This window comes from Pipra filicauda, unplaced genomic scaffold (assembly GCF_003945595.2).
Source record: "Pipra filicauda isolate LSUMZ 115617 unplaced genomic scaffold, ASM394559v2 scaffold48_size3843733_pilon, whole genome shotgun sequence".
Classification (NCBI taxonomy): Eukaryota; Metazoa; Chordata; class Aves; order Passeriformes; family Pipridae; genus Pipra; species Pipra filicauda.
Window position 1 is genome coordinate 1650234 of NW_024104631.1, and position 121896 is coordinate 1772129.

At 39.7% G+C, this 121896-nt stretch overlaps 1 long non-coding RNA gene across 1 annotated transcript; it reads left to right on the top strand.

The window, feature by feature from the left end:
• The first annotated feature begins 45263 nt into the window (after positions 1-45263).
• On the top strand, positions 45264-120272 carry LOC113991524. The gene is made up of 6 exons (XR_005565526.1): positions 45264-45342; positions 58120-58241; positions 58718-58855; positions 109325-109447; positions 116728-116872; positions 117226-120272. It is a non-coding gene; the product is annotated as an uncharacterized LOC113991524 (long non-coding RNA).
• Positions 120273-121896: the final 1624 nt, after the last annotated feature.

Here is a 121896-nt window from a genome sequence, read left to right on the forward strand (position 1 = left end):
TTTGGTGTTGGACATTCTCCTGCTAAGCACCTGTTGCCTTCTGCTTTCTAATTACTCTCTAGTTCTGGGCTTCTCTAGTCTCTTGGAGAGAGAATAAAAGGAGCTATTATATTGATAAGCCATTGCTTAACTGTACTTTTCTTTCACCTAAGCACCCGGACCCTTTTTCACAGGATTTCCATGCTTTGATTTCTCACCATTCCTCACACTTGTAGGAGTCAATTGTGTGTCTCAGATGTTTGGCACATCTTTGTGTCCTGCCATCTCCCTCTAATCCTGCTCAGAAGACAGTACTTTTGAATGTCAGCTCCAGTTGCCCAAACTCAATATCAAATTAACTCAACTTGAAAGATTTTGAGGTTTTTTGGCTCGTACATGTAGCAGCATCTCTCAAACCTGTGACACAGACAAGTTTTCATTGCAGTGTTTGCTCACAGCAGGAGCATGTGAAAGGAGTGCATTTTGAGAATGACTAAACACCAAAGTGGTTCTGAGTGAGCTGTCCTGAGAAGCGTAATGCTTATCCTGAAAAATGGAAGAAGTGTTTATGTTATATTAATGGCCAGAGGTCTCAATTCACTTTTAGTTTCCTTTCTACCACAGTTAATAGAAATAGAGATGATAAACCTTTCTTATGCAGACACAGATTTGTTGATCTCTCCCTGCTTAATTACAACAAAGAGAAGTCAGGAGTATCTGTGGTCGTCATTCCTGTCTGGTTACACTCTATCATCTCTTAGAGAACTGCATTTTTGCAGCTCTGGAGAGAAAAGGCTTTTTTTTTTTCCCCTATGGGCTTGCCTAGGAAGATACCCATCTTTAATACGAAGCTTTGAAGCATTATTATGGTAATGTCAGGTAACTGCTCTTCAACTTAGATTGACAGCTAGCTATTAAATAAGGGTAGGGAAGAATGTGGCATCTGTGTAGTGAATGATGCATGTGGTTATTTTAAAATGTTTTTTTATAAGCAGAGACACGGCAATTGCAGGTTTTCTTTGCCTTTTTGATTTAACAGCATTTCAGAGTCTTTTGCCAAACCACAAGTAAAAGCAACATGCAGATCAAACTGCTGTCTCAAAATATTTTCCCCACCCTGATTCAAGCACAAAGGATTTAATTTATAATCAATTGCAAAATGTGCTACTGGAAGACAGTATCTTTTCCATGTGCCCATTTGAGCCTCTGAAAAAAAGCAAAAACATATTAGTTTCTAAAGTCACTCAATTTCTGACCAGTTTTCACTAAGGTTTAAATTGTCTGGTACCTGACAGCTGTAATGGATTCATCTTCAATAACAAGCTGAGCTCTGCATTGCTACTAGTTGGCACTGGCAGGGATACCAAGATGAGCTCACAGAGCTTCATGTGCTCCTTTTCACAGTCAAAAGGACATGTTCTGCCAACCCAAAGAAAATTGCCAGCAGCAAAAATAAAATTTTCCTCCATGCCTTGGGTTTTGGGGCTAGCATCTTTTTCCCATGCCTGGTTAATATACTTCTTTTGTTTAATTTATTTTTTCATGTAGCAAGGAACAGGACTGGACAATGGAAATAGTGGCCACCTGCACACAAGATATTAAAAACAAGATACTGACAGTTGTTGTGGGACAGGCATTTCCTATGCATCTCTCCTTTGGTTCCAGAAGACTCCTGTGAAGAGCCAGCTACTGCTCATGTATCACTTGCATAGCCTGCTGTAAGTGTTCTCTAAGCAGAGGAATGTAAATTCTGTTCTCATTACTTGGCTAAGAAAATGGTGAACTCATGAACCTTTTTCTCTTACAATTTTAACAGAACTCCTTTTTCTCTTACAATTTTAACAGAACTTGACCTAAATATAAAGGTTGAAAGTTGCATTAACCTTTTCTTCCCTGTAGTTGTGGTCAAGAAAGGGAAGGTAGAAATATCAGACTGACTGCTTGTTCTTGCAGCTTGTCCAGCCTGACAGGCTGGTGGGAATGCCCGTTGGTCTCCCACCCAGCTTGCTGGTTCCTTGGGGCAAAATATGAAGCGGGTCTAACATGGTGTAACTTGCATTCCAACCAGCGAGCAACTGCTTACTAAAGTACTCCTGAAGTTGTTTGTTGAGTTTTCCTTGTTTGCAGCAACTTTAACAAAGCTTGCAAAGTCTCCTTTCAACTCTGTAAGTCATACCATTTCAAGTTCCACTGCAGAGCTAAATAGGTATAAAAGCAACTTTAAGGGAGTCTCCCTTGATTTTTAGAGTGAGATTTTTTAAAGCACAGGATTCTAATTAAGTATCACTGCATATATTCACTGCTGAGTCTGGTTCAAGAGAATGGGTTGTGAGAGATCTCAGGCTCATTGCAGTCTAGACTTCTTTCCTCAGGTTTCTTTGATTTTTTGGCATTGCCCATGGATATGGCACATTCAAATACTTACAGATCCAAAGACAAGGAGTATGTTGAGAGGTTTTAAAAAGAGAAGGGATCAGAGAATTGGCTTTAGGGGTTTTTTTCCCCTCAGGAAGAGAAGATAAATATGACCATGATTAAAAAGCCATTTATGAAGAGGACAGTGATCAATCTTTGGCTGCGTTCTCTGAGAAAAGGAGAGATTGACTTTGTTAGCAAGAAAGTTAATTGACATTGGTTGTTAGGAGAAATAGTCATCTACTGAGAGATGCTTAAGCATTGCAACAGGCTACTTGCACAAGCAGTTGGCGCTCTCTGTCATGAGAGAATTTAAGGAGCAAGTTAGATAAACCTTTGCTTGGAATGGTCTTGGAGTACTTGTTCCTGTTTGCTGAAACTTTTTTAGTTTTCTTTTTGATCTGGTATTCCTGTGGGCTCCAGCTTTAACCCTGTAAGAAAAGGAATCGCCAACATATGCCAATAGAAAATTACCCAAATAAATACCATTAACACAACAGGGCATTTAAAAGACCTCCCATGAATCCTCATCCTTGTATGGTGAAAAGCGTATCAATGTGTACCCACAGTGCTTAGAATGCCTCTAGAGTTTATTGGAAAATAAAGCAGCGATGGTATCTAATCTGTTAACCCTAACAGAGAATCTGTTCCTCTGCCTCAGACTGCAAACATACCACGAAGTGCTGAGATTGGCATGAGCAGAGTGCATTTTTATTTGAGGGGAACATAAATCCTAAGTATCTTGTTTGTGTATAATTATTCTTGCCCTGAGGTTGCAGCATCTTGTGCACACAGCTGCATTGTGAACATTTTTCCAAGTTTATTTAGCACTGAGTGCAAGTACTTTACATGTCAGAGCTGGGAACGCTCCTGTTTCAGCTGACTCCACTCCTTTGGGGTGTTGTAGAGTGCTTAGGTGACTAAGCGAGAGGCAGTTGCACAAGCCTGGAGAGACAGGGAGCTTATTTAATCACATTAGAGAAAGAGAGAGTAGGCGCCTGGGAGCAGACAGAACTAATCTGCAAGAAGAAGCGAGAGTGAGCAAGTATGTCTTACGGAAAGGATTTGGAGGTCAGTGGATTGGCAAAGTCAGTGCACCTTTGACAGAGGATTTCTATATACTTTCTCAATTCACATATGTCCATACTTAAGAACCTATCTAAGGGCCTCAACTCTTGTCAACACACAGCAGCTAATGGTTTATGAGCTAAACAGGAGAGTTTATTCCTTGTTTGGTTTTGCTCCTCACACACCTCAATTTTAAGGTGATTAGCAAATGTATTGACTGCAGTAGCCTGTGATGTGATTAACCAAGTACCTTGGTGGTTTCCTCTCCTCTTTAAATTTCTTTATTCTTGTTAAATGGTGCAGAGGGCAAAGTGAGCCTGGAAACAGAGATCCCAGCAGTATCATGGGGATTTTTGAAGCTCTCTAGCCTCAGTTTTACTGAGAATATAATGAACAGGTTGAGGGGCTGGGATGTTACTTTATAGAATCAACCTGTACTGTCTGTCCTTTGTGGAAACAGATGCAGGATAAAGATGTAATCTGTGTGATTCTGACTAAATGTCAGAAACAGAGCACTGAAATGCCTATACATATATTGTATAATCATCTAGGCAGTCAGATATTACGGCCCTTGCAGCTTCCTTTTTTTTTTTTTAATATATTTCCAGGAGTAATATTTTTGTAGTAACTGATAAATTAATTTTATTCTTCATTCAGGCCTTTTATAATACATTATTAATGGAAGTACATAATATGGCAAGTCCAGGTGTACCCATAGACCAGGTCACTATTTGTATTGTATATCTACTGCAGGCAAAGATGGCCAGTGCAGAACATACAAAGGAGAAAAAAAGGAGGAAATGCCAAGAGTGTGAGCATATGCTTAGCAATGCTTCTGGTTATGGTTTGTGCTCATCTTTGTTTTCAGTCAGATATGTGACATAACCTATAAATTAACTCCATCTTCCAGTCTCTTTTCAGTGTAGAGCATTGAGGAAACCATTCTGTGTGTGTGTGTGTGTATAGTATATATTCCTTCCCAACCTGCAACCTGCAGGCAGTCCAGGAATAGTGTAATTGATTTAGACTTATTTGGGGAAAAAATTTGATCATCCTTTGATTTTATGAGGTGACTGATTTGTTGAATGATATCAGCATGCCATGGGATCAGCCACATGAGCAAGATATGTTTTAATATGGCTTTGGAAGTAGAGGGAGCGGCCAGACCTGTGTTGGAAACAATGTCATTAGAGCAGCTATGAAACTGAGTCACATGGGGAATTCAAAGAGCTGAAACTCAGAGTCTGACTTGTGGCTCCTTACGAACCAGCAGCAGTTCCTTGTAAAAAAGAAATATGGATGGCTACAATGATAACAAGAGTGTAACACACAGTTCTTTAAAACTTCCCATGCAGTTTTGTCCAGATGACATTACTGGAAAATCCACTCCTGTTGCTTTTTTTTTCAGGGAGTCAGAAGGACCAAGGAGGTAACTGTATAAAGCAATTGTTATAAACATTAAAACTAGATGAATCTCCATGTCAGATTTTATTGCAGCCTTGCAATTTGGGCTAGGTTCTCTGAACTTTGCTAACCTTGGCAGATCTACAGGGAAAGCCTACAAAATCCTTGAGTTCAAAGCAGGCAAAATATATGACACCTTTTGAAAGTTTGGCTTTGAGTGTTGAGTTTATTTGAACTTATGTTAACCAAAGCCAATAAAAAATGGTTTGCATGAGCTCCCGCAAGGTGAAATTCCAGCAAGCAGAGGGAATGAGAATAGACAGCCTGTTTGCCAAACACAGTTATTTTTATTTGTGTTCAAGGAAGAAAGTTGATAAGAGTTTAAGTACTTTTATATTTGAGTTAAAGTAGGAATAAGGAAGACTACAGCTTAGGCATATTATGTAAAAAGTATTATCCCCCTGTGAAGATATCCCAAGCAACCTGGACTGTATCTATTGGGTCATAACCCGAAAGAGTCCTCTTTCTGGACAGTTTATATTTCATTATGCTAATACCTAGGACTACTGAGGAAGACAATAAAGCATAAGGCAGAGATCAAAATATGAATAGTTAATAGCTATATTAAAAAAAAAAGATTAAAAAGAAATAGAAATGCCAAAACACAGTGCAGTTTGCAGTGGCAGAATCCGTGTATGGACATCATTCTTAAATGAGGTGCTAAGGTTTTACTTGGTAAGAAATGAGCTTGAATAGCCAGGAGCCAGGGGTAGAGAGAGGTTCTATGGGTAAAGAATTAAAGGCTGGAGGAGAGAAGGATTTTTTTTTAAATTATTTTTGTTAAAAGCTCTGGCAAGGAATGATAGATGAGCATGAATACTGAGGTGCAACAGAGATAGCAAAACAATTGTGGATATAACTAAGAAGGTTGCTGGTTGCATGTTATCCTCGAGTAGGCAATTCACGTGAAGTATTCGGGTATGACGTATCAATGAACTATGTCCCATAAGAATGAATCACAAGACTGCAGTTTCACCTGGAAATGGTGGGAGGAGTTTAAGTGAGTATTTAAGGATATGACAAAGGAGATGGGGCAGGGGTCTGTGTGTGTATTTGTAGATTTGGAAACAATTACTGAAGGAGAAGGTGGGGAAGGAGAAGAATAGCCAGACTAGAGGTACTGGAGCATACCTGACTTGTGAAAGACAGACATGAAGGTAAACAGTGTGATGTTACTGTAAGCCTTTAATGAGATAAATAAGGTGAGATAATATGAGTTAAATAACCAACTTAATAGAGCCAAAGATATTCTGGGGAAGTATGATTGCTGAGGCAGTGTGGTATATCTGCCAATGACCTCAAGAACTGGATTTGGTAGATACAGATCTTGCTTATTAGAGGTCTGTCATTATGGGAGGCTTTGACTTCCTGGATTATACAGGGGAACAAATAGCTAAATTCAGGCATTTCTCAATGCAATAACCAGCAGTGTTCCTCACCAGTCACTGAAACAGCAAGAGGCAATACTTTTTTTAGGTCTGACACTAAGTTGTAGAATGAAGCAGAAAATAACCTGGCTTTGAGGGATTTCAGTTTCAATTAAAATGAAGGGGAAACAAGTGCAGGTCTATAGCTGAGCTTTTCAGCTCCAGGTGGATGGCATTTGATACATTTAGGGAACTAAGAGCCTGAAGAGCTCGAGAGGACTGGACTGTAAAGCAAGTCTGGCCCTTCTTTGAATCAAAGGTGCAAAAACTGTCTAAAAAGGCATATCTTGAGAAGTGAAAAACATGGAAGAAAAGTTAACAGATATGACTGAATAAGGAGTAGAAAAATAAACGGGTCAGCAAAGAAAGCCACATGTGAGAGGTCAGGAAATGTGTGGGTAAAATAAGAATTGGCATGAGTCAAGCTGAGTTTGACTCTGCAAAGGAAATTAAAACAAATAGGAAAAGGTCCTTCAGCCAGATAAATAAAAGGGAAAACAGAAGGTAATTGGGTATGGCCCAATAATTTATCAGATACTTTGTTTCTGTTTCATTTAGGATGCTGATTCTGACTATTCAGGCATAGCAGGTTTTAGTGCCTATGGAAACCTGGAAATTGAAATGTCTTCAGCCAAAGTGGGAGAAAAAAACCTTGAGTTAAATATTGGAGAAAAACTGGATCATTGTCATCTTGGTATCTGGAAGGAACTGACGCGTAGTTGCAGGCTAGAGAACAATATTTTCAATAGGACTTAACAGCGGAAGGAAGACACCATTCAGCTGGATGTAAGTCTGTCTTTGATGAATGGGCAAGGACAGCCCTGTTGGAGTGCATGCTATTTGTAGCAGCTGTTCTGTGCTTTTAAAAGTAAGAATAGGGCATACGGTAGCAGAAAAAGGAAAGATAACACAAGAGGCTAGATCTAGCTAGATTAGGTAAACCTAATCACTTTGATAAAAGCACTGGTGTTTCCAGGCATGGAAACACAGTCCTCCTTGCTTAGCTTCTAGTATGCTGTACCATGTGAAACTGAGAGACACGCTGGGTAATGACAGAAAAACTGTGACTAATAGGTAAGCTAAAAGGAAGGTTTAAGTGAAAAGAGACCTTTCTGACTGGAGGAAGTTGCTAATGAAAGCTCTTGATGATTGATTTTGGGACCAGTCTTCTGTGCTAATTTTACTAGAGACTGCTACTTAGAAAATGGAAGTGTGCTAGTGAAACTGGCTGCAACAAAGTTGGGAGGTAACAGTAGAACTACTAAGCACCTGGAGAACACATCAAGGCATGAGAAACACAGAAACAAGTGAGGTTAGTTAAAGTAAAAATAAATGCAAGGCCCTTGCTAAAAGAATTTGTGCTGTAAGTGGGGGTTCACCAGTCTGGAGTAGCTGAAGAGGAGGAAAACACTGCTACAACTGAATGTGTGTGCTGCATATATGTCAGTGAAACAGCCATCCAGGTCCTGGAGTATGTCAAGCAGGTTGTTTTCAGTATGCACATGTATAAATGCTACTATGCTACACAGTCTGACTCCTAGGGTGGGATACCAGCTGAGGGATTTCTTTAATGGCGGGCATTTCTGATTCGTGTTCAAATATGAATGCAGCCATTTGCATGCATTACTCACCCTGTTCCTTCTCCTTTGATGCTGATCCTGGGATTTAGAAGAGCATGGACCCGTCCAATGTTTCTTAGTTCGAAGTTTGGTATTGACTGTCATTGGCAGGTTGTATTTTTAAGAAGCCTGCTTTGAAGTGTCAGATCTTATTCTAACTGAAATCCTCTTACCTGTTATGGGATTTGTCAGACCAATTCACTCAGGATGTCTTGGCACAAGAAGATGTACCATTGTTGACAGTGGAGAGGAGTTCCTTGGGCTCCAGCTAGAGGCAGATAAAGATTAATCAGCTTTAGTGCTATACCCATTCCTCTTCTCTGCTGTCCTCTCTTCTTCACAGGACATTTTTTTTTTTCCTTTCCAGTAGTAGCTATCAAGATAATATGAAAGACTGATAATATCTAGAGTTTATCTTTTCAGTGTTTCATCACATTCTGAAATACTAGAATAGAAACTGTCTCCACCTCTATCTCTCTCACTGCTGGGCTCCATAATCCCTCCCCTTGGGCTAAGACAGTGCTTTGTACTTGGAAGTTCACAAGATCAGTTGCAAAAACAGATTCTGCCACATGTTGAAAATTAGCTTCCATTTGTACCCCTTTTCTCTTGTATGTGGATGATGTCCAGTGTAGTAAATCTGGTCAAGGCTCTGTGAAGTCTACCTCACTGCTGGTTTTGATTTTTCCTTTAGATAAGCAATTGATTATGTTCACCACAAACATTCTGTGTTTGGGCAAGAGTGGTTTCTTCAACAGGAAGATGAAAGTAATCAAACCTGGCTTGTGGTGCTGTATAACTTGCAGCCATAAGGCCTATGATGGAAGGGGAGAATTCTGAGTTAATTTTTGATCCTCTTGTGCTTTTGAGAGAGGAGGGACGTTTTCTGCTTTGGCTGAGTTAGCACCCAGAAGTGTCTGTCACTTTCTCTATGTTTTGGAGCAGGCCTGTTTGTTCCCAGTCTGATCTGCTGCCATGGCATGCAGAGTAGGTACAGCTGAGAGGAATGCAGAGGATTTCAGTTGTTTGAGAACAGGTGGGTGGGGGCCTTCAGAGTCCATGAATTCATTAAAATTCCATGTTGTGTTGCAGTGTAAATGCGTGGGCCTTAATATGCAGGGCTCCAACAGGTAAATACTCGAATCTTGGATACAAGACGTAGCAAGTTTTTACCTGCCCTTTATCCAAAAAGCTCACCAAGTAGTCTATACCCACCCAAAAGGCAGTGTTCACCGCTACCTGAATATAATGCAAACTGATAGACACAAGCCCAGATTAGGGGCAGCAATTCACCTTTAGATGGATATCTGCCACGAGAGTGTGCGTTGCTTACACTTAAGAAAACGCATTCTCTGTTTTGAAGAAATTAGACACTTTATGTTGCTGTTCTCTTTGAACACACCTTGCTTTGCTAACAGCATCCATTTGTGCTGTGAATTGTATAAACAACTCTCAGTACCTCAAGCCGCTTTCTCAAACTCCTAAAGTCACAAAGTATCCACTGGACAAGTAATCCCACGGATCAGAAGCACAGAGAGTAGGGGCCAAAAACTGCCTGCAGACGCCCTGCCTTTGTGCACTCTGGGTGAACCCTGAGAGGTAATTTGTCCCTTTTCAGGCGCAGTCTGCTCCAAATGCTGCGATCCTCTCATACCGAAGCTGGTAACTTTGCTCAGAGCAATTTCACCGTAGACCTGACTCTGCAATCACCAAACCCATGGCAGTGCTTCTTGCAGCAGGCGTGTGACTGAGGGAGCCGTGGTGCTCTCCATCCAGCCTCGTCATCCACATGCAGTACAACAACTTGGGACTGAATTTGCTCTTCTTGCCAGCAAGTACCTGAATGTGCAAAGGTGGCTCCTGAATCCGTGTGGCACAAAAAAGGCACAAAAAGGTACCCTCAGGAGCTGTGCCTGTCGTTGCTCTCACAAGCTCATCTGTAGCTGCAGTTTCCACAACTTGTGAGGTATCCGGAGACTTGTTCTTCAGTCAGCATTCCTCTTTTCTAGTTAGTTGCTCCTTTCAGTGGGACAAGTCAACTGGGGGTTGTGAAACCACACGGTTTTAGATCTCTTCCATTTATTTCTCTTTTTAAAAATAAAATATTAAAAGAGAGCTGTGGTCACAGAAAAAAAAATAATTTCTCTACTGTAACAAGGGAATGAAAACATCTGCATGAAGAGAAAACACTGAAAGTAGAGAGCTATGTTATTCTTTGGAGAGAATGTTGGGATTAAGGTTTAAAAAAACTTTTTTCTTTTTAAGGCCTCCAGTTTCTACAGTTCTCAGTTACTTCAGGGATCAGACATTTAGAAGATATTTTCTTGATCTGACTTTTTTTGCAGGACCTGAGTATTTTGAAAGACTTCCTGCACATACATGCCAGTTATTTGATCTGATCATTGTTTTAATAAAACTATTATTTAACTAACCACGAGTTAATTTCTTTGGCCCTCTGGGAGCCAGCCACAAATAGTAGCACGTTATTGTGTAACCTGGCTAAAGCTGAGCTCCTTGTCTTCCGTGCCAACTCCCACCATTGACAAAACCACTTACAACTTTTTTTTTTTTTTTTTTTTATTAATGGAGTTAGACTATTAAGAAAAAAACCTTGCAAGATCCTTTAAAGTTGTCTTCATATAACCTTTTCCTAATCACTTGCCATTTGATTTTTTTGTGTCCAAGAATGTAAATAGATGCTGCATAAGGACAGAAGGGATTGTCTGAGATCTGTTTTGTTGAACAGTTGGCAAAAAGAAATGCTAACCATAACTGGAGTGTGCCTGGCCTCTACTTCAGTGAGAGGATATTAGAAAACTCACTGAAATTGATTCCTTCCGGTAACCTGCAAAATGGGCTAACTTTCAAGGAATTTTCTAAGAGGGGAAAAAAGTTAATCAAAATGAAAGGGTGCTTTATTTAAACTATTCTGGAAAATTTTGGAATTTTGGTCTAGGAGCGGGTAATTTTATTTTGAATTCTCTTTGCCATTCTGTTTCCATGAATGTGTCCATCTGTGACAGACCAGGACCTGGCAGCAGTGCTGCAACAGCAGATGAGATGACAGCCACAGCCTCTCTGTTGCACCCATGCCAGCCATGCTGCTGCTGGCAGGGGCAGTCCAGCGGTCAGCAGCTGGCAGCTCTTCCATTCTTAAATAAGTAAGAGTAGCTGCTGCTCAGCACAGACACCCACAGTGATATGAAGTGTTTCAAAACTTCCTCCTCTCTTGGTCATAAAACTTTGAAACCAAAAAGATGCCCATGCAAATAAGCCACTGAGAGAAGAGCTGTATTTGTTGGGAATGATTGTGTGAGACTATTAAGTTCCACAGTGATGTGTTAGTAAATGCCTGACACTCACAAGAGGCTCTGTTTCTAGCAAACACGTTTCCCTGCGCACAAGCATTAGCTCTGATGTTTACTGCTCACTGAGTCAGAATGATTGTAGGCTATAGCTTGATTTTGCTGGGACATCATAGCTGTTGCTCCAGTGCCATGGAGGCCAATGCTGGCTTAGATATTTAGTGTAAATGCAAAATAAACTAATAATTTCCAAAATGATGAGACAGCTGTTTTGTGAAGTGTAGACAGCAAGTGTGTAGTGTAACACAGGAAACTGTGGCTTTATTTTAAGGAGGACAAGGTGCACAAAATCACCAAGACCTCTTGGGATGTAACAGCCTTGCACTTGACTACAAGCAATTGCCAATGAATGCACCTGGGAACAAGAAGTGCTGGGCCATGCCTACAAAAAGAGGTTTGGGGTCGGAAAAGGAGCAACACATATCCTGGGGGACAAGGATTCTGCAGAGGATTTCGGATCAGCGGGCAACTGGCTTCAGAGGCCTTCCTTGGATGGTGTCATATCCAAAAAGATTAAGGCGGTCTTTGAATCTACAAAACAGGTAGGAGCAGTAAACAGAAGCCTAATGCTTGTTTTTACCTCGATGAAGAGTGCCTCACTGGTGCAGACTACATGGAATGTGAAGTCTTCTTCTGCAACTCACATGCAAAATAAGTTGAAAAACAGGATGGGGTCAGGCAAGACCAAGAGAACACCTGTTGGGATGGGGAAGTGGGAAATACTCAGGAAAGATTTTTTTATATTTCTCTGTGGTTCAGGTCATCTGATGACCAAAAAATCTCAGAACAGTGCTGAACTCTTCTTCTCCAGAAATGGCCAAATCAAGACCAGGAGATCAGCTGTTTCCCAGAGGTGTGTTGTAGTTGAACACAGCACTTACGCTTAGTCCAGTGACAACAGAGAAAAACTTCCCAATCTTTTCTACAAAATGCCATTTGCAATAAATATTTTTGTCTCAAAAAATATGTCAGCTCTACAGATGGAGCTAGTAAATTTATTTATGCTAGCTTTATCAGGATATGTCTTTTGCAAAAGTAACCTGGAAGAATTTTCAGATTACTGTATGGTAAGGCCTTTATTTGCCTTGTAGCTGACCCAGTCAGCCACTGTAGAAAGGACTTCTCTGTTACCATTTGTCAAAGCTAGACAGGCCTTCCTGGCTCTGTGCAGTAGATGAAGCTGTTCAAGGAAATGCAAAAAAAGAGCAATGTTACACAACTTGTCCCGATACCACTGGGCTTTAAGTAAACCGTAAACATTCCCAGGAATGGCTTACGAGTAGGCAAATGAAACAAAAACAATTTAAAGGTGATAAAACTCTGTTGACATGAATACTATTCAGGTAAACCACCTTGGACATATTTCAAACAGAATCCAGCACGTATTTAACTTTATCTCAGGTGAATGAAACTGTTCACACAGGAGGCTTTGCAAGTATAGAAGGTCTCATTCACCTGCAGACTCTCCTGCCTGACAGCTGTCCTTGACAACAAACCTATGTTTTTTCAAATCAGTTCAGGAAGCTCTGCCTCCACGGAGGTTGTTGTTGAGCCTCAGTTAGGAGGGAGATTTTCGGAGCCTCACAGCCTCTGCACAGTGTTGTCTGGGGCCAAGCTTAGGTACTGGAGGGATCTCTGCCACTGGACCTGCTCTTGTTGGTGTCTCTGAAAGCTTTGTTTGGATCGTGGGGCAGAAGCAGGAGTTCTTTGACAGATAGTTTATATGAGAAGAAAGGAGCCAACCTCATCGTAACTCTGTTTGAGGGTCGTCCAAGGGCTGTTTGGGGGACTGAAGGCTTTCCAGGTTTAGTAGCACTTTTAGGTATTACTTCATTGTTACAGAAGTACAGAGGAACAAATTAGGGATGAAGATGCCCCTTCTGGGTCCTTCAGCTTGCAGGAGAAGACCCATCACAGTGACAATGTCTGTAAGTTTTCCCTCCTGATAGAGTAGAGCTGCTAGTGGAGTTTCCCACTCTGAAGGAGCAGTGGTATTTTGCTTTACAACAGAATTCAATGAATTGCTCTAGTCTTCAAGCGAGGCTGCTTCTCTGGTGAGTGCATAGCTCCAATTCACACCAAGGAACTCCCTACACACTGGGAAGCATTGATATATTTTAATCTTTTTTTCTCTTGCAGGTAGCATGATGCATGGGGGTAGAAGTTAGAGCCCTGTTTTCTGTTAGTGTCTGTTCTTTCCCTGGGTGAAAATCTAAAGTAGCTTTGATGTTGCTAGGGAATGAGTCTACAACTCATATCCAGGTAAATGGATTTGTCTTAGGATGCTTTCCTCTGAAAAAGATGCTTGTACTGAAAGGGTGGGATAATGAATACACAGACAGTAGCCTATACACACTGCTCTCTGTATACATTGCTCTGATCTCACTATTATGAAGCCCAGATAAACAACCAAGAATTCACCATCCCTTTAGGCACCATGAAAAATTAAGAACAACAAAAACATGGTCTCCTGGATATACAGAAATTCCAAGACTAACTATTCCTCAGTGACAGGAATGACTGAAGGGTGAAGTTTAAGACTAAAAGGGCAAGGACATTTTTAGACAATGAAGAAATTCATTTGTGTAGTTCACAGAGAGCTTGTTTTCCTCTTTTTGGATCTGCTCACCTCTGCTCATCAGTTCATTATTTGTCATGTTTTGAAGGGATACAAAACAGCCCCTGGGAAGACATACATCTTGTGAAAGAAAGCTAGAAACTGAAGTGAATGCAGAATTTGCAAATGCACCTACCATAAAGACAAAACTCTACTGATGCACTGGAACGTGTTTGGCTATGGGAGATATTCAGAAGTCTTTAGGAGCAGACAGAGAGAAATACATCCAGGAAATTACCCCACCATGGGGTACTGAAATGGCTTGTTTGATTTCTGGGGGTTCTCTGAAGGTCTGTTCCTCTCCAGCTAATAGCAGAATTGTCCAGTGATCTTCTCAGTACCTGAAAATCTCCACCTAAGGTAATGAGGTGGCCCTTTTTCATTTAATCTTTTGTATCTCCTGTCTTCATGGTAAAGCATTTTGTCCTTGCATACTATATTTCCTCATCTATACAATGGAGTTATTTACATTTATTGTCCAAAGAGCTTGGACTAATGTCCCTAGAATAGTCCAAACTGAGCAGGGATTAGAGACCTACTCACAGGCTATGACTGCTGCTGACCAAAACAGGGTCAGGGAGCAAGCTCTAGGTTGCTGATCACTCACACTGCTCCACTCTTAACCTACTCCTGGGCTCCATTTGGGCTCACACAACCCATATGGGACCCTCTGGGACCAGTCCCTGACTGTAGTCCTAACTGCATTGCCTCTGCTTATCTCTCACTGAACCCATCTTGAATTTGATTCACAAGTACGTTAATACAGTTCAGCTTTCATACAGGCTTGCTGAAGTCACCGATTTGTAGAACGTACTAGAGAACGAAATTTTTAACAGGTTTGCTTATAATGCTGGCCAATACTTACCAGGACAAATATTTTTCAACATTTTTTGTCTGTGAATAGCTAGCCACAAATAATTCTGATAGTACAATATTCTGGATTTCCATAGCTGTCTCTTTAGTGTTGATGGTATATTCAGTCCAGAAGTTTCTTGTAAGAGCTGGTGTACCCTATGCACTAAACTAAACGGAAAGACTGGAAATCCTTTGGCTACAAAAGTGTGCCTAACACAGCTTGTGGTGAAAGCAATGCAGCCAGAGCTGTATAGCTGGTGACCTAAAGCCCATAGCTTTGTTCATCTGGCCTTGTTGGCTAGTAAAGTTTTGGAGGATTTATACTAAAACTCTCTTTTTCTCTCATTTTCCCCTTTGATTTGATACATTCTGATACTGACAAGAGACAATAGGACAGTAGGCAAAATATTTTTAACATGACACATTTATATGTGCTTAAACATAGTCAAACGTGTTCTTTTGTGGACAAATGTATCAAAATATGTTATGTGTATGTTGAAGGCATTTAAAATATATATGGAATCCAAGATAGTAATTATAAACAGTATATAAACAAAGAGACACACAAAGATACTTATTTGCCTACCTGTCTATATATGAGTGCCTGCAAATTTTCAGGTGAAGAAAAAAAATATTAATGTCAGCATGCATGTGAAGAGAAGATATGAAGGGTGTCATGCCAAAATGTTGCAAGTTTATTAATTTTTATTTTGTGCTATTTGGAAAATAGTAGCTACAATGCATGTATTAGAGAGTCTTTATATAATATAATCCTAATATACTGGCATAATATTGGATCTGAGTTCATAGGTAGGTTTCTTGTTCAGTTCTGCTACTGTAAAGAGACATGGCTGGGTAATTCTCTAGAATTCCTATCTGGATTTAAAATACTGAAGTACATGAGTGTTCATATAGTTTGTGTGTATATGAGTGTCCTGAAGTTTTGATCTTGGGTATTACATGGAAAGAAGGTGGGATCTGCAGATATGAAAAGGGTATGGGTCAGAAAGAAAGTGAGGAAGAAAGTGAGCTAGCTGTCTCTCTTCTTACTTAAACCAGGCTGCTGTGAACACAAGAGGCTATATATGCAGATCAAGGTTACCAAGGAACATAGACATCTCTGGCTTAAGTTATTTTCCTTATTAAACTGGCAATGGAAGAATTAAGTGATGTAAAATTCTCTAGATCATCTCAAAAGCACTTAAAAATCATCCATGCCCTAGAAAATTAAATTGGCTTTATGGTCAGACAATGCCCAGCAGTGTAATCCTGAGACACAAGAGGATTTGGATTTTAAAGTACTCAAATTAAAGGAGTGCTTGTATTCTGGGAATTTGATTTTTCCTACCACAAGTGGTGTTTGGTTCTGGGATTTTTGTTTGGACCTGCCTGCGCCTCTTACAAAACCAAAACAAGCAGGCTGTCATTTTGACAAAAGCCCAGATGTATTTTTATTTTTTGCAAAGACACAAAAATGTCAGTAGTAAGAGATTAAAAAACACAGCTACTAAAATGTGTCGCAATTTTTTCTGTTTGTTTTCCCCCCATTCTACATTTGCCTGCTTTTTTGTGCCGTTCAACTTGTTTGCTTGTAAAATCTTCCTTGGAGCCACATTCGTGCAGACAGACTAAAACATTTTTTGCTCTGAATGAATCCCTCGAGGTAAAATTTACTCAGATAATATCTTGGTTACTACCTAACCTGTTTGGGTTATTTTTGAACACTATAAAGCGGTAGCACCAACAAAGACAAACTCTGTATGGTACATACCAGTAGCAACTCACTTCAAGTAACTTACAATCTCTGCTTTTGCAGGAACACCTACATTTTGTGGCTCTCTGTAGATGTCAGAAATTAGAAACTGAAATGTTTGAGGTGATCCCCCTAACTCCCTATCCAACATTTTAGTTCCTTTGCACAAAACAAAAAAAAAAAAGTCAGATTTACCTCATCACAGACATAGCAGGTAAAGGATGCCAAGTATACATAACAGCACAGAAGACAGAGGCTACAAGATGAATGAACTGGACAAGCAGTGCTGAGTAATCACTTTATAACCAACTGTGATTAGGCACAGGGCCCAAAGCAAAAGCCAGGCTCTGAAAAGGCCTGAGTTTCTGATTTAGATCAAAACCTCATGGCTCTTGGTTTCTATAAAGCATTGAAGCAAGTCCCTGGTTCTTCAATTTAGAAAAAAAATCAGATTTGGATTCCAAACCTGTAGCTTAGCTTCATCTCTAATAATGCTGATGTTCCACAGATTTGGATTTCCAGCCGTTCATCCAGATGCCTGCTGTAAGATGGATGCTCTGTTCCAGCAGAGGCTGCCAACCTGGCAGTACTACTCCTTCTGCTGTGCGTTACACGAGGGCTGAGAACAGCACCTCTGCTGACCAGCTCTGCCAGCACTCCATGTTGGGGGAAAAGTGGGAATAGAGATAAGCGAGGATTTCTTTGTCTGATAGAGAAAATATATTTTTTATATATATATCCCTGCTGCGGTAAACTTAGAAGAGATCATAAATCAAAACTTATCTGCTTTAGGAGTGCAAGACGGGCCCTAAAATGGTGTGAAAGTTTTTGAAGGACGAGCAGGTTAAAAGAAAAGCTATTGGGCATAAGAAAAGACCACGAAGAACAGGTCTAGACACGTTAGTCAGAATGAATTGAATTATCGCTATGCAACTCTTAAAAAGAAAAAAATCTCTATTAGGCTCCACAGACCTATTCCCTTAGAGGAATTTCTCTTGTGCAGGAGATTTTGGGTTGTGTTAGGAATACTATAAAGCATAGTTTTGTCAGTCTCCTCTGTGGTGCTGAGGTCTTTACCCATCTGCTCGCAGATGGGTAAAGCTCTCCAAGGCCTGGAGAGCTCAAATGACTTGACAATGTTCATCTGCTGAGTCCTACTGAGGCAGGTGCAGAGAACATTCCTAGGGCTCTGCACAGGAACCCTCCCTCCTCTTTGGGGGCACCTTTTAGAACATCAAACATGTTCTGTTGTGTAAGGATGGTGCTAGCGAAGTTCTCAAGGAGAGCTGCTGTCTTGGCTCTGTGTTTGAACAGTGCTAGCAGGGTTTAGGAGAAAATGCCTTGCTCCTGCAGCAAGAGAGGTGAGTAACAACTAGGTGCATGAATAGCTGCATGCAATGACAGGAGCTGGCCTAGCCAGGTATGAAGGCATGTCAGCTGGGAAGAAATTGGAATTTCACCTTTTGGTGAGCTTTGTGACAATAGGGGATTGATTCTACTCTTGGTTCAAAAAGTTTTTAACTTCCATTGATTTAAAGGCTGGAGAGGCAGGACAATGGACATAGGAATTTAGAGTCAGCTTCCGTTTCTTTTCTTTCCTTGTATAAGGACTTTATTTCAAATAGAATTGTGGAACTGTTCACACAGTAAGAAGCTGTTCCTCCAATAAGTTGCTGGTAAGATAGGATAAGCTGTATAGTTTTGTATAGCAAAAGAAACCTCCAAGGATGAAGTTTACTAAGAGAAATTCAGAGACAATTCTAGCCCAGGGCATTTTTTTAAAGCTGCTTTATTTATCAAAGCCTGTAAGCAGTAACCCTTCCTGGACCAATACTGGTGCTATTTTTAAAGCCTTTGCTGTATCTCTTCCCTGTCAAATGTAAATAATTTTTTTTCTTCTTATGTATAGGTTCTTTTACAAAGGTTCTGCACTTGTCTCCCCTCCAATTCCAAAGTGTAATTTTATTTTTCTTCTTAGGAGTCTAGATTGGAAGGACCAGGACCTACTTTTAGGACTGGAATGCTCTTAGGATTATTTCAGAGATTCAGAGAATTGTCAGAGTTCAAACTGATCCTACTCACTAATCCCTGTGTGAATTTAGGGAGTTAAATTCAGATGCCTATCATAAAATGCAAGAGTCAGCACTAGCCAACAGAGTAATGACATCAGTTTTTTAGGCAAACTCAGGCACTCTGAAGTTTCACGGAACATCTTGTTGAAGGCCTATAGTGTGATCCAAAGCAGAAAAGTAATTTAAAAAGAAATGTATTTCAGTTGATAAACCGCTTGGTGTAAACACTAAACTATTGCAATTTGCTGAACAATTAAGCTCTAATTCTTTAAAGCAAGTAAGTACATATGTGTTTTAGGTGTCATTGACCTTAGTAAGTGCTTACATGCCTTGCTTGTGTCTGTTATTCAATCAAGACCTTATGGCTGTTTTTTGTACTGCAAATGTGAATGCCCAATTCAGCAGATACACTGACAGTCTGTGCATGTTCATGCCTTGCTTACTAATCAAAATGGGCTGTTTTGTTTAAAGCTGAATTAAATTGTATCAGTTTGGTTTATGCTTTCAGAAGCAGTCAGATGTGTGCAGAGTGCATTACAGACATTGACATAGTCTGTATTTTTCTTTCTTTTATTATTTCTATCTACTTAGATAAATTCAGGGTAAACTCTTCCTTTCTCTTGAGGATCTTGGGCAGTTCCTCAGATTGCTGCTCCTTGCTTTAGCTGGGTGTGCCTTTAGTTTTTAATTAACGCTGTTAAATAAACAAAACAATCAACAAATCCTGAAGGGAAATAAACCACAAGAATGATGTTGAAATAGTCATAAGAGCTGAACCCCAAGTTCCAGGAGATGCAGTGCTATGGCTATGGCTCTGCCCTTGACTTGTCCTTTGGATCTAAGTAAGAGGAGGTGTTTGTTCCCGAGCAGAGAGGAAAAAGTGGTATAAGCTTCAGTGTAGGAAGCAGCAAGAGCTACTCAGTGCTGGTTCAGGTACAGACTGTGTTTTGGGAGGAATAGAAGGGTGTCCCCCCACCTTCTCCCCTTGCCCCTCTGCTGTGTCAGGTTGGAAGGCAGCAAAGGTAGTAGGTGTCATTTTAAAAGTCAAGGAGAGGTGACTCCTCAGGCTTCCATTTCTCTCCAGGTGGATGTGTCTCCCACCAGTACCCCATGTCAAGAAAGAAGTTTCCAAGGCTGAACTTGTGTCTGTGCCTGGAATGGGAATAAATCTCACTGATAACCTGAGTTTTGACTGTTATTAGGCACACTGAAACAGTACATGAGAAGCAATGGGCCTGAGCACTGCTGGGGCTGGTGGCAAAATCCTGGAATAAAGGGGTAGGCTAAAGTTTCCAAATTAATTACATTTAATTAGTCTAACTTAAAACCTTTAGCATGTTGCTAGGATGGATTTTCCTTTGTTTAGCTTCTTTTGGTGTGGCTTAACAAATTTTAACCATCTAGAACTGACTCTTGGTTGGAGGGACCATAGGTGGTACAGCACATATCCTTTAGTGGAATAATGAAGTGTTTACATTATGCAGTCCTATTGTGAGATCAATCAGGCTACAAGGCTGGATATATAAACAGAATCTGCAGGTGGTCCTTGCGTCTCCTTGCCCAGAAGACATGCTTTAATCCTCAGGAAGTAGGCAGAGTAGAGGTTCCAGGAGGCAGCCAGCCCAAGCAAAATAAAAGAACAAAACCAGCCTGAACAATGCAATGCATGTCAAGCTCATAGCATAATCACTACAAATAGCAGCTGACAGGAGACTTTATGACAATTCACCCATCAGCTAAAATTGCTAAACTCAGGATCCTGGTATTAATGAGCATCTTACTCAGGCAGTACAAGCATGAAATGTGAGGCAGAAAGGGTGGGTAATGCATTTCATGTGGCCTCCAAATGCTTTGCTCCCTTTCAAGCTGTTTGTTATTGGGCAAGTTCTCTTGTGGAAAATCTCTTGCTCTGCATCTCTGTCTTTGCATCTGCTCTGTTTTGCTCAGTTGTTATAGCCCCTAAGTATTTCTGCTCCTCGATGATGCAAGCAGAATGCTAATTATTGAGTTACTTGGACCACAAGGTGGGAGGCAAATGGGAGAATTGAGCATTCACACGTTAGTACGTTTAGTGTGGGGATTATGCTAATAACTCTCAGGCACGTAAGCACTCAAAACAGGTAAACAAAAAGAGCAAAAGAGCGTAGCTGGAGCTGGTTTGAAAAGAGAGATAAATGAATGTCCTCTGAAAAAGTTTCTAGAAATGTTCTTCCAGGGCTCTTTGCAATGGAGGAAAGTTTTGCTGGAGTAAGGGCAGAAAGATCTGACTCAGTAAAAAGAGGTAGAAGATTTTCAGGCCACGGAATAATGAAAGAAGTAAACATCGGTTCAGAGGAAAAATAATAATACTAAAAAAACCCCTAAACCCACATAGTTGAGTTGGCTTAAATGTAGTTTGCTATAGGGTTGTTTTAATTAGACTTGTGAAGCAGGAAAATGCCAACTGAGATGTTCTGCAGTAAGGAAAAAATAGTTTTCAAGCTGAAACATGGCACATAATGGAACCGAGTTGTCCACATGGGTGCATTCTCTTCCTCTTTTTGAAGCCAGCACCTAAATCAGTTGAGTCAGAAGCTAGTGAAGGGTAAAGCTCAAGATGTCTGGAACTCTCCTGTCTCTTTAGATTCTTATCTGAAGTGTATTTAAGCCTTTGGAAAAGGCTTGCAACCTCATGAGATCTTGGTTTTTTCTCACCCCCCAAGTGTTCACACATTTCCTGATTATGAAACAGCCAGTCATACCTCAGGAATGGGCGGGTGGTGGGAGATGAGGACAGCTTTATTTAGTTATTTATTTATTTTAGCACCTTTGCATTTCATCCTGTCTGGAAGCAGGAGTCAGGCATTTACAGTGTGTGACAAAGGGGAAAAAATGTAAGTCTGCTCCTTTGCTGCTAAACTACTTCAGGTAAAATTACCTGGGAAGATGTGGGCAGTTCTGTTCGCAAAACGAGTCTGGCTCAACTGTGTGTAGGTGACCTTTTTCATGGGCACAGAGATGTTGCCCATACACCTAGCAAGATCAAACTTACCCGATTCCTTAGGGCGGATTTTTGTTGACAAAATTAAAAATACCAAACTCTACATCACGACTTATTTCCACTTTCAGCTACTCTTAGATCTCTCTGTCTAGCTCCTGTTTAGCTATGTCTTCCTCCCTGCACCAGTTTTATTGTATGCAGGCCAAGAAGTATGATGGGAAGGTAATATCAGTGCAAACTCTGTCACCTCTTCCAGGGTAGCCTTGTATTTCTTTTCCTATGCTAACCTATTATCATATTTAGCTATCGCATAAAATTTGCTCTTTTCAAGCCACTTTAGAGTGGCTTTAAACCAGTGAAGTTTTCCAGTGATCTCATTAATTTCTGGCTCATACATATTTGGATTTTCTTTGAAGCCTGGGGAACGTTTAGATCTGAAATTCTCTAAAATTGTGTCTTTCTTGAAAAAAACACATTAGGAATTCCTCATTACATAGAAGTTAGGGAAATCTTGCATGGTCTGCAAATTACAGACATAATTTTGTTGTTGGTGGTGAGTTGTTTGTTTGTTTGTTTGTGTGTTGGTTTGGGTTTTTTTCCTCTGAAAATTCTTGTCCTTGCTATCTATTTACTTAAAGGAGAATTTATAGCATCTGAATAACCTTACCCCAAAAGCTCTCTAGGACAAATCTTGAAAATGCTTTCTGTATTATTTGTGGCCTTCTGCTCTAATCCTACAGGAGTGTGTGAAATTTCTGCTTTTTGAGCCACTTCGGGGAGACATTAAAACTAAAAGTTTGTAAAGTAAAGTTCATGCCCTTTCTTTGTGAAGATTTTCTTCAGATTTTATTCTGCTGATTGTGGAGACTGTATGCCACCATGCCCTATGTAAAACTGGTATTAGTGTCATAGAGTATACTGAGCTTGGTTTCAGATAGGTTAAGCATTTCTGCTAGCCATTCTGACCAAAAAGGGAATTGTGTCAGGTGAACAGGGTCTCTCAAAACAGTGGCTTTATGGGGATCTCTAAAAATGATCAGGCTTAAGAAATTGTCTAATCATCTCTGGAAGACTGTCCCTATTGCTCACATTCCTCTCAAGAGAATTTGTATATAGCGCCTGCACAGTTTACACTTCGCTTTTTGTTCCTGGTTGTCCCAGAGCAGCTCAGTTGTTGTTGTTCTGATACAGAAGGTCTTTGATGTGTTTGGAATGAATCCATCAATGGTGACATGAGAATATATTCTCCTGAACTAGTGATGAGAACATCAGGTACATACACACACAAAAATGACAACAGATTATTAACTGAGATCCTAGCTTACCATCTGCCCTACCCATTTGTCACGGAGTAAGCTCTGAAGGAAGAGGAAGCAGTAGATTTAGGGACTTTCTAGAATGGCAGGAGAAGTGTACAAAAAGGTTTTCATACAGTAGACAGCATAAAGTTAATTTTTCAGGGACTACCCAAGTTAAGGGTCAAGGCAAAAGAAGGTTGTGTGTGACAGATGAGAAGTGCTAGGTGAGCAGGGGAACGGCATGGGCAAAGCTGGGGAAGTGACCAAGGCAACTGTTGCGACAGATGTAGAGCACAGACTGAGACAGGAGTAAAGGTAGGCTAGGTTACAGAACAGATGCAGGACTAACTAAACACCAGCTGATGAAGGTTGGGCTTGGGACTCTGTAGGGTTACAGACAAGAGACAGAGCAAGGTGTACTGTAGCTGTGACCAAAATGTGAAGCACAAAAGTTCCAGCATGGGGATGTGAATAAAAGAAATAAGGCCATCAGAAAATTAAATTGGCCACGTGGAGCAGTGCTGGCACTGGTTTGCTTTTTGCACGAGCTCAGAAATGAGCTTAGAAGACTAAAACCAGAGTCAGTGTAGTACAATGTACCACTTTACTGAACTGCTAAATTGTCTGTTGTTTAATTAGCTTCACTTGGGAACTTCAGTGAGATTTGGAAAACTTTATTTTGTTTACCTGTTTTGTATTTCTTAACCATGGAAGTCTGAAGATGCTTGGATTGCCTTAGATTAACTCATCTGAAAACAGGGACACCAGTCATCCCTTCCTCTTCTTCATACCCTCCTGCTTTCATCTTAATTAAGACACAGAGCATTATTTCACACAATATCTTCCACAGCAAACAACCAAAAAACTGTGCTAGTGTGAAGAGGCTATATTTGTTTTAGCAACATTTTAGTGCTTATGTATTTCTGTCATTTACTAAAGGTTGTGATAGATCATGAGGAAGAAGTCAGGGACTACTTAACCCAAAAGATGACATACAGCCCCCTGGGTTTGCAAAGTCTCCAAACTGCAGATTTCCAAAATCCAGAAAGATAGCAAGAAGACTATTATGTTGCTGTATGTTTGCCTTACATTCTTTCACAAATAATTGCCACTGGCTATGAGATGCAGCACTCTGATATCGTGCTATCAGATAGAAGTTTGCAGCTGAATGTCATACAGCTTTTGTTTCCATCTCTGTACAACTAATCCAAATGCACCTGACCAAGGAAGCACATTAAGTAGCATCACATGTTTTTTCAGAACAGTGCACTGGGGAAATCATCAAATTCTTCCCAACTCCTATGTATCATGAAGAAGAACATTAGAGTAGTAGCAGATGTGAGTAATTTCAATCTTAGCAGTTAGCCCCTTTCTCTTCCCAAGCAACAACATGCTTCTCTAAGGCAAGATCATTCAAGGCTTACAGTTGCCATGTAGCTGCCCAAGCAGAGGAGGAAAAGAAACCAGTGTTCCCTGGAGGGGTGATCCACGTGAGGAAGTGTGTACCTAATGTAGCAGCTGGTTTGACAGCCTGGAAGCACCACCATGCAATGGAAGGACCCCTTTCTAGTTTTTCATGGAGAAACCTGTTTGGGCTAAAGCACTCCCTGGGACATATAAATGGAGGCTGGTTAGCTATTGGTTGTAAGTCAGTCTTACATGCATTAACAATTCTTGAGGAAAAATGGTAAGAATTTGCCACCACATGCTAACATATGGAAACATAAACACATGGAACTGAAATGGCTAACATGAGAGCACAAAGCATATGAATGATTGGACTCAGTTTCTTCTCTAGAGCTGTTGGCAAAACCCAAATAAGTGGAGCACTTTCAGTATGCAGAGAGCCGGAAACACCTATTGCTATTTGACCCATAGTCAGTTTACTATTTTCTGCTTCTCAGTCAGACTGTTTATTTGTTTCTGCTGCTTTTCAGGATGACGAATTGTCTAAGAATGTGCTGGTGTTTAGCAGGAAGGGGGGTTGTCTTATGGCATGCCCAGCTACCTGAGGAGAAGTACTGAAAAGTGAACTGCTCACTGAGCTTAAACCTTACCCTGTTGAGCAAAAAGAATTCTAACACTAAGTAGCGTCTGACCCTGCATCTGTAGGTGTCACCTGTTGTATGACTGCATTGAAAGGGATCACCATGAAATTAAATACAGTTTGGTAGCAGGGCTAGGTCAAGGAATTATCCTATCTATCTGGATCCATAATTTTTAGAGTCTGATAATTTTAAATCTTGTAGTAACTTTGTTACCTAAATGATGATGACTACTTGGGCAATGAGGTTTATGGCCCTCAAGAAATTAAGAGAAAGAAAAATTATTACCATATTGTTAAGAGAGAGGTGAGTCAGGCTCAGTAAGTACAGTAAGATCTCTATATGTAAGTAGATATTATGAATTGGGATACAGAATCTAAATCACTCAACAAAACTCTCTTGCTGAAGAACCAGGAAGAGAATGTATAAACAAAGATGATTAGGTGCAACCACTTAGACTAACGACTTCTGAATTCTCTGCTTGCCAATCAGACCGTATTAACTCCTTTTTTGCTCTGAGTCTGAGTAGGTTTAGAGGAAGGTGCTGTGAGGAATAGAGGTCTGTGATCAGTACAGTAGATGTCACTTAGAGTCACCACAACATAAAAGCACTCTAGCATCTGCTATGAAGTGATAATAGCCTCCCAGTGGTTTCAGTTCTTGTTGCTTCTGATTACAGCAGCCCTGAAATCCTTTTTCATTTTAAAGGAAGAGGATTCTCCAGCGCAGAAGGTTTTAATGGCTTCAGGCTATGTTGCATTAATAACTTTCTTCCATCATTCTCCTTGTAAATAAAGCTGCCAAGCCAGCCTTAATCACAAGATGCACACGGTTTGTCTCCACCTCTTGCAGCCCCTCCAGAGCACCCACAGAGCATGTATGAACAGCCCCATGTCCTGCATTTTCCTTGCCTTTGGGTTGTGTCTGGTGTCAGGTCAGAAAAGGGATGACTCTTGGGGAAGGGTCCTCTGCTCAGGCAATAGCATGGCACTGCCTGCTTTCCTCCTACTTGGGACATGCTGTCCAGGAGGGAGTCCTGTGAGTGACTCAGCACTGGATTCCCCTCAGCTGACCAGGACTCACTGGCATACAGAAAGAGTGCAAGATCTGGGTAAAGTTAGCTATGGAAACTTGGAGACCATTAGCATTACTTCTTGCTTTGAGACTTTTAAATGCAGGCTGTACATAGGGCAGTGGAGTGGTCAGGAAATAATGGTAATCTCCCCTTTCTCAAAAAAAGTGCCTGTCGAACAGAATAGTGATTTGCTCCAAGAAATCATCTGAATTAAAAAGAAAGGAGAAAGGAGGCTTTTTCCTATAAGTCTTCTTTTAAATGCCAGAGAAGAACAGATAAATATAACTTAGGTCAAAGGTGAGGCAAAAGAGAACGTATTTCAAGGGTAGTTTCACTTGCCAGTTTATTACCATTACAGATAGGTGAGTGCCAATGGGGATACTTCTGTCACTTTAAAATGCTTCACATCCTTACAAATAAGATTTTGTGCTGCACCAAGTATGACATGCTGGCCACTGTATCCTAGACAAGAGCAGTTGTTTTCAGAAATATTTGGACCTTTTTACTTGTAGAACAATTTTTGCATAATTGCTTGTTCAGACATTAGAGTCTTATTTCCATTACCTATAGATGGCAAAATTTTCTTAGAGGATCACCAGAGTCTGAGAGAAGAGAATTACAGGCTAACTTGAGTCTAACCAGTCCACAAGTAGAAAAAGTGTATGATTTTCAGTAATCAAAGGAGCCAAATGAAGTTATGTGGCCAGAATCAGCCCAGGGTACATTTGGTTCTTGAGCATCAAAATAACCGTTTACAGGATCATTGATTTAAGGTAGTTTTGATGTGAGCTTATAACTTGTCATTTGACTTCCAATTGCTTAAATCTCCTCTACCTTGGTATTTGCTTAAAGTACTGTGAAAATGCAGGTCTGATGGTCATTATGATGATTTGCAACAACCCTTGAACAACTGAGAATGGAGTATATGGAAAACAGGCAGTTTTACTCTTGAAACGACTTGATCTTTTTCTGCTGTAACTATATTATGAACTGTTTGCAGCCTATTTGTATTCTGACTCACTCTGGCAATAAGAAACCTTGTAAAAATAATAAATACATAATAAATTAAACACCAACAATTATTTAAATACACAGGTGTATTGATGTGACTAGAGTAATTAAATTCTCCTGTTCCTTCAGCCCCATTTGTTCTATTAGCAGTGTATTTTAGCACACACCAAATAATGTATTCTTCTGTGTCATACCCTGTGTGAGTGGAAAGAAACAAGGTCTACCTGGTGTTTTTTATAAGCAGGAGTGGGTGTGCAGAAGCCCTTTTACAGTTAGGCAGATGTGAACTTTGTCAAGCTTCCTTCATGTGTTCTACCTGAGTTCACGTTAATATTCACGGCTGCTACTGTTAAAGTTCAAAGCAGTTCTCTGTCCAGCAGATCAATGCATTAAGTATGAGTTAAAAAGAATGCTTCAAGGTAAAAGTAATGGAACCACCATAAGTTTATTTCTGATTTGAACCGAACACAAAAGTGAAGGCCTGGTTTTAAAATGGAGTAAACCAAAAACTAGCTATTCATATTAAAATCAAACACCCACCCCTCAAACACCAACAAAAAATACACCATGGATGTGTTGTGATTAAAAGAAGAACATTTGTTATCCATCCTTTAGGTCTTAGTCTTGGGGTTTAGAAACAAGGTATTAGACTTTATAAACTCACTGAGATCATCACAGAGTTTTTAGACAAAGTTCTCAAATCCTTAATACTAAAAAAGAATTAAAAAAACAAAACAAACAAAAAAAATCCCAACAGACAACCTATCCTCTCCCCTGTCACCACTTCAAATGTCTGCTAATTACAGGAAATAAAATCACCTTTTTTTCTCATAGGCAAGCTGGGTGTGGATTTTTCCAGATTGATCCTTGCTCTCCTGGCCACCAGCCAGGGTGGGGAGCATGCTTACTGCTGCACAGCACCCCAAGCTTACAGCTGTCTTAAGAAGTTATAATAAATGTTTCTGCGTGATGTCTCCCAGTCTGTAGAGGACTGCTGTTAAGAGAAATCTCTAAATGAGGTGAATGCTCTTTTGCTCACATAAGTGTGATATGCTCACGTAAATCTACGTAATCTATGTAAATGTGAAGTTGAACATATTACTTCTATAAAACTGATTTCAGATTGTCACATATTGCCTCAGAATGACTAGGTCTCTCAAACAAATTATTCAAGTGTAAATTAATGCAGCTCCACTGACAGAACTGCACTGATTTATACCTACACTGCTATGGCCCTAAAGCATTCTTTTTTTTTCCTTTTTTTTTTAAAGGTGGTTAAGCCTCTAGCCTACTCTCCAGAGAGATTTACATGAAATTACCTTTAAAACATTATATTATAAGGATTGAGAAATCAGTTTTACAGTAGAACAGTGTGAAATTTCCATTACAATGGAGAAAATCTAAATATTTTATAGCTGTTTTCATTACACAGATAGGTGTGGTTCTTACAGTGCTGTTTCCCCGTGGGGGGAGGAAAAAGCTGCATAAGTTTTTTAACTACAGAACTATGAACATGTGCAGTGAAATCAGTTGAGAGATTTGAAATCCATGTTTCCTTTTATCTTTAAACAAAGCAATTAAATTAAACACATGTACATTAATATGAAGTTACAATTATGATCATGGAGTCTTTCATATCAGTGGCAGAATTCCCATTCTGTAATGATGAAAGGCAACACTCAGGATAAAAAATAGCAACAGGCGACTTGGCAAAAATCTCTGTTTTCCTCCTGGGACTCTAAGGGGAAGCAGCCTCAAAGTGCTATCACTCTATAGCAATGATGGATAAAAGGCATGTTTATGCTTGCAATAATATGATGACTGATTTTTCTGTTGGAAGTGTTATAGAAAATTGTTGCTAATTACCACCCCTTCCCCACTTCACACGCACAGTTTTATGTTGGTTTTCAGGTGGTTCTTTTTTTCATTTTTTTTCCTTCATGAAAAATGTTCTGCATTCAGTTCTTTTAGAACTGTTGTACTTGTTAAGAAGATGATTGCTCTTTGGAAATTTGAAGCTTGTGAGTTCGTGTTCCTGTTCTCTTGGATGGATCAGGCACTAAGTCTAGTTCTGTCCTTGCACAGAGTGTTACCTCCGTATCCAAGACTTAGTCTGATCAGGAAGCTCAATCAGGGCTACAGAAAAGACATGGGAGCAGTCTTCTGGCTTTCTAGAGTACAGAACCTTAATCTGCTCCTGGAGGTAGCTCTCTGCACTGATTAGAGAGGGAGCCTGGACAGGTAGTTTAACCCAGACATCTTTTAAATGGCTAAGGCCAGGTGAGATGAGTCCCACTATTAACCTCATCTGTTTCTCTCCCTGTATTCCTAGGGGAATCCATTTAGTTGAAAAGCAGCTAGCTACAGAGTGGGGAATGCAGTCGCTTGAGGGATGGAGCATCTTCTGACCAACAAATATTTTTGTACTGAGATTTCATGCAGGTTTATTGGGAAGAATCTTCTCTAAGATTGTAGCCAATTGCAGCCAGTCTGATGATGCAGAGGGAAATGTGGATAGAAGTGACACAGCTCTGGGTTTCTTGGCTTGCTGCCCAGGGGAAGAGCCTCAGTACCAGCCCTTTCTTGTGGCATTTGGGTGAGTCAAACTAGAACAGTTTGATATATTATTTGTTGCAAATTAACATCTGCTCTGTGGTACCACCTTAAGGTCTGACCAGGTCAGGAACTCAGTGTGCGAATCATAAACATGAAGCAAATGACTTTCCTTGGTTCAAAGTCTCATTAAAAATTTTCAGTAAATTCTTTCTTTGTATTCCAGCTCTCCAGTGAGTGTTTACTGGCAGGAATGTTTAAGAAAGCTGTGAGTGTTCAGCACAGATGACGAATGCAGAACCATGAGTATTCCCACCAGAAACCAACTTCTAGAAGTTAATTCATCAGGGAAGAGAAGCATAACATTCCAGATGATCTGTGTATATAGCTTGAATTACAAATACCAGCTAGTTGTAGCAAATTGTTCAGGTGCTCTGTCTGAACAGGGCAGGGAATACCCATGAGTAAACCACAGCCTGTTTGTGGGCAGACCAGTGTAAGAGGTAAAATCAAATCTAAATTTCTCCTTCTTTTATCACTTTATTATTAATTCATTATAGATCAAAAAAGGAGAGTGGCCAGGCTTCAGATGCCTGTGGGCACCTGTTGCTGGCTTTGTAGTATTAAAAGACACAAAGAAACTGGGCAATAAATGCTAAAAGCCTTCAAGACTACAACTTGCTTTCTGTTTGTCTTCCAGGGAAGATAGTAGGAGCTTTTTGGGCATTGGACAGAACTTAAATCAAGGATTCTGGTAAGGTGGCAGAGCAACCCCTGAGGAAGGATATGTGTTTTCTGAAGTCCAGAGTTAGGAAGGTAAAGGTTATGGTAAGTTTTGGAGTGGCAGAACATGCTGTGTTTGATGTGCTGTCTAGGAGAGTGGGATTCCTAGCGGTGACAGAGATAGATACTGCTCTTCAGAGCCCAGTCCCTGAGCTTCCACTCACTCACTTGGGAATTCATGCTCTTAGAAGGAAGTGCAGGATCATATGTAGCTTCTAGGAGAACATAGTCTTTTAGGCAGTTATTATAGGTTAGATATGCATTTATATGTACAATTTATGCATGTACGCTTGTTTGTCTACTTCCTCTCTCCCTCCATGTTACTATACCTTCTCTATGATGTCTAGATTGCAGATCCTGTCTTTGGCCAGTCTTTGGACTGAGTCTGGGTCAGAATTCATGGTTTTGAACTTCTAGCCTAATGCCGTTACCCCAGTTTTCTACCAGTTCTTTTGTTTCCAAAAAGAGTTGTGGTGTACGATAGCTAGAACAACCACTTGTATGAGCTGTGTTTAGTGGAGTGCATCTGTGAAGTAGTCCAAGGATGATTAATATTCATGTACCACAGACTGGAGTTAATTCTTTTGTGTATATCATAGCTGACCAAATAAAACAGAGTCTGTGTAAGTCCAGGAGATTGTGTTGTAAAGCTTGGAAAGCTGTGGAACACATAGAAGAATTCATACCATGAAGAAACGTATTGTATCTCTTCAGCTCTTTCAGGCAGTTAAAAACACTTCTGTCCTAGATGAATCTAAGCGTAATCTATCAGTTTGCATAAAGATTTTAAGTTTTTACAAAGGCTTTAAAATCTCTGCTGCTGAAAATCAGAAGATGGATTTTCTGCTATGGCAGCCAATGCTAATATTTGTCTTTTTATGGATGGTGAAATATTGTGCACAGAAACAGGTCATGTTCTTAGGCTGCAGAGAAGTAGTTCCTCCCTATGGTCTTGCAACGTGTAGTTTGAAACACTAATCCAACATGCCTCTGGAGCACATCATAGGTGGTTAAGCAATGACATTTCAGGCAGTGAATTGGGGTATTTAGATGTCTATCCCTCATTGTCGATTGTGTGATTTTCTCTTTTTAATCTCTCGCATGGTACTCAGATACAAACACATGACCTTTCACATATGTGTTTGTATTATCCTTTCTCTTTTGCAGAATGCCAAACTAGAACACAAGTTTATTCAGGTAATGATGGTTTAGTTTCTGTGAAAACCTTCATAAAATGTACCTCGAAAGAAGTATTGGATACATTAGAGAAGTCTCTAGTTAGACTTCGAAATTAGAGGCATTGCTGCTTTTTTTCTTTTTTTTTTTTTTTTTTCAGGACTAAGCAATTGAGTTTCAACTGTTTGTTCAAGGGTTTGAAATCTGGGAATTCGTTCTCCCCTACTGTACATGTTTACTGTCTTCCTTCTGGTTTGAATTAATGAGACTTGCATATCATCATCCACAGAAATGTACTTTGTAGGGATTAAATCAATAGGAAGGACCAGTTATTAGCTGTCATTTGAGTTAGTTTCCTATCTACCCTGTGTTTCTACCTACCCAGTAATTTCACACATCGAACTAGCAGTGGAAATACTGCTGCCCTGTGACACTAAGTGGTTGTACTTTATGGCACAATGCCACAATGCGAGATCTGCTCTGTTTCTGACAACCCAGTGTAAAGTCAAATGTCATAATAAGCTGCTTAATACCATGTTCAAGATGGACTATTCCATTTAATTTGTTCAATATGACACAAAATGTGGAGGAGTTTTGCATTTAAAGATAATTTTTGCACACTCGTGAAAGAATCACAGAGATCTGCATCTGCTCGCTGAAAAACCTTGGAGATCATGCTCGTGACTCATCCTGCTTGATATTAGACACTGTGTTTGTTTAAATTGCACAACATACTGATCCCACCATGTACCGACTGTTTCCTCGTGTTATCCGTCTGGATCTGTTGTCGTGCCTCTTCATGCATGCATATTGAACAGTGAAGCCAAGTGACACCGTAATTACTAATTCCATTCTCTGGTTTGGCATGTCACTCTTATATTCTGGCTGTGCAAAAAAAAATAAAATTAATAAATGGTGCTAATTTCAGCCCATATCTTGTCAGCATGTTTAATGTTGTGGGTAAGCAGTTTGTGCTAGAACTTGATTTGGAGAAACTGAGTTTCGTTTCATTGCAAATCAGACGCCTGAATATTATACTTACCTGCTATATTAAAAAAAATTTCTCATAGGCAGTAATCATCAATCTTGATTTGCAGCTGAATTCTCAGTACCAGGAGTGATAGGGCCCAGGAGGTACAACTGAGTGCTGAGCAGAGACCTGTTGTCAAACTGCACAGCAGGCAAGTGTCTAGAACTCAGACCAAGCCAAACCAAATTAAACCTCCGTGTCTAAAATGCCATGGAAGTTTCGGTGCCTGGAATCCATTGCCAAGCTATGTGGCGAGGGTTTAAGTGAGTAGGCCAAAAACTACCCCTAGGTGCAAGAGGAACAGTAAACCCACTGGAACCTGCGTGCTTATGTTCAGCACTGACAAACTCCAGGTCATGTTGGCTCCAATTGCTAAGGACTTATTTCAATATTCAAGTAGGCCAGTGCATGTTTTCCTTTCTCTCTACTTTGGAGCAGAATCAAGCCTTGTAGAAAGCATTTTTTCCCCTTCTGAGTTTATGCTAGAAGTGTTACAATAATCCATATGCAATAAGGAAACACTATTGCCTGAGAAAGTACCCATGAAACAGAGTCTTTGAGATGTTAGCATGGAGAATCCAGGAAGTATCACTGGACTTCTTTTCCTTAGGCTTTTGGTGTCCACTACAAGCTAATAAGAATTTTAACCATTGAGGGTATTCCATTTTCTTCTGTGCTTGTGAGAATAGATTTAGCATATCTTTAACAGACATCATGCTGTCTGTGTTAGTGTTACTAAGCATAACAGGCAAGTGAGCTTGTATACTGTAATCCTTGACTTATTCAAATTGTACTCAGGTTTTCCTGAGTTGCTTGTAAGAGTGTTTTCTTTTTATTGTCTACTTCACCAGATGAGCATACAATGCCGGAGGTTAATCCTCACTGCATCAGAGAATACAGTCTATTATTGCAATACAGTCTATTGCAAATGTTTGAGATCTAAGGCCAGCCTGAAGATAAAGCAAAGTCTTCCATAAACCATGCAGATTTTGCCAAAATGATTTTCACTGAAGTCCTCTAGTTCTGTGTTGAACTGTTCCAAACAGCAAACATAACAATCTTTTTCTTTTTTTTTGGCGTATAAAATGTCTCCTTTAGATAACTCAGTCCACAAGTGAAATTGTTTTCATACTCAGAGAAAAATTCTTGATGTCTGGTCATTAGCATAGTTCAGAGCTGGAGCTGTTCTATAGATATTTAGCATTTGGAGCAGTGTGTGGAACCAGCTGGGGATGAGAACATAATGTACTTCCAAAAAAAGAAATCTTTCTCCTAAGCAGAGGATGAGTTAATTGCTGGGAATTTCTTTCTCAAATTCCAAGTGTTCTTTTTTTTTTTCTTATTAAAATTACAGAAATGTCTTCAGCCTCTTTAAATATCAATATCAAAATGTTCATAAAATGTTCATCTCAGTGAAATTTCTGACTCAAATGTCAATTATTTGTGTTCCAATGAGCAATTCTTTGTTGACTAAAAGGCATCTGTAGGGTGCTAAAATTTGTTTTGAAGTTACTTGCTTGATAGAGCAAACTGATTCATATTTTCTTTGCTAGGGTCATTCTTCGTTTTCTTTGCTCGTATATAAATGTAATACTGCTAATGCATTTATGTAACATGAATTGCATATTGCAGTGGAATGGATATATGTGCAATGTGTAACTGTAATGATATCCAGCTTTTCTTAGGATTGATTATTTGGACAATTTGTTGTCTTCACCGTGGTGAACCTGAGGTGGATTATGAGGCCGATAGTGAAGATGATCACCATAACATTGAGGTTTATTATTAATTGGGTAGAAACGATCTGACAATTGGAAAGTCAGATCCATATGACAAGACTCTGTTACAATGGCCTTCTCAAGACATGCCCTGAATCAGAAGGTCTCAGGGAAGCTACATCAGCCCCTGCATCTGCACAGACTGGAGCCCCATTTTGCAGACTTGCAGGCTGTAGGGCTATTACTGGCTCTGTGCCCCCCCCCAGTGGGAGATATGCATCTAGTCCTTCCCTGCCCTTCCTCAGGGACACAGGCTCAGGTAGCATGGAAAGTGCTCAGTAGTTAGGGCAGAGTGGGCTTCCTGAAAAACCCTTTGGTATCTCCCAAGAATATGGAAACAGTCTGGCACAGGTATGGTGGGGCTAAATCAAGAGTCTAGGTGCACTGGACAAGACAACCTTTAGCCAGCTGTTGAGTTGGTATTTGTTCATCCAATACTAATGTATCCCACTGGAAACCACTGTTAAAGAGCAGCCTCCTCTGTGTGGATGCCATATAACCAACACCTGGTGTTGAATACAAATGCTTTATCTCCATACACCATTACCTTTAGGCAAGTGACAGCTGCAGGCATATTTGGCTTATCTTCAGAAGGAGTATTAGCGATTTACTTAATCATAGTATAGTTTAGGTTGGAAAATACCCTTATGATCATCAAGTCCAACTATTAACCCAGTTCCATAACACCAGTACTGCCAAGTCTGTCACTAAACCACGTCTCCAAGTGCTACATCCACACGTCTTTTAAATGCCTCCAGGGATGCTGACTCCACCACTTCCCTGGGCAGCCAGTTCCAGTGCTTGATATCCCTTTCAGTGTGGTTAACAGAAAAATTTATCCATGCGAAGAAAGTATGTTTTGGAGTATTTCTTAGCTTGAAGTCTTTGGTCTCTGTTAGTGATTTGCTGTGTGTTTGTCCCTTCACTACCTCAGTTTCCAATGAACAGGTTAAACAAACATCTGACAGGAGTGGTTTAGGCACTACTGATTCTGCTTAGATGACCTTTTGGGGTCTATTTCATCCTTGTGCTCTCTGATACTGTCACTTTCCAGAATTACTCTTATGAACTTCTAAAACTGTTTGAAGATTAATGGTTAGCAATGAAACTTCTACTTCCACAAAGCATTAAAGCAGTTATGATACAATAGGATTGCCAGCAACTTAGTGTATATGGAATTTAGAGAAAGTAAATTGCTTCTTATAAACCTTACTGCTGTCTAATTGTCTAACACCTTTTAAATAATGTCTCCTGAGAATGTAGATTTGTTGATTTTTTCCTTTTTCTATGAGCTAAACTGAAACTTCTAGATAAATTATACAATACTAGTTACATAAGGCAACAAATAAACTTGTTATTTATGAATTTTATGTAAATAGTAGAAGTCTTGCAGAAGCTGTCATTGCTTGCAATTCAAGTCACAGAATTAAAATACAGAAATGCCTGCTCATATTTTACTGTCCAGGTGAATGGAGTTAGGGGACAAGCCATCGAAAGGCAGTAGGACCCTTTGGCAGAGCTGAGGCACAACTGTTTGTAGGCAGTTGCCCAACATTTTTTTCCCCCCAAGAGACTTGCTTTGTGTTGCCGTTATTGCTGTGTTACGTGACTTCGCTGTTCTTATCTGAGGTGCCCCCACCTCCCTGTTGTTTAATCGGAGGTTTTCAGGTAAAGACACATTACCACATCCATAAAAAATGTTTTGCTGCCATGTGATTTGGTAGTCAGTCATTACCTTACTATCAGATAAAGCCTATCTGATTTGAGCATTTTATTCACTGTTGGATAAACATTTCTGATAATTTTATTTTTTTAATGGGAATAACTGAAAGAGTAAAGCTCAGTTATTACCCTTTGGAGGCATGCCAGTTTAAAAGGCACCATATTACTTCCTTCCAGTTCTCCAGCAGGATGCAGGTTGAATTTTCTTGTGAAATCTTAGGGCCATTCCTAGCTGTTGCAGAGACACTTCTTTCTGCTCTTCCTGGTTGGTCACTCCAGGCTTAGGAAATAGGTGTTACTATGAGTACTGTGAGGGTCGATATGGGCAGAATTAGGTCAGATTTCTAATGCCTTTGAACCAGAACTCTAGTCAAATAAAAGGAAATAAAAGGAAGTAGAAAGTATGTAGCAGTGCTCTGCACATCAACTGAAAGCTCCAGAACTTCCATAGAGGGACCAATTGCCAAATAATTCTGGGCTGGTTTCCAGGTCTCTTCCTCCTGGTGAGCAACACTATACTCTTCAGTGAATGCTGCTGCTTTTATAGAAAGGTAGTACTGACGTACAAAAAAAAAGCTGGGAAAAGCAGCACCAGTGGCCCTAAATTGTGTAGGACACATCATCTGTGAGGGTGAGCTTGCAGTCTGATGGAGATCCAGTTGTAGAATCAGGCCAGCATTTGCTCCATCGGAGAAGTTAGTTAGTTGAGCAGACTGGAGCTCAACAAGCAAGAGTTGATGAGAAGAGAGATTTAAGCAGGATTTCCAGGCTGCTACTGTGAATGGCCTTATCTTCTCTCCTCCTCCTCATATACATCACCTCAAGATGTCAAGGATGCAGCAATCTCTCTGCTCTCTTAAGAGTGAGGAGGAGGGAATGTGTGCAAACTGAGGCCACCAAAACGAATTGTTAGGAGAGTGGTTAGGCATGAGGGAACATTTTTTCTTAAAAAAAAAAAAAAAAGGAAAAAACAAGTATCTCCAAGTAACAGTGTCAAACTTTATTTCTGATAGGAAAAAAATCAATATGAAAAAAGGCACTTTTTTCTGTTGAAGGAAGGATTTGGGAATGTATTACTTTTTCTTCTCTCTTTGTTTGCATTTTTGTTGTTTGTTTTTTGTTTTTGTTTTTTTCTTTAGTAACTGCCTCAAAAGAATTTGAGGGAAGGAAAAGACAATTTTCCATTTTTCTTACATATTTCTAAATCTTTCCAATACCACTTTCCAACAAGGGACGCAAAAAAAGAGGAAATTTTTTCTGTAATAACGCTCCAAGTCTTCTCTTTTAAGTACAGTTTCTTAAGCTTTTTAAATACAGAAAAGTTTTAAGGGGGAAAAATTCTGGGGTTTTGTTAAGGTTTGACAGAAAGCCTTCAATGATCTTTGGCTGGAATTATAAATATCATCATATACTCAATGTTTCCTTTTTCTTTATTCATTGCAGTTCTATCTGTGAATCAGCTTATTCTTTCAGCAGCATTGCATTAACAGAGATTACCAACTTCTTTGTATTCATGGCAGAACTGCTCTCTTAATCTAATTTTCCTGGGACAATGGGCTAGTACAAATATGTAAAGAAAGCAAGTACACAAATGTTCAAATGAACATCAATAATTATAAAAGCTGCAGCGTTACCTGCACACAGAATGCATCCTATATTATTTACTACAAGCACTACCTTCAAAGTTGCCTGGCTGTTTTTGTTCAAACCCCTTCTGTTTGTTGGCCACAATCATCTCTAACTTTCTCTGCTGTCAAAAATCTTCCAGTCTTGATTCCTGTACAAATCCTGTATAATACCTGGTGTCTAATGTCTCTATCTTCCATTCTAACAGTTAAGCTGCAGTTCTTTTTTTTCTGCTTTTTTAGTGCTGGTATGATGCAATGAAGTGATAATTTGTTTAGCACAGTTAGACGTTATGTGGGAACACGTATAACAAATCCATTACACAGGACTGGAGACAGGAGTGAAGTGTTGACAAAGGGCAGGGCTTCACGACACTGTTTGCGTTAGCTCATTCTGCTGCTGGTAAAATTCAGTTTGCCATTTCCATAAACTGGGGCTGAATCCAGGTTAGTGATTGCAATCAGGTTGGCTGGCGTTAATGCTGAATAGTATTGTCTTTAGAGAGATAGGCTGGGCTGATTGTGACATGGGATGGTTAAATTCAGGTTGGATAAACAAAGAGCCCTAAGGCAAGACAAGAGTGCTTGTGTTCTTTTCTTCCTTTTTCTTTTTTATGTTTTCCATAAACTGTTAGAGCATTTTTTTAGCATGTTGAATGTTCCCATTATGAATAAATGCCTGATCTCTGACGGAAACTACTGAAAAGAGAAGCACTATTCAAATGACATGTCTTTAAAAGAGTAACAGTGGCTTCGCAGATTTTTATGCAAAGGTTCTTCGTGATACTTATAATTGAAAAACTTTGAAATAATATAAAATATATTGAATACATTAAACATTCACACTATGGGGTGTTGAAACCTCTTGCATTCTCAATACACCTCTAGGTTTTCTGTGCCTTGGTTTTCTTGTCCGCTGAAGGGGCTAATGTTATTTGTTAACTTCTACAAAGTGATTTGCTGTGAGCACATTAACATGCCAAGAGCACAGCTACAAATCCAAAACCTAAACTTACTCAATGAGATTTTTAAGACTTTATATAAAGATTTGGTGAAATAAAAAGACTCCAGAAAAAAAGCTTGTTTCTATTTTCTGAGGGATCACCTGAGAAACCTTTTCCTTAATTGCTGCTCTTCAATGAAGAGATTTACAATATGTTTGTCTAACTCGGGTAGGAAGAAACGATGGTGATCTTTCTTTTACAAATGGTTCTTTGAAAGGTGATAGATGTTCTACTGAGGTACAAATCAGATAGGAATCTGAAGTCACATGGCAGCTTTTCCTTGGAGTGATGAACTCTCCTTTTGTTAACTTTTGGATGCTTGTGTAGTTCATCGGGTTGGGTCAAATGGCTGTATCTGATCTCTGGCAGTGAAGAAGCATCTGCTTTATGATGACCAAAGGGTAACAAAGTCTCTAATCAGGTGAGAGAGTGCTGGTGGGCAGGTGCTTTCCTGTGTCCTCCAACATCTGTAAACTCTCGGGTCTTAAAGGAAGTTTACACAGAAGTTGCATACACAGATTTTTCTTTATTCCCCCCCACCAGCTCCTTTGAAAAGCTGTGCTTTGAAAGTATACCTGTGAAGCCGATAATGCTGGGGTTTTTTTAGAACAGGTCTTTTCTCTGCCCCCCTAATATCCTTCTCTTTTGCAGTTTAGGCTGCTCAAAGCAGTGTGTGTAGTTGTGTCTCCCAAAGATACAATTATCTGCAAAGTACCTCCTTAAATAAACAGCCCCCTTCTACAAAAAGCAGGTGTGGCAAGGGTCTGTTAGGTTGTCCCCCGCTACACACTCTGCGGCCAGCTGGAAACTTCCTGTATGAGATTTGCCTACATATACATGCATATACACATAGCCTAGTTTATTACATATATATATAGAGGGAGAGGGAGCTAAAAATCTGTGCATACTTGTATATGTATATATGTATGTGTTTGCATATATATGGCTTTTTGAGCTAATGTATAGGCTACCCCTGATAGATGCAAACAAAACCCAATAATTCCCCAGACAGCCTTACAAGAATGCAAAGTCTTTTACGTATTAAGTGGATGGAGTAAAAGAGGTCAGAGTTTATTGTTAGCTCTAGGGTTGCTTGCTCAGTTTTGCCAGGGTGGAAGAGAGCAGCGGGGCAGATTTGGAAGGTGAAGTAACTGGTAGAATAGGTCTCCGATAGCACATGAATTAGGAGTGAGTACCTTGGGATATGTCTGTAAGCAGAGGCGTTGTTGTTTTTGTTGTTTTTAGCAAAGGAGTGTTGATTTCTGGAATAAGCTCTTCTTCATACCTGTTCAGGGTCTCACTTCAGTGTACACTGGGATACTTGGAAACAAGTTGTTTCCCAGTGTCACTGCTAGCGCATGTCAGTATCTCAGCAAGAGCATGGTGACAAATAGGCCACAAGCACATCAAGCTCTTGTGATCACAACAAGAGCTGCTGCCCTTGTTTCTACCCGAGCACAAAAACCCAAGTGTTCATCTATGAGGCAAAATAAGGGTGTATTTATTAACATACTAGTTGCTTGAAAGAGCCAAAGCATTTTGCTGGGGGAGCTGGGCATGTGAACAAACCCCACTCTGGTATGTTCCCTCCACTCAGTGCATCAGAAGGTTGTTTAGAGATCTTGAAGGAGTGGAAGGTGGGTTGCTTAAGTCTCTGTAAGATCTGCAATTTATATGATGTTACTTGGACAGCAGGGTCAGATAGAAAGATAGGAGAGCAGGAGTGGTAAATCACTGAACTCTTCGCTATTATGAAAAGAATATGAAATGAGCTTGTAAACACCTGTATTTTTCTTTATATGAAGGGCTTCAATGAGCAGTTATACCTGAAGAGTTTCATCAAACCTGGTAAGGTGGACTGTTCTGGCTGAGAGCAGAGTTTAGCTCACTTGCTGTTCTGAGGTGTATCAGTGGACTAGGAGTTATCAGAGGGATATGAAGGAGGTGATCAGGTGAGCAGCTATGTGCACCCCTTCCCATCAGCACAGGACTCCCTTGCAAATGTATTTTATTTAATTGCTGCAGGTCCAAAACAAGAACTGAGAAGATGGGAACGAGGACGTGAGCAAAGAAGTGGTGCTAGAAGCTCTGCTGTGTCCAGGGAGTTGTAGTGATTATATTTTCCAATTCAACAGCTCAGGATAGAAAGACAAGAGATTCTCATTTCTGTGCTTGTGCATGCATACGCTTTCCTTTTAGGAAGGACCAAGTGGGTAGTCCTTGTTTTTCTTATTGCCAGAGGGATTTGGAACTGCTAGAGGTAGGAGATTTGTCTTGACAATATAGCCCTGTAGAAAATGAAAATCCAATAGAAAATCAAAATTTCAAAGGTGGCTTTTCTCCCCTCTACCCCACTACCATCCTGAACTTCATTTGTCTTTGGGGGAAGTTGGTTTATTTCTTTCTGCCTCTCCAAAAACCAGTGTTTTCTGCACCCCGTGCACCTGCCTACTCAAGCACTTCTCTGCATTTGGGTCCCTGGGGTCACCTGTAACCGCAAGATGATGGGAGAAGAAAGTTCCATCAACTTTGAGCCCTGTGGTTGGTGTTTCTCACTTCTTCAGTTTGATCCAATATCGTTCTTTTAGTGGGTGCTGCTGACAGCCAGAAGAGTTGCCTTTCCCCTGCTCGCTTTCGCTGCAGAATGTGTCCTGTGAGGTCCATTTTATCCCTTGAGTGAGCAGGCAGGAGACATCTCTTTTGTGGCAAGAGTATGCCAAAACCTTTCTGATTTTTCAGGTTATTTGGGAGTGTTGGCAAGGCTGGCACTTGTTAAGCAATAGCTGGTATGTGAGACTTCTCCATAGCAGTTTACTTCAAAACACAAAACGTTCTTTCAACGAACATCTGTGGTGGTGAAGATGAAAATTAACCTGAATAAATCAGTCTGAGTAGCACACAACATCCTTTCAAACCTTTTACCAGTCAAACACTCTATAACTGAGTTATACCTGCTTTCATGCCGTATTTAATGACATGATTTCAAGTTATTCAATAATTTTCTGTGTAAATGAGAGAAGAAACAGAAGAACTTCTGGTAACATCTTACTAAGTGAGTAGAAAGTGATAAAAGCAGTGGATAAATGCCTTCAAAAGAACAAGAAGTTGCTTATTGAATTGCTTATTGATCTGGAAGAATCAATAGCCTAACAGCTGCTAGTGTCTGAAAGTTGTATGCAGGTACTTTTAAGATACAAACAAGAGAAGATTTTGATTTGAAGTGGTGGACTGAACCCTGGAACAAACTGAGGGTACACTGGTCAATTCTTGATTTCTTCAAGTCTAAATCAGAAACCCTTCTAGAAAACATGAGTTAGTTAAAAGTAAACTTTTAATTTTATAATAGTATGAAATATAATGACTTATGAGATACTGGAGGTCAAATGTAGTAATCTGGAAGGATTTTTAAACATAACATCTGTACATATATGAACAAAATCTCTTAGGTCTTGGGCAAACCAAAGTTAAACAAAATAAGAGGAAAATCAAATCCTGGTTGAGAAGCAAAAAGATGAATTGTTATCATCCACATTTCTGCTTAAAATCTGTGAAGTTTCTTTGTTGCTTTTCCAGATCCAAGGTTGTGTGAGTAAAAATTTTTCACTGTAGTGTCTTGTACCATCCAAGTTCCTAGTTATCATTCAGGCAATTTGAAACCAGAGGTGCAGCATTAGATAAATTACATATATCAAAGAGCAGGATGAATTCTCTGCAATGACAGATATATTCTAGTTTAATATCAGTCCAAATACTAGTTAGTGGCAAGATAACTCTCCTAGCTCCCTACAAAAAACAGGGCTGATTACAGACCTCCACCCGGGGATTTTAAGCTCATCCTGGTTATCCAAATGAGGATCTCATTCTCTGAGAGCATGAATGGGGACCATGTGAGAGGTCCTGGAGACTCACCATCACTGCTGGGTGCTCCTTTCCTCTGGTTGTGTTGAGGAGAGCTGAAGGCATGCTTGTGCTTGCAAGTAGCCCCTCTTGATACCGCAGCATCACTGTGGTATCTATTGCACAAGGGGGTTCCTGGGGTGACAGGACTTGTATGTACAGTAGGCTTTGATCCAGCCAGCACTCCTCTCAAATCACTGCAAGGACCTGCCAAAGTCAATTTATTAGGAAGGAAAGTTTTAAGCAGTGTAGAGGAAAGCACCACTGCCCCACATCAGAGAAACATAAACAGAGAATAAGCCTCAAGCTTTTTTGGTATGGGAAGCCTGGAGATATGAAACATCACTCAGTGACAACTATGAGTTGTTCATGTGTAAGTGGGTTATTATAAATCTGAAATGAGACTCCTGAGGCATCAAAATAACACCAAAAGCAATCTTGGAGAAGGTAGGAGTGATGCTGTACACTCTCATCACTTTCACAAAAAATACATCTTCAAGGAAGAGAATATATTAAAAATTGCTGAGCCTTTGGAAGGAAGCAAGGACCTCAGGAGAAATTTTACAAATAGAGCTCACTTGACAAGACAAAATTGACTCTCCCACTTGACCCAAAAAAGATATCGCTACCTGGGATCTTGTTACAGCAACGTGCTTTTTATAATCAACAATATTTGCAGCATACTTTTACATTTAGAGGTGTCCCAGTTGCTACCTGTGTGCTTATCACCATGGTTCTGCTTTAATTGACTTGTGGTGTGGACTTTAATGGAATCTCAGCTGTTTGTCCCTGAAGAGAATTTTGCCTGTGGCTTTCACTCAGGACACTTGAAAGATCCTTTGAATCTGTCTTTCTGGAGCTTGGAGTCTTAATTGCTATGCTTTGAGTAGATTTACTGGAGGGTAGAGAACTCCATGTTTTAAGAGTGAAGGCATTGTTCACCCGATTAAATTAAAATGCACAAGATGTGGCAACTCAGGAGCAATTAATTACAATAACAATATTAACTAGTTATTTCAGAGTCAAATCTGGGTGGTGGTGTGTCAGATTGTGCACACATCAAGTGTGATCTGATGCAGATGCTCACCTTATTTTGCTGTAGCTTGGCTGACTTGCATGGACTGAAAAGTTGGTCTGTGACATCTCCTCTGGTTTCTGCTTTGAAACCTCAGTTATACCTTTGCTTGGCTGTGCTGATTGTACATGCCTTTTCCTCTCATGTACTTGCCACGATCTTGCCTTTCCCATCTGAACAAGATAGAGTGCTCTCATTGTAGGATAAAGTTCCTGTACCTTACCAGCTCCAGATTTTGACTTCCAACAATAGGACGTCCATAATGGCAAATTATAGATGAGAGAGAGATTTTGGCTGTAATGGTGAGATATGTTTAACTGAAAAACTCAGCTTAGAGTTCAGATTCATTTAAGTGAAGGCTTTTCTTCCCCGTCTCTTGTCCTACCACTATCTCTCCTGTAAGCAAGAGAGTTTTTGCCGTTAGTAACTGTGGTGAAGAATCTGACTTTCTTGTTCTCAACAGGGAAAGGAGGGGTTTGTTTATCACTTCACCCCATCTACAAAGTCTGGCCCGCTAATGTTGTTGCTTATGAACTCGAGTGTGAGAATATATTTCACAGCTCATATGAGAGTTCGCTACTTTGACTGTTGAGTTCTTGTGGCTGTTGGTGATGCAATCATGTTGGGAAGGTGAAGCTTCAGGCAGAGCAACTTTTCTTTGAACTCCTCCTGCTACAGCTATTAAAAATAGGTCAGGGTAGAGAAAAGTAGGTCTAGCTTTCAAGAATATATTAAGCTAATTTATCATGCGTTGTAGACTGATACATGTTCAAGGTGATGCCTTAAGGTCCATCTGGTTTTTTGATTTTTCTAATTTTTATAAGTTTTATAAGTAGTTATACAGCAGGAGTAGATTTAGAAGCAGCAGCATTTCATTCCTTTACCCTTAACACAGAAGCTAAACACGTTCTCCAACCCTTTTACCCCATTCTATGCTCCCTGTATCAATTCTACCCCTGGATTCCATTAGAACATGTTTAGTCTCACACTAAGATAGGCCCGTTCTGTTTGGAGAATGCCTGTATCTTGGCCTAAACCGCAGATCACAGTCAGAAACTAGGTGACCATGTACCCCTTGTACTCTGAAGAAGATGAAGATTGATGAAGAGAGGGTCTCAGAGACCCCAGCCCCAATTCCCAAGGGGCATGACTGAGGGTGATCCAGAGCGAAAGACAAAGGGAGGATAAAACCTCGGATTGGACAAGCAGTATTATAAATTGTAACATGAGTACAGAGGGACTTGCCCACGCATCTTGTAATCTTATGCCTAGGCACAAATTAAAACCCTTTCCTTATCTCACCTTCAAAACTAAATTGTCTCAGAGTTTTTTCTCCCTGAATTTTCTTTTAGGCATCAAAGGCAATAGTGATAGAGCCAGTCTCATAAACAGTAACAATCTTAGTCAAAAACAGTTGGATGTGCAAAATACAGTTTCATATAATGGGTGAGAAGGGTTAAGAGTCTGATGTTTCTCATAGCTAGTTCCTTTTTTCCTATTCTCCTCTCCAGCCCCCAAAAAAGAAGACAACACAAAAAAGCCCACAAACAAAAAAAACAACGGTCTGACTGCCAGCTTCTGCCTTTCTTTAATGAATTACTTCATACAATTATAAATTAAAAAAGAAATCACACAATAACAAATCAAGATGAGCAGGTAAGCAGAGATTTCAGAGCTAAAAGGAAGGATTACCATAGACTAAGCCAATGCATGAAAATGGTAAATACCGGATGACAGAGAAATTAACTGTTTGGAGCTACTGTCTGAATGATATTAAGGATATTGATTAACCAAAATGATGTATGGATAATTTCTGTGAGATGTGCATGCAAGAAGAGTTTATTTCTTTATTTGGGTTTTACTTTTTACCTGTGCCAAATCGTGCTAAATGAATGAGCTCAATTCAATTGATTTCATATGTGTTTGTGGAATTTGTATCTCACATTTTCTGTATGTTTTATGTTGACTCCATCTTCATGGAACCACAAGCCAAATTTTTTGAAGAAGCATCTAAGAAATGGGATCTAGATACTTTTGTTATGAGGCTTGTACTCATAACATAATGAGGCTTGTCATTGTACAGTAACTCAAAATGTTATTTGAGTTCTCATTTCAGATTAAAATGATTTAGGGTGGTGCAAGAGATTCATGCTGGCTTCCATCTTGTTGTTTGCCCATGATAATTAGAGTAAAAGAACACAACAAAAAATTTTTGTCTTCTTGACTGGACTCAAAAACTCTCCCTTCTGGCCTTGTATGTTCTTTCCCTGTGGTGGGATCTAGGATACAAGCACAGAGGGAAGAAGGAAGCAGGCAAGTAAGTGCATGATCCAGAACTTCATACTCTGGTCCAGAGGAGGTCATGTAATTTGGGATGGCTTTAGCTGTGTTATTTTGTGGCAGCTAGGGTAGCACCACCCACAATCACGAATGAAAAGGAGTCGTCCATGAGGCATAATTAAAAGCCAGGTGACCCTTCTTTCTTCAAGAGGAATAGAAAATAAATAAATCCTCTGCAGTTGTCATAAAAAGTAAATACAGGTTTCCAGGGAGTGGGATTGGCTCTTTGTTTCTCCTGGTGCTGGTAGGAAGTTACTCTATCATGCTTGGTGAGGTTACCCCAGAGTGATGTGAGCAGTGACGACTACCCAGTTTGGGGCCATGTCAATATATCATTGATGCTTTCATAAATCACTTTCAGAGTTGGTGTTACATTTGGATGCACTCAGGTAACTTGTGAAGCAGCCCTCTACTTGACCATGTACTTTGAACAGGTAATAAAAATATGTATTTAGTAATTTTTAGACTATCACACTATTTTCCTTTCTAAATTTACAGCAACTGATGTAAAAAACCAAACAAACAAACAAATGAAAAACCTGTCCCAACATCCCTTCTCCCTGTATGACTAAAGAACTTGCATGTTTTGGTGAGGATGTGTTTTGCTAGAAGCATTATCCAAAGGTACTTTCCAGAAATGCCGGCAACTCTTTGACGCATTATTTTAATTTGTTGTAGCCATTATGGTTGCTATGATTTTCTTGAAGCTCCCAAGGGATGACCCTGACCTGTGTTTGAGCTTGGACAGTTCAGGCATCTTTTTGGTGGGTCTGGCAGAATTAAACTTGCTGGCCCAAGGTAAAAGAGCTAATGCCTGTCTACTCCTGCCACTAAGCTGGGGAAGTACCCTGAAGAAAATCCAGGCTGCCTGCCACTCGTTCTTTAGCGTGCTGAGAAATTTGGGGAAAGTAACAACTATTTCAGGAAGGCTGCTCTTTCCTCCATCACCCCTGAGTGACGGTAGTTCTGCACATCATCTTCCTTCCGCAACAGCAAGCTTGGCTTTCCCAGGCTCTGATGTAGGCAGCTGCTGCCTTAAACTTCTTCCTTTATTACCTGGGCTGAGACAAAAAATTCGGTAATCCTCACCATGCCACACATGTCCTGAAATGACTTGGACAGATTATGTCACTTAGTATGATTGTACCCTGCCCCAGAAGCTTTGGTATTCCCATGGCTTCTCTCGCACCTCGCAACAGGAGCGAAGAGGAGGCTTGTGTAGTGATCATGCTGTGGAAGGAGGGATTTTTATTCTTTTTTGAGATTCCTGGATTGCTCCAGAACATTGTTGCATGGGGGAGAGGGGAAGAAAACTGAGAGACAGGTTTCCTGCCAGTAGTTATTTTACATGGTCTAAGCAGAGGGAAACTAGAAGGAAGGAAAGGCAGTGCATACAATGATCTCACTGAGGCAAAAACAAAATGCAGAAGCCAGAGCTTTGCTTGGACTGGCCCCTTAGCTAGCCTGTTATAGGGTTGTCTCCAGCTGAAAAGCAGTCTGTTGCTCTTCTCCCCTTTTATTTGAGGCAAAGCAAATGGCTGAATGTTAGAAGGCATGGCAGTGGCCTTGTTTCCACTTTAGAGATTAGAGTCCTGCCAGAGTGAGTCCAGGAACAGCACAGGTATAACTTCTTCATCTCATGTTGGCTGCAAGGGTTTGATTCTCTGGGAGGCTGTCTTCCAGGGACTTTTCAGCAAACAATAAAATTATGAAACAGCACTAGACTTAATGATTCTTAATTGAGCAGATCTCCCCTGGAATGAGTGGGTTGTTTACTGCTTTGCAGCCCACAGAATTTGTTTTTGAACTCCCATTTTCTCAGTTTGAGGGAAAAACGGAAAGAAAAGAAAAACAAACACTCAAATTGTAGAATGAATTTTGAGCTGAATTCTGCTCCCTAGTGTTTTTTTTTCTTTTTTTTATGTTTCTAGCGGATTGCAAACAAAGAAGGAAGTTTTCCTCATGTAAGGAGTTCTTACCCAGCATACCATCAGCATACCCAACTCCCCTCTTCCCCCATCTCTTCAGCATCTCTTGTATAGGAGAGGAAAGAAGTATGTGCAATTGATACATGGGGTGCTGGATACCAAGAGAGCTTGGCTGCCAGGCAAGTGTTTCAGAGCCAATTCCACCCTGAGATGGACAGAGGATCTTGGGATACATGGAGATCATGATTTCCCCATGGGAGTGCGATTGGATCAGTATAGCACTTAGGTATTACAATTTGTTGAGCATAAGAAAGAAATGACAGGTGAATAGAACAGAATGGGGGGAAATAAAATTTATATTATCAAGTTGTCACTAAGTTTTATACAGAAAAGCTTTTCTTTGTGCTGAAAATACAGATAAATGTGAATCTGCCTGAAGTGGTTTGGCTTTGCCCTCATGACCATGAGAATTAAAGTTCCCTATTACCCCAAGCAATCAAGAAAGTAGGAAGCAGATAATGGAACGTTTCTGTCACCACTGAGGAGGGCTCCCATTAAATTGCTTGTAGGTCTTTGGAAAGGTCAGTCAAAGCTTAAGCAACCCCCTGTTGTTTGACAACATCAGAGCTCAAACACCACTATCCTGGAGAACTCTGCTCTTTGAAAGAGGGGGATGTTTAATTACCTTTTGAAAGCTGGCAGCAGGACAGGATGCAAGGATGTTTTCTTTCCTTTGTGTCAGTTGAACAAGTTGCTATTTTTGTACATGAGAGCAAGTAACCCACCACACTAGAGGAGACTGTCCCTTCCTCTGGCCTGCTGTTGGGAGAAAAGCAAAGGCAAGAGGATATTAGTGAAGGTGAGCCTGCTGCAGGAAGGAAGCCTTGACACAAGAATGTTTGTGGAAGGGGAGACGGAGGCTTATGATGCCTTTCTTAATGCTGTATCAATGTGTCGATTCTGTTTGCCTTTAAATATATACTTATTTATTGGCCTTGTTTTACAGGAAGACATTGGTGCAGTTTCAGGAAATCGACTGCTGTCACTTTAATGAAATTTGCTTTCATCATCAAAGGATCTGGCAAACTGTTTGTGGGAGTTTTAATTTTTAAAATTGCAATGCATCTGCTCCCTCCCAGGGGCAGTCTTTCACGGCATTGGCTGTATGCACTTCAACTACATCATTTTTTTTTCCGAGGGTTTGGATTTGTGGTATCTCAACAAGCTAAACAGAAACTGTGCCTCAGGGAGAAACATCCTCTTAAGTAACTGAAAATAAACTTGGATGACATGCCTTTTGTAATATACAAATTCAGCTGTGCACATGGTGGGAATGGAGCATTAGACATGGTACCTACCACTGTAAAGAGAACACAAATGTATGCGTAACATATGCTTGTGGTAAACATGAAAGAGATGTATGAGAGGAAAAGGCCAGTTAGTTTGGGTATCTTCAGCTAAACCTGGCCAAGAGGCAGAGTATCCCTCATTCTAATTTCATGTACAGTACATGAAGTAAGAACAAACCCTTACTGTGCTAGTTCTTCGTTCCATCAGCATTCACAGGGATTTGACGTTGCTTTGGTGGAAAGGCCTGGATCATTAGTTCTCAGGGATTATGACTGAGTACAAAATCTAAAGCAGATTTGTCTCAACCAGGACATGCTGCCAGATCAATAGGCACACCAGCTCAGTGAACAGGGAGGAGTTTGTGCCTACCAAGGGTTTAGTAGGGCAGTGTAGCCTTGTGCGGACATGATGGTCTCATCATAGTTTCATTAGGAAATGAAAGCTTGTCTAGGAGCGAAAGTTGATGCTATAGATGTAAGAGGTGCTTATCCTTGGTGGAATATATATAACACTAGAGTGGAAGAGTCACATCTAGGTTTGATGTAGCTGTGGGTTTATCTATTCATAATGAGCAAAATATATGGTCTTCCTAAACTTTATTCTGCAGCTATGTACTGTTTTTTTCTGGGAGAGAGTTAATTTTTTTCATAGTAGCTTGCATGGTATTCTGTTTTGGATTTGTGATGAAAAGTGTTGATAACATAAGAATGTTTAAGTTATTGCTGAGCAGTGCTTGCACAGCATCAAGGCCTTTTCTGCTTTGCATACTGCCCCACCAGTGGGCATGCTGAGGGTACACAAGAAGCCAGGAGAAGACACAGCTGGTACCATTGACCACTGACCCCAACTGACCAGAGGGATATCCCAGTGCCATATGGCACCATGCCCAACAATAAAAGCTGCAGGAAACGAAGAAGGTGGGGAGGACATTTTGAGCTATGGCATTTGCTTTCTCAAGTAACTGTTATGTGTGACAGAGCCCTGCTCTCCTGGAGATGGCTGATGAGAAGCAGTGAATTAATTCCTTATTTTGCTTTACTTGTGGACACAGCTTTTGCTTAACCTAGAGTAAACTGTCTTTATCTCGACCGATGAGTTTTTGCACTTTTATGCTTCCGATCCTCTTCCCCATTCCACTGTGGCTGTGTGGGGCTGAGCTGCCTACTGGGTTTAAACCACAACAAGCTAGTAGACCACAATATTCACTGGCCTTTGCTAACCTTGTGGAGATCTATTTACATGGGTAGCCCAGAGCTCCTTGTGCCTTCAGTGACCATTGGCTCTGGTACTAATGGTTAGCTTTGCTGTGGCCAGGCAAAGCAAGTGATTAAGGATTCAAGCAATATTACAAAAGGTCAGCCACTCATCAGGTGTTCATCATCCTTCACTGTACTGTACACATGCAATGACCAGTCTCAGAAGCCCCAGGCACGATAGGTCTTGGCAAGCTGGACATAGCCACACCTCAGGTTGCTCAGCTGGACTCCAAGGGTAACCTGGAAAACCCTGCCCAAACAACTGCTCATTAGGCTTGGAGGTGCTGCGAGTGTTCTTACTGAAAACTGTTCTACTGACGGTCATTTTGGCTAGAATGAAGGATTTGGTGGTTAGGCAGTGTGTATCCCTGAACTGGAAATGTGGTATTTGTGATACTTGGGTGATTAGTTTTAATGCCACATATTAGGCAGAGGGATATTGGCTAAGACAGGTAGGCAGTGCTAATTACATACTGAAAGAATGCTGCAATCCTAATAGGTGGAAACAGGCATGTGATATATCTCAAATCTGTTGTTGCTGCTCAGAGCTAGTGCAGATTTATCCTTTGTAGTACTATGCAACTTTGGCTTCACTCATCTGTGACAATGCAGTTCTTGTCATGTCCTCTGCAAATGTCACTGACAGCAAAAAGAAAAATCTCAGCATCTGACTGTATATACCGGAACCCATATCAGGAGGTGGTGTAATTATGTAACAGGAGTTGTCCTGTAGTATTTAAAACATTCTGTGTAACGCCTATTCTAGGTGTTACACACCAGCGTTCTGTAAATCCTCACCCATTTTCATCATCAGCTCAAGCCTAGCTTAACAGGAAGGTTTGCATCTTGATTGCCCTGTGAACAAGGATATAACCCTTCCATCCTTGCTGGAATTTCTTGCATTATAGTTTGTTTCTGACAAAGTGAACATGTAAGTAAAGTATTTTTTTGCTTTACCATGCACACTAACAATTTTGTGATGACCCTGTTTGGCAACTAATTGGCTTCTTACCAAAAGTGAAAACAATAGACATCCATTTTCAGCTGGGAAAGCCACACTCAGTATGTTCCCTGGGCATGATAAAGCACTGAAGCCGCATTACACAAAGTACTCCAAGCTCCCTCCATGGCTTTTCTTACCAGATCTGCTGATCAACTTGCCTTTTTTTTTTCTCCCATGTCTCCTCTCTCTTAGGGCATTGACTATTGACTGAAAGTATGTTTTCCTGTAGTCTGGAATTTTCTTTTGCACTAGATGAGTATTTAAGTGAGTATTGCTTCTTGAGAAGAGACATGGAGCTGTGCATGTTACTAAAGGAGGTGTTCACAGAGTTGATGAGAAGTTGCGAAGTCCTGACATCATGAAAAAATGTTCTTTGCTAGACTGAAAATGAAACCTTAGAAGAATGTTTGACATGGCTCTAGCTATTATTGTTTCCTTGATGCATACCGTTGCTATGTTTAATATGTGGAAACCGGTGAGAATAAATCAGATTGCTAGAAAGATTACTCATACTTGAAATGCTAACTGCTCTAATTGACAGAGGAATGGTAACTTAGCTTCACATATGCCAGTGGTTAAAAGAGAACAGTAATTTGACCTTAGAACACTTCCACAGATGTATTCAAAATATACTTCTCAGACATGACTAAAGTTGGAAAAGATTTTTCAAAATCTCCATTTGTGGAATGAAAATGCATGTGTTTATTCTAATTTAGAATATTTTACAGTCTTCCATTTCACCTATTCTTTGTAAATGCAACAGTTTCTATCAAACTCAGTCCAGGCAGGATGTGTAAGCACAGAAGCAAAAAACCAAAATTAAAGTGGGTCCTGCTCCAAGCATCTTTTGCAATACCTATATGTTCTATGTGAATTTCAGTTTCCTTCCTCAGTAAAACAGTCTTGATACATAATTTTTTCCACTTTGCCCTCTCTCCTTGCTTTGTCTTTGCCAACCACAACTGCACATGAAGCAGATGCTTTCAAATGTTCAAGCTCACAAGGTTCCAAGAGTATACATAGTATACATGAGTCTCTTGGTGCTATACTAGCATCTTTCTGGGGAAGGAGGCACAGTGGCAGAGAAGGAGCTCTGTAGGCAAACTGGCTGGATCCTACTGCTTATGGCTCCCTGGCAGGTGGGGAGAGCTTGCAGTGCCCCTACCATCCAGCTGTTTAGGACTGTTTATCTTATGCTCCTGATGTTTTGTTTAGTCAGTGATGATGCATAAGATACAACTGGTTTTGACTTCCAGGTAGACAAAGTCTATGAAGCAATCAGGAGTCCCAAACATTTGTTTCTGGCAGAATGCTAAATAAACAGTAGCAACACCTACCTATGTGGGTGGCAATTAATCACATCAATCAACAAGATCAGCTAGCAAAGCCTTTTTCTTTTCTTTTCTTTTCTTTTCTTTTCTTTTCTTTTCTTTTCTTTTCTTTTCTTTTCTTTTCTTTTCTTTTCTTTTCTTTTCTTTTCTTTTCTTTCCTTTTCTTTCCTTTTCTTTCCTTTTTTTTCCTTTTCTTTCCTTTTCTTTCCTTTTGTTCCTTGTCTCCTCCCACCTGCTTGTTTCCTGGTTGTTGCTTCTGCCGGCAGTAGAACTGGGTTAGGTAAACCTTGTATCACCTCTTCTCTGATGGCCTGACCATTTGATACTCTCAGCCCAATTTAGCCTATCTCAGCCTATCTTTGAGCATGGATTTCTTTTCTGTCTGTATTTCTTAGAGAACTGAGCCAAAACTACTGCCTGTGTGTCTGTAGACTTGTGTGCACCTGTCCATTTGAACAACCATCCTGGAAACTTTTGAACTCACTGTTTTAGCTAAATTTCATGGAGGAATAGAATTTTAAAAGATACTAAGTTCCTACAACTTTTCTAAAATAAATGTGCAGAGGAGAAAATAATTTTGTCCTAGGGAAAGGTACCATCACAAACTCTCCTTTTATTAGGTACCTGTAATAAACACAGAAGAAAGACTTTCTGAGGCATGGGACTGTTGGAAAACCATCCTTCAAAGCCTGGATAAGAACCAGTGGTAACTGATTCTGAGACACAAGTCTGCAGTTTTGTTTTTCAGGGTTTTGTTATTTATTTAGCCTTTTTTTGTTGTTTTAATAGAAAGGTTATAAAAATTTTTTATCAAAGACAAAAAGCATTCTTTCTCTTAAAATTGGAGGAATATTTTTGCAGTCCTTCAGCTTTTCTTTTTTTTTGTACTAAGTGTTAGGCAAAGACTTGCTGATGTGAAATGTTAGAAATTGCAGGAACTGGTACTTGCAGAAAAATGCAGACTCCAAGCCGGTAGGTGAAGTGAGAGTGGCAGGTGATGGAAAAGGTGACCCACTGAAGGAACTGGATATGTCTTTATCTCCTGTCAGACACCAGCTTGCCAAGTTGAAAACACTGAATAACAATCATCTTTGTTTCTTGGTGGATTGTTATTATAAATGCCTGAAAATTTTATGTGGAAGAGGTAATTAAACATTAAAAAAAAAATCTCAAGATCAGGACAGTGCCCAGTTTTCCTTCCCACATATGCTGTTTCAGGTTCCTTCATTTCTTATTTCATAATGAGATCTTAGGACTGGGTTTTTTTGTCACAATATCTGTGCTGTCATTTTTCCTAGAGCTGAATTCAGCCATTACTAGAATCAAGAATTTGGCTGTGTATGATCTGGTGGGATCAAGCTTGCAGTTCAGTACAGTAACCTTTCCTCTAACTCTGAACCCACTTTCATGTTTTACACCTGTACTGGGCTGACCCTGGCTGGACGCCAGGTACTCACTACAACCACTCTCTCACTCCCCTCTGCAACTGGACAGAGGAGAGAAAAAAACAGCGAAGGATTCATGAGTTGAGGTAAGAGCTGGGAGAGATGACCCACTGATCACCATCATGGGCAAAACAGACTCGAAGTGGGGATATTAATCGAATTTATTACAAACAGGATCAGAGGAAAAGAGTGAGAAGTAAAATTATCTTAAAAGCACCTTTTCCCCACCCCTCCTTCCTTCCAAACTCTGCCTTCTCCCCCGCAACAGTGCAGGGGGACAGGGAATGGGGGTTACAGTCAGTTGTTGTTTCAGCCCCTGCTAAGGGAGAGGAGTCCTTCCCCTTCTCTCATGGGGTCCCTCCCACAGGAGACAGTCCTTCACAGGCCTCTCCAGTATGAATCCATCCCTCAGGAAACGGTTCTTCCCAAACTGTTGTTCCGTGGGTCACTCCTCCATGGGGTGCAGTGCTTCATGAATGAGCTGTACTGATGTGGGTCCCCCACAGGGGCCACAAGTCCTACCTGGGATAAACCTGCTCCAGCAGGGGCTTCCCTTTCCACAGGCTGCAGGTCCCCAGCAAGACCTGTCTCCATCTTGGGCCTCCCATGGGGTCACAGCCTCCTTTGGATATCCACCTGCTCCAGCACGGTCTTCACCATGGGCTCCAGGGGCCTCAGCTCTGGTTCCTGGAGCACCTCCTGCCCCTCCTTCTGCACTGGCCTTGGTGTCTGCATTGTTGTTCACGTGTTCTCACTCTGCTCTTTCCTGACTTGAATTCTTCTCTATGCAACAATCTTCTATTCTTAAATATGTTATCACAGAGGCGTTACTATCACTCCTGATTGGCTCGGCCTTGGCCAGCGGCAGGAGGCTCGTCCTGGAGCTGGCAGGCGTTGGTTCCACCAGACGGGAAGTTTCTAGCAGCTTCTAACAGAAACCACCCCTGTAGCCCCCCCCACACCCCCGCTACCAAAACCTAGCCACAGAAACCCACTACAACACCTAATGGATGAGCAACCTAACAGGAACAGACATTTGGAGAAAAAAAAGTAAATAGTGTAAAAATGTCCTTCTGAAGCTGTGCTCTCTTACACAAAGAAATGTTTTCTTCTAGCCTTGAATTCTGTCTCCAAAGGTTTTAAATGTGGGTGTCTAAGGAAAGAGTGTACGGAGAGGGCAAGGAACAGTGATGCTCTTCCATGATTTGTGGTTGTGAGATATCCTGAACCAGAGATTAAGTCTTTGTATAATTATATAATGCTATGAAAAAATCCAGCTGTAAAGGAATATCTTTTATTTACATACTAAAACATTAATTAATTATCCCTGCAATTCTCCTGTACTTGCCAGGAAAGAGCTGTTTTATTTCCCTAGTGGAGGTAATCAATTACCACATAACAGGCTAAGAAACCAGAACAAGAAAAAAACAGGCAGCAAATGTGCAGGTGGGAAACTTTTGCTACTATCTGTAGTAGATAACAGTTTATTTCCATGCAGACTAAAAGCTGTGAGCAGTCTTAACTTGTCTGCAATATTCATGCATCTTTTGCATAAACTTAGGCCAGTTTTGCAGTTGGCCTGATTTGTGGGTACTTAGGGAATGTAAAATCACGGTATTATGTGGTCTTTGTGTGGAGGAAGTGCAGAGCTTCACTTGGTGGTTCAAGCTCATAAGAACTTCATGCTTAGGCTGGAAGGCTTGAGGTGCATGTTCCCACGCTGCATGCAACCAAGGGAGGGTTTCACGCTAACCTTATCTTCATACAGCTGTAATAGACAGGTCATCTTAAGGGGCTGCAGAAATTGCTTCTCAATAGCTCACAGGTTATTTTTGAAACTCAATCCATTTAATTTCTTTAATGGCATAGGCAGCAATTGACATTATGGAACATTGTGGAGTTGCAATACAGTATGCACTAGCTTTTAGTATATTAAATAGCTCATTTTAACTCTGTCTTAAAATGGAATCCTTCTGCATCTTTCATTTAATGTTCATTACATAAGAAACAACCATAAACCATGACTTTAGTCCTTGACCCAGTGGAAAGCATATTGAATACATATCTTTCTTCGTAGCAGTCCTTGGCAATAACAGGTTTAATTTAGTGAATTTAGAGTTGAAGTTTATTCCTGTATGAGTCATAACAAAGGCTTCATGTTCTCAAAGCCTTAAAAGCCTTTTCACTACAAAAAAAAAGAATTTCCTAGATTAAAATAGTTGATCCAAAGCATAGAAACTTCTTTATCTACTGTATGGATCTTGCAGTAGATCCAGTTAATGCTACAGGGAGAAATAACATAGTCAGATGAAGAGTGGTGAAGTAATAGAGAGTAAAATTAAGAAACTCCATGTTTTCATCTCTTACGTGCATTGTTAAAAGTCAGTTGTTTTTCCAATGATTTTAAAAATTTCAGTAACTTATTGCTTCAGATAATTCCATAGACAAACATCTATGGATTGAATGGAAATGGCTTAAGCAATCAGTACAATATTTTAAACTCAATTTGCTAACCGGAGTTCAAGTTAAAAAAAAAAAAAAAAAAAAAAAAGAAAAACAAACAAACAACAGCAAGAAAAATCAAAAAAACTCCAAGAAGCCACTGGTTTAAGAATGACTTCAGTCACACAAGGGCTCAGCAGCTGCATCCACGTTAGGTAAGACACTTACTGTTTTGGAATTTGTTGTCAGCAAAATTTATAAAAACAACTACATGACAATGCTTTAGCACATTTTTGTCCAATAACTCTGCAGTCTTCTCCTCTCTTTGAAATGGAAGTCTACCAGATGAAATTGGCCAGGTTGTAATATCAACCTACCTAGTACTGAGTACTTGAGTTGTAGTTTCCTTCAAATACATTGGGCTATCATCTCCTCTTGCTCTTCACCTCTGTGTACTTTTTAAGACCATTTGTTAAGTAAAGAATTTAGAATCTCATGTCTTCAACACAGCATGTGAGGCTGCTCTACTGTTGAACTAGCTTTTTGTATACTGGGTTTTTAGATGATGTTGCTTCCACTAAAAGGTTGATTCGCTTCAGTGATTGACAGGAAGGTGAACAGGAGATTTGAAAGCTTTAGAACAGAAATCCCTTTACTAAAGCAGGCATGTTCTGCTTTTTACAAAATTAGCTCCTCCAGCTCTATCAGGGATTAACATTTTTTGCAACTCAGAAAATGGTGTACAAAAAAAGAAATTCTTCATGGTTCTATTGACAGCTAGCAGTACTAAAGTAGATTATGTCATTATTAATTAGAAGAAAAATAACGCTTGCAATATGGCTTTAGTGACGTATTTTTCCTATGTTCAACTGTTGAAATATAAGATCAGAACCTAACTACCTATGTGTTAAAATGGTGGACATTTACATCTTCTATCAGTTTAAGTACTGGTGTGATTTCTTTAACAGTTTGTTCTCTCTTAAATTCCAATAATTCAATGAATTTCCATGTCAGAGTTTTGCCCACTGGTCTAGCAGCAGTATTTCTGTAGAAATATAAGTATGTTTTACTTATGTCCACAATGGAAGGCTAAGGGTCTGAATAACCAGTGATAAATGTGCTGCTTTAGCACTCTCCCCATTCTCACCTTGTCATCCAACGCAGCCAGCAAAAGTAATACTCCTTGTAAGTTCTCCATTTCTTGCCAACATGTACGGCAGAAATTTAATGTATATCCACAGTATCTTTAGCAGAAATAATTTTTAAGTGATGAAACTCTACCAACCGCAGATCCCAGGAGTAAGGATGTTTTCATTCTATCAATCTCTTTCTTTACAGACTCACAGAGAATTCTAAAGTCCATTCTGAGACCAAAGGGATTTCAACCCTGATGAGTAAATAGAGAAGAGATTCAAAGACAAGGGGCTTCAAGATGCTGTTGATTCTGTATGAACATGAAGGTAAGCATTAGCCTGGCATTAGCATTGAGTTTTTGTGTTCCCTACTTCGTCCTTTCATTTTCTAGAACAGAGAAAGATGAATATGTCCTCAAGCAGTGGCATTCTCAATAAAGCAGATCTCCTTGTCTCTTGTCGACCATTTATTTCTTTTCTGCTTAAAATGCCCACACTCTTTTCAATGCATATTTATATTTAGAAGGTAACATTTCATTATGCCTTATAAATAGCCATTTTATCTCTGAATAGATGCAAGATAATATGTATAGGAACACACTGTTTCTGTTTTTCCATTCATTTTTAGTACATAAATAAATCTGGCCATCATTTTCTTTGAAAAGGTTATTCAAAGTGTCCTTCTCAAGATATTTCAGGCCTTAATTTTGAAAATACCCTGGTGGACTTGCCTTCAGAATCTTTATTGCTCCCTTCCCCATGTGAAAGTCATTCATGTGGACAAGTTTTCCCTGTTTTTCCAGGTTTCCTTAATATTCCAGAAGGATGGAGCAAGTAGTGGTGGGAGTTTGCAGATAAGGAGTAAACAAGGAATTTCTGGTACCTGATGTTTGAGAAGGAATTCTGAGGATTAATTAAACTATGAATTCTCTGATAGAAAGGTACGCTGGCTAGGTTTTTCTATGGGCACAACTTCAAGCCTCAGTTTTATTATCTGCAACCATTTTGATCTAATTGCTGAGAAAATACAGGGAAGACTCCTAATGACACAAACCCAAGGAAATATATCACTAGAATAAGAACATTGAGATTTACGTTTAGTCTGAAATGCCACCCAAAGATGCTTTTCCAAAGGCTTTCTGGTTCTCTCTTGGAAGCCTTACAAGCATTTGTTTCCCCTTGGGACTTCTAGAATTTCCCTGTTTAGACTGGAGGGTCTCTGAAGCAGAGGCTGTTTTGATAAACTGTGTACAGCACCTTGCACAATGGACCTCTGATCACAACCTGCATCTCCATGTTATGGCAATGCAAATAAATATACGAACAACTGTCCTTGAACAGGAAGGAAAATAAAAATCGGATTCCCTGGAGAGTTGACGCATATATGGTAACCAGTCTCTTATCATAATAATGTTGTATTTATTGAAATCCAAGGTTTAGTAGACGTTCAACTTTCTTGGCATGGCAGAAGTAACTCTCCCATTTTGTCTTATATTCCTTGTGCAGAAGTTTTTGCTTGTTTGCTTTTTATCCTGTTTTGCCTGACACTAGGGGAGACTTTGTTTTACTAACATTTGTAGCCGTCACTTTGATCTGCAACAGGAAAGCTCAAGATTGGCTTCTTTGCCCATGGGGAAACAAATGAGATCAGAATATGCCAGTTTTAAAAACCTCAGTGGATTGGCTCTAGAAGAAATAGTTCTTGTTCCTTAGCTAATTGCGAATTACTTCTTTATTTTTTACAGAAAACACTATGTTTTCTACACATGGTTATTCATTTGTGAAGGCTGGAGGCTGATTTCTATTTATTCCTGACACACATGAGGTTGTTTGTTCCTTGTAAATAAAAGAAATATTATAGTTTCCAAAGTCTTTCATTTACTGCAGGTTTTTGTGCTTGCTTGTTTTCTAATGTTCCTCTCTCCTAGGAAAATTGTCACTCTTGACAAGTACTTCCAAAACCATATGTCGTTTTAGACCAGGGTAGTGTAATATCAGATGGGGTGTGGGTAACAAAGGGTTCCCTTCGGTTAAACGAGCACTGTGCAATTGCACCAGTGATCATGACTAAGCTGAATTCAGACCAGCTTCCCTCTTCGCTAACAAGGGAGGAAGGGGGATTTATCCAAGGCATTTTGGAGAATCAATGAGGGGAACACCAGAGTAGCAGACGAAGACCATGCCAAATCTGTCAGTGTCTCCTGCCACAGCGTTTGAGGATGGTGGTGACAGGGGAGAGAAGCACTGGCAACCATGTTTTGCCCTCGGTGTTCAGCCTTTGGAGCAAGGTGTACTCCATCACCTGCTCTGGGATTTTGTAATCACACAGGAGAGGCTCAAGTAAGGGTGTCTCTGTTACTTACTGAGTCTTCTGGTGGGTAAAAAACCTCTGGATAAAAGTCTGAATGTGCTAAACTGCCAGGCTTTTTGGTAATAGCTGCAAGTGACTGGGTATTACAGCACATCTTAAGGAAAAGGTGACCATGTAGCCCACTATAAAGGACTGACTTGTGCAAAGCAATGTGGTGGCTCAGCCATATCCCCTGCACACCCCTCTGCGCTCAGTTAGACCTGCTAGGCTCTTCCCTGTTTCTGCTTGTTTGCACTAGAACGAAAGGGAAAAGTCTGCCCACGTTCCTCCCCCATTACACTGTGACTGTTCAAGGGAGTCTGGAGTTTCATGTGATAGGTGCGAATGGCTGGAGAAGGATCTTCCTCATTGCCAGCTTCCCCCTTGCAGATATTTCTTCCTTGCCTCTCTGTGTGAAATGAGCAGTTTGCAGCAGGATAGAAAATTCTAGGCCCTATAAGGACTCAGCAGGTACTGGGAAGAGTTTTACAGAAATACTTATTTAAAGTTGAAAACAAGTTTTCTTTGACCTTTTCCATGCCCTGTTTGTGCTTGTTTGCCCCTGTTGTTCATGTTGGTGCAATTTCAGGCTGGGGGGTATAGGAGTGGTCATAGAATAATAATTAAGTTCGAGTATTTGCAGCAAGGCTTTTCATTACCACTGGAGAAGTGACTGATTGTAAGAGAGAACCTTAAGGCATTGTGAAAGCAAAACAAAACAGTTATGTCCAGTCAGAACAACTCCAGTTTTAAATTTAGCTTATAACAATCCTTACAAAGTGTTCAGTCATTACTAATAAAATGATGTAATAGATAGTTTTGCTTGAATAAATATGAGAACTCTGGAGTAGGTGTCTGACAGCAATAATAACTTCTCTTTTTTATTCTGATTTCATCAAGTGTTATCATGTTGAACATTAGCTAGCTACCAAGACAGTTTATGATTATAAAAAGAAGAGCTTCTTTATCCCATCACAGGAAAAAAACGAAGTTATCCATAATTCTCTTCACAGTCTGCAGACTATATAATGTAAATGGTTGAAGTGAAGCCCTCTAAGATGGTACCTTTTGGTCTTCTTTCTCCCAAAGCAAGTGCCAAACATTTAGGTTTTCGTTGTGCTTGGAAACTTCAGAACATACCCACATAACTTACTCAGATAAGAAATGTGTCATTTTTCTTTGGAAGAACGTTGTTCCTGCTGGCAAACTTTGTCTTGAACAAACATTGTGAAATTTTCACTAGGGCAGCCATTCTGGAATACCTCACAACTTTGTTGATTAGAGGGAGATTCCTATATTTGCACAGTAGTTTCTAGATCGATACAGTTCCTTTCAAGAATGAGGGTATTTTTGAAGGTACCTTTAGAAAATCTATCTCAAAACTCTAACTGTTCTAATTCTAAAATCCAGAAAACAAATAAGCCAGCTGTTAAGGAGTATGGCTGGCAGGTACCAGCGAGTTAGATGGTAGCGTGACATTCACATGAACTTCCTGTAGATAATTCAGCCTTACAGCAAATCCTATAATTCTCTCCTCTTATCCATCTCAAATATTGCAATTATTGCAAATATGACTTGGCTATTTCATGAGGCATTAATCATCTTTATCAGATATTTGGCTTTAGAAATTATTTTGTAATGTTGTTTACTTTGTTACTCAGAGATGAGTTATTACAGAATAGTAGTGTTGGCCATGGGAAAAGGCTGAAAGGAGGTAAAAGGCTTTATCCTTTGCATTAAGAAACAATTGTGGAATGATTATGTGGCTAGGTGTGCACTTTCAGAGGCAGCTATGCCTACTCCTTGCTATCAAACAGTGAATAACGGTTCCATGGGTTGCTGCTAAGTTTGGTTTTCCATCCGATTCTCCTTTCTAGCAAAGTCAGCACACCTCTAACGTGTGACTTCATTGGGGAAAGCAGTGCTTACCAGGTGAACTTTCTAAAAAAATAGTAATATGATTTATGACTTGGTCTCTTGCATCTTGTATCCTTGTTGAATCCTAATCCTGGGCTTGAAATGGGGGCATATGCAGTACAAATCCCCATTGTTCAAATCCCAACCAGAGTCTATGCCCTGCTTGCAACTGCAAGGTTGCTTAATTGAATTTAATGAGGTTGTCCATGTGCAACACAGTTGGCAAGTAGTTGCCAGAAGCCTCTGATGAGTTCTTCTGAAGTTCTAGTCCATAGGGCTGGCTTTCTGTAACCATGACTGGGTCTGGCTGCTGTATAGCTTCTGTGTAGAGGGTATTGTAAAACATGATTTCCCAGGGGAAAAACAACCCAACTCTGCTCTTGAAGCAAGCTATTTAGCTGACATAGAAGAGCTGTCCAGACTTTTTCCCTGATATCCCGATTTACGCTTGCAGTTCAGCATGTTACGTCAAGTTAATATCTCTATCAGCGTGTGGGTGGAGTGTCCTCTGATTTTTGATTTTTGCTGCAATTGAGTAGATGGGCATGTTGCAGCCCAGCTGTGTTTAACATTACTTTTTATGTAGCATTCATGGCTGAGATGTCCAGCAGTGAATTGACTTCTAGGAGAGTGTGGTTTATTCTCCATAGCCACACAGTCCTCCAGCAGTGTATGGAAGCCGTGAACTAGACAGTGAAGCTGAATCAACCTCTTCTTCAGACTGCACTCCTTCCCCACACTTGCCCCGCTATGGATGAGTGTCTGAAAAATTAATTAGCCAACAATTCCCCCACAGATGAAAGTGGAACTAAAACACCTTAAAAATAAAAGGAATCATTGTTCTAATCCTCTGGAGGTTAGTTATTACCCTGTGTGATAGGTACAGACTAGAAAACACAAGTGTTTTAAGGTTGACATGTGGTTAAACTGTGAATACAAAGTGTGGTGGTTTGGTTTTGCTTTTTTAAAAATGAATTTTGTCTAATCTTATTGATATTCCAGAGTTTAAGAGTAGGCACAGAGAAGTGAGAAGCATATGATCTGTAGACATGAATATTTTGTCACCTTAAAATAGAGATGGCTGGTTTCTACAGAATTTTTTGGTTTCAGATTCAGTTGTCTTCATATATAGAAATTCTCATTTTCTCAATTCCCTTCCTTCTTGGTTTGTTATTAAAATAAAGTAAAATATATATAAACAGCTCAATGGAGGAAGAGCTTTTTCTCTGCTGTAACAGCTCTGTATTGTAAGAAAATGAGACCAGCCTTGATTAATGGGCTTGGGAAATTTACAGACAGGGAGAAGCAAAGGCTGATCCCTGCTGGACTTGCTTGTGTGACGTGTGCTGGCCCTGCAAATCTGAGACAACCTTGCATTACTCTCCTGACAGTGAGGTTTGTAAAGCTTGGCTGATTCTTATAAAAAGCTTCTTGCTCAAGGTTCATAGAAGTTAAAGTATGAAGAGAAGGTTCTTTATTTTAAAAAGTGTTATTTTTATATTAAAGAATGAGCAGCTGCAGTATCAGGAAAGCTCCTTCTGAATGGTGGGATGGGATCTAGGCTTGAGGGAAATTCTCCTGTCTCTCATCTCTGGGACTGCCTTTTGTTACTTGAGGTTAGGTGTGTGTCCTTCAGGATTATTCCAATCAGATGAGAACTATTGAGGAATCACTATGATTTTAGCATATTGGCTGTATTAATCTCTGTTAGAGAGGACCATGAGACTAACTAAGCAGTCTGGGAATACTTTCCTGCAAGAAACAGCATAGTTCTCATTTCTACGTGTGCCTAGTGTCCTGCATTCGGGGATGATAAAGTAATTTCTGCATCTGAGAAGGGATAAATAAATACCAAATCCAGAGGGAAAGAAACACGTTGTAGAGCTTGACTATAAGAGGGGTAGTTGCAGAAAAAGGATGAAAAAGAATGTCTACAGCTAGGACTATTTCTAAAGGAAGATATGGTTGTGCAAGAAACCTGCATATTGGAGAAAAGTAGATCATCCAGAAAAAAGTTCAAAGAAGCAGATATGAAAACAGAGCATGTGGATTTAGCCTGCAAAATGGAAGCAACAAGTGGGTGTGATAGTGCATCTCATAATTAGATAAATGGAGTTTTTCATTCTGTCTCTTGCTGCTCCTCCATTTCCAAATCATGTTGCACTTCCAAATTTTCTTGCATCCTCTGGCTTCTTCTTACCACATACCTCTCTAGCCTATCAAATATTTGTATAAATTCTCAGTCCACTATTCCTGAAATTTCAATCCCCTGAGAAACTTGTGCCAGTGATGATCACAAGCCAGTGATGATCAAAACTAGAACCTTGCTAGGCAGGTTCCAGGACCAACCTAAAAAAAAATCCCAGTTTAAATTGATAATCCCTGCCTCAATAGTATACAGACTTGTGACACACAATGATAAGTGAGATCAGTAACTGTCTTTTTCACAGTCAGTTTGTGTAAATTGATCCTCATTAATCCTTCTTGAAAGAAACCTGCTTAAGTCATAACATTAATTTCTACATCTGGGCTCTCTGCTGCAGTCGTAGGAAGGAAATTTAACAGTTGCAGTACAAATTTGGAAGCTTGGTTCAACATGATGAGCAAAGCTTGGTGAATAGGGCCAGCCCTGGATACACAGATTGCTATATATATGAGACCAAAGCAGAACTTTGTGACTTTCTAGTATGACTGCAGCATGAAATAAAATGCCATCTGAGGATTTCCTGCAGATCGTTCACTAATTTGCGATAAGTGCCTTTTAATACCTGTAGATTTCATTGGTAGTGAGGTGTCAAAACGGAATTTAGGATCCTATTTACCTTTATCACAGGGTTTGGCACTTTGTGACAGTTAGTGTTGCAATCATATGCTAAGTTTTTATCCCTTTTTTTATCAGTGAAATTGGAAATTACTCATAAATAAATATTTCCATAAAAAATATTTTTTTCTTTTGAAGTTTTTCTGTTGGAAAGTTGAAATTGCATACATAAAATGGAACAAACATAGGTCGTTATAATAAAAATGGTCATCAATTTAAGTCAGTTTTGGTGAGGTTTTTTGTTCAATATTTAAGTTGGAAACTTCTACAGTTTCCAGCTGGCTCCCTTCAACAGTTATGTGTTGTAGTAATCAAGTACTGTGACATCTGAAATTCTATGAAAATGCTATCTAGTCCCAACTGGGAGAACAATATCAGGTATTTCACAGACCTTGAAAGGGTGACGTGTCCTTACAACACTGGATATAAGGCAGAGAACTGAAAGACAAAAGGAGATTTCTTCCCCCCTTCGATGGAAAATTCCACATGTTAATTTCTAGAGGAAGCAAAACACAGGCAAACTTGCCAGATTCTTATGTCATCTTCGAAAATTTCCTGTTCCTGTTCTCCACTTTCAGAATTTGAAATTGTTGCAAAGGCTGACCTACTATTCCCAAATGAACAGAAACATGTTATTTTAATGTGAGTTTATGATAAACTGTGATTTTTTTTTAATTATTATTTTTGATGCTTCTTGCTTTTGGGGTTCATTTTTGGGTGTTGCACAAAGGCGGTAGCACTGATTCAGAAAGTGGCTCTCCCCTTTGAGTCAGGATTCAAAAAGTCATTTTATTGTTGCCCCTTTGGATGAAAAAGAAGTTCCAGTGTTTAAATACAGCTAGCTACAGCTAATAGTATAGGCCCTTAAGTGCAAGTGACTTATCTCTCAGTTTCAAAGGACTCCAGATATCCTGCATGGCATGAAGATGAAACAAGCATTACTGCACAAACAGTGGGGTTAGCATAGATGATTACCCACAAAAAAGCATACGAAAATTACTGCTTCTCTTCCCCCTCCTTCCAGGTTCCTCCTACATTGCAAACAGCACGTGAAGGTCACCTGCAGAACATTGTGGCTGGGTTTTGGGTCAGGGTTTTTTGTTTGTTTATTTGTTTTCCTGTATAGAAAAAGTAAACAAGGAAGAAATATTTTTGCCCACTGAGGGCAAAGGAGTTGAAATTCTTGGTTTCTGCCTGTTGTTGCTTTTGGTTTCAAAATCCCACTGGCAAAATTCCGAGGTCTGGCTCGTACTTCTAAGCTCATGGTGAGCCCAAGTGTCCTTTCCAATATATTCTACTTAGAGAAAGCTAAATGTCAAAGAGCAAAGCTGTAATGGAACCAGTTCGTTCCTCTTAATGAATTTTATTTTTTTTTTAAGTGTTGAGTGGCCATTGCTAGGCACTGCGAGTTTTTTGCTTTATTCTTCTAATCGTGTGTTAAGATCCATCTTGGTATGTTATTTGACTTGTCCCACCCTGATTGCAGGTTAATTATAGCTGTGGGTTATAGAATCAGTTGTCCAACAGAACTTCAAATGTGCAGTCACTGCTGACATTTAAAAGCAGATTGAATAAATTAAAATGCCTTCTACAGCTATTAACTGAGTCCTCTCCTTAATTACTGAAATATTCTCATAAAATTATTTGCCAAAAAATAAAGAAAGTTCCTGCTCTCTAGAGCACTTTTACTAAAAAGCCACACAGAGAAACAGATAAAGAGGGAGAGCTTGTGGATTGGACTGCAGTAAGGATGCTTTGTCAGTACTTGTTACCACTACATTGATGCTTGGTCAGTGCACATACACATAAATACAGGACATCTTAATATTGTTCTGTATTGACCAGCAGCTAGCAAGATCAGGATGAATGTCACCAGAATATTTGGCATTCATCCTCTCCCTTATTCATTATGAAGGTGTGATTGACAAAACCAGATGAATTTCCATCGAAGCCCATGTGATAAAAGATGATGTGCTTGCCTGTGTGGAGTGGTCCTGAGTGTGTGCAGATATTTCAGTCTTATGGACTGCTTGATCATCCTTCCTATCCCTCTGCAAAAATGCCACTTCCCTCTTTCCTTGAGATGTTGACGTTTGTTGGCTTTCTGCAAGTGGATACATGAACTGGAGATGGGCACTTTCATAGGCAAAACATGGTTAGTTGTGTAGTGGTTTCCCTTGCCTCCAAACCCTTCTTTTTCTGTAGGATATATAGAAACTGGTTGTGTACTACTGTCAAAATGCAACTTCCTCCCTGGGTAGCAAAGGCCTCCTTATTTGTCTACAGCAGTAAGCATCTGTAGAGGGAAGGGATGCACAACTGGAGGCTGATATTGCCTCATGTCATTGGGAACATTTATGTTGTACCAGGCTGCTAAAGGGACAGTTGTAGCTCTTTTTTCTTTCTAAGAAATCTGCCTGACTTGTATATTTATGTTGTACTTTTAGCGTAAAACATGTTCTCAGATCTCTAGGACTTTCAACACACGATCTCAAGAGTAGGGCTTCTTAACTCTCAGCCCTTGCAAGACACAGTGGTGTCAACCAAATGCACATTATATCCATGGTGGATATGGGATGCACAAGGTGAATACAAAGCCAACATTGACCCTGGCTATATATAGGCTTTTCTACTATGTGATCTTTCAACAGTTTGTATCAAATACAGATGGTTTCCTACTCCTGCTGTTAAAGGGATAAAAACTCATGGATATCGGCATATATGGTAGAGTCAGCATAAAGCACACTGGAAAAGGGAAAGTCTGTGTCTGATTTCCATTTTTATGAGAATCTCTGTTCTGTGCTAACAAAAGGCACCATAAACATGGTGCACGAAACTCCAAATATTTGGGTTTAATAAAAGAGCACAAGAAGCAGCAGCCAGCACAGGGTTATCTAAAAATCATGAAAGATGTGGACAGTGGGAGAAGCTTGCTGTAACACTACTAAAGGAGCTTTTTCAAATGCAGAAAAAAACACCCAACACAAGTGTTCAGAAAAACCTACAAATAGGTAGTAGAAAGAAATAAAAAACCCAAGAATGGCAGATTAATATCCGTCACTCCTCATGCAACCAAGTGTGTTAGTGACTCAGCACCTTTAAGGGGCCACCATTTATTTAAGGACCCATAATTTTAGGTACACATAATTCTAAAGTTCCTGTATCTGTATTGACGGGAATGCATGCAAGATGCTGGTCTCTAGGAGATGAAGATAAAAACAGATTAAAGTTACCAACTATGAGCAGCAGCAGTGGCCCAGGGATGTGTTTTTAGCTCCTGTACAGGATTAGAATTCCATCACCTGATTCGGGTAATGATAAAATATCCCAATCTAGGATATTTTAGGATATCCAAGAAAAAGGCCTTGGGCTTTTTATGCTATATATTCATTAACATGATCTAAAACTCTCAAAAAGTTTAACCTAAACTCCTGGATCAAAGATGCTTTTGCAAACTGCTGTTTCATTGCACTCAGTGATCCTGAAGACTGACTTCGTGTCTGCCTGGGCAAGCCTTTGTATTGCTAGCTTCAGCCCATCAGGCTACTAAATTTCTTAGCAATGGTGGTCCCAAATTATCCCAGATAGTTGGAAAGCATTCAAAAGCAATGGTAACTGTCTAATTATAGTGAATTCCTGATCTGGAGTTTTTGCTAAGGACATCACTTTATAGTCAACTGTCATGAGGGCATCTGGTTTGTGTAATTTAATAGTTTTGACCATGCCTTTTATAAAAAAATTATTCTGAATAGCCACCAACAAAAAACAATTAATTGATCGAGATTAAGTAATTTATAGTAATTAGTACTAGAGTTCTCAGTTGAGTTCTCAGTCTTCAGAACAATATCCTGCTGATGAATATTGTTTGGGTACTGCCCAAGCACATTTTAAAGAAATTTTGAAACTCCAGGGTTCATAAATAACCAGAATTGTTAATTTTTTACAGAAAAAAATCATGGTAGAGGGCGTAGAAAGGAAAGAACAAACAAAAAGGAAGTGTCTATCTAGGAATTCAGGTGAAAGAACAATACATATTAGGTAGAAGACTAGGAAGGAGCAAGAGACTGAAGAGGAATTAAGGGACATAAGAGAAAGGACTGGAGGAAAAAAGGCTGAAATGGAAAATTAATAAGAAAAAAAAAAGTTCTTCTGTAGTTTGACTTTTGAAAAAACCTTTTTGGTGCTGACCGTCAGCTAGATTTTTTTGACACATTAATTTTCTGAGCAAAGTGTTTTATTGCGTGTGTAGTCCTAGTAGCAGTTGTCACTGGCATGCTTAGCTCACCTTTCCTTTGTACTTTGGTTGGAATTATTAGCTACCAGTATGCCACTAAAGGAAAGTTCAGCACTGATCAGTAATAAAATCTAACTTGCACTTATGTAGAGGAAGGACTAGATAGGCTCATCCACAGCTGCTTCTCTCTGTTACTCTGAATAGATTTACCCTAACAAATATATCTTCTTTTCATATGAACAGTAGTCAAGAAACAGTAACCCTAGTAACTTTTTCTAGCTCAATGTTTTTTTCCATTTTACAAAAGTCCCCAACATGTTGAAACACAGAAGAGGTGACTGTACAACAGAGCCCAAGGCTAACCTTTGTATGCAAGTGTTAGCTTAATCATGGAGAGAAAGATTAGGAGAGGAAAAAAATGTAATTGGATGTGTTTTATTCAGTAATTTCATTTTGTTTTTAGAAGAAGGTTTCAGGCAAAAAGATAATGACAGCAATTTATTAAATTTATCCAATGAAATATTTCGGATTGTACTAGTAGACTGAAGTGATGTTTACATGTGTAGTTTTATGTATAGTTTCCTATGGAGACAAGCTCATTAGGTGAAGATTGCATGTCTCTAGTTATTCTCCACCTAGATGCAGTCTACTGAGATGGGTATTGCAAAAGCACAGGACTTGCATAATTGATAATGTGGGCTGGAATTTCTTCAACAAACTGCCTCTTCTTTGGGGATGACAAACTCTGACACAGCTTGTCAGAGCCTCTTCTCTTGGGGACAGACAAGCTCTGGTTTGCCAAAACCAGAGTAATGTGTGTGAAATCTTCAGATTTGATTTCTTGTTCTAAAAATGTTTCAGAAAATTTCCAATCTTGTCAAAATGATGCATTAGAATATTCTCAGGAAAAAATGTAATTGTGAATTTAAATTTATCTGTCCCCTACCTAAACCAACCACAAAGCAAAAAATGAAACTGAAATGAGGAAATGCAAATATTTTGAACTGGGGGCAGTGACTTTTTGTGCCTTTTTTTTTTTCCCCTTCCCCTTTGGCTTACCAATTCAGAAAGTTGTTGAGGTTTTTTGTTTCCCAAATTATGAAACAGGATAAATTTTCTTAACTTTCATGATCTTTTAAGAAAACAAAAATGTTTTTTCTGGACTCTAGCAGTCAGGACATGAAACTTGTTTTCCATATGTAGCAATGCAATGTATGTAAAATATGCATGTCTTTCACAACGTAGCCCATTCTGGCATGTGGCCAAAGTGCAGATATCTATCAGAGATGAGCTTGAGAAGAAATAGATGAGGAAATGTTATGCAGTCTCACATTTTCTCTTAGTTTTTGTGGGAGTGTTTTCTTTTTATATTTAGTTATTCCTGTATTAACTGAAGGTAGTTATCCACTAGTGGATGGAAAGGAATAATCCTGTTCCCATAAAGGGTTGCACTGCACTAACCTGTACAGCTGTTCAAGGACTTGGCAAACTGGGGCTATCTATGTTTAGATGAACCCCATAAAATTTCTACATTTGCATAGCCAAATACACATGCCAACTGTACTTGCACAACACCTCACTGCTGTATGGACAGGTAACCTGCAGCAGGAAATGCTCTAGTAAACTGTTTGCTCATGCAACAACCACTTAGAAGCTCTTGAATATTGAAGTTCAGGGTTAGAGCTGGTCCATGAAAGTCTACTGAAGTGCATGTGAAGCCTAGTAAGCAGTTTGCAAGGAGCCAGACTGAAGCCCTACACAGACTCCCTGGAGTGCAGTGCCCTGGTGGATTGCTGCAGCAGCTCTTTGGAACCTGTACTAAGACCATTCCTTACAATGTACAGTTAAAAATCCAGGATGTTTCCAATTAACTTTGATCTCTGGAAGAACAGGCTGTTGAACGTATGTTATTTCAAACTGGAATTGCAAATGCAAATTACTGTGAAGACAATAAATGGTTTTGAAGTAGATTGACCAGAAAGTTCATGTTCATATTGCAGAGGTGGCACACGTGGTCATTCATGCTGACAGCTCAATGCCATTCTGCATACATGAATATAAAGGGAGGTAATGTCCTTCTCAGCATTCTATTTTTGAGTGCAGAGACACCCAAATATGCATCCTATCACACCTCCAGTGCCCTCTACTTGTTTCTTTGGGGTGGAAATCATAGAATGGTTTGAGTTGGAAGGGACTGTAAAGATTGTCTAGTTCCAACCCCTCTGCCACAGATAGGAACACTTTTCATTGGACCAGGTTGCTCAAAGTCCCATCCAGCCGGTCCTGGAACCCTTCCAGGTATGAGACATCCACAGCTTCTGTGGGCAACCTGTTCCAGTGTCTCACCACCCTCATAGTAGAGAATTTCTTCCTATTACCTAATCTAAACCTACACTCTTTCAGTGTAAAGCCATTCCCCTTGTAAAAATCTAGGTGCATAGGCCAGAAGAAAGGAGCAGATGATGGGATGCTCCAAGCAAATCCCCTGGCTCACAGTGTAGGTGCAGACTCAACTAAATCTCATTACCATAGAAATACTTGTCACCTGCTAAGTGGAGATTCTTCTGCTTTGGACCACTAAATATTATTCTTACTATTATTTCAGTTCTCAAAGCTCTTATAGCCTCTCCAATTTCCTTTGTGTCATTGAGTTCTCTCAGTTTTCCCTTTCAGCACTGCAGTATACCCTTCTGCCAGCTCCTTATCTTCCTTATAATTCTGCTAATCCACATCTTCTCTAGTTTAAAGCAGCAAGCTCCTGTATGCCACTATATCAGATATCTTGCAGGACTTGACATAAATCTACCACAATTCCAAAGTCAAGAAATCAGTTCTGAGAGAAAGATTAAAACTCGTGGCCCCATTTTTATCAAGCCAAGCTGTATTTTATGCTATTTTCTGTCTGCTTCCATGTGTTTTCATGCAACAGCAGTCAGACTTACAGGTCTGTAGTGGCTACTGAATTACACCTTTCACCTTTTTTTTTTTTTTGCTGTACTCCACTCATATGGTTGTGCTTTCACAGAATCACAGAATATGCTGAGTTGGAAGGGACCCAAAAGAATCATTGAGTCCAACTCTTAGCCCTGCACAGGACCATCCCCAGGAGTCACAGTATATGCCTGAGGGTATCATCCAAACACTTCTTGAACTCTGGCAGGCTTGGTGCCATGACCACTTCCCTGGGGAGCCTGTTCTAGTGCCCAGACACCCTCTAGGTGAAGAATCTTTTTCTAATATCCAACCCAAACCTCCCCTGACATAACTTCATCCCATTCCCTTGGTCTTGTCACTGCACACCACAGAGAAAAGATAGTGCCTGCCCCTCCTCTTCCCCTCACTAGGAAGTTGTAGACTGCAGTGAGGTCTCCCCTCAGTTTCCTCTTCTCCAGGCTGAAAAGACCAAGTTTTCATACAGCTTGCCCTCAAGGCCCTTCACCAATTTTATTCCCAACATAGATACACAATATGGTAGAGATATTTAAAAGAGGGAAAATTAGTAATAGCTTAAATCCTCAAGGAGTTCTCTATGTAAACTTTCAGAGTATTCAGGAGGAGTTTGTTGTACAAATCCTTTCAGGATCAGGTTTGACATAAGTAGTCTATCAAGCTAGCAACTGCACTGATGTGATTTTCAGTGCAATAATAATTCTTTACGCAAGTAAAATGGGATGCCACAACACACTCACGGCCACCAGGTCCAGTTGCAGGAAGTCACCATCCACCCCTTTGAAAATATCAGAAATGCCTGCTAATAGTTAACCAGTATGCATAATTAAAAGCTCTACTGAATGCTTGGCAAAACAGTGGCCATTCCTCACAAAAAGCTATAAATAGAAGGAATACTGAAAAAAAACCCCAACCTAAAACTACCCAGAGAGTCTTTTCAAATGCCTAATTTTTGTAGGAAGCTTTATTTATTTGAAACAGTAGGATACCAAAGATACCTTATAAAGCTGATTAAACTTCACCATGGGTCATATACCCAGCTGAAGGGTTTTTTTTTTTTGCCTCCCAGATCAGTTCATGTGAATATTACCTTGCAATTACAACCCTGGAAATGATCTAGCAATACCTGGGAGCCAAAGAGCCCTGCAGCAAGAGTGGAAACAGTAATATCCTCTTCAAGCAGACTTGAGGATCATTTGGTGAGATGCCAGTTCTCTGGTGGAAAGTACCCACATTTTTCTGGATTAACCTGCATCTCCAACCTCTTCTCTCTTCCTAGCCTCTAGCTCAGCAAACCACTTTCTCCCCAGTCCTCCCTCCACAACATCACCTGTGCCAACACAATTTCTGAGCCTCCTGGGGGAGTGTTTTGGCTGCACTCTCAAGGTCTCAGTGCTTAGCCATGGAGAAAACAGCTCAGGAGCAACTTTTGGGGAGTGACTGCCATGCTCAGGGTACCTTGAGTTCTGCACTGAAGGGGAAAATTACCTTATGCATGGGAGCAACATAGAGTCAGTGCCCTGCTCCCAACCCTCCAATGCTGTGATTGCTGATCATTCAAACCCATTCCTGATAGACCAGGTGACAAGGGACCCATGAAGGTGTTTGATTTCACCTTGTAGAAACCAGAGACTTCTTCCTTATAACATACTCTTTCATGCCCTCCTGAATACTGTTGAGGACACTGTAGGACAGATTCCTAGAAAAGAGTGGATGCAATTCATGACCTAGCAGAGGAAGTAACATTACACGTATTGTTGGCACTAGTCTGGAAAGACATTAGAGAGAGAAGACTCACCGAACAAGACAGTGAGAGCACTGGAAGCTACAAAAGTCTGAAAGAAAATGGCAAGCACCATTTCTGCTTGCAAACTTGTGATTTTGCTTGCAAACAAAGGGGTGGATGCTGACTTCCTGCAACTGGACCTGGTGGCCGTGAGTGTGTTGTGGCATCCCATTTTACTTGCTTTTCCTTAGGGGAATGAGACAGAAATCAAAGCCAAATAAAACAACAACACTGACAACGTTGTTTGAGCAAACTTGGATCCAGAGAGAGCATGTGGGTTTTGGGTTGTCAGTCTAAGCATGGGCCAAGTGATATTTTTCTAAACTTTATTGACTTCTTTTTACATGAAAAAATGTATCAAATACAACTATTCCTGTAATATAAAAAATTAATTGAAATACATGACTTATTTTAAGCATGGAGACAGATAACATTCAAGAGAATAAGCCCATAAAGTTCATATTTGCTCCTCTCTGCATTTTCTTTAGACATCTGAATGATATTTTCTGTTCTGTATAATCCCTGAAGTAGCTGTGCTCTGCACTTCTCCTCCCCAGGTTATGTGACTGTAGTGAGCTCTTTTTGTTTGCAAAGACTGCGCAAGCTGATTAGAGAGGTAGGTGTGTGCCCTGTAAGGACACCAACAGGGATCTGATCCTTATAGTTCTGTGCAAACCAATACATAACTTCGGGCATTTTGTAGCAAAATACATTTTGTGGTATATGTTGCATTTATGGTCACTTAGCATCTCTTGCTTTACTTAGGGGTATATTCTACTGAGTTCTCGTGTTACTGTATTTATTTGCAGAAACTGTTAACCGTTGCCATTAATACCCTCTGAAAATAATTTGCAGATTTGCCAATTAGGTGCTGAACTTCAGTTTTGTGTTCTGTGTATGAAATACATCATTATAAGGTGCTTTCTTGAAATGTCTTCTCTGAAAAATTTCAAACCATGTTTAATCTTGCTCAGAGGTCCAACACTGTAATTTCAAGTTCAGCTTGCAGTTTATAACTCTGCAATCCTTTTTTTGAAGAGCTGCTAACCAATTATTCTCCATCCTATGACTTAAGAGTTGCATATTTGTGCCAAAACCATAATACTTTGTTCTTCTCTCTGCTAAACAGAATGCTGTTTTTGCAGAGCATTTCTCCAAGTTTCCTACAGGCATGCATATTAATAAGAATAAAGTTGTGCCCCTAAATCAGCCTTAACTAAGTCACTTAACAAAGGTCAGACTTGTTTAAAATCTTATCACAGGAGTCCAAAGAAATGAATAGATGTAGATGGTAAAGAGGAGAGCTGTAATACAAAAACTAAAATTATGAAGCTGTGAAAACATTAACCCTTGGAATAATGTATGTATTATTGTTCTACAAGCAAATATAAAAAAGTGTATTATTATGCCAATAAACACAATATTAAGTTCTTTTTTGCTAATGATCTGAATAGCCAGAATTAAATAATTTTGAAAATTAAGTGGTTTTTCAAAACAATCAGCATGTATATTTTTATAGAGGTGCATACACATATACATTTTCTTTAAGAGTTATGGACCTTTATTCCTCATAAACCTTTATTCAGGTTTGTTCCATAATTTCTATTCCTCACTGTATATGTGTGTGAAAACAAACAATCAGTAGTTGGAAAAATATTCGAAGTCCCATTGGGTCCCACAATCATGTCACTTCTCATTACAGAAAGTAACAGTGTATGTGTTTAAAAGTGCTGATGTGATTGCCAGAGTGACTATTACAAATCAACCTAATTCAGCTTTTCTTTTTTCAGCATAAAATCTGGGTGTTTATCATATGCATGCCAGTTAAAATCAGTACAGATAATTTCAGTTGTAGGAATTCTTCAGGCACAGACTCAAGGAAGCTTTGTACATTTTCTTTGCATGTATTTTCTTCTACAGTAGACCAGCTACAAAATAATACAATGCACAGAGAATACAAACAGTAGTGAGGAATATTAGATTAACTTGACATGCTAATGAAATCCTTGAGGAAATTCCTCATTTTCCTCTCCCCTATTAATTTTTCAAGTACATCGTCTCATAAACTACCCTGATTGCTTGACTACTGAGATACTATTAATTTCTTCTCTTTCCACAAGAATCCAAGATTTTAAGGGTAGATACAGATAATATTTTTCTGTATGCATGGAACAAAGCATAAAACTGCACAATGTGATTTTTGCTCAAACCCAGACTGACTATTTGAGCTGTACCATCTTTTCAGAGAGTAAGTCAGCCCCAGCTTTAATCTGCAAGTGATGGCAAGTCTACTACATCTATGTACAAGCTAACCTAGAGGTTAGATTCTGATACAAATATCTTCATCCTGACTTTCAAAATGTAAACTGTCATTGTGCATTTATTTTCCATAGCCTCCTATGTGAAAAAGATGTTTGCTACTGAAAAACCCAAGTTTTCTTTAAGAGCTTGCTTCAATTTTAGCATTGTCAAGCCATTTCCACACTTTCATAACTCCTCAGAATAATATGGTTATTACATGTGTATAAAATCCATTCATTTGCTTCATTTAAAAGGAAAGAATAAAAGTATTAAAATACTGAGTGATCTTTCCTGCCCCACACAGTCCAGTGTAAATTATCAGTCATGGTTCTGACACCAAATTGTATTCCTATTCTCAAGTAGAATCCCCTCTGGATTAAAGTAGTTATTACTTAATTTTGAAGCTCTGAATGCAAGCTCCCTATCAGAGAATATTGTCTTCTAATAGCATCTGGGGTGAGCTCAAGTTATACTCTATGCTCTGATCCTTACTCTGCAAGCCACTGATACGTTTGTGTATTGCAAGATCACTACAGTATTCATCTATGTTTGTGAAGGTAAGTCAAAGCAGAGGCCATTAAAGTAGAAAGTGTTATTAATTAGTAATTAGATTAATAAATTAACTGAGTAGGAAGAATTCTTTAATTCTGCATTGAACTTTTCTTTTAAAATACAGTATGGTTTCCTTACAGCAAAACCATAAGAAAAAAAATCAAAATAAATACATGTTAATTACACTCCTGGACCTGCTTACATGTCAAAACTATTTTTTCAGTATTGCTTCATTGTTGAGGGTTAGTGTACTTCACTAGCAAGTGGCAGAACATGTCCTAAGTAGGGATTTTCCATTGCATGCCACAATTACAGACAATTGACATTTGATTATAATAACCAGCAGACTTTCATGAAATAAATGACACCTGAGTAAGCTTCATAACCTTTTGCCTCGCCCTACCCTGGAATGTATCTGTGCTGTGTGAAGGCTAGAAACAGTTGTGGTGATTGCAAATAGAATTATTTGAAGCTGGGAGAACATGGACGTTTGCTGAGATAGGTTGCATTAGCTAGCTTATACACCATTTGTAATGGCTTTTAGAACTATTTACTTGTGTGTGGTTCTGAGTATGCAAAATGGTACTCTGGTTATAGACTTGCATCCAGAAGTTTCTCTGTTTCCTGAGTCTGATTCAACCACGTCCAGTGTTATACTAGCTCTCTGCTTATGTCAGTGAACACGAAGTGGAGGTGACGCTACCAAATCAAAATCATTTTGTACAGAAGCGCAGGAATTGTGCTACTTGTTTTGGTGCCTGTGGTTTGAGCAGCAGCAAGCAAAGCTGTTTGTCTATGCAAACTCATCACTTCGTTATGTAACTGTCTCTTGTAAATTTGCTTGCTTCATGACCACATCCAGCTAAACTACTGAGAGCTCACAAACAGTGTGCCAAGAGAGTTTGGGTTGCAGGTGTCTCTGGCTATGAGTAGTAAGGTGTAAAATTGCAGTGCAGGAAAGATCCATAAAGGTACAGCTTTCAGCAAGCGTGGTGGACTGTATTCCTGTAGACTGAGAGTTTCTGCTTGAAACACCCATCAGCAAACACACTTCTGTCACCTACATGGTCAGTAATGTGAAAGAAAAGTTTTCTTCATTCAAAGAGCAAAAATTAATGACTGAGAAAACAGATCTGTACAATCTTGATGCTGGCTGGAGTGGGACATGCTGCTATCGCGCTATGTATTGAGACTTGTCACCTACATGGTTGCCTCTCAGTACCCTTAAAACTATTCTACCTGTCCATCCTCCTTCACATTCATCCACTCAACTCCTGGATCTTACTTTAGAATCAGAGGTACATCTGGAGTCAAGAAACCATCTTTTAACACTTCTTGTTCTTCTTCCATTCTGCTGGGGAGGAACAAACCCTGACAACTGCAGCAGCCCACTTGACTGATGCATATCTGGATCACGGAGAAAGCACGGGCAGTGTCTGTTAGATGCTTCAGATCCTTAATTGTTGCATAGTGTTGAGAACACTTTTACACTGTAACAGGATGATATTTAATATGTTCCTAACAATATCATTGTTTTCGGCCCATTCTCAGTTTTGCTATTTTTTAGCAAAGGTTATTATTGTTCATCTTAAACATAGCAACTAACTTAACAGTTCTGACATCTGAACTTTAGAGAACCCTTAAGAACTCTTAATTGCTTAGCTTAAAAAAAAGTCAAGGCCCAGTACAGAACAGATGTATAGTAATAAACTTATCTCATAATGTCAAATGATTAAACAGTGGATTCTTTTTTACATTTAAATATACAAGACTTTCCATTAAGGGACTTTGTTGACTCTGATAACAGTTTCACAACCATTAAGTTTATTTCTACAGCTATTTGTTAAAAGCCAATAGGGAAAATAATAGAAACTAATTGAAAAGCAAAGCAAACAGAGCAGAGCCTAGAATGTTTCAGTTAATAAGCAATAGAGATTGTATTGATTTCATTTTATAAACAACATTAATCCTCAATAACAATTAAAGTGTAGACAGGTTGTTTGTTTAAGTTATCAGATAAGATGGCCTACTCAGGTATATATCTTGGGTAGTAATTTGAAAAGGATATGAGGATTCAAGAATCTATTGATCTATCCATCATGAGCCTGTGTCATGAGAAATGTCCTTGGCAAGGTGCAGTAGTTCTTAAAACATCATAGACTGGCAGTGCAAAATTCCTACTGCTGGAAAACTTTGCAAGCCTGAATGAAAATGGTAGAGTTTCAAAACTAGCTTTATGTATTTTCCCAAAATTATAGGGATGACTGAAGTGAGGTATCACATCTTGTCTGCTCCTAGTTCAAAGACCATGAAAGTGAGTGCTTGTAGCCTTAAAGCAGAATCTGCATTCAAGACTGTGAGAAGCTTTGGTCCTGGGTATCCTCTGCTGGCAGAAAACTGCAAAAGCTGTTCCTGAGACACTTCTGCTCCCAAACCAGGAGCTGAATATAATCCCCCCTTCTAGATGGTGGCTTAGAACTCTAAGGAAGGATGGAAAATAATGATATGAGTGCAAATCTCTAAAAATACAAAGGAAAGCTTTTGGCGTTTTACACAAAGGATAGCAATGCAATATTCACAGCTCAGGTGTTGACAGGTATTTATTTGCAGTTGCTCTATGACTCTGTGTGCTAAGTGGTGACTGAATGCTTCTCGAGGTATGTTGGTGTAGCTGCCTCTGGAGATGCTCCTTTTGTTTACCCGATGGTGTAACAGCAGCTGGGAAGAACAGCAGGGCAGACCCCAGTGTGGCCAGGCTGCCCTCTTTTATCGTAGTGGGAAGTTCAGAGTTGTAGCTGGACTGCTAACCTGTGCCAAAGACCACACTATCCCATTATGAGTGCTTGTCAGTTCCTATGCAAGCCCGCTGAAACTGGCTGGGCAGATGTGTTGCGTTGTCCTATTACCTTCAGCTGTAGTGCAGACATGAACATGGAGCTATGCTACTGCAGGTTGATCTGGCTTTGGCTAAGGGCCTCCAGCACAGAGTAGCTGACTTGGTTCTTGTCCTGTGCTTAAGCTGCTTGTGGGTTCATGAATAAGCTGCTCTCTTCATCTCATGGTATGCAGGACCTGATCCAGTGGCTTGCTATCAAAATACCTAATTGGTCACAGTCTGCACACAGCTTCATGTGGAAAGGTCACTTAACCTTTGTTAAACCACATATGTTTAATGCAGGGACCCATGGTACAAAAGTGGATGTTTGGGCTCAGGTTCCTTTTCTGCCACAGGAAACACTGAAATTGTATCTCGTTCTACTGGCAGTGGTCCTAGAAGTTGCTCAAAGCCTCATCTAACCTGGCCTGGAACACTTCCAGGGATGGGGCATACACAGCTCTTCTCTGGGTGACTTGTTGCAGTGTCTCATCACCCTCACAGCTTTTCTTCTGCTGAAGTTGGGCTGATTTTTAGGGACTAGTTCAACATCCCTTAGATTAAAAATGAAGGAAATTAAAAGGAAGAAAGAGGAAATTGAATGTGATTCTATGATCTCATGTTAACAACTCACATGGGAGAGAGGATACTTTGATGTCAGTTCCTGTTGTATTAAACACACTGCACAAAAGTGTGAAATAGGTAGTAGAATAAGAACTGACACACTGCTTTCCTCAATCTAGCTGAATGTCCAAGAGCCTACACACTCTCTCTGGCAAAGATAATATCTGCTTGTTCCAAGTAGGGTGGAATAGCTTCCAAAGGAAGGAACATTGATCCCAAACTGTCTAATGGGCTCTTCAGGGAATTAATTCAAATTCTTTTATGGTGAGGAGAACGAGTCCATTCCTCTGTGGATATGGGTGAAGTCTCTGGTTCTGAGCCAGGTGGACAAAGCAGGAGTAACCTCCTCTAGCTGTGCATTTTGAAAAACAGTGTGCTAATACCTCCAACTGTACCGGAATCTTACTACAGCACCAGGTTTTGAAATTCCTGGAGGGTATCCTGTGTCCTAGAAAAAGGTAGGATTTAAGACAAGGTCTTCTCAACAGCAATTTCTCCTTTCTGAGCTGAAATGTTGTCTTTGGGATCAAGCTTATGACTCTGGAGAAGTAAAAGTGAATAGTGCCATGCTAGAAGCTTGTACTTTAACATTCTTTGTTCAAGATAAAATGCATTGCACTATATACAAATCACATTTTAAAATGGAGCAGTATGACAAAGATGTTAAACAGCACCAGTCTCAATGCCAACCCCTGAGGAACACCACTCATCACTGGTCTCCACTTGGACCAGTGAGCCATCGAAAACAACTCTTTGAGTGCGACTATCCAGACAATTCCTTATCCACTGAGTGGTCCATCTGTCTAATCCATGTCTCTCCAGTTTGGAGACAAGAATATCATGTGGGACAATGTCAAATGCTTTGCACAAGTCCAGGTAGATGATGTCAATCACTCTTCCCTCATATACCAGTGCTGTAATCCCATCTTAGAAGGCCACCAAATTTGTCAGGCATGATCTGCTTTTAGCAAAGCCATGCTGACTGTCACCAACCACCTCCTTATTTTCATTGTGCCTTAGCATGGTTTCCAGGTGGATCTGCTCCATGATCTTGCCAGGCACAGAGGTGAGACTGACTGGCCTGCAGTTCCCTGGGTCTTTCTTTTTTCTCTTTCAAAAAGTGATGGTAATATTTTCCATTTTCCAATCAGTGGGAACTTCCCTGGACTGCCACGTTCTCAAATATGATGGGTAGTGGCTTAGCCACTTCCTTGGCCAGTTCCCTCAGGAACTGTGGATGTGTCTTGACACAAGTCCCATGGACTTATGCACCTTAAGGTTTCTTAGATGGCGTCAAACCTTATCTTCTACAGTGAGTATTTTTTCATTCTCCTGGTCCCTGCTTTTGCCTTCTGCAACTTGAGCAGTGTGACTGTATCACTTGCTGGTGAAGACTGAGGTCTTTCCCATATCCTGGGTAACTAGGTCTTCCGTCTCCTTCTGGAGAGGGACCAGATTTTCTCGAGTCTTTCTTTTATCACTGATTTACCTATGGGAGCTTTTCTTGATGACCTTTAATGTCCCTGGACAGATTTGATTTTATCAGAGCTTTAGATTTCCTAACATGATCCTGAACAATTTCTCTGTATTCCTCCCAAGCTACCTGTCCTGCTCTGTAGGACCCTACCTGTTCCACTCTCTGTAGGTGGAAGCATATATATGACTAATTAAATAAAAATATATATCATAATAATAAAAGAATATTAAAATATAAGAAGAAGAATAGATATGATTAATTAAAGCAATACAGAGAGTTGGAAATAAGTGATGATTGAGAGATAAACTAAAAAAATTGAGATAAATGGAAGCATTTATTCCAAGTACATTTCTATTTATGATATAATTTCTTGGTTTTAGCAGAGGAGACTAGAAAAGATGGCAACAAAAAGGAACTAACAAAACTCCCTGTCTTAGGGGAGAAGCTTGCAGTTGCCTCAGGTAGAAATTTCCTGTTAACTTTTGTAGTCCTTGGAGAGTAGCCGACTGTCATCAATTCCTGGTCAATATTTGAGTAATGCTCTTTGGCAAGTCACACCATTTACTATTTGCTCGATCAATGTATAATAGCCCAATGACTCAATATTATAAAACTCAATGACCTGTGAAACTTCAACATTTACATTTCTGTTAAAATCTCAAATAGTTCTTTATTAGTAGGAACTCAAGCTAAAATGCCAAACAGATAAGCATGATGACAATTATTAGCTAATTTCTTAGTCATACTGAGACAAATTCTAGTGCTTTTACTAAAACTGAATACTATGAAATGAATGAAACTACTCATTTGGAAAGACAAAACTCATCACACACTTGAGGGATTAGGAGATGCAGAGGTCTGAATCTGTCTTGGGCAACCCATTTGAATGTTTTTGTTTTATTTGTCCTGCTTACTATGGCATGTTGTAGTTGTACCCAAATGGGCATAAAATATTTACTGACTTGTCATGGGAGTTCAGTGTTTCACAGGAACTCTCTGCATGAACCACAATTAGTTATCTGGTTGTCAGTGTCTGTGCAGCTTAGCAGGTTTTACAGTGGTAAATATATTATGAGATGAAATCCTGACCCCACTGAAAACAAAGTGAAACTCCCAAGGGACCATATCCCAGTCCTGGTGGGGAACCTTCCATTTACAGCCTCCTGAATACTGCAGTTACAGCCCATTTCCCATATTCTCACTGGCTCCTGATAGCACAGGAACAGATCAGAGGCAGAGAGGACTGAGGCTTTTGCTGCTAGGCTGGGTGCTCACGCAGACACCACGTCTCCATGCAGGAGTGCCAGCCTCTGCAAACACGTTTCTGCTGACTGGGCACTCCCATTATGTTCCTGTGCAAAGTCAAACCTCAAAACTTAAACTGCTGCTGTAGATGACTTACACTGTTTAAGGCTATGTGTTCAACTGTCCTGAAAGCATTAAAAACACTGAGGTGGGCTATGAGGTCTAAAAAACCCATTAGGATCTTGGTCCAGTTAACAGCTCCAGTTAACGGTGGTGAATGGTGTCAGCACTTTAGTCCATTTCAGTGCCAGATCAAATGCGTAAAGTTAAACTAGTTACTGCCAAACACAGTTTGTAGACACCAGAGAACAGGTGCAACAGAGATGCAAGCAAATATCTGCCTCTCATCTGTTGTAATTCACAACCTCTAAGCTCAGAGACAGGTGTCGTGATATTGTGAATGTCCTGCATCAAACACGGGTGCTGATTTGACCCACTGGCTTGAGTTAGAAAGTTCAGATACATTAATACGTTAGTGTATCAGAGTTACATCCTAGAGTGGTAATTCTGTGTCAATAAAGTAGCTATAGGTGCATTTGGATATTGCCACAAACTGAGATGCTTCTTTTTTTCCTTCTTTCATTTCCACTTTCCTTCAAGTACAGTGGATTGAGGAATCATCAGCAAGCTAGCTCACAGACACGTTTGCCAGAACAACCATTTCAACAAACATTAATTTTTCCTATTAAGAAACTGGCCATCAACCTGTCAAGATTGGATTCAGTTGTGAAGTGAAATTAATAATAAGAAAAAAGAAGCTCTTAATAATAATCTTACCTAATTAACAGTGAGGGCTGGCATAAGAAACGTTCTGCTGACCTTTGAGACACAGCACCTGGAAGATTTAAAGAAAGAGAAAGCTAGCAGAAAATGTGAGAGAGAAATGAGAGAAGCACTCTGCTGGCCACACCTGAGTCTCCAGGGCAGGTCAATGGAGCACACGTAGGTACCCAAGTAAGCAGTGGCCACAGCACGTAACGTCCAGGTCAGTGAGCCTCGAATATTGCTCCCATACATTGCTCCCCAAACCTTTGTGGAACGGGTTGATATAGGCAAGGCTTTTCAAATAACACCCTAGAGTAAAATACTATCTGGCTGCAGAAAGGAGAAGAAAGATAAGATTTACAACTCTCGCAGTATCTCTGAAGAGCTTTTCGGACAATTTCAGCTGATTCTGACCATATTGGCCATGGTATGGCACCTCTATTCCAGCAGCTCTGTGTGTCCCTCCCTTTGCACAATGGGATCTGTTTACCTTGCACTGTATAAACGTTCTGTCAACATATGTGTGTATGTAAGTGCAGGTTGTTACATGCACTTACTACTTGAAGCAACTAAGAGCAACTGTTGGGTCACTATTTGCATGAGGAATGTGTGTGGGTTTATCATTATGTAAAAGGTATCAGACACACCTGCTAGAACAAATGAAACATTTCTAGAAAAAACAAACCTGCCTTCTACTGCAGTGAGTATCTGCAGTGTGTTCTCTTGCGTATTACACCATTTCACCACGTTTGGAACGTCAGTACTGGCTTGGGAAAGTTTGTGCTACCCCATTTCGTGCAGCTCCTGTAACAAATGCTAGGGAAACAAATTAAATCTGAAGCAATGTGAACACAGGCTAATGAGGGAAGCAGGAAAACTAAGGTTATGTCAACATAGTACAATATTGCACAGAGCCAAAATATTAATATTCCTAAGCAGCACTGTACAGTTGGATGTAGCAACATGAGGTAACTTCTTAAACTACATCCATACCACAGGTGTTTGCTTGTCAGAGCTTGGTGACAATGAAGCTTGGCAGTGTCACAGCAGTTCTCTCTATCTCACATGGATTTTGCACTGGGTTTGTCCTGCCACATCTTTCTTTCAGATGTTTCAGTGGCTCATGCTTTTTTTTGATGGGAAGTGACATGTTCAGGCTGCCTGTGAAACCAAGCTCTCTTGTCCAGGGGATGCAAGTGCCCCTGGCTCCCTGCTCCCTCTGAGGACAGCCCTCAGAAGGAGTCCTGCTGAGATCTGGAGCTGTGTCATGCTGCACTGAAGCATGCCTCATGCTCTCATTTGCCCTTTTCATATGCGTGAAAGGGTTTTACCCCCATTCTAGGAGTAAAAACATGCTAAAGTTCAGTTAACCCTGCCTACCAAGTATTTATTCTGCTGGCTCTGTAGTAAATGCAGTCTCACCCACAGACTGTGAGGCTGTTGAGCCTTTCACAAAAGCTCTGTTAATTGTGTTATGTTGAATAAAAAAATTGGAACTATCGATCATATATGTATAAAAAGAATGAACAGGGTACTCCACTTGAAAAAGCCAAGCCGTACATCAGGCAAACCACAAATATTGTTAATTATATTAATTATTTGAAGTACACGGACAGGCAACTACATTGACATTGAAATAAGAGTGACTAGGAAATAAAAGAATCTGTGAAGCAGTGAATGCCTGTTTAGAGTAAGATGCAATAAGTAGCAATGTGTTCAATATATTAATACAAGAAGTATAAAGAGAGTTCATTACTGCTCAGTGTGTGTTGTTGAGCACTATATTTGCTGTGCATGGATGAAGGAAGGTCTAATAATGAACATAAACATAGTAGGTAGTTTACTCGCAGTGTTTCTCATTGCAAATGTAAGAATTAGCTCTGTGTAGCTTTTGTGCATACAGGTCTGAGATCTGTTTTCAGTGTTGTGAGAGAAATACACCTACATAGTCCTGAACCTGTCACAATAATCTCATATTTCTCAGTCAGTGCACTGATGATATACCACGTTGTCTTGGTTTATTCATCACTTGCACTACCTAAGCACACTTTGGTTTGTTTTAGTTTTGGTTCCCTGTGTCCCTGCCCCCCCATCTTAAACTGGATTAGTGCTCATACCTTTGGTGGAGCAAGAAAGACTCGAGTATAGTTTCTCTTTGAACACAGCCATCATTGTGGACATAGTTAATCTGTGCTGTCAAACAACAAGGCTTTTTGCTCATGTCAGGAAAGAGAGTGAAGTAAGTGCCTTTATTCTTCATGTCAGGCTGATAAAAAGCAACAGAAAGGAAAGCTGATGCTACCAAGGTAAAGGAAAGAGTAATGTGCATGCTTACTGTGTGCATATATCCCCTTGCACCTGCACGGAAACCATGACATATATTTAGTGAAATCCTGCTTCAGTTTTCCCGGTACATGAATGAATGAATAGACAGGGAAGCAAATAAGCCAAATTAATCTTACAAGTCACTCCATTAAGGGCACCAATTTTGCATTTTTTTTGGCCAGTGGGAAGATCTCTGAAATAAATTTGTGCTTCTCTTTTATTTATAAAAGCCAAGGCCAGGTCTTCCACCTGCTTCAAAGCGTGTCAGTAAACCTGAGGAACTGAATCTTTGTACCTAAAGTTCTGTATGTTTTATATCATCAAATCTGGCACCCTCCATCACTGCCAACGTGTATCCACATATGAAAAATATTAGTTGAATATCACTCCTTTTGTCTGACAGGTAGTGTCTTCTGGTCAGGAACTGATTGAAAATACTAATGAAAAATGGAGACAATAGGAAAAATAAACAAGCATGAGAAGAAATATGCAATGCTACAAAAAAAAAAACAACCCAAAATTAAAGAGATGAACATAAGGAGAGCTATTCAAGTGATGCTGACAAATCAAGTTCTTCTCATCCCCTGTATATATTACAAAAAGAGGCTACATGATAAAATTAAAAGTATACACTTGAAACCCACAGAATATGTCTTGTTTGTTTGCTATGCTTTGGTGGCCTGGCAGATACCTCTTCTGCACTAGCACCTAGCTAGGAAAGCAAATTAACTGTTCTTTTGTCTAGTTTCTCGCTCCTCATAACAGGAGATAAAAGGAGCAGGTGCAAACAGCTTAGATAGTCACTGGTGGTGTTCGTGCAGTGTGTTCGGCCACGAGTTCCTACCCATGATGTTGCATTCTCCAGAAATACCACTGATGATGAATAGTATTGCGGAATGTGCAGTGAAGTCTGAAAGAATCACCTTGGCTTTGCTAGCCTGTTTAATGTTGACTACATTCAGCCTACATTTCTCTGTAGAAAGAAAGAAAAGTGGGTGGAAAGGCAGAGAAAGGGAATCTTCCCTTCTTCTCCTCTTGGTACAATTGTTTGCATTTTCTGGGAAATGATACAAATAATGAAAAGTAGCTGAGTTCTTTCTTGCTTTCACTCAATAGCATTAAATCCTTTAGGCTTTCAAACAGCCAGGACAACTCCATTATAGTGTTTATATTTCATTTCTCTAACTTGGATTTTTATGTACAGAGTTCTCAATGGTTAAATGTCTCTCATCATCCATTATCTTAAAATTAAACGTATAATCACTGCAGGTTCCCTCTGCACTTAGGAAGGTAGTAATGGGGCTAGGAAGTGCTAATGTAGTAATATCCTCTCTTCAGATTACAAATAGCTTTTTATCTTTGATTATAAATGAATTAAAGGATTATACTGGTGCATCTTTGTGGATGTATAACTAATTTGATGATGGGTTTTTATATTTTTAACTTCTCTGCTTTTCCTATGTATTTTACACTACTTACCACTGGTTCCTCCTTAACAAATGTGAGACATTTTCCATTTGGCCATTTTTTTTTTAGCATAATTAGTCTAATTTACTAACAATACGTTAGCTGTAGTTTCTTGTCTATGTATTTTAGCGACCAACTAATGTGGTCAACTTCTCCCATCACATCACTTGATAGAAGGATTTCTTTCTTTGACTCTTCCCATCTTCTCTCCAAATGATACCCTCCTACTATCTCTTGACGGAAACTTCTGTGTCACCATCTGAGGAAATGGAAAATCCCAAGACATGTGTGTGCACACACTCAAGTACTAGAAGTACCTTTTCAAAAAATGCTCTCAGGGACCTATTCCTAATGCAGATCACACAGGCTGAAATCATCCTCTCTTTTAGGCCTAATTACATCCCTTATATAAGTGGAGCCAGCTGGGGTTTTTTCCAGCTTCTTCAATTCCTACAAGGTTACTCTAGCTCAGTGACTATCAGGTTACTGTTGCTAAGGAGTTTACAACCGTACTCAGAGAGGATAATCTACTATCGAGCATCTCATCTGCATCATCACACATAAATAAACTTGGTTTCTTCAGGACTGCTTTTTTTTTCTCCCCTTCCGTATCTGACATGCTGCCCTTGAAAGGAGAAAATTACTGGAAGTTACCCAGGATAAGTTCTCAAGATATTCTCTAATAGCTTAGCTTCAGCAGTGATGGGAGGGATAGAGGTGAGGGGCCTTTTCTTCTGGCTGTGAGCCATCACCTGTGTAAAAAACATTCTCGTGGTGTAGGGTATTTAAAGGAAGGAAATGCATCTCGTATTCCAATTCTTTATTATGCCAGTCATGTTGGAGGACTTCTTTTGAGCTGTGGTAGGAAACCTCTCTTTTTCTATTCAACAGAAAGTGTTTAGACAATTTGAAGAACTCTTGTCTCCCTTCCTCTATTTGAGCTCAAGTCTTCAATTAGGTGTAATTGAAAAAGGTAGAGTAAATGGCAGGTGCCTGCCTCTTTGGAAGGTGTAATTATGACTAGCTTGCAGACTTGGAATTTTGATGACTGAATAAATAAATAAGACAGATGTGTTTGTGTACACACTGACAGCAGTATTGACAGGATGACACAGGGACATTTGTAGCTCTGTAGTCTCTAGAATGAGGGGAAGTGCTTCCACCAACACTTATTTAGAAAATGAGCATTTTCTCTCTCTTTAGGTCTGTGGATTAGGTGAATACCAATAGTGCCTATGAAAGATAATGACATTTGGAGTTGGGACTTACTTATTCATTGATTTGTGCTAGCTGGAGATTCCCATTCAACATATTCAATATGAGTTCTTATTTTATTTCTACTTCCACTTTATCTTCTTTATATTCTGAGCATTCTACAGATAAGATATTACCTTGAATCTGAATATAAATTGGAATATGTTGCTGAGTAATCCTGTCTCCTAAATTCAAAGGTATTCCACAAAAAATAAATCTGTGCAAAGGACTTCCATCTCCTTTAAAAGCATAGCCATTTTGCTGTGTGGCATTTGTATAAATCATAAAAATAATAATAAAAAAAAAAGACCAGGACAAGTATTGTTTGGAATGGAGCAATAGAATATTTGAGTAACCAAGCTCTTCACAAGGTCTTCATGCTTCCTCTGCCATGGCTTGCAGGTGGTGATACTGGGGCAAACAAGGTTTTGCTAACAAACCAGTTGAGAACAAGATGTTATCTAATCTATAGCTTAATAAAATATTGGTGCTTCTAAGACATTACCTATCTTCTCGTCATATGTTGTTAACCTGCCTATCATTATTGTATCTGATATCAAAAACTGTTCTCAAAACACTGTTTGGTCAGCAGTCTTCTGTTTTTTTTCATTGTCTTCTGTGTTACAGATTAATGTATTCATGTATTACATCGTTGTATTCTTTGCACGTAATCACAGCACAGTCACTGTTGAAAATGACTCACCATTTTTGAATTTGCAGAGGCTCTAAGAGAAAACTGTTGTGTATATTCTTAACACATATCTTGAGCTCAGTTCAAGAATAGTGTGTTACTTTAAGATGATTTCTTTTACAGTGTTTTACATAGACTTCAGAAATGGTTTGACTTTTCTAGACCTACTCTGATGCCATGTGGAAGGGGTTCTGCTTTGCTGTGTATTATGATTTTTTTCTCTTCCACTGATATGTAAACTTAAATAGTCGGTATGTTAATTAAAATAGCATGATGATTATAGAAGTTTTGATGGTATATGTAGGGCTGAGGGATCTCAGCATAGCGACTGATAACTTTAAGAGTATCTACCTTTCAGTTGGTACTTTTCCTCTGTTGTAAATACAATTTCTCATAAACAGTATGTGAAAAAGTCTATACAAAGGGTTGTTAGGATTGCCTAAGGAAACAGCTTTTCTTATCTATTTATCCTGCAAAAAAATTCAATTGCCAGGGATATGCTTTTACTGCTCCCTAGGGAAAAAGAAAAGAAAAGAAAAGAAAAGAAAAGAAAAGAAAAGAAAAGAAAAGAAAAGAAAAGAAAAGAAAAGAAAAGAAAAGAAAAGAAAAGAAAAGAAAAAAGAAAGCTGAGTGTAAAATACCTAAGTGAATAAGAGAAAGGGACAGAAACAACTTTAAACAGAGTGTCTCTTCTTATTTTAGACTATTATGGATTTCTTTAGATTGTGGGTTTCTTTAATTCAGCTGTTCCTGATTAGGTCACATTTCTTTTATATTGCCCCCCTTTATTCTGCTCACTGAAATTGTTTATTTCTGTAGCTGAATATCCATGATGTCGTGTACTCTGGTCCTTCAAATTGAAAATAGTTTCATACTTCTCTTTCCTTCAGTCAAAACGAAAGTTCTCATCTGTGAGACATCTGGGTTCTAATCTCTGTACCCACTAGTGTGGGCTATTTCGTTATGTTTTATAGACCTGCGAAGTCTCATCTGCCTTTACACGCTTGCACAATGTGCATTGTTTGCCCCCAGAAAGCTATTTTGACATATGTCCTGGTCTACCACAGATCTGGTATGATTCCTCAAATTACTTCCTTATGCCCTCTGCCATTTTTATACCAAATGTAGAAAGTGCTAAAGTGTATCAATATCACGAGGTTTATTGTTGTGGAATTAGCTCACTTATGCCTCTGTTGCTTTGGTCTTGCACCTCATATGTATTCTTCTGTCTGTGTTCATTTTAATAAGAGCTTGCTGCTGCATTCTCAATGAATATTATGCAGATCATTGCTGTGGGAGCTTGGTTCAGCTCTTTAGATGATAAAGTAACCACCCATTCAATGTGTTGTGGAATAATAATCTAGAAGATGGGAGCATGTGCTTACAATTTCTGGTACTAATTCTTGATTACAGCCCTCCTACTGAAAGCACTATAGCTAATATACAGCATTAATTTTTTCATAGGAAATGAGGAATGGGTGCATTTAATGAAAATAAATTAATTTACTGGCTAAGGTTATCTTCCTAATTTAACTGGTGCGAAGTAACCCTGGAAAGTTTGTTGCCAGAGGAGCTTTTCCTCATGATATGACTACAGTAGCAAAGTGGCATTTTTATTTGTATCATTTACTTTTTCTCCTGTTTCCTTTCATAAATTAAAAGAAAGCAACTCTCAATTTGCAAATAAAGCTATCTCTGTATCACAAAGGCAATATCACAGTTCTCTTTGTCATTGGTTGTACCCGTTCACAACCCTTGTTGTTACCAGGATGTCAGCTAATCTTGTCATATAACACTGGTCTGAATCAAGAAAAATTATGATGTGGAGATAAAAAGGACTGCAAGGAAGGAGGAAAAGGATATGGTTTCCACAAGCTCCTATTCAATTCTCCTATTTAATTTTAAAATTGTTTTTCCTAAGATTAAAAAAAAAAAAAAGTCAACATTGATTTTTTTTTTTCACCCCATTTGGTTTGGTTAAGGTGAGGGGAAAAAAAGAAAATAGTTGGAAAGTAAAATTATAAATATTATTTAAAATATAAAGAATTGCGATAAAACAGGCAATGAACATTAATCTATACTGTGGAAGTTACATATGTACACTGTTGTAGGATCTACCCATCTTATACAATTTGTAGAGCTGTAGATGGAGAGGGAGAGCTGCAGGGGAGAGTTCATATGAGAAAGAAAAGAGACAGAAACAAGGTCTCATGCCATGATAGTGCATTGCAGCTGTTGTTCTGATCTGAGAGTCAGAAGTGACTCACTTTCATGAACAATTCTGATTTTTTATGAAATATTTTGAAGAAAAATATTCTTATGTCAAAATATATTTCAAAAACTAAAGAAAATAAAAGTCAGTCTTTGAATAGCAAGGAAACTTGCGTCTTCTGGAGTTTAAACAGCTGTGAAGAACCAGGCATATGAGCCACAGCTTAAGAAAGGGAGCAAAACTTCAGTAAAAAGATTGCAGTTGGCCTAAAAAAGATATTCTTCTGATCCTTATTTGTGGCATGTCTGTTTGCTTTTTAAGTCCATTTTGGGCTGATGTTGTGAACTGTTGTGGATGAGTGGAATGCATGTGTACTACTTGCTTCCCCAATAGATCTGGTCTGTTGCATTCATAACATACATCTGTTCGTAGACTCTGTGCCCAGAGGTCCAGTTCCTGCCAGCAAAACCCTCTACTAGAGTGTTCATTTCAAATACACATCAAATGCACAAAAATTATTTAAAAGTTAGAAGCATATATACAGAAACTAGTAGTACCTCATCCAGAAGAAGTAAGGAAGTATTAAATAATGAGAAGTCATTATACAGTACATTGGAATGAGGAGTATTTTGAATTTTGCAACATGCACTGCAGTGAATAAGTATGTTTACAAGCTGAATGTGGCTGATATGACATATATGATCATCAGTTTGAATACAATTTGGAACTTTGCCAGTTACACTTTTGATGAAACACTTGATTCTGATGATGTTCTTATGCTGTACAAATATATCGCCTATGATATGATATAAACTATTCATTGCTATAGCTCACATTCCAAGAATGTGTCTCATATTCCAATAATTACTTTAAATCATCATGAGAGTTCTATGTTTCCTTTGGAAGTTGGTGTTTGAGTAGTAATTTTCTCACATGTAATTAAAAAAATATTCTTCTGAAATATTTTTGTCTGTATGGTGTTAGAATTTCTGAAAAAACTTTGCATTTTCAGTGGGAAAAGTATATTAATCTTCCAATTTAAAAAAAAAAAAAAAGAAAACAAGTGACAGAAATGTTTCAATGAAATTATCAGTGAGCAGGGAAAAAAGTGGGTGGTCACCTCCCCCAAAATACTGAACTGATGTGTCTGTAGCAGATGTATACAAGCAGCATGCCACTAGTCACATTCAGGCACCAAATCACTGGTTTTGTACACAGACTTTTCATGTTTCTGGGCTATTTCTCACTTCACCAGTTAACTGTACCCACTGCTGTATAGTGCTCTGACTTAATATAATGAGGAGTTGTTTCTTTAAGCAAAATTATTAAATATCTGAAAGTATCATTGATCTCTGATGTAGAGAACATCTTTTATGTCCTTTGATTCCCAGTGATTTTCTGCTTCTAGTATTTCTGGCATACGCATCCGAGCCCTTAAGGGTTATTTGCCCCCGTAAGGATCCTTTTCTGTTTCATGTGATCTGTTGAGTACACACGCATATGCTTCAGCTAATATTAATTCCATAGAATAGGAAAATCACTCTTTGGATGTCTAATAAAGCTGTTCCACCCCGTACCCAATTTCTATATTAAGGTATTTTGTAGGGTTGTTGTTCTCTAAGATACTCTGCTGTGTTGCTACTCCAGTTCTTGAAAATCTCTGTCAAGATACTTTCTCTCTCTCACAAAGGGCAACACCTGGCACCTCATTGGCAACCAACATGAGGTACTATTTTTCTTTCAATATAGTTTCCCATCTCAGTGTTTCCTCTCAACCTCACAGAAGTCTCAACTGTGGTATTTTCATTGTGAACTCCATTTTATTTCTGGGTTTGTTTTTTATTTTGTTTTACTTTATTTCCTGGAGTATTTTAACAAGTTCCTATGAGTTTTCTCTGCTTCAGCCACTGGCATAGCAGAGCACTGCCTTGACAATGTGTCCACAGTCATTTCCTGTTCCAAGTACTACCATATCTCATATTATATCGCTGTGCATAACTCTTGCCAAGAAAAAAAGAGTCTCAAATTGATTTTTCACAGAAAAACACAGATATATTTATTTGGTTTGCTACTACAAATATTCTTTCCCTAGGTTGTGACCGGGTGAATTCCAGGCCCATTGAGGCCAATGGAAATCTGTCACTTGGCTTCAGTGGAGACAGGATTTCCACCCAAATTTCTGTGTGTTTGGAGAATTAGAACTGACAGTGATTGTTGACAAAAACCCTGGAACAACACAGCACTGTAAAAAAGTAATAATAACAAGATTCCGTCACTTCTTCTACTATCAAATCATGATGTTTTCAGCACTGTGTGAAAGCCATTACAACAACTAAGCCTTATGTTTTTCCTTGGCTTTTTTTTAAAATCATTACCTGTTGTTATTTGTGTGATGATAGGATCAGGGAGACCTACCCACAGATAAGAACCTCAGTGTTATATAAAGAGAGAAAGAAAACATAGCCTCCTTCAGGCTTGCCAAATAAGTGCTTAGCAAGAGATGAGGGAACATGGGAAAACACTACAGTTACACTGATCGTTATTGTTCATTAGGCTGTGCAGCAGTGCCCTGGGAGCCTCTTCTCAGGTTTTTCTAGATGTGATGGCAGAGGAGAGCTTTAGAAGGCATTTCGAAGAATATAGAGAAGCTCTGTACAGCAATGACATATTCCTTTCAAAACATGAAGAAAAGAGAAAGATGTGTGAAACACCTAGAAATCTGGTAGGGGAGGCTGGGGTTATGAGTTGTTGCCTTTGAGAAGAACAGAGGTGAGGGAAAAGCAAGGCTAGGCAGTGCAGGTAAGCATCTGTGAAGCAGTAAGGGCAGCAACAGCAGGACCAGAGAGGCTGGATGACCTTTCCTCAGGAGAGGAAGCTGTCTCAATTCACCTCTCCTTTCTATTATTGTCCTCAATGTGGCTTCTTAACACATCTCTCTGCTGTTTCTAGTGTTGACTGTATTCACAATCCAAATCACATAAATATCTGGATGCTTTTCTCCCATCATCAGCAAGTACTTTTGGAATTGGATGCAGCCCAGCTGGAAATAAGATGAGGACAGATTTTCTTGAAAGATTTCTCCTACAGACAGCTTTTGCCTGGGTTGGAGACATTTCAAAAGAAGTAATTTTTTATTGTATTTCAGCATTTCTTCATCCAGTTAAAGCCAGGAAGTGCGGGGATAATAATTTTAAAAGAGAAAGAGACTGAAACCTAATTCTTAAACTACAGGAGCTGACACAATAGATAGGAATGAGGTAAGTAGATTTTTTATTTGAAAAAGTGTAAGGGGGGTTTCAGACAATCTATAACATGAATGAAGACTCAAGCAGGCCACTCCTTTGCAACCCATGGCTCATCTTCATTTAATATACATGGCTCCAAAACAGATCCCTACCCCCAAGTATTTTTAAACTTTAAGGCTGTTTGGAATCTGCATCTGTGTTATATTTACCTTATAATGAGAGTATACAGCTCATCTGAAGTCAATTCTAAGAGTACATCAGAATTTGGAGGCACAGAAGTACCCTAGAAGGGCGACATAGGAGAGCATCTTCTTGGTGAAACTAGGGCTCAGAGACTGCCTGAACGTAGATACAGTTATGCTGCCCTCAGCCACCATGCATATAGTCTAGCCTCTGCCTTTATGACTACTGAGTGGAACCTGTAGTTCAGTGTAGGTGTCTGAAACATGGATTTTAATCTTGGGGCTTGTACCCCTCTCTGTTTGACTGTCATGAGGTAGATGTCTCTTTCTTTTTCATTTCAAGCTCGCTTTCTTCACTTGAATTATGGTACTACATGTCTCTGCTCCTTCAGATTTTGACTTCCTGCCATACTTTTTCTAATCCCTTCCTCTATAAGCACTTCGGTAATGAAAACACTTTATTGGACCCTATATTTTTCTGACAGTGGTGGGAATAGGAGATAAATATTGTTCTTGTGTGTGAACTCGGGTAAGTGTTATCGTGTGTGTTCTTTTGACTGCTAAACCGTATTTCCTGCTGGCTTTGTTACCCACAGCAGTATGTAACTTTCCTTCCTTTGACCAATTCAAACTCTTAAAAAAAAGGAATCCATTCAGAAAGCAGTTATGGGTTCACAATTTCTAAATTTTCTACTTTCCTTCTTTATCCTTACCTTACTAGTAGGTTCTTTAACTTTATGAGAATAAGCAATTACTTATTTGTGCGATTCCACAGATGCTCAACACGCATCTTCAGTTTCCCAATACGAATATTCATACTCTTTCTGACCACAGCATATTAAGAGTTAAAAAGTGGTGGTTCTGTGCTTCTGCAGCAGCTTGCTTGATATTACCATGGCTAGAACTGGACCAAGAAGAGCTTTTCTGTTCCACAGGTTGGGTTTTAAACCATGGCTTTTGTCCCAGTTGCAATCAGTTGGAAATCTTTCCCTTGGCCTGTGGACTTACTTTTCCACTATAACTAACAGGTAGCTAGGAAGATTTTTTCAAGTAAAGTAACTTTGAATTGAAAGTCGTACTTTTATTTAAATACAAACAAAATATTTTTTTGCTCTGGAAACATTTTTGTTAATATTTTCTAAATTATAAAATTTATCTAAACTGCTGGTTTCCTGAAAAAAACAAAGCAACGAACAGACCAACAAATGATTTATCTTTGACAAATCAGTGTTTTCTGACTGGGAAGGCTGTATGAAGAAATTCCCAAGTGGCTACTTTACAAGTCTATCAGTTTAGAATAGTGACATATTAGAGAGCTGTTTAAAAACCTTTAATTTCACTACTCAGTCAGTAGTAATACAGGTTTTATTTAAAGCCTGATCCAAAACTTATTGTAGTCAGCCACTCTGCATTTAGTAGATCTCACACCTGAAAAAAACAGAGTCATTGACAGCTATTAGTAGCTTCATGTGGCATCTCTGTGGAGCTCAAAGAACTTTCTCAGTTTTCCAAATGTTGAACCTGAAGCATACAAAAGATGGATAGACTTGCTCAAGGACATGCTGTGTGTCAGTAGTGAGATTCTGAACAGTAGCAGCATCTCATCACTAGACTTAGGCCTTCAGAGTGTAAGACAGAAAATACAGACCAGGACAGTAGTAATTCTCTTAATGTTCTAGGTTTTCATTCATTTATGATTTTTTTTTTTTTTTGGAACATTGAGTGCAAGTTTAGAAGTGCAAATGGATTAAAAATTCCTGTGCAATGTTTACTACTACTGTAGTTAGTGGGGAACAACACAGTTGGACAGTAAAGGACAACTTTGGAGGGAGTAGCATGGCCTTAGGGATCACCCACTGCTCTGAAAGCATTTATAAAAGAACTACTTATTCCCATATGCATTTTCAGCTGGCTGTGCCTGATGTTGACAACAGCTTCAGAGTCATAACCCAGACTCAGAGACTCTGTCTGAGTAGCTTAAGCCTTTAAAGCACAGTTCTCAGTACCATAATTTCTTTTCAATGGAGAAATAGCACTTAAAACTCCAGCAACCCAATAGCTGTAACACAAACTAAAGGCTGTTACACTCTCTCTGTGGGGTCACATCCTGAGCGGTTGTTCCAGCAAGAACATATTTTATGATCTGAATTTTATCTAGACAAGGCTTTTAAAATTAGATTGGCTCCTACCAAATTTAGTTTGTTATCCTAGACTTTCCTTGCAGGCTGAAATGCATATGCCTGCACTATCAGCCTCACTTAAATTTGCCTTGCCGATCATATGTTTGGTAGGTGGGAAAAAATAAATACAGTTGTGTTTTTTTCGAAATGCTTATCAGACCATTTCAGGCACAGTAAAGAGTTTACAGTCACTTTGAAGTTAATAAGGTTCCTATCAGTAAAGATATTGATCCCTAATTAACCCTAATTTCAATCCAATGCCTTAAAATTACAGCTGTCTTGCTTCACTGATAGAACTCCTGATGTCTCAAGCCATCGGTTGTCAGTTATGACTGTATTTTCCTGCCAGAACTTGAACTGAAGACTTCCTTGAAAAATTTAAATGTTGTGCTTTTGGAGATATAAACAGTTCAGGGACATCTTTAATTCTTCCAGTGCTTCAACTTTTTACATTGTCCCTGCTCCATCAGACCAATGAGCCACAAATTTCCCAATATGTATTTTGTTATTCTAAGCAGTATTTTTATGTCTCCTTTGTCTGTCAGAGGCAGAACTCAACTGAAGCCTCCCTTGATATGTTGCCTCTTTTCACCATAGATGCTGCCCCCCTCCCCCCGCCCCTTATACAAACTCTTGTTATTGTCAATCTAACACTTCTGTGTTTTTTCCAAGGTTTCCTCAAGGCTCAAATCATGTTCTTCCACTGGTTTTCCCATAGTCAAAAAATTCTGCCTCTGTTGAACTTCATGTCTATTGTAGGTCTAGGCAATCTATACTCTTGCATGTTCTGATCTCATTCTTGTGTACTGAAATTAACCCAAACGTAGCTTAAGGAAATCCTGTCCTATGAAGTGGTGTATAGCCCTAGACTTGTTGGGCAGAATCATGGTAAGCACTAGCTGGCATAGTGCCACAAGTTACAGGGGCCATCTCTTCCTGAGTTCCAACTTATATGGCCGTACTGCCTTTTGCCCCCACTCTTTTGTCATCTATCAGTTTTCTCAGGTAGGTCCACGGGGTTCTCTTAGTTCGGTAAATCTGAGCACATTTTCAAGGTCTGTTTATGTGTCTTCCAGTGTTCTGCCCCAGGATACCCATGACCCAGGTTCAGTTGCAGACAGGCATTATTTTTTTTTCTTCTATTTGTATTCTCTGTTCAAGAATTGCTGTCTCTCAGATCTCATTTTTCTGCTGGAGTATAGCAGGCTTCATATTTTTGCAATGTGATTTCGCTTCTTGATATTTAGATTAATCGAAGACTCTAAAAACCTACCAGCCACTTCAGAACCCACCATTGTCAGAAAAAGAAGAGATTCTGATTACTTTTTTCCTCTCAGACTCAAACAAGTTTTTATACCTTTTCCTCTTGAGCATAATCTCAGAGAGACTCAGCCCTGGCAGAGCCTCTGGGTGTGCCTTTTTCCTACCAGCAAACTGTCTTCTCTCTTTCATACATGTAGCACTCAAAGTCCTGTGAACATAGGGTGCTTAAATTAGGACATGGAAGAGATGAGCCCTTTATTCTCTGTCTGGTTCCATCTGGCTGCTTGTAACAGGATTTTGACAGATACCTAAAGAGACCCTCTTGGAAAACTAAAAGCACAAAGACAAAAGCCCTGGTAGGAACAGGAATGATTTAAGCGCCACTCACTGGAGAAACGGAAATCAGTCCAACCATTGATGGAGTAGAATTTGGAGATGTCACCAAAACCCCACAGTGGTGAGCCAGGAAGATGTGCAGTTAGGTAGGATGTATGGTATTTCGGTTATGACAAAGGCACACTTTAAGAAAATGTATTTAACTGTCTCACTCCCATGACTGCTTCCAGTCTGTGTGGGGGACACTCTGTAAGAAGCATCCTTTGAAATTTACTGCAGAAGCCTAAGCCACAGAAGAACAGGAAGGACTGACTTGTTACAGTCCATGGATAGCCCAGTATTTATGTGACCCAGCACTGTGTTGTCTTTGTTGCATCTTTGAGACTCTTTAATCCAATCCACAAAACCCTCACCCTGTAAAACGTGTATCCTGCATAATCCTGAGGCACCGAGAAGAGTTTTTCTTTGCCTCTTTCCACCTCTGCACTTCTGTTGCTGTGGCTGTTTAACAACAACATGCGAGTTGCTGCTTTGCGTCCCTGCTCCTGAATTTTGGACATGGCTGGCTGCAGCCAGGAGCGCATTATGGAAGAGGGGGAAGGCAGACAAGCAAAAGAGGGCAAAAAAGCACTATAGCTCGGCCCATTGTGTGTGAAAGGGAGATCTAATACACCTAAAGGGACAACCTCTTCTGAACAACCTCTGGGGTAAGAGCAGCAATATGCTAGCCATCAGATAAGAGATGCAGCAGATACCTGCTCCTCCACCAGTGTCAGCCGCCCAGAAGTCACGTGACATCTTCTACTGGAATTTTTGCACATTTGCCCAAAAGAAACTGAAGATGATATGCACAAACTCTGTTGATTACCACAATTAATATAGCCATGACAGCAAACAAAACCTGCTAACAGGCGGGTTGTATTCACAGTCTCCCTGGTTTGGAAGACCAAGAGACTGTGACGATAAGGGCTTGGGGAAAGCACCTTTAAGGAGTTACTCTTTATGTAACACATCACACAGTTGTTCATTTCTTCACATGCATACACTTCGACATTAACTTCATTGTCATGTGCACACCTGCCTTGCAGGTGTCTTACCCATGTCTAATTTCTAATACCAAAACAGCTCTGGGACTTAGTTCAACACATCACAGTGTAATAGTCAATCATGTCCCTCCGGGGATGGAAAAAGCGAATTGCTACACAAATTCTTCTCTCATTCATTTGCTCTATGCATATTGCAAAAATCCTACCATTTACATCTCCTGGGGCAGATACTTTTATTTTACTCCATTGATGTGTTTCTAAAAGCCCAGTGTTGAGAACACTATGGCAGGGACAATATTCATGAGATTCAGTCATGCCCACTGTCTCCCAGAATTTCACGTTGTTCCAGATCTGGAGAGGAATAGGGTGTGACAAGTAGAAAGGCCAGATCTCAAAGAAATAGTAAGTGACAAAAGCCCAAGAATGAACATTTGGGAAAATGATTCATTGATAAGTGTATAAATGCTCTAGGTTTTATTCCTTAGTTTATATAACTGTTTCCACGCCATCTGTTAAGTGGTTTGTAATTGGCCAATAAAAATCAGCAGAATGAATATGTTAATCGCCTGCATGAATCTGGAATATGGGCGGCTTTGGAACCCGAGTAAGAAGTGGATGTAGGTTTCCGCAGGATGTTACATTTATTGTGCCACCAGCCTTCCTCACCTGCAGAGCAAAACACAAAATTTCAATCAAGTTAATGAAGAAATGGCATGATTAAAAGCCTGCTTACTTGTTTTTATTTTTTTTTTTTTTTGTTACTGAACTTCATTCCTGCTTCTCTTTTAATCAGTTAATTTGATCTGTGTTTTGGTGGAGGATGCACCATACGTGCTCTTCTGACTGTAGGCACCTCATAGGCACTCCAGGTAGCACATGGCAGTCATCTGAATAGGATGTTTAAGACTGAGAGCAGAGTGCTGTGGGGCACGAACAAAGCTTTTCCCTGAGGTTGATGAAAGGCCCACCCTTGGCTTCTGCTGGAATGCTGTAATTCTTCTGGAAAGAAGAGCAAAGAAGATCAAAGGCAAAATAGTGCCAAAGAACAAAACTTGAGAAAGATTCCTCACCCTGCCTAATTATCACATCACACTTTGAGTCAATATGCAAGGTGCTGGTGCCAGGTGTGGAAAAGTCAATTAATAACTTTAAACTAAGCCCAGCATCAGACTCCTGATGAGAAGCTGCGAAGAGCTATGTACAGGTAATAGACCCACTATTTTCATCCCTTGATGAGCTAGTGGTGAAGCATGTATGGTGGAAAATGCCTTTGAGAGACTTTGAGAAATGTGATAAAGTCTAGATAAATTTTAAAAGGTCACTGTTGTTCCTAAAAAGGTAGGGATTGCATTACAAGAGGACAGGGTAAGTACTGCTCATATCATCCAGGCTGGAGTGCTACACTGCAAGTGCTGCAAGAGGAGCAGAAAGGGGTTTGCTTTCTGCTATCCTTGGGTGAACTTTCCAAAGAGAATGTGTTACTTTACCAACACTCCAAAAAGGATTTCAGTTGTATGCAATAGTCTGATGCTGGTATTCAGCTGGGTTCAAAATTTCAGCTCTGAGCCTATGCTAGGGTTGTGTCCACCAAAAGAGGGCACTTTCTTGGCACTGGATGACTGACTCAAAGAGGAAGGCTGTGGCTGAGGAAAGGCTAGGAATGAGGTGTCTTCATTTTGGTGCCTGTCCTTGAAACCAGATGTCTATTGCATCTTTTTGGCATGTGAGTAACCTGTTCCACATACCTTGTAATACCTCCATACACCACACACCAAGCATTTACCATCAATGGCAGGCTTGGTAGACAGAAAGGTGTTCCTCAGTACCTGATGTGTGTTTGTGGAAAGCAGAATTTCATGACCCATTTTACCACACATTAAGGACAAAAAAATGCCCAAGTATGTTTTGTATATACACTGAGAATAAATATATGGTATTTCTGAAGTTGTTTCTAAGCCACCTTGTTTCAATTTGAGATTTTGCTATAAAATAAACCTTCTTAAAAGCTGCATGTCATTATGTTCTGACTTAAAATTAAAGGAACATTGTAAGTCCTTTTATTTTGCTAATATTCCAAAAATAAACATTTTTACTTATAAAGCTTTTAGGAAAATTCATTCCTGTTTACAGTCCCAGCACATGCACCATGCTGGTTCCAATTCTGTCAGCCAAGCAGCTGTCCTGCCATTAACACTCTTTAGCAGCTGTGTTCTTTCTACTACCTGGGGTCGTGTTAAAAAGCATTTACAGAGTTTCGTGTGGACAGGTGTCCCTGCAAAAGCCACGCCACCTGCAAAGGAATGCAATAAGAACAACCTCTCTTCCAGTGCCCTTAGATATTATAGATATTTTATTCCAATAATAAAAAAGCTAATTATTAAGGTGCTCCACCCACCTACCACTTAGATAATTAAAACAGGAAGTTGTAGAAGTTGTACCCTTGCAGAAGCGTCCCCTGGCACATCTGCTTCACTTTGTTTCTATAGCACTTTCAAAAATAAACTAGAAAGGTTCTAATGGATGAACTAATCCAGCAATGATATTGTATCTCCCTGGCAGCTGCCTTTTTGTGTAGGCTAATGCAACTGAAGTGTCTTCTTTCACACTTTAGGTATTTTGAAGACAGACACCACTGAACAGTCAGTCTCAACTATGGAGTCATAAACAGTCCTTTTGTTGGTCAGAGGAGTACATCTAATTCTTTGTCCTATCTAAACACGAAAATATTTTGAGTTACATTAAAATAAATTCAGTTGCAGGACTGCACATGACTATAGTCTTGAGAAAAATAACTCAGGTTATACCTCAGCAGTGACTATGAACTCAATGTCAACATTCATAAATGTATTAGTCAGGCCAGCTCACCAAATTTTCAAATGTGTGGGATTTCCAGAAGCAGCATAAAAAGAAGGTACCTGCCAACATTTCCATTCATCAATGATCTAAATTAAGTACCTCAACAAGAGTCATCCCAGTTACAGGCACTGCAGAAATGAGCTTGTTTGCTCACAGTCAGTGTGGTTTGCTAGTGTGCTATTTGCAAGTTCTCCTTTGATACTGGGAAATGGAGTTGTGGGGTTTTTTGTTTGTTACTTAGTATTACTGTAAATCTTGAAAAGCCCACTTACTTCTGCAAGGGTTCTTTGAGAGTCTGAAGGACATGACTAAATCTGTGTTGTAACACCTCTGTTAATGCTTAAGTGCATTATGACTTGTATGCTTTGTGGTTGGTGGGTGTGTGGTTGGTCATTGTGAGTGGTCTGGCAGAGGCTGCCAGATATGGGCAAACTGGCAGAAAGCCTTCCAGTCAGGATTGGCTACCTGTAATGAGCTAATAATGTTTTCCAATGTCTGAGATAAGAAACACTCTCTGAGGAAAGGTTTTGACCCTACATGGTCCAAGTGCCTTGTGGAAGTCCTTAGGCTAGGCAGGGATCTCTCATGATTAGGAGAGTGATCCGTTGTACCTGACAAACAGGAGGACAGATGTGCACATGTTGCCAGAGCCTTTCTGTAGAGGTGGGTGTAGGGCATATTGGTGACATGTCTGCACAAAGCATTGACCTGGAGGCACCTGGGTGAGCTCCAAGCCTGCTGATGTAGCCCCCCTCTGACCCCAGATGCAGTATGGTTGCACTAGCAGGGCTTGCTCTCAGACTCATCAGCTCTGCTTTGTAGAGCAGTTGTGTGGGAAACAGAAACAGGCCTCTGTCTTGGACCTGAGAGAGGTAAGATCTAGACAAATACAGATGACATTGCTGGAAAAAGTCCTTGGTTTCTGGTCTGTTAGATAAGGGCTCAGTAGCAACTTGGTGTTGTCTGGCTAGTCCCCCCCCCCATATTTTCAACTTTTAGTATTTGAAAAAATTATAATTAACTATATATCTAATTGTCTAGCCCTCTCTGCTGGAAAAAAAGAAACCAATGGAGAAGGACAACTTTGGCAGTCATCCAGGAATGGGAACTCCCTTCTTATCTGCAGAAGACCATAGGACCACAGAAATCTTGGTTGAAAGCAGCTTCTGGATTTCAGATCTCCACTCTAACTTCACCACCAAAATCCTAAGCTTTACATTATGGTTTAAGAAGATACTATTGTACTTGTGCTGTACAATTTCTTAGCTTCTAGTTTTCTATCTGACAGTACCTCTGAGGACTATCTGCTTGTCAGGCCTGTCCTGTTTCTGTCTGCTTTACAGTTTTTCTGTTTGGCTACCTGTTTTTATGCATCTTCCTAGTACATCTGGAGTTGGTACATAGCAAAGCCAATCTGCTGTTTACTGATGGTGGCTACAACAAATGGAACACAGAAATTCAGGGAGAAAGGCAAATATCATCACTTTACTTGCTTACCGAGGTATCTGCAATTGGAAAAGGACACCTGCTGGCATAGCATGAAGCCCCTTGGACTAGTTTCTTCTCCTTCAACTTTACTTTCAGGGTTAAAAATTTTCAGTTAAAGAAAAATAAACAAAAGTGCCCAGCATTGCTCTCACAGACATGACCAACGGGGTTTAACCAGTAGAGGAAACAGGGCCGAGAGATTATCTCCAACTTCTTTCCTATTAAAACAATTCATTTCATATATTGCCACAATGCAGCAGCTTTATCTGAACTTCCTTTCAACCTCTATAAACATGTCCTTAAAATAAATGCTGTGAATTAATATTTAAAAAATATAGTCTCTATGTGACATTGGGTAACACTTTTTGAGTAGAAGAAGTAGAACTTGCTTCAAAATGAAACATTGTATTATCAAATGAAAGAGAACTTAGCTGGAAAATATACCTAGTGTATAAACCAGCTGTAACCTTAGTGTTATTTTTTTTCTGTCTTTTAGTGAGCTTTGTTGCCTAAAACTGTGGTTTGGAACTAACAGTTTCTCTGGGGCAAAGGCTCCATTGAAATAGTTTGAAAAAGTCTATTCAATAAAACAGGTAAGAAAAACCGTATTTTTTTTAATCCATGGTATACTAAAGTGAACTGTAAAATCTGTTAGGGAGTATCCCTTTTTGATACTCAATCTTATTCTTTGGAAGGTGCAATATTTTTTGAGAGTGACAAAAAAAAAGATGGCTTGAGAGACAAAGTGCCTGTTTTAGGCACCCACGCAAAGGAGTGACAAGAATTGGTGCTGTCATTCCGAAAGGACAGCACTGTTTTGTTAGTGCTGGGATTGTCTGCAGGACAGCTCTGTGGGAGACTGTGAAAGAAGTTATAGAAGAGGAAGTTTCATACATGTATGACCCCAAAATTAACAAAGCAAAATAAAATTGTGTATCTAGCCATTTTATTGCATTAACATTTAGATCTCTTAAATTTGGATTCTCATTTGGTTTCTGCTACTATAATGTGAGCATGGGTATACCTGCTGCATTAGCTGGAGAAAAATATCCTGGGGAAATGGTAGGTACAACAGAAGATTTAAGATTTGGGATCAAGGGAAATACTGGCAGGCTTCAGGCCTTTTTCATGGCTTTTGCTCTCCATCGCACGTCTTACTGCCCCCACCTGGCTTCCCTTCCTTTCAAAACTGTTTCAGCACACTCCAGGCAGATTTGGCTGCATGGGGGTAAGCAGGGGTTTAATAGATTTTAAAATTGTTGCCTCAAGGTCTGCAGTCCAATTTCTTGTACCATAAATGGGTATCAACAAATCAATGAGGGTGAGAAAGCACTTCGGCACGTTTCAGGTTGGGAACGAGGGACAGGCCTCCCCCTCTTCCCCCAGCCATGTAGATGTCTGCAGGAAGGCTGTGCTTCTGCACAGTCACTCGTGTTCCCAAACACTGAGGGCTTTTGGGTGCCCTCACTTGACATGCCATTAGACAGCAAATTGTCAGGAAGTGGAGTAAGAGCCACTGCTCTTGTTGACAAGGAGGTCTCACACCAAAGGCTCAGAACAGCAAGGAACAACCCTCAGCGTGTGAAAGTCATCCATGTACAGGGATGTAAGGGTACACATAGAAGGATCAGCAAGATTGGCCAAACCCTGTGCCAACAACAAGTTCATCTTATTTCAAAATGAGGGCTAGGTTGGAGGGGGGACCCAACACCTCCCACCCCCCTCCCCCTTCTCTACCTGTGTGTTCTTTTCTTTCCCAAGGGGATTTTATTTCTTCCTTCCCCTGGCATGGCTCTGTGGCAGTTTTACTCTGCCAACAGCAGCAGGCAGCAAATGCATTGTACACCTTGAAACAATTTCTTTTGCGAGACACTCCGTGGAACAAATCTGAGCAGCTTAGTTGCTGTCAGTACAAAGGAGCCTAAATCCCATTGAGCTAAGCAGGAGATGGTTAAATGTCTACTTAGGATTTGGAGGAAAGCTGTGAAAGACACACAAGAGAATAAAGTCCTAAGGAGTGGGAATTTGGTGGTGAATTCTGAACTCCTGTGTTTTTGTAGTTAAAAAAAGAAATCACTGGAAAACACAGGTAAAAGTTGTGGTGGGGTTTTGTTTGTTTGGTTGGTTTTTTTTGGTTGGTTGGTTTGGGGTTTTTTTCTTTTTTCTTTCAATTGTACTCATTTTGAATACATCCAGGTTTAGGAAGGGTTACTTCTGCCCCAGGAAAGCCAGGTGTTCAGAGGAATAATTAGATCTTCAGAATCAGTTAGGAAAGCTCAGATGGCTGCTCTGGATTGTCACCCCTCACTCAAAGGACAATTTAGTTGGTGACAGCAGCCTGGACCAACTACAAGACCTGAATTTTTCTGTGCAATGAAGTTTGCATTTGGACGTGAACAAACATGAAGGAAACAAGTTGAAGTAACTCACAGGTTTTGCCTTTGTTATTGCACAGGGCTTTGAAGTGTAGTTACAGTTGGTAGAGAGGAGGAAGAGGCTACTGGCATGATAGAAATCCTACAAATAATAGGAAAACTTACAGGACAAAGGACATGAACTGAAACATGAAAATTGAAATCTAGAATACTTGAATATAAGCTGAGTAGAACAAGGTAGGAGTGATGTCATCTTCAACAGCCACCTAAATGTCTTCCATACAATATTTAAGTGTTAAAAGTGCTGTCAAGATATTTGTCCCAAATTCCCTATAGAAGGAAACATTGTGATTATGCAACACCACAGCCTTGCCTTTCAAAAGCATTGAAACAGTGTTGTTACTGTGCTATTACACAGCTGCCTTTTCTGTCTCCCAATCATAACTGATCTCCTAACCTGCCAGGCATTCCCCCTGGAAAATGATGGTACCTTCATGCTGGTGCTTACCTGGAGAAGCTTATTCTAATTTTTTGCTTATCTCCCAGAGTAGGGTGATCAGACATGCCATTTGAAAGATGTATTGGGGTTTCTAAGCCTCATGAAACAAAGCAGAGGTTAACCCAGGCAACCATCAGGCTGTAGTTGAAAATTGGCCTGCCTTCAGAGGATAAAAGAGCAGTGGGAGGGTCTCTTTAGGCAAACACAGCTATCTAGGGAATTGTTAAAAAAAACCTTGATCTTCAGGATGCAGAAAGAAGGAGCTTTATGATCTTGGAGAAGGTTGGTAAACAGGAGGTTGACAGCCAAACGTTGGTGCCCCCCACATAGAGGGAATGGGGACTGTGTAGTGTGGATGTGTTCCAGTTGGAGGAGAACATTGCTATGAGGAGATGCTCTTGGGTCAGGTGAAGACAGAGGGATTCTTGCAAACCAGATAGGTAAGTCAGCTCCTCAGAGCTGGATTTCAAATAAAACCGGGGCTGGTTCATTATTGTGGGGTGGAACCAGGAATTTCCATGGCTTTGATCAAAATCCTACAAAAGAAATGGTTGTGGAGATGGCTTGCTTTGAAGTTTTGAATTTGAATTTTGAAAGAATCCAGAATGCAAACTAGAATAGGCTGAAATTTGTTTCAATAAAAACATTTTGTGAAAAAAATAAATAAAAAAACAATCTATGAATTCTCATGGAAACATGTTTCAAAGTTGACGGAAAATGTACATCATGTTTGAAATCATCTTGATTAAAAGATGGTAACATTCATAAAATGAAACAGTGATAATATTTTTACTAAAGAGCGGATTGAATTTTATGCAGTATGTTTGCCCTCTTTTTTTAACTTCAGCAGAAAGAATATAGTACAGACTCTCTTGTGTCCCTGATAATACAGTGGTGTAAGGAACAACATTAATAATTTTCTTCCTATTTTCCAACTTGCAAAAATAATGAAAAAGATAAATAAGATCTCATTTATTCCCTGAACCTTCCTTTGGGCAAATCTTTCAACCTTCCATTTTTTTCTTCCTTAAAAATTCTTATGAGCAAAAATTCTAACTTGATATTCATCTCTAGTACAAATGAAACATAAAATCACTTTGTACAAATGCTGGTGATCAGAGACTGCTGACCTCAGCCCTGCTCTGTTCCTTCTAGGGATTACTGTAACTGTGGTTATTGAGGAGGTAGGAGAAATATTTTAGTGGAACTCCAGATGTGGGTTGTGTCTGTGTATGTGTGTACATGCAAACATACATATATACATATATATATATATATACACATATATATATATACGCATATATATATATGTACTATATACTAGATATATGTGTGTGTGTATATACACATACATATATAAAGTACATGGGTTTGTATTTTTGAGATTACTGGGAACTCATATCAAGACACTGACATTTGATTGCATCCTGTGAGAAGAATGGTTTATACATAGCTGAAGAACAGAGTCACTATTTAGGCTGTAAAATATTCTGTTTTGCACCACTTTCATCTTGATAGACATTAATGTAACTTTCTTTTGCCAAGCTGAAGATAAACTGTTTGTCTTGCAGTCTCATTCCAAAATAGAGAAATTACTTAAATGCCTCACCCGTAAAAGGAACAGTATGTGATGAAATGGAATATGCCTGAACTTATATTTAATTTTGCTGACAAATGTCTTTTGAGTGACTGGCTGTTCTTCAGCTTCTTTTCCAGTCCTTTATTTTTACGAGGTTTTTTTAAAAAGACTGATCTTTCCACAAAGTGGTGACACAATGTCATCTCAAGATTCGAATTGGTCAGAACATGTTTGATGAAATATATTTAAACTAAAATATGCTGCCTCTTGGTCGCCAAAACATTTTGCAGAGGTGCTGGTGTTGATGAATGAGGAGTTTTCTGTATCCCAGGTTGAGGTCTCTGGTTATGTATGTTCTGAAAGCCTGATTGAAAACTTGATCTCTCTAATTCAGAAATAGATGTTTCAACACAATTCCACACCCTTCCATTTGAAAAGTTTTTGTTTTCATTTCAGGACCCTATGAAAAAATTGGAAAACCTGCACAGTTTTGGAATGGACTTATTCCACTGTCACCAGCCAGCTCTGCTCGACACCTTCTCTCCCACAAATGACTGAGCCAGATTTCCAGAAAAGGATGTAGGTCTACAGCTGTAGTTTTTTTCCTCAGAAGTCACCTGTCATCTCACTGTAGCCTGAGCTTCCACAGACTTTTATTTTTTCCACTGAGTCAGGCTATGGGCTGTCAGAGCAGACCACAAGCACGCACGTAGAGCTGTGACTTGACTGGTTGGCTCGGGGTTGCTGCTGCAGCCATTCTTGTTGGTTTCAGCAGTGTGGCCACTGCGGGCATATTTTTTAAAAAACAAACAAACAGTTTATAAATCTTTGACTTCACATTCCTGCACAAGGGTAACTTAATTGAAACCCACACCTGGTTGAACAAGCTTAGGCTGTACCAAAGAAAGCCTCTGTGCCTGTTTCATTTGAAACCTATGGAGGGAAGATAGTTCGTTAAGTTTGTGGTTTATAGAAATGCCTCTGATGTGGAGTTTTTATGTTTTGAACTCTTGTTTTGTTAAATGAGTGCAATGTTAGTTGTACAGCCTGAATTTTAATGACCTGTTTCTTGATTTAAAAGATGGAGCTACATCTTCAGTCTTTGAGTCCATGGTTAGAGATTAGGCAGGTAAGTTAAAAGCCTGACTAACTTCCCTATTTAGATTTTGGTTCTTGCAGTATATGCTGAACTTTACAAGCCATGTTTTCACACACTGAACTCTCAGGCCATTTCCCAACATACCTTGACTTTAGAGTAAAACCTGAAATATCTTATCAGAAATATTTTTTCTTTGGATTCCCTGGAAGTCCTGGATTTGACCTGCAGAAAAATACTTCTTTTTTCTTTTTTTCCCCCCATATTAAGGCATCCTTTGAAATTGCGAGTAGTTTTGAAAAGTGTCTCTCCTGTTAGTCAAAATAGTACCAGCAAATGCTATGTTCTTTTTTGAAAAGCAGTAGACACTTCTATCAAACTTTTCTTCCACAGAGGACCTTGTGTCGCCATTCTCAAAAATACACAAGGGGTGAATTCTTCAAGAGGTCATAACCTGCTAGCCATATCAGGAATCAAATGTAAATACTGCTTGAGAAGGTGGCCCTTGGAGAATGAAGCATTGGTGCCTGTCTGACAGGCTGTGGGCTCCTGATCCCTCAGACCATTTGTGAAAATGGGACTTAGGGTGACTGAAGCACCATAGGAAAATGAGCTGCAGAATTTGGGAGGTTCCTTTCATAGACCTTTGGAAGGTGCATCCTTGGGGATGGTTTGTGCAAATGGTTTGACAGTGTTAGCTGTAAAATTGAGTTTGGCAAACTGTATGTGCTTTAGCTAGTTTGAACTACCTAACACGCATGCTCCACAGCTGGTGGGTAGGAATCAAAGAGGAACTTATAGGGGATGTCACTGAGATGAATGCGGTACATTAAGGGGAAAACATCCAACTCCACCTTCTCAAAGTAGGAATTTATCATTGTGCCTAACTGTTACAGTGGGTGGTCTCTGTACTACTAATATGATGTAGCTGCTAGAAAGGTATTTCCATCCCTCCTAATTTTGTAGTGTTTACTTACCCTTGCTGTGACACTGCTATTGACACTGAAGCTGTAATTATAACCAATAATTCAGTAATCCTGATGATATATTGCGACAAATTGACCAACGATTACAAAGGAAACAGTATTGTGGCAGTCACTGGGGACTGCCTGGCATAAGACAACTTTAATTAGAGATGACTAATACCTTATCCAGCCTCCAGGGTGCAGAGGATGTTGAGTGCTAAATACTAACATTTCTATGAATTTACATGATGTTAGGAAATGTCAGTTTGCTAATTGTTCAAATAAAGGAATTTCCTTTTGCAAAAATAGACTAGTTTATGGCACATGGAAGAATCATTTAGCTGCTGTTACTTTAGCTGAAATCAGCAGCATCCTGAGTTGCCAAGATCAATCAGTTCTGAAAGGAGAAGAGGAAGTGCTTGCAGAAATGCCTGGCTCCTCTACAGGCACTAAGTTGAAATGTCTTCTTCCTGTATTCAGAAAATATTTTAAAATTCAAAATATGTATGTAGCAATTAAAGTTAGTTATCAAAAAAAACCTATGTACGTGAACTGGAAAGGAAAACTACCACTCTCCATTTCAGCCTCTGGAAGAATGATTTTTCTGGTTTTGATAAAATGTGTGGCACGTGTCACTGGTTTTTTTCAATATAATAGTGAGAGACAACATGACAAGCTCTTGAGATTCATAGGATCTTTAAACTGCAAATTAGCAAAAGACAGTCTGTATAGTCTGTGCCCAACCTCAAAGTATATATATGTTTGCTTTAGAAAATGTGCAGTTTCCACAAGTGGAAATCACAGTTTGCAACAAACACCATAGGAAAAATCATCAGATCCCTACCTGTCTGTTATGTGAAGGGCTGCCATTCTAGGTATCGCTGTGCTTTCCTCCACAGCACCCCTGATACACACAATGCCATAATCCCTTTCTTCCTTTTAAGTTGCTTTCCCATACACAGCTCTACTGCAAAACCAGCCCCTCTGTAGTGGCTTCAGGGCAGTGGAAGAAATGCATTCAATTACATACACAAATATAACCAAGAAAAGTTAAAATGGGTTCAGCTTCTCTGATACCTTTCTTATCTTGCTTGTTTTCTAAGCTTTGGAACAGGAGCCTTATTTAAACATAAGTTAGCATAACACCCTAATTTTAAATATGGACCTGTAGGCAGCAGTATAACATAAGTGTTAATGCAATAACTTTGACTGCAGACCTTAGCTGAACCCTAGAGCCGTGGTGGTTCTGCAGTACAAATACAGTCACTCAGGGGTGATCCTTTGGTTGGATAAAATGCTTCCTTTCAAAAGTAATGATAGTGTTTGAATTAATTAAGTTATAACTGAAGTTTTTCCATGATGCTATCTTAAAACAATAACCTAGCAGTGGTACCCACAGTCTAATCAAAATCAGGCTTTGTGGTTTGAGGTGATACACAAACACTTCTGTAGACCTGAGGTAAAAAATGTGGAGCATTTCTAAGGGAATTAAGAACCTCAAATCACCTTCTAAAGTAATCTTGCTCCTTAGGAACAGCTTTGTCAAAGTCTTTATGCATTGCTCCTTTCAACAGTAGCAAAGGGTAAATGATAAATAGAGAGCTGCAAATCATAGGTACAGATTTCAGCAAGCCTGACGTACCAGTGCACGTCTGCAGCTATTCACACCTATGTACTTTTAGAAACCTGAGCTTAGATACCTCCCTCATTTTTAAAAATGAGAATTAATACCACAAAGCCCAAGCACGAACAGAGAAATGTGAGCCAGAGTACCTTTAGAAAACAATTTTCAAAGGTGTATTTTTCCCTCAGGTTGTAAATAAGCTGCCTGGGAGAGTTTATTGTATGAGATTAGTTACAGAAGTAACTTGATTCTAACAGGCATCTGTGTGTCTGGTTAGCTGGCATGTTGTTTAGAAAAGCAGTAGTTAGGTTTCTAAGCCACTGTTGAAAATTGTCTTTAGAGTTGCCCTGAAGCACCTGTACTCTACCTGGGAAAGGAATGCACAAAGGAACAGAGCTGCTAAAAGCAAATACTTATAACAAAATGGATCTTTTTATGTTAAAAGCAATCGTACTTGTGTAGTGTGCCTTCAAAATGTTAGAAGCATTTCTGTCTGAAGCAGTCCTGTGAAGTGAACAGAAAGCAGAAGAAAAGCTCCTTAAAAAGGCTCAGTCCCACTTTGAGCTTTCACTGGTAGAAGCTGGTTTTGACCAGTGTCTTGTATAAATTAATTTAATGTCACTTGTGCTGAAAAGACATGTTGTCTCTTCATCTTATTGCTCACATACACTTTTCTTTGTGTACCAGAGAGACAAGAAAGCATCCATTAAATCACAGCATTTAAAAAAAGAGGCAGAAAGGACTCCCTCCTGCCACCACTCTTCAGCCACAGGAGTTTCTGTAGGTGCTGTCTTGCTTCTCCCCCTCAGCTTCCCAGCACTGTGCTACAGTTCAGACCATCCCTAGCACAACTGGGTTGAGAGGAGATTTAATTATGCTGGTGGAATTGGGAAGAGGGCTTGAGCATGGTTACGGTGTAAGATATAATTGAGAGATTTTTTTTTTCTGTGTCTGAACCAAGCTTGAGTTAATCCTGAAGGTAATTTGAGATCAAAAGCACTGAGACTGTTTGAAATCTTATCTGAATCAGACTGCTAGATCATTTAAGGCAAATGTTAAGTAAGATCACTTCAATTACCCCAATCAGTCAATCTTGGTAACTGAGATTGCACTATTCAGTTCAGGGCCTGAACTACTACTGTTAGGTTCGGGTACTAAATGGAGTAAATTAACTGGCATGTATTTCTTAATGCTGTAGCTGGGCATCTGGTCCATATCTGGACCACACCATGGTACAGCTGTACACTGGGTTGACAAGTCTGGGGCTATTGTCTCCAACATCCAAAGGGCTCAGAGTCAGGGTTTGATTTTTGACCCACTGTCAGTTTGGACACAAAAAAAATTCTCAGCTTTCTCAGGGTGTTGCCTTTCTGAATAGACTTATACCATTAGACAGAAAAATACCACAACACTCTGTGTGATAGTTGAGGGGCAATAGGGGATGATCACTGCAATATGAGATAACTATTAAAAAAGTTTTAACTGAATCTACAGTACACTCAAGTTCTGGCTGAAATTCTGAAAAATCACCTCATTTAAAAATGTGTATGAGGAGATTGGCTTTGTTTCATCTGCAGTGGTTTGTGTTAGGAGGTAGATAGTTCAATATCAGTTTATATGCACAGAATTTTGAAGAGCTTTAACCTAGCACATTTTTTAATGTTTTGGGGTTTGTTTGTTTTCATGATTGGCTTTGGCTTGCGGTTTCCATGGTTTAGAGTTCTGGTCGGGCAACTGGAACTCAAAACTGGAACTGTAGAGCCAAGTTTCTGGCCTCTGCTTTCTGGTGCCTGCCCCAAGTAATGTCCCTGGGTACATCCCTACCTCTCTTCCCAGATTTTAAAATGACTATCAAAGTGCTTGTCTGTCTTAAAATACAAGTTGAAGCCTCTGACTAACTACAGAAGTAAAAAGGGCTTTTACTTCTCCCCCTGGTGTTAAGTTGTTTAGGACACGTAACTCTTACGTACATCTTTCTTTTGGTTATTCCCTCTCTTTCTTGGATTAGGAAGAAAGTATAAAGTTGTTTCAGAAAAAAATGTTCATTTCAGAAAAAAAATTTAGTCACTCTGAGTTACGAATTTTCAGCTCTCAAAAATACAAACTCGTGGTTCATCCTAAAACCAGGTATAGGGATCTTATTTCTCCTTCCTATAAATGCAGCTATTTCTGTCCTTGCAGGGAGGATTATATATGCATTTTAAAAGAGAATGTGGGTCCAGCTCTGAGAGTTTCTTTGTGTGGCTCTGTGGAGGTACCTCAGCCCTTTCTGCAGAGCCTGCTTTTGCAGGAGCCCTAAGCAGGCTGGTGGGTTTATAATGTACCCAATTGGAGGCTCAAAGTAAGGCCACCAGATTCCTCAAGTGGAGTCTGAATGCAGATATAAAGGGCTGAGGCCCCAATCCACCAATCACCTTGCTTGTAAAAGAGGCTGGAGGAATCAATAACATGTAATTTACAGCATAGCAGTAATAGTGCAATTTTATAGTGGCTTTCAGTTATAGCCTTGAAATTGATTTCTTTACCTTCTATGTATTAAATATGCATAACTCTTGCTGGGAGCAAGCCAAATGATGTGCATTAGATCCCAGGACATCAAACAAGGTCCAATGTAATGGACCAATGCCACCCATTTTTTTGGGTGCCTATGGTATATGGTAAAGCTACATGGCTCAAATATGCTTATTTCTCTTTCCATATGTACTTCACAAGTTGACAAGGCATAGCTGTTAATATTATTAGCAAATTGTTATTTATAAAAAAAAGAAGGCAGATTCTATGGTAAATATAAAAAACATCTGATGGTGAGAAGAGACTGGTATTTGAAGTCGTTGTGATAGGTCAATAACGCTTCTCCTAAAACTGCCTACAAAATCCCCTCCCTCTTCTGCCCCAACGCCTAAAAAAAAAAAATCTTTCCTTTTCCCTTTGATATCCTGACACTTTTTCTCCGGAGAGCTTTAGTAGGAAACAGTGCTTAAGATTCCAGAGAAAAGTTCTTATCTATTGCCTCAAACTAGAGCTTTTACCTGCTTAACACCTGTAGTTTGATTGATAACACTTTACAAGATGTGATAAAGACACTTAATGCCATTAGCAATATTCACACACTAATCTTTGCTCAGAGTTACAGGTTCAGTCATTACTCATAGCAGTTTCTATTTTCAACTGCAAGCCAATTTATCGTGGTGCACAAACTTCGCTTAGGACACACAGTCCCAGTATGAATATGACCAAGCACATTCTTGTTTCATGATTAGATCTGTATGAAAATCAGGAGGCAGTGCCTCCAGTTGCTTTATATTGTGAAGTGGCTGTGGACAAACCCGTTGCTGTGACAACATGAGAGAGTGGTTGGGAGATTTAAGCCCAGGCTCAGCATGAAAAAAAAATCTTATTTCTATCTGTGAGACTCTTCTCAGATCTGATGTACAGCCTGGTGAGATCCTACACATGTCTGCACACCAACCTTCAGACACTTTTGGGATATGACAGATATTTTAGTAATAGCACAATCCTGTACTTTGTTCTGCAGTTCTCTTAGTTCATAGCCCCAAATTTTAGAATGCCATAGTGGCTCAGAGATCCTGGTTTTTCCCTCATCTAACTTCTTGTGTGGTTACTGTTTGTTTTCACAAAATGAGTGTATGCTGCTCTGTAGTGTTCTAAATGAGTTCTCCCAGATGCCAGGTAAAATATCAGATATTCAAACTAATAAAAAAAACAAAGGAAAAAAAAAGAAAATCAGACAGAAGGATCATCTTAATGTCCTCTGGGGCTGTGCAGTCATACCAGTGGGAAAAGAAAATTTCAGCATGGTGGGTCTGGGAGAGAGGGATAGGTCAACCCTATAGGACATCCAGAAGTTGAGTGCTATTACTTGGACTACTGGTGTTTAAGGACAGTCCTGCCAGATGTGACTTAATAGCATTTTACAACTACCTATCTATGAAACTAGGTAAGGAAGGATCAGTTTCAGGTCCTCTGAGTGTGCCAGGCTTGTCTTTATTTTGATCTCCTTCCAAAGCAGCACTGCTGTCTGTACCTCCATAGTGTCAAATCCCACCCTCAGAAAAATCTTTTCAACCACACTGGGTGTCTGTGGATGGAAACATCACTCTGATCAGCTTCTGGGTCAAGTTATTAATGAAACAAGTGTTCCTACTCATTCCAGGTGAAATGGCATGTTCCAGCAGGCTGGAGCTCTGTCCATGGAAGCAGGCAGAGGTCTCCTTCCCATCACTCTTTTGCATCACAGTTTCTCCAGGGGGACACAAAGAGAGACAATGTTTGTAAAGCTCTTCCTCACCACTCATTATGTAAGGAAGTGTTTTAAATTTTTTTTTGGTGTGCGATATTTTTAAATAATAACATCAATGATCTTCGTAAATGACAGAAAGTGATGCCTTAAATACCTGTTCAAAAAGCAACTGTATTATGATCTCCTCAGCAGGACAGTTGTGCTTTCTAATTGTTCACTTCCATTGCAGAGAGTTGCTAATTAAAGATGCCATGTAGGCCCACACAGGAAGGAAAGAATTTCACAAAATATCCTGTTTCCCACCCGTCAGATGGGAATAGAGGGGGGGAGAGAGAATGAATCAAAGGATGAGCAGAAGAATATAAAGTTAAAGCTGCAACAGTGACAATAAGGATTTGTTCTTTTCCACAGGAGCCTGTCCCAAGAAAGGATTCCTGATGGGACATTTCCTGTTCACATTGCTGTCTTTCTCATGAGAATCCACTCTCAGACCCTATGCCTCCTTGTGGACTCTGACACATGATGGTATCCAACTGGACCCTGACTGAGTAAAATAAGGAAAAGTCAATGACATGAGACAGTACTGGTGGTGATGGAGTCTGAGACATAATCCACAGCCAACACTCATGTTACAAGAACTGCGACAAGAACAAAAAATACCTGTGTGATTGCTTGTGGTACTCCAAATAAAAATAAGGCAACAGATCTCAAGAATGCAAAGACACTTCAAGAGCTTTACTCCATTTTGGTTAATGCATGTTAAATTATACCTATGGGGTCTTGTTCCTATGAAAAGATTTATTGAGAAGTGTTAAGCATATCTCACACTTATCAAGAATGCTTAGGAATAATCAAGATATACTGAATATTCTGTACAGTTGCCCTTGGAAAACTGTTCCAGCAGTGGTGCTTTTGGTTTAAACTCCTACTGCTATCCACCTTGAGTGAAGAACCCTCTATAAGAGGGTTTGAGAAAGGAATATGTGCTAAGTAGATATGGTAAGGATGCTGTCCAGCTGTGTGGTGGCATGCTGTGCCTATGTACTAGGACCTCTTATTGAGAAACTGGAAGCTTTGGAAACCTGAGATCTGCTGAATCCTACCATTACTGATTCACACATTCTGGGCTTTGAAATCTCTGCCTTTAACTTGGTAACTCTCATAGATTTACAGAAACCTATTCAGACAACACTTGACTTTATGGAAAATATTCACGATTACTTTTTTTAAACTGTTGGTCAGGCTTTGATAAAAGGAAGGCAAAACCCCCAAACCAAACTTATCAACCAGGTGCCTCACTCCAAGTTTCAGAAGTTCGGTAGACACCAAGACTTTGAAGACATAATTGGGGCATAAAAACATTATGGAAAGCATGTGAGGCAGAAATAAGAGAGAAATTTGATAGGTCTGACATTGTTTATGTTTTACATTAAACACAAAAAGATATCTCCAAAATCTAAGAAAGATAGATTTCCTTACTCAACAGGACTCAATTAGTCCTAGAGAAATAATCTATTAGCCACTGAGAAAATAAAAAAAAAAAAAAAATACTTTTTCCCCTCAAGCAAAAGGACCATTTTTTGAAAGTACCTTTTATTCCTGGTAAGATGGCAGAAACTTTAAAGGGAATTGATAAGAGAAGGGCAATGCTATCCTTTAGACTAAGGAGTCTGGTGCTCTTGTCCAGTGATGGTGATGTCTGCCTGGCTGTGCGCAGTCACTGAAGTCTGTTAGTGGCACATCAATAATAAATACAAAGCCAGAGTCCTGTTCTGACAGGGAGCACAGTCTGTGTTGCTCTGGAGAAAGCCTGAGAGACAATCTTGGAATGTTTCTTGTGAAATTAAATGTATGTTTGAATTCCTGCTTCTGTTAAACTGATACTTTATTCCTCTACATTTCAGGAAGGGGCTTATGTATTACTAATCTTAGTTGATCCTATTATTGGATAATTAATGCAGATGGTGGAAAACTGTGAGAGGCTGGATTTTCAAAAACGTCATCACATACTGGGGTTTCCAGTTTTGTCCCTAATGACCTTGTCCAGAAATCTGTGACATTCACAGGTGTGAAGACTTGGTCATGCACTTTTACAACAAGTGTGCATTTGCTTCTTTTTTAGGCCACTATGGTCCATTTGGAAGAACTCAGTAACGGTTAGAGAATACAAATTTTCTTCGGAATACAAAAATGAAAATAATCAAAGGCAATGTAGAACATAAACTTTTACAATATTCTGTGGATCTGAGGTGATTCAATATACTCATTGCACAAGGCGGCAACACAATTTAGCTAGTTTAAATACATTTAAATGATCTCTATTGTATCTTAAAGAACAGTCACAGGAATACTAACAGTTTGGCTGAAAATCAATAGAGCTAGCTCAGTAATTCTTCTTCTAGAATTACTCTCCTACCACTGTTGTTCAGGAATAACAGTAGAAGAGCTGTCCTGTGATAACACTCCTTGGAGACAAACCTGCCAGTGGACAGATGAATATTATCATTGGATAAAAATAAGGGAATATCATACAGTTCCTTATCATATCTGTGAATTGTCCATCAAGATTATCTCAGAATGGAAGAGAAGTTGTGAGAAGTGAGACCAAGCATTACTAAAGGGAAGTCCAAGGGATTCTGTGCTTCACAGACACAGCGGAAAAAATTCACACTTATGCACTTGTATTTGATAATTTTCAGTTCCAAATCCTACTTGGGAAGTCTGGTTTAATTTTTGGTAGGGTTTTTTTTCCCTTTCCTCTTGACCAGTGGTTACTTTTTACCTGAAATCACTGTTTATATCATTCAGTAGCTTATCACCAAGAACACCTGTGTGGAAACTGAAGGCGATAAGGAAATTTTCAATATATCACTGTTTTCTATTAGCAAGGTGTGAGCACATATAGAAGTCGCTATCTGTCTCCTATTTAAGTAAGATAAGGGAATTACAAAATGGGGTGTGTTCTACCAATGGTTAATATGTAAAATTCCACCTGAAGAGATAAACACTAGGAAACTGTAAATTAAATATGGACACAATGTCTCAAAAATGTTCAACAGGGAACTTTATCATGTATTTTTGTTCTAGAGCAAATCTTGTATTATTTTCTTCTTTCTATAAAACTTGTTAATGGCCATACCACGGTGAGGTATTCAGTTACATCCCCCCTGGGAATTATGTTTGGGCAGCTTCTGGTTTCTATACTGGATTAGCGCTTGCAAGGATGTATGGTAGGATACAAATTTAGAGAGATTCCTAAGTATAATAGAGTGGTTTTGGCCAAACCTTGAGGGATTGTACTGAGTTAATGTGAGGCTTCATCTTCGTAACTTCAGTGCAAGTAGAGTGGAAAGGGGACTTACCCTTTGAAAATACTTGTTTGAAAACATCCTGAGCTGAGGATGACACAACCAAGGGAAAGGATGGGGTTTTAAATAAAATTCATACTATTTGCTTCAGCATATGGTCTCATCTGCATCTTAATTCAGGCAGAGACATCTCTCAATAATCAGATCATAAAAACCTGTCATGTATTTTCAAAACTTTTTCTTTCCTCACAGATAAAAAGTGCCTAAATAGTACTGAATTCAGTAGTCTAAACTCTTTTGTGCATCTGTCCATTCCCTTCTTATTTCTGATTTCCCTGATAGAATACCAATGCTACTATGCTTCTCACTTCTTTAAGAATGAAAGCTTCTAAACTACTCTTGCCCTGTGCATATTACTGTGTAATGTTAGATTGATCTGCTTCACCCAAACTGATGTATATGGGTGCCTGTAGTCTACCCTTCACACACAGCTGAAAAGTATAGAAACACTGTTGTCTAGCCTGAGGCATTCTCCTACCTCCATATTTAGTATGCAAATATGTAGTCTGGCTTTTCGATCTGTTGAATGCCTAGAGCACCTTACCTCTCTTTGAAGAGTTGGCTTTGCTTATCTTATTTTCTCGAAACTTCTCAAAATTTGCTTTTCTTCTGCAAGCAAGACAAGAATTCTTAATGGTGTGATGCAGCGTGCTAGTCCATCCCTAGCTGGGCTAGGAAAACCTTGCCAGTCTTGATCTGCATTAGTCAAGATTTATCACTTTAACTATGCTTCTTGACAGATGCTATACAGAAATAGTTTTTCCTGTGACATAAGATAACCAAGGGACTTTTGTCTAGCTCAGAGATCTTGACTGCTTCACTGATCAGCCCTATGCTGAAAAACCCCTGCTGCTTTTTAGGGTTCTTCTCACAGCTCCCTTTGTGAGTCACTGTCTTCTGGTAGAAAAACACACAAGTCTCCCTGGGTGAGCTTAGCTTTCCCTGCCCATGTCAGGCAGCCTACATTGCTAGCAGCTGGTTTGCTGTATGAAAGGACTTAAGTATTGCTTCCATTGAACTGAAAAGAGTGGACTTGGCGAGCTCATTGGCTTAATGAGGTCTGCAAACTGTCTTTGAATCCAAGACTCCCATGATGGTAATTGTTAGCACTTTTCAACATGGCAGTCTTTATATGGGGTAAAATTTTCAAAAGTGCTTAAGTGAAGGTCAATAAGACCTAGCTATTAAAATAAATAAATAAATAAACCCCAGACCCATAATTAACAGATGTTTGTGGTCCTGCAATAAGTGAAACTATTTTAACAGCGCTTTGGTAGAAACCAAATGCTGAAATAACCCTTTGGTTAAAAGGCAGCATAACTGTGTAGCCTGATGGGAAGGGCTCCCTCACTGAGAATAAGCAGCCCCTGGGTTTAGGGAACGGTTTACTATACAGACAAACCAAAACAGGACCAAAAGGAGGGTGTTTGGAAGAGCTTTCACTTGCAGGGCTGTACCTTAGGGGAGCACCTTGTCTGCAGCAGGATAACCCGCTACTTTGGAGGCATCTGGTTCAGGCAGTGACACCTCACCTCATTTTCCTGTGAGTTGCTCCCATGCCTGGGGCAGCACAAAACAGGCAACATGGAAAGCTGCACAGCAGGCAAGCTGCATGTAAAGTCACAGCCTGGTTGTCCCCCTTAAGCTGAGGGATGGTGAGTGGCATCTCCAGGGAAGGGAGATAGCCATTTCAAAGACCTCAGGAAACCAAAAA